The sequence below is a fragment of the Anopheles coustani genome, chromosome X (genome assembly GCF_943734705.1).
Source record: "Anopheles coustani chromosome X, idAnoCousDA_361_x.2, whole genome shotgun sequence".
Classification (NCBI taxonomy): Eukaryota; Metazoa; Arthropoda; class Insecta; order Diptera; family Culicidae; genus Anopheles; species Anopheles coustani.
The window spans coordinates 13,065,006-13,209,184 of NC_071290.1; the positions used below are offsets into that span (position 1 = coordinate 13,065,006).

Consider the following 144,179-nt stretch of genomic DNA (forward strand, 5'->3'; position numbering starts at 1 on the left):
TGGCAGTCAGGATTTACGGCCATCGCGATAAGGTCCGATGCTGGTAATATGCACGTGTGAACCGTGCACAAAACCGTACGCCTCAAAGCTCGTAATTCACGGATTAGACCCGAGAACAGGCCTCCCGAGACGACCGGCGACCGATGCACGTCCCGGTCCCTTTCCCCGCACTGCACTGGCGCCCGCGACTCGAGTGTCCCGAAAGCCCGAACCGGAGACGTCTTAATGCGTCAAACAAATAATTAAGGATTAAATTAATGCATCTTTTACGACCGTTTATAACCGAGACATAATCAAAATCCAAACAGCCATACATCAACACCCTCCAAGTGTGTGCTATAGCGCGTTCGTAGCTCGTGTGTGTGTTTGTGTCCGAGTGGCCGCATTTTTCCGACCATGGTCCGGTTCTGGCTAGGGGGGAGGGGGAGCAGTCCGTCCGGCGAGTGGTTTTATGTTGTGTTTTCTGCACCCTCCTCCATTCTGCTACCGCACGTAATACAATAACGCAATATAATAACACTTTCCGGAATGGTTTTTAAAGGAAAAACCTCGCCGTTCGAAGATTTCCCGCCCGCCCACACCGTCCGACCACGGGCCGGTGGAAAATATTTATTTTCCTTCACACATTATTTTGATTACGTTTGCCGGGACGTTTGTCGACCGGGTGTGGGTTTGGGAGTGAGTTAGACATTCCTAACTATGCCAGTGGGTGGGGAGGGGGATTAGGAAGTGTCTTGTTGTTTTTTCTTTTCATTTTTCTGCGTTTCCTCCAATGTTTTCTCCTTGCGGGCCTTTTTATCGTGTATCTATTTTCTGTCCGTTTCTATTTCCTCTTTTCTCACTAGGGATGGGGAGCGGGTGGGAGGTGTTATGGTGCGTATGTTGACGATCGCGTGTCCAGAAGCGCATTAATAAACAGTTGCTCCTGTGCAACGTCAGGAACGAAGGAGTCCGGCCCAATAAAGGACGGTCCATCCTCTGGACGGAGTTTTAATCACCGTTTTCCACACCATTCACGCACATATTGATAAACTTCGTTCTTTTTTTTGGTTGCCTATTCCATTCCATTTTATAGACCTTCCATCACCACCACCGCCCCATCCACCTGCGTATTTCACGCCTCCCGTTTTATGGCTATGTCCGTGCGTTTTTGGTGGAAAAAAATGTGTCCTTGCGAGCGCCTAAGTAAGACATCACACCCCGGCGAGGAGGGAGGAAGGAAACCGGTCGAAAACACGCACACGGCGGCAGGAGGTGTGGGTGTCCTTTTTGTTGATCAATGCCAAACCGAACGCCGTGGACTCGTATGTATATGTCGGGATTATTACTTTTCGAAGCACGGAATGTTGAGGTCGTAAAAACCGGAACCCGATGGAAAAACTGGGGCAGGAAACACGATTGCACAGTGATGACATGTGGATGTGTGCATATATTGTGCTGGAAAGGACGGAAACAAATAGGAGCAAATGGGTGGGAGGAAGTCGAGCAATCCCGGACGATGATGTATGTGTAGGATGTTGCGCCGGCTGGAGGGCTGGAGAAGAAAGCGGGGCCGGGTCGCCGGATGTCGGAGCATAAGGCGTCCGAAGAACGGTAGCCTCATAAAGCGCATTCGGTACGGCGTTTGGAAGAGCCGGCGTGAATCGCCGATCGGGTTCCCTGTTTTTTTTACGACCACCACACAAGTTGCGCCCCACGTGTGACTTGCACCCGGTGGGCGGTGAAGGGTGTGATGCCAAGGGACGTCGCCACCGGAAGGTGATAATAAGTCCTGGCAATAATCTGACTGTCGGCGACGGGGTTTGTGCACATCGTAATGTGGCGCCGCGGTTCGTGCTCCGAGCGCATTCCGCACGCTCCATGTGTGTATGTGCGGGAAACACGGGGACAGGCTATGGGGGGACGCTATGAGATTTTCCATTCCATCACGCGGCTCGTAAACACCCCCTAATGCTCGAGGGGCATGGCATCATGGGCGGGAAAAAGTGGCCTAAAATAAAAGTTTCTGCATCAGCGGTGTGTCACATTTAAAATAATTTAACTGGCTTACCGAATCGAGGCCATAAAACAAACCAAACATAGTAACCGTATAATAATACGGACCGACCATAATAACGTAATCCGTTGTACGAGCGAGGGAAATCGATTTTGCCAACGACTGAATTTTATTTCCTTCATGTATTCAAATCTTCCTATCGCCCTGCTTGCAGATAAGGTCCATTGTCGTTCGCGAGGGTTCATCGATAGAAACCGAAGTGTAGAGATGACTCAACTAGTTGTTCCCCTGTGGGATTAAAATATAGGAAAAATGTTTAATCACTTGGTGCCCCTTCTGATTTTCACCTGCATTCAAATTACTCACCAATTTCTTTTTGTGTAGGAAAACCTACCGTCCTCATCAGGAGGAAATCACAATTAAAAGCAATCAGTTCTTTTCTTTCCGTTACATCATACCGGATCGATGGATCATGTTGCGGGAAGGAGAACGTACCCATCTGGATTCTCGGTTTTGGCAAACCTCGAACTGGGAAACAAAAGTTGCCCCGTCACGCGCTTGGCAACGGATTTGTCGGTGATCGAATTTGCGTTCCCATTCAGCATCATTCCAACTCCCGACAGCAACCGACTCCAGGAGCCTGTTTCCATTTTTTTTCCTAAAAAGAAACGAAACCGTTAAATTAAAATATAAAATAAAATACCCTTGCGCGGCACCGCATGCCAATAAAGGGCGGAAAGGTGTTGGGAAAATTTATGTGTTATTCATGCTCACCTAATCGTACCGCAGTGATGCAGATGACACACACTCCTTTCCCTTTCCCTCACCACCGGAAGCGGGGCATGGAGAGTGAACCACGAAACACCGGGTAATTTATCAATCGTAACACGCCATCGCATGTTGCGTTCGAAAGGCGGCACCTAAACTGTCACAGGTGAGTTTTTCCACACCAGCGGCGTGTGTATATTTTTCGTCCATTTATGTTTGTGTTGCTTCGTCCTGGAGATGAATTAGAGCAACCTGCAAGCGCGAGCGGAGTGCCGGAAAAACATTTATAGCTCATCGAACGATCGGATTGGGTGATAAATAAGCAACATATATCCACAACGCCGTACAGTACACTTCACTGCGTCGCCCAGGTGATATGGAAATGTATTAAATTCCGCCAACAATAACCATCGTCATCGGATCGAAATGAAAATCCGCGGGGCAGAAATTGGAAAATAAAAACTCCACCGTGCCGACAGCGAAGGGAGCGATTTAACGGCATCCGTATGATATCCGATCGTCCCTTGTGGGTGGTAAACACGAGGACTGTAAAACGAACTTAAACTGGGTGAATGGTGGGCTATTTGTAACGATTTTCATTATCTTCGTTTTTATAGAAAAACACCCAATGGTTAATGGCCAGCAGTTGCGGGATGGTTTTAAGTCCCTGAAACTCCTCTGCAGGTAGTCAAATAAAGAGTGGTAAATTTCCACCAACCGATGCATCCAAGTTTTCACGATGACTGTGCGAAAACAACCTGTGAGGATATGTATATTGATGCATCGGAATATAGACGGATGTTCATGCATCGACCAGGAAAGGTGAAGCCGAGAAAGCAGACCGAAACAATCGGCGGTTGATTGGTCGTCTCGAGGAAGGGGGATGGAGGGTTTCTCCAGGACCCGGTGTAGGCTGATTTTCTCATTTAACCGCCCGTGGGTTTGTCTCTGATTGCAGGCGCACAAATTAATTCGCACGCATTCAAGAAATCACGCTCGACTGCGCGTCCACGCAACGGTTGAGCGGGAATTGGCTGTGAGCCCTGGAAACCCGTCCCGAGGACACGGTGGTTTTCACGGCCGATTGATTAGCATCCCGTTTACCTTGGGGACGTAGCGCAAAAACACCCCGCCCTGGAACGGGAGAGCGAAAGGGAACGAGCTAATTTACCGACAAATCAAGCGATAAATTCACTCCACGATTGCACTCGACAATTTCTCCGCCGGTTTCGCCCGGAGGATTCGACAATGCGAAGCGCGCGGGGCTTGCCGGATGAATTTGCTAAGCCAAATATTTTCCTACCAAACAACTCCGGGTCGCTCGTCCGCCTTGGTCGGGCGAACTTTCCAGCGGAAACTTTTTCTTCTGAGTCAACAAGCCACCGGCACTGAGCTGTCATCGCAACACATTACACGCCGCTTTACGCCCGGCTGATGATTCCCTGTTCGGCCCCCTGAGGGCAGGGAGGAAAACGGCAGGACGGGGTTGCAGTCAGCGGATCTCCTGCCAGGGGCAACGCATGGGTTTGAAGGGATCAAACAAACCGAGCGAGCGAAGGATGATGTAAAGAAAAATCCCGAAAGAAAAGCATCACAGTCGGGAAGAATAGAAACGAGAAAGGAAGGAGAAACATAGGCCGTCCAGGGAAGCCAAGATGACACACAAACTTTTCACGGGAATCTGCATGCGGTGCCACTTGACCCAGCAACAATACGCCTCGGGGCGCCTTAGGGCTCGATTTTGCCGGATGTTGATAATATGTTAATTGATCACGCACCACTTGTGGAATGAAACGCAGGGTTCATGAATTGAAACGATCACCCAAACAAATGAAGCCCGCGCTGCAAATATTGCTATAAACAGCTCATTTGTTTCACAACCTAAAAGTAATTCTAACACAATTATTAAATTCCATAAAGAGCTATTATGTAATAAGATGAATGAATGATGAAGAACTATTTAGCATCTTCCACAAATAAATCAAATGTAAAATGAATGCTGACTTTACAACGTGATATGCAAGTTTAATAATAAACAAAACAATGTTATTTAAACAACAAATAGAAACCCGAAACACCAGTGTTATCCATGAAAAGAATATTTATGTTGAACGGTTTATAACTATTATTCCCATTATGTATTGAAAAGGATGTACTGTATAGTATCAATATATCACAGCCAATTTGTTAGATTAACAGATAGAAACGAGATGCTTGATTTCTGGTTGTTATGTTTCCTAACAAGAAAAGTGCTAGTAAGTTGTAAAAAGGTTATAATATCTTTTCAAACTATTCTGTGAATACAAAAAACTTCATCTATCAAGCATTTTTATAAAACCTCGTTAGAAACACTGGAACACAGGTTAACAAGTACATAACAAAGTTTACCGTGGTTGACTGCCGAACCATTCCTGATAGAGATAGAGCAAATTAATTGAAACTGTCCTTGCCTCAACTGCTCATCACCGCCCGCTGTACAGCCCATCGCTCAGCAGGCTTGTGTTTGTTTGGGTGTTCCAGGCGTTGTCATCGTTCTTAAGCAACCCGTAGACGTTGCGAACTTGTACGCGCGAACAATTTGACAACCAGGCATTGCCTATGTTAAGGAAAGGAAAGGAAGATATAAGAGGAAATCTTCCTTTCCTTTCCTTAACATAGGCAATGCCAGGTTGTCAAATTGTTCGCGCGTACAAGTTCGCAACGTCTACGGGTTGCTTTATACTCGCCCGGGGATGTGCCCTTTACTCGTCGATGACACTACTTTACCGGCGATCTCATCGAGCCCTTTGTTTAAACAATGTTACCGAATTATCTGTTGCTGCGTCACGGTTCCGTTGTTCCCGCCCGTCGGTAGCAGTCGTCCTCTTCTTGGGGGCGTTTGCCAGTTGCAGTTTGCTAATCCTGCTCATGACAGGCGCGACGACGCATGATTTTTTAACCCCGTTCGGTACCGCCAGCAGATTGTTGCGTTCTTTGTTTCCAGTTTTGTTTGTGCACTTTAATCAAGGTTGTTTAAGCGACGAAGAGCAACAAGCAAAGCTTGCCACTTTCTGGCGAGAACGATTTCGCGTACCATCTGCGTGCAACGGTGGGGTCGAATAAATAACGTTCAATCAACGACGGTCCGAACGCATTAACGCAAGTTAACCGCAAATGTCCGGCGCCATGTAACAGTTGTGATGAACTACCGGAAGCATCAAACAGGCAAATCGCGACAGGTGCGGGGCAAAGAAAAGTGAAGAAATAACACCAAATCAATTCCTTCGGCCTTCCGGGAGGGGGACACACTTCTCGGCAAGCGAGAGAACCGGACCAACGACCCGCTGTAAGCACGTGCACACGACGCCGGAAAAACTGGTTGCCATTTCCTCTCTGCCCGCCTGTTGACGCGGGGTGTTAGATGCTGGCGCGTTTGTTGTAATTTTTCTTTTTCCCCCTTTTTGCCCTCTTTCCCCCGTCCGCGTTGGTTTGCCGGCCACGGGTTTGTTGTTACATTTATGTACTGCCACAGCAGCCGTAAATCATTATTACTGCAGTTCTCCGATTACGGGCACCACTCGGACACCGTTGCCGCTGCACATTGCCAATAATAACCGAGGCCCCATGGACCAACCGGTCAGCGTCCGACCGGCTTCGGGCAGTTCGATCACCATAAAAATTAGATTAATAAACATAATCATAATGTACGGCTACGACGGGACCGCGCATCTGCGCGCCGGACCTCCGATGGTGGGTTTGCGGTTACGGCGTGTTGCTGGAAGGAAGTGGTCCATGGTCGGGCGAAGGGTCCAGCCCGGAAAACACACACATGCGGGTGGTATGTTGCATCGGTTACATAATTCATTCCCGAGCTGTCACTCGTTCGCCCATTCAAGACTCGGCTGAAGATGGATAGTAATGGCCGGTGGAACTGCTACGGACTGCTTATGCTTTTTTGTGCTCGCTGCTCTATCCTCTAGGTTCTGCATACTGTTTGTTTTTCTTTCAGGCGACATTTATGACAATTATTCTCTTTTAGTCAGGGCGGAATATGCCGTGCGTGTGTTTCACAGTGTATTTTTAGCTGAAAAACACAATGTAGAAAATTAAAAGCTATCATTAAATGTCTACAAGAATTTGAGAAAAAAAATTTAACATTTGTATACTGGTAATAATCAATGACATGTTGTGTAAAATAAGTAAACATCTACACGGTATACAGAGGTGGAAAGTCTAAGGGGGCATCAGGAAGGAAATCGCAATATCATGTGGTAACTATTCACATTTTATAAAAAAGATCCTGAACTTATTTACAATATAATAGATATGATTAAAGAGATGACTGAAGCGAAGTAAAAAAAGATTAGCTCATACTATACAATTTTTAATCCAGCTCGGAGTCAGATTTCGAGGCCATAGTAAAGAGCATGATTCAAATAGAAAGGTACTACATGATGGATCTATAAGGTTTTAGTTATAAAAGTATACAAAAACCACATCTATTAATTTAATTTCTAGGACAAAATAGAACAATTTTCTTATTTTCAGTTTTAAAAAATTCCTATGTTGAAATACGTACAGTATATAAATTTAAAATTGATAGAGATGCTAAAAATATTTATATTAACGCTTTCGTTTGGTGGGTTTTTGTTTTCTTCAATGGAGCAGTTTAACATTTAATCAGTTTGACATAGAACACGAATTTCCAAATAGCATAAATACTGGCGTAATCATTCGCCAATTTGCTGAAAAAAACTCTAGAAGAAAATTGATTTAAGCAAATAATAAAGTCAAATAAAAACCCATTAAGTAATGATGTCATTAATTTGGAGTTCTTGCTGGTGATGGTACAACATGTTTGAATAAATCCGCGTCCATGGGACTAGCAAACAAAGAAACATATAGGGTAATGTAACGTTCTGGAGGGCCTTATCCCACCGCTTGGAACGGATTGATCAGCCTCTGGTCACATATTCGGAAAAGTTTAAACATTTTTGTTGACAACATTCAAGCGGTGATGCTTACCCCTTGCGTTGGCATCTTGTATCCTTCAATTTGCTCTATCAGAAGCTGAATAATGCTATCACCAGCTATGTTCCACATGTGCTTCTCATTCCAGCTCTTCTTCGGGACATGGCAACCGTATCCCGGAACACCTGGTTTCGCTCTACATTCCCAATCGCGTCCATAATCCGCATAATAGTTGACCCGCGATAGGGACCGGGTGGGTGATCTTTCCATCCATCCACCGGTTTGGAAGCCCCACCGAGAGTCCATCATCATTCTCCGGTGCTCTGTATTACTCTGTCCTGCGCGCACCACGGGTGGTTTGTACCGGAGGAGCGTGATCCCGATGAGCTGTAAGGCAACAAACAAAAAAAAAAATGGATGAGTATGTATCACAGAAGCGGGCAGCACAAGCACATCAGCATCATCAGGGGGTGGTTTTAAAGGATGACGTATATTTGTATCATTAGACAATATCAGCTTTTCAGCGAGCCATTATTAAGCCGACCCATTACCAGGGCGCAACCCGGTCAAAAACACCACCAAAAAAGGAAAAAAAAACCACCACGCCATGTCTGATGGGTCGCGGCATCTCCTGCTCGTTGTCAGCATTATCAAATTGCACGAAGTTAATTTTTCCCCCTTCTGCCAGTAATGGGTGTCATTTTTTTCAGCCTCTTCTCCGTCTCGTTACGAGCTGTTATTTTTTTCTGTGTTCTGTGTTGTGTGTAATTTTTTTCCAAGTGTTCCGTATCCTTGTTGCTTTTCAGTTGCGTGTTTTTTGTCGTTGCTCCGCGTAGGGGTGCCGGTTTACTTACCGGGGGTAGTACGGGCGGGCTGTCGCTATGGACGTTTTGAGTGCATTTAAGCGATTTTAGATATTGAGTTTTATTGCTTTCCTACGACACCCCGAACCGGCGAAACGGGGTGGAACTATGTACACCGGCTGCACAGCACTAGGAAGCTTGATGTAATTAAGATATCGTTTTTTTCACGTCCATCTAATCCCTGCACTACGGTGACACATTTTTTGTTTTCATTGTTCGTCAAACTATACGAATCATAGCAGTTTTTTTTACTTTCCATTTAGTCAGTCCCTTTCTTCCTGGTTTCGAAGGTTTGGGTCGAGTGATAACATAAAATGAACCACAGGAGCACAGCAAAGAGCAACAACTGCAATGAGAAAAGAGGAAAAAATGTCACTCGCAAGTCCCACCGTATCCGACAGTCCCTGGCCTTACCGTACCCGGTGCATCCGGGAGGGTTCTGCGCGGCATCGGGCAAAAAATATGGTTCGCGTTCGTCCGGGGACCAAGGGCCAAGGGGTGCTGCTGGCTGTTTTCAAAACAATCGACCCCGGGGAGGCAAAGGATTAATGGATTTTTATTGTGATCAAATGGCACGTTAATTTATCAACGTCCTTAGCCGGGAACTCACCGTTCCCCCCGCGGGTTAGCGACATCCCGCTGATTATCCTGTAGATGTGATTATTTCCACCGGGCCTGCTTACGGGTCCGCCGCTGCCATCCTCTGCTTCGGTTTAACCATTTTCCATGGGTCGTTTTGTGTGCCATACTTTTACCACCACCCTATTGCTTCCGCGTTTGTTTCGAGACGTACATATTTCACGTACTTCGCTAAAATACCGCATTCGACGCATTTCGCCACACTTTCGAGCCGTCAGCAGGAGCGCCCCACTTGGCAGACATTGGTCAGAACCGAAACCACTTTGGCACTACGCAATTGGAACCACGGCTACCTGTATAAACTCCCAGTGGGAGGCGAACTTGGTGGCGTTTATGTCTGCACTGCTCCGGGTTTGTTCAGCATTGCACTTGAATCATCCGATGACCATAAATTTTTGTTCACCGTAATTTTCTTGACGACTTGGTAACTTCGCTTATCGTTCGACGGACTGTTCACAAAATTCTTTGCCTGGAATTCACTTTTCGCTGGACACTCATTCGAAATAACGGAACCTGCACAACACCAACCGCGAAATGACATAAACATCAATTGTCAAAATCCCATCTAGTTAGCTTCGATCGAAAGTTCGTGACGTGTCAGTTGGAGTTGGAGCGTCTAGTGTGAAACCTCGGTGTTACGATTGAACTTGTTCTGTGTCCGAATACCGGCGTTCCCGGTTTTGCATTCGATCAAAATGATATTTGATACCATCCATGCTTTGCTAGGTTTGATTATATTTTGCATTTATTTCCTGCATTGGTGCGTGCGACTTTTTCAACGGCTTGGTCGAAAGGTGGCGGCGGTGAAGCGTCAAACGAAGTCTGGAGCGAAATAGCGATGTAAGTAGTAACCAATTGACCAATGAACCAAGTTATAGTTAAAAATTTCTTCCGAGAAATAGCAAGCGGGCAGCTGTTTTTACAAGATTGCTAACAATCACGATTTTCCTATTAGTTTGCAAGCGGTTTCCCGTTCGTTATTGTTCCGGTTTAGCATGCGTAAAAAGTGTACATTTGTAGAGTTTCGTTGTGCGTGCCAAACAAGATGGCGTCGGTGAAGCGTCAGTCGTAGTTGGAGCATCATTGGCGAAACAGCACATAACTTTGCACTACAAATCCTGTTATAAATCGGTACGATATCCGTCTATTCTCATTTCTCTGATATGTAGTTTTCCTGTAGTTGCTTTTTGAATTACCTTGCAAAAAATAGAATTTCCTACTTTTTCCAGTGAAGTCTGGCTGCCTTGCCAGTGTCGATTTTCAGTTCAGTTTGCAAATGGTTCTAGTGCGTGCTGCGTTCCTCCTGGGGTTAATATTCATCCAAATGTCTAAAAACGTGCCATTGTCGTGAAAAGTGTACTTTTGTAGCGAGTCGTTGTGCGGGCGTGAGTTTCTATGTCTTATAGTACTTAGAATGATGAGATTTAGCAAACCAATTTGTAGCTCCCGGGCGTATTTGTAAAAATCCCATCTAGTAAGCATCGGTAACAAGATGGCGTCGGTAAAGCGTCAGGCGTAGATGAAACATCAATTGCGAAACTGCATTCTAATAGCCTTTATCATACTGGTCACCAGTAGCGATATGGCACCATTATCTCTGGATTGAAAATTATTGGTTGGTTTTTTTAATTCACCTTCTTAGTGAATGCTTCCTACTTTTTCCAGTGATGTCTGGCTCCCTTGCCAGTGCCGATTTTCTTCGCCTCATCAGTTTGCAAGTGGTTCTAGTGCGTGGTGTGTTCCTCCTGGGGTTAATATTCATCTAAAAGTCTAAAAACGCCTTGAATGAAAGTACCAGTGTCGTGAAAAGTGTGCTTTTGTAGCGAGTCGTTGTGCGGGCGTGAGTTTCTATGTCTTATAGTACTTAGAATGATGAGATTTAGCAAACCAATTTGTAGCTCGCGGGCGTATTTGTAAAAATCCCATCTAGTAAGCATCGGTAACAAGATGGCGTCGTTAAAGCGTCAGGCGTAGATGAAACATCAATTGCGAAACTGCATTCGAATAGCCTTTATCACACTGGTCACCAGTAGCTATGGCGCTATTATCTCTGGATTGAAAATTATTGGTTGGTTTTTTTAATGCACCTTCTGAGTGAATGCCAACATAGGCCATTTTTCCAACGAATGAAAATTGCCTCGCCAATGGCGTTAATGGAGTGTTAACAAGGTAACGAGGTTGTAAGCAATCTCCCGATCTTCGTTTGCCCATCAAAGATTTCTTTTGGGTTTTGCGTCGACGGTTTACGATTCTTCTAAATTTTTCAATACCCTCGACAGGGCAAGTTTCTGTCTTAAAACGGGGAAGTACTGGTGTCGTTAAAAGTGAACTGCTGTAGCGTGTGTAGGCTGTTTTGTGCGTGCATCTCTGTGTGCCGAAATTGAAATGACGAGATTCGGCAAAACCCATTTAAAGATCTCTGGCATCTTTGCGGAGGCCCGTCAAGAGAAAGCGAAAAGGTTTCCGTAATGTGGGTCGTGTGCGGGGACAAGGTGCGGGGCGGCCATTAACGTCACTTCAGCGTGTCTCGTTTGCGCAGCAAAAATCACATCCTCATCTCCGGGGGCTGGCTGGCGGGCACAAAATGCACTATATGATGCAGGACACGACCGGAACACATGGTGTGTCGTCGTCTGGCTCTGTGTCCTTACGCCAGCAGGCCCATGTGCCTGGATTTGGTTGCATTTTGCTTTCCGTCTTCACCATCGTCTGCCGAGCATATGTGTGCCGAAAGCGATTCTATCCCGCTTCTGACGGAGTTCCGGGAATTGCATTTCTTTTCTTTTTTTTCTCTCGCCCAGTTTTGTCCACACACCATCGTCGTGGCGCGAGGTTTTCATCGGCACTAATTGCATTATGGCCCGTGTTTTCGGAACACTTGTCCGTTTTGTGGAGTTCTTCGATACATGGTTGAAGTGCACAGGGAAAAACGGCTGACGGGGTGGGGGGGGGGGGGGGGGGGGGGAGGGGGCGCTTGCAAAGACAAGACGTCGCAAGCCACAAGCCGGTGGTAGTAAAACAGGCCAACAACAGGTATTATTTTTATCGATTTTTGCCCATGACATTCTTGCACTACACAGCACGCAGCATTTCACCCCCGCCATCCCTCCTGTCTGGGAGTCCTCGCCGATTCCGCGTTGCCAACTTTTGAATGTCTTCTTCCGCCCCGAAGCCTCCGTGTAGCGTTTGCGAATATGAAAGAAGACCGATAGTCAGAATGGCTTTTTAGTTTCGTTTTGTTTGGTTTAACTGCGTTCACCTGACGCGCGTACCTGTTTTAGGTTATGTTGTACTGCCCCGTTCGTTTGTGCCGTGTCGAACACAAATCGTCGTCCCCTCTCTGGGGAAGCAGTCTTTTTTGTTGGCCCTGTTGTACGTACTATTCACTTCCTCCAATAACCATCAGCTAATGGACCGCGGAGACGCACGTACCCCCCGGACCACATTCATCCGGGAATCGGTCAGTCTCGCCAGGTTCCGGGCAGTACCGCCGGAGTGTATCGAATCTCATTGCTCGCCAAGTGCGCATTATTGTCCGGTAGTGCGAGCGGGAAGGAGACACACCGGGGATCGCTAAGGCCCCGTTCCTAGAATGAAGTCGCGAAGTGGCGCGGGTTGCGCATTATCCAAGACACACTCTGCACACCGAAGGGTTAAGACGGCCGCCGTCGTTTGGAGCGTAAGATGTGTCGAGCGTGGAACAGCTAGAGAGAACGTGAGTAAGAAATTCTCTCAGATCTTTTTCTTGGTAAGAAACGCGAGAGCGCGCGCCTCGGCCACCGACTTATCTCGCGCGAAAGGGAAGGCAAATCCAAACAAATTTCGTCGACGAGAGAGCAGCCACGGCACAACAGCACACGCACTCCGGCCTAAGGGAAGGGCCTGCATGCAAACGAAGGGCGACGGTTCAGGGTTTGTGCCAGGAAGGAACCGTCTCGGGCAGGACCCTGGCCAGCCCTTCAGGGTCTTCAAACGAGAAATAAAAAAACAACATCCAAAACACATGTGGTCATCGTATGCTGCTGCACTCTCGGCGTGTCGGCGGCCACCGCAATCTGTCCGTGTGTATGCGTGTTCGACTGTGTGCACCAAAGGCTTCGGTGGAAAATTCGTACCGCACTGTGGGCACCGATGTTCATGGAAAATGGGAAGAAATATTTTGTGTACGGTATTTTGTACAATAATAAAATGTCGTTCCCGAAAACGCTTGCTTGGCACCGGTTTGATAAAAAAATGTACCTCTTCCCTTTTAACGATGTTCAACTACGGTCTTTCTATGTTAATCAAAATAAAAATGCTACACTTCTGGATTGGTGCTAAAAAATACCATCGCTTTTATTATGTCGTGGTGTGGTATAATTTAATTTTGATTTAATCCATGTTGGGCAACTTGATTTCCAGTTGTGTAGTGGCATTATTTTTTTTCAATTTGGTGTGTTCGGTGGCTATTATTTATGGCTTACCGGTCTGGTTTGATTCGTGTATATTGACAGTCCTTTTTGTCGAAGAAATCACGACGCTGGCTGATCCCGAACCTCCCATAATTAGTGACCATCTTTACAAATAAAATTTTGGATGGAAAAAAGTCTCAGCTGAATTTTTTTTAAAAAGATTTCATTCAGCATTGGTTTTTTTTTTTTTCGGAGGTAACTGGAATCGGCAAAAGCTTTCCCGCGGGGCATTTGTGTCCGCCCTTGCCCCATAGTGTGGCGGCGGTACATCGCGTGATGAGTTTTGACCGCCCGGCAGAGCAGAGAGTGAGAGCCGGGGCGTACGAATGCGATGCAAGAGGGAGCACAAAATGCCATCACAGGGCTGTGCGAGCGAGCAGGCAGTGGCGGCAGCCCAAGGCCTTGGCTGGTACGGTGAGCGAAACGTGATGCAGAGAAGCGCGGCCGGCTCAGCAGCACGCCATCTCGAGAAGTCAGTCGAAGCAAACCGGTTAGACCAAACAGAAGTGCAAACGCTCCCTCCGGCCTGTGGCAGGCACACAAAACGCGGAGGCCTCCTCTACCAACAGAACCCGTGTGTTGGCCCGTGTGTGCCGTGAGAGAAGCAAACGACGATCCCCCGCGGTCGCTATGCGACGCCCCGGTAGAGTCCCGCAACAGCCAAAGCCCAAGCCAAAACCCGAGCCAGCGCCACGAGCGAAGAAGCACAGGCGGCTGACAACAGGGAAACCCGTGAACCACATTTACACTGCCCGGCATTTCTGTGCAGTGTGTTGTCTGTTGTGTCTGCTTTGACATTCCGGTGAACGGTGGTTCCCCCTTGGCCCGGCTTTCGTGTAAGTCCGTTCGTCCGTTCGTATCGACAAAACCCGGGGGCCCCCGGAAAAGAAGGTGCGTGTGGTGCAAGAGTGCGCGCGCGTACTTGGTCCAGAAGGTGAACCGCGTACGTAAACGCACCCGCTGGATCGAGGTTTTTGTGTGTTTCCCTTTGACAGATCTCCCGCGAAGACGACGGCACATTATCGACGACCCGTGGTGTTGTTTCGTTGCCAGCTTCGCCCAAATAGTGCCTTTTTAGGGTTTTCGTGCGTGGTTTTTGGAGGAAAATTTGTGTGACAATTTCAAGTGGTTCCGCGTGGGGAAAAACACAACGCAAACACCGTGGAAAGGCTTCCAAGCGAGGGTTGCAGCACGACGGAAGGGTGCGTGTGTATGCGTGCCTCGGCAAGAACCGTCTTCGGGAAACGCAACCAACCCCCCCCCTACCACAACACCCCGCCGAGGTGCAACAGAGTGGCCGCACCGTTGGCCCATATGGGAGGTGGTAGTAGGTGTCACGGTCACAACACCGGTGTGCCGTTTCTTTGACGCACGTCCCGCGCACAGTGGTACACGCACCTCTCTAATCGCGGTCACTCTCAAAGACACTGCTCTCACGTCGTTTCTTTTTTAGTTGTTTTCAGCAAAAAACGAACGTTTGTTTTTTTTTCTTGCGATTTGCGGTGTGTGCTGCGGCAGATTTCTTTTTCCTCTTGTGCGTTTCGTGTGCTTGGATCGTGTCTCTCGGTGCGCGCATTTTGTTGTTGTGCTGTGTGTTGTGTGTGTGTGTGTCTTACCTCCCCACATACCTTCCTCGGGGCCGGGCGCAGCTTACCGCGGCCCAATTTCGCGCTAATTTACCTCCCCTTTGGCCGTGGGATCGGGAGGTTGGGCTGGGAGTGGGAGGGAGGGAGGGGTGGAAAACGGAGCGAATCAATCCACAACCCGCACACCGCATCATCATCCCGCTCGATCAACCTGGCTTCCATCAACCGGCTCCCTCCCCTCGCCGCCTCGAGTCAACACACAACAACATCTCACCGGCCCAGAACCAGCAGATGAACGGCCGGCCGGCCGGCTTAGCCAGCCACCAAGCCAGACAGCCGCCGAACGACGTCGACGACGACGACGACGACGAAGACAACCTGTGTGCAACGGCCTCTAACGGGTTGGTAGATATTACTTCGCTCCAGTGCTGGCAAACTCTCCTCCGAACGTCTTCGTCTCCCCCGGAAACATAACCTCCTACCCCAGGGTGTGCAGTAGTTGGACGACGGCGCCGGGTTGCCTTTTCGATTTTCATTCAATATTTGCTTCCATTATGTGTACCAATTATCACCCCCAGTCTTCGTCGACACCCTCTTTTCGGTGTGTGGTTTTCTAAAACTCGGCTACAAAAGCAGACCATGCGAGCCAGCAGTCAGCACTTCCTTACCGGGGAAAACACGGTACCACAAATGGAACGACCTACTCCAGAGGAGCGCTCTGGGGGTTCTTCATCTTGATTTCGAAAGGTCGATTTGATCCTTGGTAGCGGTTGCTCTTGGTAAACCGTTTGATGGACGTACACGAGGATATTTCACTGTGAGGACGCTATAGAAAGGCCACATACCTGTATCAAACTGGCACAATCAATTTTTATGGGATTTATTGATTAATTTATTAAGAATGGTCGAGTCCGACCAGAGTTTAAAGTTGAGTTCCTATAAGGCAAATTTAACACACGTGCAAGAGACATATTTTACATTAAATTACTAAAAGAAATGAATTCAAAATCTCTGGGTATACGCTGTTACAAGTTTAATATGTTTGACTTTTGATGATCTAACCTACCATTCCAAGGTTATGTTTGGGTTGAGCTTCGCCCCACGCCATGGAATGTTTTAAAGAGAGAGAAGGTTCGCCATCACTGGCGTAATTTCTAATCCCCGATTTTGTTCTCTCCACCCTTCGCCTCCCCTCGGGCATGCGATTTTTTTTATTAGCATACCTACACACACAAACGTACACCTAGCAACGTTGCTGCACCCTCCTTCTTCAGCATCGCCTAGTGGTGGATGATCTCGCGCGGTCGTTTCTTTAATTTCGGCGACTTGAGAAAATAACCCCTTGCCTTTTTGGTTGATTGGAAAGGAGGAAAGGCATGAGGGGGGGAGAGTTGTATCGCAAATCGCTGCAAAAAACCAAAACGCAATTTCGCTCATTTTCGTTTGCCGCATTGCGCCTGACCCCCCAACCACCCCTATTTACTGCAATTCCTCCACCCTCTTGTGCTACCGTGTTGCCGGGCCGGGGCGTACGGTGGGAAGGTATGTTGACATTTCAAGCTCAAGTTCGGCACCCCACACCACCACCACACCAACTGCCACCTCACGATCCGTCTAGGGTAATTGTCAGGCCTCTGTTCTGCGTGGCGAGCCTAGACTTGTTGCTTCCCCAGTGTGTGCAAGTCGAAAATTGGTTCAGTTTTGCACTTAGGCTTTTTCCAATGCTCCCTCCCCGGGGTTGTGCAATGTGTGTGTGTTGCAGTACACGCTTTTTTGTTCTACATCCTTTTGGAAAACAGTACCTTTTAGCGTACGTCTGCTGATATTTCCATCGTACGATGATTTGCGTATCGTTTACGTTCACACCGCATGGTTTTTCCCTATCAAAATATGACCCACGAAAAAACCCAAAAATCCCAATGCAAACGGCGTTGTGCAATGGGGGGAAGATTAAGGAGAGAAGAAAAAATCCCCCCACAACCCTCCTGCACCGGTTCAGGAAGAGGTGTCCGACCGGGAAACACACCCGTCTCTCAAGGAACACAAGCATATGTGTGTTTTCGGGTTGTCCAAGCGAAGGAAGAATCGAACGCCTTAACCTTGAAACGCGGGCTGGCCACAAATACACACGCTCCCACCGGTATCGATCCTCCCTCCCTTTCTCTCTATCGCTCTTGCTTGCCTTGTTTACCTGGATTATGTTCTCTAGCCGCAGGGTGCAGTACCCTCCTCATAGCCCCTTCCCGCAGTAGCCATGAGCTGCTTTTTGCAACGGTGTGTTTCTAATGTCGTAAGCTCTCCCAATACTCCGGAGTTGCCGTTTTTTTTTTTTACTTTGACGTACCTCGGAGAAGGGAAAAAGGGGGCAAAAATTGCCTAATTATCAGAATTTCGTAACGATACACGCCGTCCGTTGTGAACGTTGTGTTGGGGGTATGAGCAAAAAAAACACGGGTGGTGGTGGAGGAATAAAAGTACATGGTGTGCGGCCACGCGGGTTTCTTAGGTTAGGGTCTTTGCACGTGATGATGATGCCCGATCGAACGCGAGGTTCTTTTCCTTCCCCCCTTCAGACCTCACCGAAAAGAAAAGGTCCGAAAATAAGAAGTTTTCTGGTGCAAAGAATACCAGATGGCGTGGTGGAAAAATGAGCACCCGAAAGTCGTTCGATCGCCGCATTTTGCGTTGAGCTTCGGTTGCAGACTTCCGGTTGGAGCGACCGCGGACACACATAGAACGTGGGCAGCCCAAGGAGGAGGTACGTGACTAATAAATCTCGTGGCGAACGAACGGAGATGTTGTTCAGTTGGCAAACCACCTCGTTGATTGATAAGGTGGACCGAGCCCCCTCATCTAGCCTGAGGAAGGTACGATGTGTCGCCGTCCCTTTGATCACGAGGTCATCTGCGAGAGCTGATCCATCATCACCCCAAACTGACCGTGTGTCATTCCGCGTGTGATTGTCGGGAGAGTGTGCAATTTCTGGAACGGCCGTAATCTCCTGGGTGTCATGGCCACACACGTCACTCAACCAACCGCTCCATTTGCGGCAACCAACCGCTCCAGGCAATCCCCAATCCTTAGAGATTGGAGCCTTTTCAACGAAATGCAGAACCCCCTCTCACATGTGTATTTTGACAGGCAATGTTTTAGGTCAAACGTAAAATTCAATTATATCTACACCTTTTGACATTTCTTGTAGACCCGGGATGTGGTGCAATTGATTAAGAAACTCTAGATTGTTGTTTCATTTACACTTTCGCAAACCATTCCCTAACCTGAAAGGTGTTGCGTATTTGAGAATGTATTCCGTCTATGTTGAAAAGTTCTTAAAATCAGCCCCATTCCCGCAGCTCTTTCTTGACTTTTCCGGCAAGGCACAAACAGAGGAGCTCGAGCTTGGAGGATGTCGCACCCCCCTCCCCTAATGAAAACTAATGGGGCCTAAAGTGCAATCATTTGCACATTTTTTAAACTCGTTAACGTTTGCACATGACCGGTTGTGTGTATTGCGAAAATAGATTGCGATTTGAGACACTCCCGAGCGGGGTGTACATAAACAAGAAGACACACTCCTCTTGGCTCGCGTTTGCAATTAAAGTCTCGATCAGCTGATTTGTCGAGGTAGGGAGCTTAAAATAAGGGTATGATCTACCATCACGTACTTCATATTGATTGTTGTGTGGAGGATTTTAATAAGTGCGCCTCCCCCGGGTTTGATCTTTAATCTCTCGAGGCCTCTTTCCAGTGTCATCACCGTTTATGGATAAAAGTTTTTATGGTGATTAAGCTAATGACTTTTTTTGTTTTTTAGGTTGCCTGTTAGCCACAAACCACGACGCCAGTGTTGGGTAATAAAGATCGAACGAACCTCCCAACGTTGCTGTTTGGAGCGTGTGTGCTTGGAAGCTTGAACTTCTGGCACCGTCAGATCGAATGGTTTACAACACTGGCTCGGATTGCTCGGGGAGGTTGGGCAAAGGTGAAACCGGAAGCATCTTGTGCTCCGACAACTAACCGGCTCTCGGTCAGTCGGTCTTGCCAAGAGATAGAGATAGAGATACAACTTCTTCAATTAGCACCGTCCGGCCGTGCGTCGTGTTGCGTTGTCGCCGAGCTGCTCTGGTCTGCTGGTGGAACACCACAATGAATCCCCGTATGTGTACCAACTCGAAGACAGATACTTGGATCGCCGCTGTCCAGTCTGTCCAGGATCGTGTGCACCACCGGAGGTTGATCGTTAGTGTCATATTTCCCTCCTCCGGAGTGCGCTTTACCGGCCTTTGTTGTTGGCCTTCCCTTGGCGCTTCCTGCGTGGCTTCTGGGAGCTCTGTCTCCGCTGGTCAGCTATCGCAGATACGCACCCATACACACATCCACACACCACATGACACGCGTGTCGTCTCTGGTCACACATCGCTTGCGCGCGCGCTGCACTTTGCACGCTGTGTGAAAAGAAAACAAGGGATCGGAAGAAGAATCCCCCGTCCGAAAAGACGGAAAGATTGTGTGTGACAGAGATATGTGCACACATGAGGGGGGGGACACGGGACATGGAGATGAAAGGAGAACATAAAAGTAAGATGAAGCGCGCTCTTACAGCCTAACCAGGAATGTAACACCGAAGAACATTTTTGAACATACAATAATAATAAACAACCCTGTGGCGTGGCGTGTCTGTCTCTTCCCCCCCTCCCTCGCTTCACTTTGTTGTGGTTTCCTCCCATCCACCCGTCACCAACTGCCAAAATGTCCAACGGGCATTGCGCCTCGTTGGTAAAAATTATAGCTCAACACTACTCTCCCCTTTATCTCTTGCGAAATTCTCTTCTCTAAGTGCGCTGAAATAGCAACAATTAGCATTAAATTAATCTACCTTCGTGTGTGTACATGCGTGCCCCCTTCCCCCCCGCTATTACACACGCATATCGCGTCCCAGTCATAATCAATCCAATCTGCTCACGTCGCCCGTTTTTTTTTTTTTTAAACACTTCGACCCAGTTTTCAAGTACTGCGCCGATGATGATGATGATGGTGGCTGCGCATTCCAGGTCCCGGCCGGGGGATAATATTATTTCGGGTAACGGAAGTGAGCAATTCCTTTGCGTCAACAACTGCATCGGTCGAACGCGGGGGCCTTTGACGCAGGACGGGCGGGAGGGAGTTTAGCTTTCAGGCGCAAAGAATTCGGCCACAAACAGATTCGCTGCAGATTTATTTGCAGTTGTTTAAAATGTAGGAAAGGATGTTTTTAGGAAACGTTGCGTTGTTTTATGCTTTATCTGAATTTTTCTTCGTTCTTTATGTTTCTTAAACACTGTTTTGTATTGATGCTCTCAACGAAAGTGAATTTTTATTTAGAAATGATCGATAAGAGTTGGTCTCTTACTTAATGATTTATCTGAATTCGTGTTTACTTGAGTTTATTATTCTTTTTTGTATTTATTCTCTTACCTTAACTGGTTTATGGTCTATAAAAGATCGATCGGAGTTAATCACTCAAACGCTAGGCATTGCGGAGATGGTTATCACGAATTCAAAATATAGAAACAATTGTCTTTCTTAGAAGGGAACTGATGCTGTCTTCTCGTAGACTCGTATGTAGCTTGTTATGTTCTAATTTATCTCGATTCTTGTTCATGGTTTATGTTAATTACGCACTGTTTTGTATTTATTCTCGCATCAAAACAACCAGTTCGTTATAATTGTGCAGGTTTTGCAGCATGTTTGAAAACATTTGTTTTCTAAGCAAAACCCGGGGCAAGCGGTTCGAGGTTGCGATTTTATACTCAAGAAGAGAGTTGCGATCGGAGCTGCAATTTTTCTTTGGAATGTTTTCTTCTCTTGTAGTTTGTTTTTGTGTTCTGCCCTTGCCATATCTTTTTCTCCTAACGTGTGTGTGTGTGTTGCAACCGGTAACCTTACTCCGCCCCGGTAGTTGTGCGTGTTATGTCTATCGTGCGTGTGCTCTCCGACGGTCGAGAACGGCAAGGCAGTCTGTTACATCGGCCTCTGGCCAGTCTTATCTGGCGGCTTTTACCCTTCCTATCGCGCCGACCTGATCGCAACATGCGGAGGCCACATACATTTTTGGGGACGTAAACAAATAATCGATAAGCTCTCTCTCTCCAGTTTTGCCCTTGTCCACGTAATCGGGATGGCGTCGTCTACGGGATGGTTATCAGCACCGAAAAAAAAGCAACCCAATCAAAATAAAAAAGAAGGCAAAACATGCACTATGCGTTTTCATATGTGTGGTAAGAGATAAAGGACGTCGAAAGCTCGGACCCGCTTTTTTCCGCGAACAAACCGCGACCGACCGTATGGCCTTCCGGATGTCGTCTGGCAAAACAGGCTGACTTCGTCCCTGGCATTTCCCTGCCCGGTCTTATCTTAGAAGCCCTCGCGGGACTGGGTCGTGAGGGTGGTGCACAAGGAAAACATCCAAATTTTCACCAACTCACCGTCCACTTCTCAGTGCTAATGTGTTGTTTTTGTCACTTGCTTCGAACCGTGATTATTCGAACTCCTCTTCCATCTTCCTTTTGCTCCAGACGCGAGGGTTTAAAGCAGAATAAAATTTATCGCGCCCGGAAACCATACCACGCAGAGCTATAGACGCATACACCGTTGCTCAAGAAAGTGTACGATCTGGTATCAGTTCTCGGAAAAATATCTCCAATTATGATGGTACTGGCAGACGAATGCCATGTTTCACAACAAAAAGAATTTAACCGTCAAACTGTGTTGTTAGGCGTATAAATAAACTGTGCAGAAATTATTGCATTAAAAAAATAACTATCAATTTATCGTTGCAAATCATACGATTGAACTTACATCGCGGTTTATTTCGTTTGGCGATCATTTGAAATGACTGTGGACTCCTGGTTACGTAAAGTGACATTTTAGTTGCGCTACTAAAATTACTTGTTTATTTTGCGTTAAGACATGCCAGGTTGGGTTTCATATGAGTGAGAAATTAACGTTTGACAAGCTGCAATCGTTTGAAATTGATCACCATTGTTGATCACTGAAATGAGGTAGTGAAATGAAATTGATGCTTGTTTACATTAACCCAGGCAGAAGGCAACGTTGTAAAGTGTCGAATTTAGTTCGGTGCAGTGAAAGATTGCGTTTGTTTTTTTGCACCATTACAAATAAACGCTACCTTTGTTAGGTTGCGTCAACAATATCCGCAGTTGAGTAAAACGCAGTAAACTTTTGATTGCCTGCCGATCAAGGTTTAACCTCATCTCAAAGGTTATGTTAGCGAGCAGTAACAGGACGTTTCCTGTCACTAATTTAAACCCTTTTTCAAATAATTAGCATCCATCGTGGGGGCTCTAAATCAATAAACGAGTTTATGAGCCGGTATGATGCCTTTTGACGCTTCTGTTACGTGCCTTAGGATGATGTTAATATCGTCGGTTTATTTATTTCTTCGTTCGCCACGATACATTAGATAACACCTTCAGCTCGTACGGATATGTAATGGAACAACTGGTAAGACTTTGCCGGGATCCCGTACGTGCGTGGCGCTATCGCAAAACCCGTGGCGTCAGAGGGTGAAAGAAAAATAACCGGCCACACTAAATCGCGCACGATCGATAACGCGGAATTGGTGGGAAGGGGAGGTCCGTTGGTTGGCGCCTTTCGATACGGACCGGAACCTTCGTGTTGCTGCACTTTGATCTTTTTGGAGGGAGGCGGCCTCCCCCACTCATCCCCCCACCCTCCGGTTGAAGGTGTCGCATAGGGTTCCTGAGAACACGGCCCGTCCATCCGGGGTTCGCTTCTCTAATGAGCCTTTCGATTTCGAGATTGCAGCCGCCCGAGTAAGATGCAATTAGTGGTGACCCTCGGGGGTCGGGGGTGCAGTTGTTAAGAAGCCAGCGAGAGACACACGGTGCTGGCGCCTTCGCGTAATCGTGCACACCGCAATTCCCGGTGCCGTTCAGTTGGTGTTATTATTTTAGTTGTTTTTCTTTTCTACTTTAACTTCAGCTTATTGGCAACCAACCCCATGATATGATTCTTACCTGTTTCTTTCCTTTTCTCTCTCTTATTCCAGCAGTAGCTGGCCCAGCAAAGGGCGTTTAGATGAAGGAGATTATTGCACAGCTGCATCGTTGGCAGCAGCGTCGGAGAAGTTTACTACCTAGTGTTTGCTGCTACTATCCGCTTACAATAACAAATACGGTCGGTTGAGAAGTCGGAAAGGAAGGACAAGACAGAAGACACCGCAAATCGAAGAGTAGAACGCGCCCGTAGAAACGTAGAAGTTACAGTTCCGCCCCGCGCGCCCGCACCGCCCTTTGCCGACGGGAAGAGGAGAGGACGAAAGCGTGGGAGGTTGACGTTTGTGGCGCGGTGGTGGTGGTGGTGGAGGTGAAGGTGGTGTGTCCCAGTGCCGCGCCGCACGGTGGCCGCAAATGGAAGTATCAGTCGAGCGTGGCAAGCGGACTTCTATAGCAGCGGCCACGACTAGTACCGGAGCGCACCAGCAGCAGCACCGCCGGCTGCGCAAGAAACGTAACGGCCAACGGTGTCGGTTGCGACGCCGCCGGAGACGCGGGGGCGTCGTGCTTTAAGGGGCGAGCGGATACAGAGAGCGAGCGAGGAAGAGGAGAGGGCTGTGCGGCGCCTGGGCTTTGCGGTCCCGGGTGTTTTGCTACACCGGCGCGCGACGGTGGTTCGAACGACGACGGCGACGACGACAAGGACAAAGGCGTCCAAACAGCAAACCCGCCGCGACACACGGTGACGAATCGACGGAGAATTCCGGCCCGGATGCTGCAGATTGGCGACGGTGGCAAGTGAATTTGACCCACTGGCTGCTACGGCTATCACACACCGGTCCGGCGTACTGCATTTCATACTATTTAGTCTACCAAAGCTCGCAACACAAACTCCCCGCCAACGCCACATACACATCGGTTTCGGTTGGAGGAGGGGGAAAATTGCAACTGCGGCAAATATATCAAACAACATACAAAAGGAACGGAAAAATCGCATCGACGCGTAAGTGAGCAGCCATAGACATAACTTTAACGATAAGAATTCCAATTCGAAACCGGAACAAGTGCAGCGACCAGCAGCAGGCAACAAGGCAGGAGATAGTGATTTTAAACAAAAAACACACAGTATTCCCGATACACAACACCGTTCCTTCCCGTGCGTGTGGAACGAAGAAGCGAAGCAAAGATCGAACTCTCTCTCTTGACGACCAAGGAAGGGTTGGTTTCCAGTCATCAGTGGTTCATGCAGCAGGCAACATGTCGCAGCGCAAGAAGATTCTGTACGGACTGTTCGGCATCATCGTCGGCCTGTGCGTGGGTGCATTTTTACGCACCTATCGAACGTTGGAAATGGTCAGCATGTGCAACACGATGAACATGAAGCAGAAATGTAAGTACCACCACCCGAGTGCCGCGTCACCATTTACAACAACAACCCCCCTGTTCCCACATACCCAAGGCAATCAGCAGGTATTTTTGTAATACACACTTTCCATACCAAACAACAACAAAGCAACAAGCAACAATTAGTCAGGCTTATTCTTCAAATGATCAAAATTGCGAAAGTGATCACATTCTTCAAATTAGTGCTGGTTTGGGAATGTTAAAAATGCTTTGGAAAGCATATTCGTTCGATGGTTAGTTGCTGCTGCTTTCAGTTCGGAAGTAGAAAAAAGCGTAAACATCATCATCATCAGTAAAACCAAGCTCTTTTATATGGGTTCGAAAGGCCAGGTTCAGTATTGGTATGATACCATAAAATATTCAATTATGAGCGCTATTTTTTAACGTTTTCACAGAAATTATTATTTTTCTGTCCGTGCGTTTGATTCAGAAATCCTTTGAAATTAATATCCTGCTTTTTTAACCAATGAAACCAGAATAATTCCATCCCTTTATTATGTTTTCAACTGATAAAATTATTGCGATTAATTTTAAAATAAGATTGCAAACATTCATACCACCACAATTGTTAAAGGGAGGGTAGATTTAAAATAACACTGACATGCGACTAACCGTTGGAAAACATATTTCCAATATCTTTTGCTATTTCAATTTAGTTTGTTGTTGTTGAAGGTTCGACTACGAATAGAAGGTAAACTATTTGGATTAAAAATGAACCATCCTTTTATCAAACCTTAAGTGTATCATGTTAACGAAAGTAAACAGCTTGCTTTTTGTAGGGAACTGCAGTTAGAACGAATAAAAAAGGGTCTTTTCGACCTACCGAGAAAGGAACTACAGATAGGCCAATAAAACTATGACCTGGGTCCGCAATGCCACAACAGGAGCATTGTAAAACAATTTGTTTCGACAAACGAACGGTCCGCATTGTGTCTTCTACAAGCGAAAAAGAAGACATACATGTTCCATCCGCGAGAAGATACCTAAAGATACCGATGCTGCGCTGTGTATTCGTATGGTTAATTATTGTTAAACATTCATCTCTCGCTACCGATCTAATGTGCCGCCCTCCACTCTCCTCCTCCGTTCGCAGCAGCTGTATCGCGTCACTGGCAAGCCAAATAGCTGCGAAACAGTGTAAACCAGCTCTCATCTCTTCTGGTCCCGGCTTCTGGTGTGAGAGCAAGTGATTGCAAATGGAAGCGAAACAAACAAACATATGATTTCCTGGTACGATTTCGGAATCGGCCGCGACCGACCAGGCCCATATATTCGGGGAAAAGTGAATCATATGGCGTGGGGTTAATTTACCGAGTTACTTCTTTAACGGCGGCGCAGCGATTTCATCCATCTATTCATCCCCACGTTTCCGCTCGGAATCTTATATTGTTGTGGTTCGATTAAGATTAAAGTGATCTGAATTGCGCTCGGATTGGGTTTTTAAACACAACCCCATTGACTTCGCGCTATCAGCCGAGCCGAGGGTTTATAGTTCTTTTATTCGAATGCTCTGGCTTTTCCAGCGTGCCGCGGTCTCTCTTCCCGCTTTGTGGTGTTCCGCTGAGTGCTTGGAAAATCCGCGCCGCTTTCTCAATTGTTTGGTGTTTGTTTCCCAGGCCGCCGGAGAATGAAGTGCATCCACCACCCAAAAGCCCGGAAAAGTGGGTTTGCTATGCAACGATGCATGGTGGCATGTGTTTCTTGTCTGCTTTCAAGAGAATGCGGTCGTGCTTAGAAGGAGTAGGAAGAGCTCTGTTGTGGAAGATGGAGATCCTCGGCCAGATGCTACAACACACCGGGTCGTTTGTTCGCCGATCGAGGATGCGCTCTAATAATAGTAGCGAATAATGGATGGGCAGACAGTCCGGCGACGGACGGACGACCCGACGCGAGACCTTCCGTGCAACAACGTCCGGCTCTCTGGCTGAAGGCAAACAGACACAGGGTATGTTGTGTCTCCCGAGCCCCCACCGGAGTGCACGGTCGAAGCGAGTTTCTTGTGTTTATGCAATGGCCTAGAACCGAATCGTTCCCGGCACATCGATCGAGATCCGATGGGATTGTTTTTCTTTTCAAATGTATTAATTTGCAATCGACTTACGCCAAGCTTCACTCCCTGACCCGTACTGTTTTATCGAGTGTACCTAGGGTGTGCTGTGGTGGGGAAAAACATCTGATCCCCACCCGGGTGCGTCGTCGGTGGCCTTGGCTTGCATTGGACTCGTTGCTAGATTGAGTTTAGCATCGCCTGTTTATGCCCCCGGCAAGGTCTTTCTGCTGTAAATATTGGCCTATTCTTAGCATCGCTTAGCAGCGAGTACGGGAAAGAGAAACTTACATGAGGTAGTAACTGCAGTCACGTCGGGGTGGTCTTCCGGCCGCCGGCAGATCAATAGGCTGCGGAATAGGATTGCACCCGTGCACTCGGAACACTTCTCTACACCCGAACACCGTTGATTATTTTAACAACCCCTTAGTGCATTTGCAATGAAAATAATCGTCGGTTTAACGACGGTATTTAACAACAAGGTTGTTTTTTTCATTAAAGAGTTTAATTGAACACATTTTAAAATATTACGAACACATATTTTTAAAACAATTCAACTAACCTCAATGGAATATGACCCTAACCAATGTGTTTCCTTCTTCCGTTCTAAGAATCAAACACACATATAAGTGGATACTGTTTTCTTTCTATTTCTTTTCTATTGGTTGCGTTTTAATGATGGAACTTATATAAATGTATGTTCAACTACCCTTTGAATAGATGGCTTAACTTTCAAGTTATGTTGTAGCTCCTTTGGTTAATATGGATCATTTAATATTTCACTACCGACTATCCGATTTACCGTATTTTAACTAATATAACGATCTTACGTGTTAAAATTAATTTTGAAATGTTTATGAAAAAAGTTTTTATTTGTAATGAGTCCCAGATTTAACAACAGTCAACATTAAACTATCTCTAAGAACAATCTTCTTTGTTGATAGCTCTCTGCGACATTTGCAGGACTCTTAAAAGGAGTAGTTTTCTTTTCTCTAGTTTTCCGACTGGTTGTGAACTACTAATGTTTTCGAAAAGCTGCATTCTCCCTCCTTACCGATTATCAATCGCAAGCCGTACACACGCCAATTAATGGCGTGGGGCTCTCATTACATCGCTTTTCCGCCAGGAAACGTACGCACGTACTTTCGTTTTTCTTTTAATTGGTTGTTTTTGGTTTTCCGATCGCGCACCTGGCAAATTGATTTTTCAACCATACATCATACGTGCGCATAGAAGCAGGGTTAAGGGTAGCCGTTTCGGAATATATCGGGCGCTCGAGGTCTCGTCAGATGGTTTTGGTTGGCGAGAAGATCTTTGATAAGAAAATTACCGCCCAGACTCCATGGGGATATTCCCCCGGCGCGAAAGGGGGAAAGGAGGGTGGGGTGGGATGTAAGTAGTGTTCGCTCCAATTTCTCGAACCCCAATGTATGCGCAAGGAGGAGAATCTCCCTCGCGGCCGGGTCAGTATAGGAAGGCCCCTGGTGTGGCAGCCGGAGAAGAAAGTCCAACCTCTCATGAGCGTCAATTGATGTTGATGGAAAAATTGCTCCTCCAAACACTATCCCTAGCGCTCGGGTGGACCGAGGGTGGGAAGAGGTGTGGAGAAATGTAGAACTCTCCCTGGTAGTTGGACGTCTCAGATTTAGGGTCGTGCGGCCGGGTCTCCCCGTTTCTGAACTGACTACGCCCGCGGGGTATGTAAGTGACACGATGTTTAACTTTTCAAACACGCGTTTCGCGCCGAGGAGAAGGAGGAGGAGGAGACGAGATATGGTCCGAGCTCATGATGAATACGATGCTGGAATCGGAGATAGTGATCGGAGCGAAGGAGGAGAATGAGGAGGACAGGGACGGTTGGTTCAGCTAATAGGTTGACCGGACGTGCGTCTTCTTCGCGTCTCTGTATCTGTTGCGGTCGTGTGAGGATGTGGTGTGTGGATGTAGTGTTCTTTTCGTTAATATATATGCCGACCGGTGGTGTGTTTCTTCTAACCTTCCTTCCTTCCCCTCGCCCCTTTGCCAGCCGCACTGGACATCATCGGATTGCAGCCGTCCGAGATGCCCACCAACTCCCAGAGCACGCTCGTGTTTGTCGGCGTGATGACGGCGAAGGAGTTCCTGCAGGGGCGCGCCCGGGCCGTGTACGATACCTGGGGCCGGCAGATCCCGGGCAAGATGGCGTTCTTCAGCTCGCAGGACTCGAGTGCCCCGGGGTTGCCGCTGGTCGCGCTCAAGGGCGTCGACGACCGCTACCCGCCGCAGAAGAAGAGCTTCATGATGCTGCACTACATGTACGAGCACTACATCGATCGGTTCGAGTGGTTCGCCCGGGCCGACGACGACGTCTACATCCGGACGGATCGGTTGGAGAAGTTTCTCCGCTCGATCGACAGCTCCAAGCCGCAGTTCATCGGGCAGGCGGGACGGGGCAACAGCGAGGAGTTTGGACTGCTGTCCCTCGAGTTCGATGAGAACTTTTGCATGGGCGGCCCGGGCGTCATCATGAGCCGGGAGACGCTGCGCCGGGTCGCGCCGCACATACCGACCTGCCTGAAGAATCTCTACAGCACGCACGAGGACGTCGAGGTGGGCCGGTGCGTGCAGAAGTTTGCCGGTGTACCGTGCACCTGGAATTACGAGGTAGTTGGTAAAAGAAACTGGGCGAGAGCCCGCGCAGAGCGCATTCTCACCCCTCCAATCACTCGTCCTCTTCCTCAGATGCAATCGATCCTGCACCACAATTCGAGCGGCAGTCGAGCGTTTTCCGGCAACCTGAAGAGCAAGGAGGTGCACAGTGCGATCACGCTGCACCCGGTGAAGAAGCCCGCCTTCATGTATCGGCTGCACGCGTACATGCTCGGGCTGCGAGCGCAGGAGCTGCGCCAGGAGTCGCTGCTTCTGCACCGCGACATTGCCCAGATGACGTCTCTGCTGCAGATACCGCGCATCAACAAGAACCTAGCGCCCGGCGTGCCGATATTCCCGCAGGACGAGAGCAGCAGCGACTACCTCGGCGATCACAACGTGCTCGGTATGTATAGCAAGCCACAGTCACCTACACACACACACAACCCTCGAGTGAAGCACACGAAACTGCACCAACGGGGATGGTTGGTTATCTAGCGACTATTGACTATTCTCTTTCAAGGTGCCACGCCAGACCTGAACCGGCATCGACCGCGCGCACTGGACGAGCTGGTCGAGTGGGACTTCATCGCCAAGAGTCTGTACTCGGGCATGCACCCGAACCCGAAGCGCCGCATCGAGTCGTCGGTGAAGGAGGGTCTGAACGACGTCATACGCGAGGTAGGACGCATATAGGAAGGAGGCGCACACCCCGACGGATATATAAAAACCAGACGTGTCCCCACTTTCCTTTTCTCCCCAGATTATGGAGCACATTAACAACTACTCGCGCCAGCGCGGCCGGGTGATCGAGTTCCGCGAGCTGCTGTACGGGTACATGCGCGTCAACAGCCTGTACGGGCAGGATCTCATACTGGACCTGCTGCTCGTGTACAAGAAGTACCGCGGCAAGAAGATGACCGTCCCGGTGCGCCGTCACCTGTACATTCAGCGCTCGTTCACCGAGATTCAGGTGCGCGAGATCACCGACGGCGTCGTACCTAGTCAGGCGCTCACCGCGGGCGTAAAGAAGCAAAAGACCGGTACCTTCTTCTCCGACCCGACCGGACGATTTATCGATGCCACCGGACTTGGTAAGCAACCGTAAACCTAGAAGGAAGGGGGTTTCAAGTTTGAACGTCGCCGCAAACCCCTTTCCATCTTTGTTAATGATTACAAATCAATTTAAAACATCTCTAACGAAAAGTGTAAAACTATAGATTACTGTTACATCATTACCATAATATTATAACGCGATCCGGTGATGTAACAAGTATTAATACTTTCTTGATTTGTCAAGTAATTTTAGCTGTGTTCTATATAATGATATTGATTTAGAAGTGGACGTTCCAAGCTCTTTTTTGGGACCTTCACTTTCAACGTTTTTTAAACTATTATTTGTCCAATATCTTTGAATTGCTTTGCTTTAGTCTGACTATTTTGTCCACCTGTTTCTAAGCCAGTCCTAATTGCATACACTCATTTTAACCTAAACGAAACGAAAGAATAACATATTTGTCCATTCAGGAATACATATTCCGAACAACTAATTTAAAGTGCGAATTTATTGGTTGAGAAATTCGTTTAACTTTTCGATAATACTTGATTTTGGACAATCCTAAACTAGTGGTATTGAAATTTTTTTTTACTTTAATTTAAACTATAACATTAATCTAGAACTAAAGGTTTCCCGCTCGTTTTTGAAACTTTCTTTTTCATCGTTATTAAAATGATTGCTTGTCCGATCTCTTTCAACTACTTAGGAATAATTGTTTTTTCCTTCTGTTTCAGTCCAGTGTTAATTCATACACTCTTGCTAACCTAAATGAAACGAAAGAATAATATATTTTTCTATTCAAGAATATATATTCACCCAACAGCAAATTTCAAAAGCGAATTTATTGTTTAAGAAATTTGTTCAACTTTTCGATAATATAATGTGGACAATCCTAAACAAGTGGTATTGAAAATGTATTTTTACTGTAATTTAAACTGTAACATTGAACTAAAGATTTCCCGCTCGTTTTTGGAACTTTCTCATCGTTATAAAAATCATTACCTGTACGATCTCTTTGAACTTCGTAGGAACTTTTTTTTCCTTCTGTTTCAGTTCAGTGTAAGGTGTATACACTCATGCTAACCTAAATCAAGCGAAGGAATAATATTTTTTTTTCTGTTCAGGAATACATATTCCGAACAAAAAATTTCAAAAGCATTATTGTTTGAGAAATTCGTTTAAATTTTCGATAATTTTGTCTCGTTGAATTGGTTAGGAATATGTTTTCCTTCTGTTTTAGTCCAGTGTTAATTGAGACACTTGCTAACCTAAATGAAACGAATGAATAATCTATTTTTCTATTCAAAAACAAATTTTGATCATAATATTTCAAAAGCATTCTTGTTTGAAAAATTAATTCAACATAAATTTAATAGAGAAGATCGTCCTTCACATTACAAAGTGAATATTAATCAACCTTTTTTCTCTCTTTCTCAGATCGGATATCCCATCGGATGAAGTCACTGTTCAACGGTGGTTTAGAACGACTGACGGACACGCTCGGAGTACCGAATGGCGGGAGTGCGGGCTTTGCGGGCGCACATCGGAACCAGCCGACGCCCGGAAAGGATCGCATCATGTTCGTCATCCCGCTGTCCGGCCGGTCGGACACGTTCATGCGCTTCCTGCGCAACTTTGAGGAGGTCGCACTGCGCCAAGATCAACATACCGACCTTCTGGTGTCGATGTTTGTCGAGCCGGTCGAGTCGCCGATAGTGGTGCAGTTGCTGGACGGCATGAAGGCGCGTTACCCGGCGAATCGCATCAACTACCTGCAGCTGCACGGGAACTTTTCGCGCGGCGTTGCGCTCGACCGCGCCATCCACTCGTCGTACTGCGAGCCGGACGACATACTGTTCTTCATCGACGTCGATATGATCTTCACCGTGCAGTCGCTCGACCGTATCCGTCACCATGTGATCCGGCACCGGCAGATCTACCTGCCGATCGTGTTCAGCGAGTACGATCCGCGCACACCGAACACAATCCTGGCGGAAGCGGAGGCAGCGATGGTGGATGGTGGTGTTGGTGGTGGCGCCCCGACGACAACGACGGAGCAGCCGCGCAACTTTTCCACCCCGTATGCAATCAGCGACGAGCGCGGCTACTTCCGCCAATTCGGGTACGGGCTGGCCGGCATCTACAAAGCCGACCTGCTGCACCCGGACCTGAAGGGCTTCAGCACCGACATCACCGGCTGGGGCCTCGAAGACGTCAAGTTCCTCGAGAGCGTGATCGCGCTCAACCAGCGCGGCAATCAGCGGTTGGCCGCGATCGCGGACGGCCGCTGGGATCCGCTGACCGCCAGCAACAACAACCGCCCGTCCACGGCCAGCAGCAGCACCACCGGGGGGTCGGACGCGCCGCCATCCGCCGCACTACTAGCGCCCACCGAGGAGCTGGCCATCTTCCGTGCGCCGGATCCGTCGCTGGTGCACATCTTTCATCCCATACATTGTGATACGAACCTGGAGGAGGCCCAGTACAACATGTGCCGCGGGACCAAGGCCAACACTCTCGGTAGCTTTAGGACGCTCGACGACCGCTTCTGCCACAGCCCGGCGCTGCTGATGTACGCCCGCTCGCAAACCACCAACCCACGGGCTGGTGGAGGAGGAGCAGGAGGACCGGCCGCGGTTGACGATCGAGCTAAGGCAGCGGTTGAGGAGCAACGTGCCAAATAGCAGATAACTAATTAAAAATATATATACTGAACTAGTGTGTGCGCGACTCGCGACTGTGCAGTAGGAATAGTAGGGGGCGCATATGTCGCAGGAAAGAAGGCAGGAAAGGGTGGCCATCTTAGCGATTTTTTACTATTGAGTTCGGGTAAGCCAAGCCCCAAGTTCGCGGAGAATTATCGTATGTAAATATAAATGTTTAGTAATTTTCTAAACCGTTCCTTATGTTGTTTTCGCGTGTGTGTGGACGAATGCCGATGCCTTCCGTAAAACCGAGCAGAACCAGCGCCATCGATGGAGTGAGTTATTTTTCCCAGTTGTTTTTTGTGATGTGTTGGTGGAATATTGTGGTTGTCTTTTTGGGTCGAATGGTTCTCTCATCTTGTGGTGTTTTCAGTTCTGGGTCGGTTTGTTCTCTCATCTTTTCTTTTCCTATAACTGGGTACTAATTTTGCATTACATGGATGGTTCGAAGGTGGGTATTGTGGTTTTAATAAAAATTTATTAACCAAGTTCAAAGAAAATAATCAGACTTTTAACTTACAGCAGATGACACTTAAACACAGGAAGCTTAAAGGTTTTATTTCGTCTATCAGATTTTTTAAGGATCATCAGGACGGAGGATGAAACTCTCCGAGACACGCACACACAAGGCACCGATGAACTTCGCCGTGACCTCTGCTCTGTGTGTCATTGTGCTTTCAAGAATACTCCGCTGGAGGAATCACTTTTCCATTTTCAATGCGTCACCCCAAGGTTTTTGCAAATTCTTTTCACTTTCCATACCGCGTTTTTTTTTCTATTTCCTTTCACCCTTTGCTGCTGCTGCTGGTGGTGGTGATGTCCAAAAGGAGGGAATGTGATGTAAAACACTCGCCCCACAAAATGTGCATCTCGTTCGTCGTTACTAGGGACGAAATTTGCCCGGTGCACTTGCAAGACGTTCTTGATTTGTTTTTTTCTTCTTCGTGTTTTCGTTTCTCCCGTTTCGTTTAATGTCCCTTCGATCCTTCCCTGTACGCGTTTGTGTGTGTATATAGGGGAGAAGTTAGGGAGTAGTTTTTTTAGAGTACATTCCCCTACGCAAATGCAGGATTCCGCTAGGGCTAACCCTTACCTTATAACCTCGCCCTTTGTGTTGTTTGGAGTGCGTGTGTTTGGGAAAGCTCTGTGACAAGTCAAGGGGGGAGGTTCGATGCGGTTCATCTTAACCAACGCCTCCTCTTGCTTCCCTCTCCCCTCCAGCCGGTAGCCGATGCAAAATGCACTTTGCCCTATTTACCCAGTAACCTAGCGACGAGAAGGATGAAAGAGATTTCCCTACGAGGAAAAGAAACACTTTGCGTGTGCGTATGTTGTTGCGTCCCCACCTGTTTGCGTCGAAATGGAATCGGTGGAGAGGAGGAAGGGGAGTTTGCAAAGGATACCAGCAAACAAAGGAAAGGCGAAGATTCATCTCACGCCACCTCATGCCTCTCACCCTCGCGCCCCAATAGGAAATCGGAAATGAGAAACCTTCCAGAAAGTGTGTGCATCGAAGAAGGAGTGCACCCAGGCGGTTACTTGATTTTATGCGTGTGACCGTGTTGCGTTCGATGCGTGTGTGTGTGTGCTGCTCGCTACAAAGGACCATGGATCTTGAGAGTGCATTGACCCTGCAACGGGACGCAAGGGGGATTTGCTGCTGCTGCTGCTGCAATTTGCTGCACAATCTCCCAATCCTCCCGGTGAGGCGCGGGCCCATTGCCATTAATTTCTTTGTTCTACTCTGTAGCCGCAAGATTTTATGCAAATATTGCAAAATACATTCACCGCTTTCCACACCTTCCGTTCTATCCCCCCTTTTTCTCGCTCCCTCCAATCGCTTCTTTCGCTCGTTTAGGTTTTAGGTTTGAAGCTAAAAAAATAATTACTCGTTCGACTTCTTGGACGAAAAAGAAAACTCGAGGTGGTGGAATTTGTATCAGAAGGCTCGAGATGCACATAACACTGCAAGATGGAAAAGGGCCTAGGGTCCAGATCATTTCTCCTCCTCCCCAAGGCTTATTCGAGATAAAGCGGGAAGAGAAGTGTGTGACAGAAAAAAAGGATCCGGGACGGGTGCAATCCTGATTGCAGGATATATGTATTTATATATACACATTCGACTGCCAGCTTCTTTCTTCTGCGTATCCAGCCGGTTGTGACCCTTTCGTTTTTCAATCCAGCACAATATCTCACAAGCGGTCACTGGCCCCGTTTGTTTATGCGCTAGGGGGAGGAATTTACTTTTGCCTGTTTTAATTTTCGCCCCCCCCCCCCCCTCCATCCTTCTTGTTATTTTCAGTCACCCACCGTCAGGATTTTGTTGGCAGTTTTCTTGCACCCATACACTTTCAGTATTTCAATCTGTTGAGGTTGGTTTTCCGTAACACAAGGGAGCAGCGGGTGTTTGCTGATTTCCCGCATCGCCGGAACCATACACCACACTTTTTTGCATGCCAAAGGGTCTCCTGGTAGGTGTGTGTATTCGCAAAAATGCCTCACGTGGGCACTTTCTTTTTCCCCGCTTGGTTCTTCAATGCGCTGCTGATACTTATGTTAAATATATATTACTGCGGAGTAGATCGGCACTGCATGTCCACCCTCACCACGGAGTAAAGAAGTTTGGTGCTCCAACAGCTTAAACCATGGGATGTGGAATGTTATCACTTTGACGTCCGCACTATTGACGGTGTCACAACGCTTTACGATCGGCGCGTTGGCACCAGTTCCTCCGTATTTGGCTGCCCTCCATTTATTTTACACGTCCGTAGAGCAACGCGCCCTATGAAGTTTGTTTACATCCCATTCGATGTTTGTTTACTGGATGTAGGATGTGAAGCGTGTCAGGTGACAGCGTTGACAGCACACCAAAATTATGTGATCGGATGAAAACTGATGCGGATTTATTACACCGTACGGCAAAGTTTTATCGTTGTACAATTTCTCGTTCCTTTCTGGTGATTTTTGCAACAGATCGGGTTTTTCCAAACCTTTGCTCGATTTACGATCTACGGCCAACGTTGCGTCCTTATAGAACTGCGAAGGATTTTATACTAAAAATTCCAGGTTTTACGTAAACCGATGTTAAACCAGCAAATGGATGATGTCTATGTTTACCACTACGTTGATTCGCTGTTTTACCCACTTCTGTTGTTCTTCTATTTTCGGCTTCGGTCGATATGACTCTATTGATTTATTTAAAATTACAAATTCGCACAATTACATATTGCTACGCTAGGGTATTATGTGTTTTTTTTTTTATTTTCTTGAATTTGTTTGGATCATCCATTCAAATTTTACATTGGAGCATGTGGAATTATGTAATTTATTTTCTTTTATAAGCAATGATCGAAAAAAATAAAAAACACATGGTTTGTTAAAATACGAGGAACTGCTGGGATTCGATCAGAGGTCCTTGCTGTAGGAGGAGTACTCCTTACCCACTAGGCCACGCAACATTGGCTGCACGACGAAAATTTTAGCCAACTTGAGGTTTCTATCCTTTTGCGTCTCCTATTCGTCGATCCTGTGCGCTAGTACTAGTATCCTGCGCACGCTCCAGCCAAGCCGATGTGTCATATATAAAGTCCAAACTCCTAGTACATATTGAGGTGTGCCGTGGCTTCACTGGGATATAGTACTTCTTCATCCTTGCTAACGCAAACAATTCAGGATCGATACCCAGTAAGGATCGCGGCACATCTTATGGTATTTATTCGTATAATTGCTTTTTTTTATTTGGTACAACATCCCGTGTTAGGACTAGGCCTATCTGCGAAGAGAGTTACATGTGAAACACGGTCTACTTTTATTATAAATCGGCCCAAAGCATTTTCAATTGGGGCAGGCGTGTGTTGGTTTTGTTTAATTTTTGGTAATTTTGTCAAACAACTGAAATGTTCCATATTACCAAGAAGAGTGAGTCTTCCACTGGCGTTCGTAAGAAGTTGTCCTTAGTAGTCCCACGACACAAGACTGTTTTTAAAGTATCCTCACGATGCCTTTAGATTTAGGCAGTATCAAATTTAATAAAAAATTATCAACAAAAAAGATTATATAATGGGTTAGATAAAATAGGAACTGCTGGGATTCGATCAGAGGTCCTTGCAGTAGGAGGAGTACTCCTTACCCACTAGGCCACGCAACATTGGCTGCACGACGAAAATTTTAGCCAACTTGAGGTTTCTATCCTTTTGCTCCTATTCGTCTATCCTGTGCGCTAGTATTAGTATCCTGCGCACGCTCCTGCCAAAGCCGATGTGTCACATACAAAATCCAAATTGCTAGATCAGATTAAATTCAGTCGCTGCCTCAGTAGGTTTCAAGGTGGTATATTTCTTGGGCTTATTTTCAGGATCGGTCCCACCGGAGTAACGATACAAAATGTTGTGTATTTTTCATTCGACTATGGTTTTTATTTCTTGGCATTTGAACTATGCCCGGTGTAGATTCCCAAAAGAGGCTAGAGTCTCCGAAAAAAAATGTTCCCAAAAGCTTATTAATTACTTTAACAAAACTTGGTTTTACAAATAGCATACCTTCTAGAGGTGAGTTCTGTTAGGAAAACTCTTCATAGATTTCGTTTCGGTTCGTTGAAGAATGGAGACGGAAAGGTTTCGTCTGCCAGCTATCCGTTACTAATAATTTCGGTTTAACCAAATTCCTTCCGCGTTTTCAAGCTGGATTGTTTTGCCGATATTGTCCTTACGGTAACGTGCGTGCGCAAGAACTCCCTTGTTGGTTGGCTTTCTTTTTCGATCCGCAATTTCCCTGCTGCTTTTCCCTTCCCGTGGGTGTGAGAAGACGATTGCTCTCGCTTGGAGGACGAAATTGCTCATGAAAATTAATCTTCTCTGCGCCCTCCGCGTCGACGCTGGATCGAAACGGCATCTTCGACCGTCTGTCAATACAACATCTGGCATCCGGTGGGGGGTCCCCTGGTAGGAGGGGAGGAAGCGTGAGGCTACCTTTCGGACATCCTCTCGATGCTGTAATTCATCCTTTTGCTGCGAGCACACCACGCCACTCGAGCAAGCATTCTGAGGTTTTGTTTCTCGATCCAAGACGGGTCGGTGGGTGACGACGGGGCCAGGGAAGTGTGGTGTTCCATTAACAGGATTCGCCATTCCGTTTCCGCCGACCAGCCGGCCCGCAACTCAATCATCATCCAAACCGATCCCGATGACTTTTCTGGTCCGCCCGGCGACTTTTTCTTTGTTCTTGTGCAGTTTTGCATAGAGGACAACACACAAAAATCTCGATAAAAGGCCCAACAAAGAAAGGTGTCCCAGGACTGCTCGCAGAAGGACGTACCGGGAGCAAAGCGTCTTGTCTAGCACCGCTCAAGGAAAAAGCCATCATCTCACCCAGCCCACCCACAACCCACCCTTTCGTCAAGAGTCCGGGAAAACTCCGGCCGAGTAAAAGGGAGCACGGTGACGCAGCAACCATGATGCCCTTTTGTCCTGCGAAACCTGGACGGAGGAAAGCAACAACGAAATAAACAAGCAAAGCAACAAGAACAACAAAAAAAAACCATCAAATCGGCGGGGGAGAGTTTCGATGATGCGGCAGGTTCAAACCACTTTGCACCGCACACGATATCCTCCCGGCCTTTCCTTCCGGTGAATTACACCAACTCAGCACCACTCCGGAGGGCGGGAGGAAAGGAGGAGGAGAGAGAGGAGAAAAGCAAAACAGAAAAAAATATCTTTCGAAGGTGAAGCTGTGGCAGGAAACTGAAGGACGAAGTCCATTTGTTAAAGAAAAATCCACGAAGCCACCGAAAAAATCACTCCTCAAACGGAAAAAAACGGTGTACGTAAATCTGAAAAACATTGTAAAACACGAAAAACGTCCACTAAGATGCTAACGAGGAAGGCGGTGGAGGAGGAGGAGGAGAAGAGATGAAACACTATTTGCACAAAATAAAGGCAGCAGGACAACCGTGTAATGGGCAAAGAAAGTGACTGCGGGCGTTCTGTTCCCAAAAGGGTCCTCCTCCCCGTCAGCGAACGATGCAAATATTTGTCGATACTTGAGCACGAATATATCCCCAGCCGTGTCCTGCCGGGTGAAAAAAACACATCTCCTTTAATCAGAAGAAGCGAAGCGGGGCAAGCAAGAAGTGGCGAAAGGTGTAAGTGCGCGATCTCCTGGTCAATAACGGCGGGGGAGATTTTAAGGTATATACCGTTTTGGCAAATAAAAAACAAATCATTCCTTTTTTTATTTTGCAGATTCCGATTACAAACACGCAATTCTTCATCTGGAGAGACCACTAAGAAGAAACGGCGGGGGGAGCCCCGAGGCGGAAGGAGTGTTTCTTGCGGGGGCGTCTTTCGGAGCAAGAACAATCATAATTACACGTGTTTCAAGTGGACGGCTTTTCGGCACTTGCGTCCCGAAGCCCACACCATCCGCCGGTCGAGAGTTGGATGAATATCCGAGTGGAGTGTGCTTGCCGCTTGCTTGCTGGCACGAGACGAGCAAAGGGGCGAGAAGTGTCCATTATGATGTCGGCCAAGGAGGAAGGAGTCGGATGCGGTCGAAGCGCACAACACCCATCGTCCGCTCATGTGACCACTATTCAAATTAATTCTCGTCTACATTGTAGAGCTGTGGAGTGCTGGTTGAAGTTTTGGCCCAGCAGAAGCAGAACCTGTTAGAAGTGTGTTCGTCTTTCTGTCCCGAGAAACGACCAAACCAGCCGGTGCAATGCAAAGAGGGAGAGAAAGGGCGCAGGAGCAGGAACACGGAAACTCTGGCCCGGATGTCTACAACTTTTCGCCCCCGGATGATGGCAGTAATGCTTGGCCACCGTTAAACGTTAATTAATCTGCAGCCCATTTGCTTGACCCGACCGAACATATTCACCGAACTCTGGCCCATAACCATCATCTCATCATCGCAAACCGTCGGCCGGACCTTTGCGTTACCAGTTGTACCGTCTTGGACGTCCCGAAACACGTACCTAGGCGTTCGTCAAAAAACCTGCAACCAGCGAAATGGATAGGTTGTTCGCCCGCAATGCAAGGGACATGTTGTATCCCCGGTGCGCAAACGATCAGTGCCCTGTGGAAGCGTGTGCTTTTAGTTTTATTGACACTGAGCGTCGGCTGGCTGCTGTCCGGTGGCACGGAACGATGTTCGGCGTTTGATTGACGAATATGAGGAGGACACACCTGCGTCACACCACATCCACCGATGCCGATGCCGAAGAAAACGAAGGGCGAGGGACCGGGCGACAAAACAATTTGCGCAACGAATGTGAAGGCGGGAGAGTCCATTCCCGAAAGAGTCCATCTGTGTCCCCGGGAAGGAGGAGAACCCACGCTGGACGTGGACTATAAGGGTGTGTGGTACCTTTCAAATATTCATCAATCTCGTTTCAGCTTCTGCTGCCACCGGAATCAACACAACGTATACATAGATGGACAAACTACTACTACCCCTTGTGTCCTATTTCTTCCTCACCACCGGAAGAAAACGTCATAAGAAATCAATTGGGTAATGTTGATGACTTTCGGCCTCTACGACGACGATGCCTTTTGCGTTCGCCGGCACTCTCGACATCATCATCATCATCGTCGTCGTTATCGCTTCTGGCGAGCCCTGGCAAGCTGGATCCGTCGATGCGTCATGCCGAGTTTGATGTGTTTCCCGAAGACGAATGACCCCAGCTGCGGCCATCCAGTACGATACGCTGCGGAGGTCAATAACGATTGCCCGTAATGGCCTCATGGGAGGGGAGATATACTCCTCGACGACCACATCACAGATAACCTTTTAGAGACAAGTCGATGGGCTCGGTTTTCCCAGGGCGAAAAATAGTTGTTGATTGCGTAATGCACGATGAGCTGGAGTAATGGATATTGATCAAAGTCCAAGAGGTTTTGAATCTAAATCTAAAGCATTGATTGGATTTTTGCTTCCACGATATTCTACGTTTGGATGAGGAGAACATCTCAATTATCCAAAAATAAGAACCAAAACTTCTACCTTTAAAGGCCAGAACTAACCGTTATGTTAATTGTACCATCTGCTCAACATAACATATTAACATAATATGTATAAGGCTCTAGCTGTGATCTTATACCTTCATACCTTCTCAGTAAATTATCTTCTGCGGTGTCTTTGACTCTACTAGGGCTTAATACAGCTTTCCCTGTGCCTTAGGTAGATATTCTGACCTCTCCGTTGCTAAATTTGCGTCATAAATGCACATCAAAACATATTTTAAATGCTTACTGTACAAACAGCTTCCTAACATTTTTTTCTCTAAACGCAGAATTTAATCTTACTTTTCTTTTGGTCTTGTTGGCTTGCATAAATAGAAAATTTTCTATGTCGAAATAAAAAAATGTTGGTAGATATAATGTTTATTTTCAACTTCTTTTTATTTTAATATAAGATTTTGCGATGAATGATGGAGCCAAAAAGATATCCAGGAATTACTCGGATTATAACAGAGGCCTTGTACCTGTACACGACGAAAATTTTAGTCAACTTGAGATTTCTATTCGTCGATCCTGTACACTAGTATGAGTATCCTGCGCACACTCCAGACAAAGCCGGTGTGTCACATATGAAGTCCAAATTACTAAGGCTCATTAGATTCGCTCCGTTTTCCATCCTCTCTCGTGCTAATTATTCAGCATCGATCTTTGCTTGGTTTGGTCTTCGAGGCGAACTACTGGTATATTTTTTCATTCGCATAATTTGTTTTGTTTTGAGAATTTCGAATACAGGTTTGACTTTTATAACCAAACGGTTCTTAAACAGTAATGAAAAAAAAATCGCGAAAAAAAGATTTCGATAAAAGTTCTTTCTGCAATTGAGATCGAAACAACAAGATTTTTTTTCATATCAAGCATAGGATTAAAATAATGCGATGAAATACTAAGACAGTTTCAATGCGAGCAACGCGTTTTTGACTTATCCTGTTAGACTTTGTTATGCATTTGCCAAAGCTGAATATAACTTTAACTAAATCGTCAGTGTACCACTAGATACGTGTTTAAATGAATATTTTACAGGGATTTAAATGGGAGGAGTAAAATTACATAATTTTCCTACTCTTGCAATTGCATAAAAATTGTTAAACAAGATTGATAAACTCAAACTTCGGGAAGTCAGCCAGTAAACTTATTGATTGTGTGATTAAAACAATAGATAACAATGATTTTGTTGAAATGCATATCAAAGGGGGCCCGTTCATTTGACCGCTTAGGGCCGCCATGAGTGTAAATCCGCCACTGGGATAAGGTGCACTCGCTTAAGAAATTGTAAGTGGCCACACGGGTGCCCCAATAACAGCCGGGCATGCCGAGCATGATGAGGCGGTGGAGCAGCAGAGGGAAGAAAAAGCGGCGTCGGTAAACTTCATCCAATCGGTAGGGCAACATGCTTCACTTTTCGCCAACCGGATGAAACTTATACGATATTGTTTTTAATTCCAGCGCAGCTTCACCACCTCTAAGCTTGTCCCACTTGTACGGGTGGACGGACGTCGAAGTTTGGCGAGTCGCGTTTGGCGGACAGGAGCAGCAGTTCGTTTATGGGTGCGCACCGTTCACTCGCTACTACCGACCTGCGCAAAATGATCCCACTGTCCTTCATCCTTTCCATGTTGCATTCCAGTGTCGTGCCCTGGTGAGCATCGTATTCGTGGAGATGATTCCTTCCAAACCCGTGGAACTTTCTCTGAACTGCACACGGTCCTGGCCGGTCTGAGGCGGTGGTACTCTACAGCTTCGGAGGAAGGCTTGGTGTATTTCTGTAAGTACAAACATTGTTGAGTGTTCATCTTATTTTCTTCTGCTTCGGTTATGCAACCGTGTTGAGTAACACAAACAAACCGATCGCTTGTCGGAGTCGTTGAGGAAAATGTCCGTTTGCGTGTGGGCTTTGGGATTTTCCAGCTTCCGATCCATGAATAGTAGATTCGACTCCACGGTCTTTCCTCGTTGCATGTTTTGTTTTAACAGCTACGTTGGCTGATCATTGTGAGGTCGTTTGTGGGTGCGCACCGCTCGTTCGCTACTACCGACATGCGCAGAAAAAACCCACTGTCCTTAATCCATTCTATGGTGCATTCCAGCGTAATGCCCTGGCGAGCATCGGAGATGATTCCTTCCAAACCCGTGGAACTTTCTCTAAACTGCGCACGATCCTTGCCGGTCTGAGGCGGCGATACTCGGTGGAAGGCTTGGTGCATTTCTGTAAACACAAACATTGTTGAGTTTTCACCTTATTTTCTTCTGCCCCGCTTATGCAACCGTGTTGAGTAACACAAACAAACCGGTCGCCTGCTGGAGTCGTCGAGGAAAATGTCCGTTTTCGTGTGGGCTTTGGGATTTTCCAGCTTATGCAAAACTTTTTCACGACTGAGATTGAACGGCGTGCCAAAACATTCGATCTGTTGACATTCGATGTCAGGACTAATCACCTTACGCAATGTGTCAATCACTAGAATGGTCCTGTCACGAGTTCTATTTTTAGATTTGTCGTTAAACTGTTTATCCATCGCTAGAACTAAAATTGACATTCTGTTAGATATATAGAACTTTTTGCTTCTGTCCTGTAAGTAGTTCAGCGCCCCCTATCGAACACTGCTCTGGTAGCAGGCTCGTTATCGATTTGCGGTGTATCAATTGCTGGTTCAATTGGTGCAGAGAACAGATCGATGATGATGCTGCTACCTGGGAAGTGTTTAAATCACTCTCCACTCCAGCAAATAGTGGACACACATAATATAGGGTGGGTCGTGCGCGAGCTGGGAACTACGACTGATTTTTTTTTTATTTCGAAGGCTTCTCCACCGTGATTGAAAAATATCTCGAACCGTTTGCCCACGATTAAGATATTTTGTCGCATGCCTTCGAGAAGCGGGTGATTGGTACAGAATGGTAGGGCATTGAAAATTATAAATCCCGAGATTTTTAACGTCCTCCCTCCGGTAGTGGTTAAATCGCTTCACACCCAACAACATATTTTTTCCAACAACGATCTATGCGAGCCATTTGGGAACGGCTTAATGGTGGATTTCAATTAAATTTGCAGTCCCGTTGCATCGGAGTTGCTTAACACGCACTGCTACTGCATAACCGATGTTCGGTATTGTTTCGTAGAAAGAACATTCCACTGTCTACGCGAATCCAAGTATGCAAACTGTAGCTGAAAAAATCAGGGTGATTCAACTTACGATTGAGAGTTAAAATAAGTTAAATTATGTTTGGTTTTACCCTGAAAGTACAATACGCAATTGCATGTGTAACTGACAAAACAAATCAGACGCGCTGTGTAGTGGAAACATTTGTAAGGTTCCACGGAACCTAACGTTTAGCCATTTTTTTTTCATTTGAATACCGTACAACATCCCGTGTAAGGCCTAGGCGAAGAAAGTTACCTGCGACCGAAAGACGGTATGCTATACATCGGTCCAAAGCATTTTCAATTGGTACAGGCGTGTATTGGTTTTGTTTGATTATTGGTAATTTTGTCAAACAACTCAAATATTTGATAGACCCGTATGAGTCAATAGTAATCAAATGTTCTATATTACCAAGAAGAGTCTTCTTGCCATTCGTAAGAAGTTATCCTTAGAATTCCCACGGCACAAGACTTGTTTTAAAGTATTCTTCACGATGGTTTAAGATATATGCAGTATCAAATTTAATAAAAAATGATCAACAAAAAAGATTATATAATGGTTAGATAAAATAGGAACTGCTGGGATTCGATCAGAGGTCCTTGCAGTAGGAAGAGTACTCCTTACCCACTAGGCCACGCAACATTGGCTGCACCACGAAAATTTTAGTCAACTTGAGATTTCTACTCGTCGATCCTGTGCACTAGTATTAGTATCCTGCGCACACTCCAGACAAAGCCGGTGTGTCACATACGAAGTCCAAATTACTAAGGCTCATTAGATTCGCACCGTTTTCCATCCTCTCTCGTGCTAATTATTCAGCATCGATCTTTGCTTGGTTTGGTCTTCGAAGCGAACTACTGGTATATTTTTTCATTCGCATAATTTGTTTTGTTTTGAGAATTTCGAATACTGGTTTGATTTTTATAACCAAATGGTTCTTAAACAGTAATGAAAAAACATCGTGAGAAAATGATTTCAATAAAAGTTCTTTCTGCAATTGAGATCGAAACAACAAGATTTTTTTTCATATCAAGCATAGGATTAAAATAATGCGATGAAATACTAAGACAGTTTCAATGCGAGCAACGCGTTTTTGACTTATCCTGTTAGATGTTGTCATGCATTTGCCAAAGCTGAAAACCATTTTAACTAAATTGTCAGTGTACCACTAGATACGTGTTTAAATGAATATTTTACACGGATTTAAAAGGGAGAAGTAAAATTACATAATTTTCCTACTCTTGCAATTGCATAAAAATTGTTAAACAAGATTGATAAACTCAAACTTCGGGAAGTCAGCCAGTAAACTTATTGATTGTGTGATTAAAGCAATATCTAACAATGATTTTGTTGAAATGCATATCAAAGGGGGCCCGTTCATTTGCCCGCTTAGGGCCGCCATGAGTGTAAATCCGCCACTGGGATAAGGTGCACTCGCTTAAGAAATTGTAAGTGGCCACACGGGTGCCCCGATAACAGCCAGGCATGCCGAGCATGATGAGGTGGCGGTCGAGCAGCAGAGGGAAGAAAAAGCGGCATCGGTAAACTTCATCCAATCGGGCCTATTGCTCGGTTTCACTTTTCGCCAACCAGATGAAACTTATACGATATTGTTTTTAATTCCATCGCAGCTTCACCACCTCTAAGCTTGTCCCACTTGTACGGGTGGACGGACGTCGAAGTTTGGCGAGTCGCGTTTGCCGGACAGGAGAAGTTCGGTCGTTTATGTGTGCGCACCGTTCACTCGCTACTACCGACCTGCGCAGAATGATCCCACTGTCCTACATCCTTTCCATGTTGCATTCCAGTGTCGTGCCCTGGCGAGCATCGTATTCGTGGAGATGATTCCTTTCAAACCCGTGGAACTTTCTCTGAACTGCACAGGGTCCTGGCCGGTCTGAGGCGGTGATACTCTACAGCTTCGGAGGAAGGCTTGGTGCATTTCTGTAAGCACAAACATTGTTGAGTTTTCACCATAGTTTTCACCGCTGATGCAACCGTGTTGAGTAACACAAACAAACCGATCGCTTGCCGTAGTGGTTGAGGAAAATGTCCGTTTGCGTGTGGGCTTTGGGATTTTTCAGCTTCCGATCCATGAATAGTAGATTCGACTCCACGGTCTTTCCTCGTTGCATGTTTTGTTTTAACAGCTACGTTGGCTGATCATTGTGAGGTCGTTTGTGGGTGCGTACCGCTCGTTCGCTACTACCGACATGCGCAGAAAAAAACCCACTGTCCTTAATCCATTCTATGGTGCTTTCCAGCGTAATGCCCTGGCGAGCATCGTCTTCGTGGAGATGATTCCTTCCAAACCCGTGGAACTTTCTCTAAACTGCACACGGTCCTTCCCGGCCTGAGGCGGCGATACTCTACAGCTTCGGAGGCAGGCTTGGTGCATTTCTGTAAACACAAACATTGTTGAGTTTTCACCTTATTTTCTTCTGCCCCGCTTATGCAACCGTGTTGAGTAACACAAACAAACCGATCGCCTGCTGGAGTCGTCGAGGAAAATGTCCGTTTTCGTGTGGGCTTTGGGATTTTCCAGCTTATGCAAAACTTTTTCACGACTGAGATTGAACGGCGTGCCAAAACATTCGATCTGTTTACATTCGATGTCAGGACTAATCACCTTACGCAATGTGTCAATCACTAGAATGGGCCTGTCACGAGTTCTATTTTTAGATTTGTCGTTAAACTGTTTATCCATCGCTAGAACTAAAATGGACATTCTGTTAGATATATAGAACTTTTTGCTTCTGTCCTGTAAGTAGTTCAGCGCCCCCTATCGAACACTGCTCTGGTAGCAGGCTCGTTATCGATTTGCGGTGTATCAATTGCTGGTTCAATTGGTGCAGAGAACAGATCGATGATGATGCTGCTACCTGGGAAGTGTTTAAATCACTCTCCACTCCAGCAAATAGTGGACACACATAATATAGGGTGGGTCGTGCGCGAGCTGGGAACTACGAATGATTTTTTTTTATTTAAAAATTATAAATCCCGAGATTTTTAACGTCCTCCCTCTGGTAGTGGTTGAATCACTTCACACCCAACAACATATTTTTTCCCAACAACGATCAATGCGAGCCATTTGGGAACGGCTTTATGGTGGATTTCAATTAAATTTGCAGTCCCGTTGCATCGGAGTTGCTTAACACGCACTGCTACTGCATATACGATGTTCGGTATTGTTTCGTAGAAAGAACATTCCACTGTCTACGCGAATCCAAGTATGCAAACTGTAGCTGAAAAAATCAGGGTGATTCAACTTACGATTGAGAGTTAAAATAAGTTAAATTATGTTTGGTTTTACCCTGAAAGTACAATACGCAATTGCATGTGTAACTGACAAAACAAATCAGACGCGCTGTGTAGTGGAAACATTTGTAAGGTTCCACGGAACCTAACGTTTTGCAATTTTTTTCATTTGAATACCGTACAACATCCCGTGTAAGGCCTAGGGGAAGAAAGTTACCTGCGACCGAAAGACGGTATGCTATACATCGGTCCAAAGCATTTTCAATTGGTACAGGCGTGTATTGGTTTTGTTTGATTATTGGTAATTTTGTCAAACAACTCAAATATTTGATAGACCCGTATGAGTCAATAGTAATCAAATGTTCTATATTACCAAGAAGAGTGAGTCTTCCTCTGCCATTCGTAAGAAGTTATCCTTAGAATTCCCACGGCACAAGACTTTTTTAAGGTATATACGATGCCTTTTGATAGATGCAGTATCAAATTTAATAAAAAATGATCAACAAAAAAGATTATATAATGGGTTAGATAAAATAGGAACTGCTGGGATTCGATCAGAGGTCCTTGCAGTACGAGGAGTACTCCTTACCCACTAGGCCACGCAACATTGGCTGCACGACGAAAATTTTAGCCAAGTTGAGGTTTCTATCCTTTTGCGTCTCCTATTCGTCGATCCTGTGCGCTAGTACTAGTATCCTGCGCACTCTCTAGCCAGAGATGATGTGTCACATACTATACAATGTCCAAATTCCTAGTGTTTTTTGTTATGTGCCGTGGCTTCACTGGTATTTAGTACTTGTTCATCCTTGCTAATGCAAACAGCTCAGGATCAATCCCCAGTGAATATTCTGCACATCTCTTGCTCTTTTTTTCGTGTAATTGCTTTTTTTTATTTGGTACAACATCCCGTGTTAGGATTAGGCCTATCTGCGAAAAGAGTTACATGTAAAACACGGTATATTTTTATTATACATCGCTCAAAAACATCTTCAATTGGTGCAGGCGTGTGTTGGTTTTGTTTAATTTTTGGTAATTTTGTAAAACAACTGAAATGTTCCATATTACCAAGAAGAGTGAGTCTTCCACTGGCGTTCGTTAGAAGTTGTCCTTAGTAGTCCCACGACAGAAGACTTGTTTTAAGGTATCCTCACGATGCTTTTAGTTATAGGCAGTATCAGATTTAATGAAAAATTGTCAACAAAAAAGATTATATCATGGGTTAGATAAAATAGGAACTGCTGGGATTCGATCAGAGGTCCTTGAAGTAGGAGGAGTACTCCTTACCCACTAGGCCATGCAACATTGGCTGCACGACGAAAATTTTAGTCAACTTGAGATTTCTATTCGTCGATCCTGTGCACTAGTATTCGTATCCTGCGCACACTCCAGACAAAGCTCTCTCGTGCTAATTATTCAGCATCGATCCTTGCTTGGTTTGGTCTTCGAGGGGAACTAATGGTATATGTTTTCATTTGAATTATTTATTTTTTTCTGAGAATTTTGAATACAGGTTTTATTTTTATGACCAAACGGTTCTTAAACAGTAATGAAAAAAAATCGTGAAAAAAAGATTTCGATAAAAGTTCTTGCTCCAACTGGGATTCGAACCCGAGTTGTTTTTGATTAATCTTTAACGTCATATCCGTTAATCTAACATTACTAACAAAGAAACATTACTTACCGCGTGAACTTGTCGGACACCTCTGGACGGTGGCCATTAACCATTAACTGCACGGGGCAACCATTTACTTTACATCGGTCACATCGTTACGATAAATCCAGATTCTAACGACGCGTGTGTGTGCTATTTAAGATATGGCCAATCCTTACGTATTATCATAATTGGTCTACGGTGCTCGAACAGATAGTGTATGTGCGCGTCGTGGTTAGTGCGGTCTTCATCATCACGAACACCGGCCCGGGACTTTGGTGGCGGAAGCGAGCCAGTTGGTGTGGTGATTACGAGTTTGGGATGTAATTACGAAGTCGAATGTCTATTATCAGCAGGTGGTTGCTTGCAAAACGATTGGAAGATAAAGTGCACTTTGCAGCTACATCGTGTCGTCCTCCGGGAGCTGTCTGTCGGTCTGTCCGTCCGTCCGTGTCGCAAGCTCGTCATTGTTGTGTGCATCCCCGGTAGGATGGGGTAGCGGTCGGTTCGCTGTACGAATGCCTGCCTCAAAATCCGTTTTCCGGACAGCTCAATCTGACGGCAGTGTAAGCCAGATTAATATTTGTTTCAAAACTTAATCAAACATTAGATTATATGAGATCCGGCAAGGACAACCATCAAGACCATCCCGTCCACTCGTATGCCGGCCCGGCCTGGTCTCATTATCATAAAAAAAGCTTGACCGGTCCTGGTTTCGGAGCACAGGTCTGGTGTGCGTGCTACTGTATTCCCAGTGCGTTGATGAGGGGCTTGAGAGTGCCTTCGTCCGAGATAAGCCGTACGTGAGTTTGCGTTCTGAATAGTTGGAGGATGAAAATTTGTTTCAAATAGTGTCGGTCACAAGAGCACCTTTTCTTCAACCCACAGGAACACAGCCAGATTACCACTTACGTCACCGAAGAGGAGGGAAGAGGGTCCGTGCCATCTGCGACTGACAATGAAATCCATTTTGGAAGATGTGTCCACTTCATTGACTCCGTCACCTTCTGGGAAGGCGCCCCATTCTGCAAAGCTACTAATCGAAGGCGAAGGCTCCGATGACCGGTCCTCCCCGGGGGGTTTTTGAATGGTTTCGATTGCACCGTCGCCTGCTTAAGCCGATCCCCGGAGGGTGTCCCGAAGCGTCCGGATTCCCTGCGCCCAGCGCTTTTCTTCCCACAACAACGAGCCGCCGGTTCAACACACCGACATAACAGCCAGGCAACAGGCGTATGACACTGGTCACCCGTGCCACTGGAGCAACACATCTCGCACGAAAAGGGACACGGCGGCAACGTCCAGCTTCCACCCGTTCGTCATCCGTTCCGCTGGAGAGATAATCTTTTTCGCATTTATAATGCCGTCGGGCCCGTTTCTTAGCCCGCAGGAATCGGTCGGAAGGGTTTGCATAACTTAACGTGCTGTGTCCTTGAAACGACACATTGTCGAGCGGCAATGGTGCGCACCACCGGCAGGCCTTAGTCTTCGATTGATAGATAAACGTTTGCTCCGGTGCCCCGGGAGTTGGAGGCCATGACTGCCACATCCGTACACCGTCCGACGGTTTGATGAGCGACACCTACTCCAGTATGTCTTGCTAGGAGGAGGATAAAGAGGGCAACACGGAAAAGGATCCCGATGCTTCGGCCGGATAGAGAACTAAGGTGATACGAGCAGTGTGAGTAACCGTTGTGTGTCAGTCAAAGTCAATTTTTCATTCCGGCCTATTTGCAGATTTTCTCTCGTCCCACAAATGGCGTCTTCTACACGGCGTGTACCGGTCGGCCTAGGAAATGTCGTCCACAAATGGACCATGACCAAGACGAAACCAAAACCATACCCGGTGAACGTAAATTACTTTGGGATACGTTCGTTCACGTCATGCCCATCCCGAGAAGATGACGACAACAACGACAAGAACTTGCTTTGAGGAGCGGAAAAAATGCGGATCCTGCACTAAATGAATTCCATTAGAATCGTCAAGTGCGTGTGGCGGTGTGTGTGATGTTGCACGTCCAGTTCAGTGGCGGAGTAGTTTTCTGAATGTCATCGAATTAGTTTCACCACACAAACGGTCAGCACACAACATTCATTAACGAGCAGTCGTGTCCTGCGTACGCTGGCGCATGACTACGAAGACGAGATGATGACGATGATGAGCCCGAAAAAAGCCCCTCCCGCCGCCCGCCTGAAGTGGGCAAAAATTCTCAGGCGAAAGTGGAAACCGATACACACGATATAATCAATTTCCCGGCCCCGGCAGTGCTTGGGATCTTGGTTCCGGTTGCAGCTTTTCACTCGTCGGAGTTACCGACGGGAGGTGAAGAGAAGGCATACACACCGATGACCATCGAGCTGTCAGAAGGGCTCTGGTCGTTTGCCTGCTTCCCCCTCAGAAGCGAAAGGCGATTTGGCATTTTTGGGTTCGCAAAAGGTTAGCGCGCTAATGAAAACAACTAGCACATCCGACCTACCTCGAAGGAGAACCCTACACCCTAAGCCGTGCGTCGTAACGGTCAATGATTTCTTCCGCCAATCTTACTGCCAAGTGTTTACTTTCTTTCGTTCCACGCGGACCCAAGTCAGACGAAGAAATGCGGCGGGGCGAACCGGGGAGACATTAAAAACAATAGTCAACGCGCACCACACACCGGCCACAGCTTTAGCTTGTTTGGTAGGACAACTTTCCCAGCAAAACCGACTCGAAGCGAGGGCATAAGATTTATAGTTTAATAGTGTTGTCGCTGGGCGACTTATCTAGTTCCGCTCCATCGTCGAGTACATGATTTCTGCCAACCGATTGCTGTGGGCCCCCATGGCGCACAGTGGCTCTGTAAGGATACGGTTCCTTCTTATTCGTTTACTTAAACTGATTTTCATAATATATTTTTCTTAGGGTAAAGATCTATAGGTTTCTGGTTTTCTATATAACCTAATGTTTAAATAACAAATTGTGTGTAAACGTTAGAAAGCTTCCAGGGACCATATTATTGCATCATTGAACAGGGAATTTTACTAGAATTTAAAAGAATGAATTGTTCAAGTATGATGCAATCTTTTTTTTTTGTTTTCTCATTGCTTTGGATTCCTTAGATGGTGATAGTACAGGTGAACGATTCGTGAAAAAATCATGTTGTTTTTTAGAAGTAGAAAAAAATTGTGCCAAAAACAATTTTGGGTAAAAAAATTTTAATCGTTCGGTTTGAAGGCTCGAACCCAAGCCCTTCGTTGTCAAGGTTGATGATGTTATGCGTGGTTAAGGAAAGGGCACCAGAGGTAGAACCAGAAATTGTGTATTACCGTTTGTTTGTGGATTGTGCAATAGTGAAAGTAATTTTTTATGCTTTTAAGTTCATTTTGAACATATGCATATTTTCGTAAAGCATATGTTTATGTATAAAGCGGTTTTTATTTGTTTAAATTGTGGTAGGATACATTTGGGCTTTAATACATTTAAGCTTGTATAAAGTATTATAAAATAAATCACCCGTCTAATGCAAGCGAGTGAACCAGTGTGCGGGGCTCCAGCAGGGAATCCGACCTTCTCCAAGCATTGTCGCAAGGACGATATCAGGCATGCATAAATATGTCCACCGATAAGGACAGCGCAAATCACCGAACCCGTAGAGAGAGCTGGCGAGGGACGTCGGACGTAGCGCGTCGAGGGTGGGAGTGTTGGAAATTAATTAAATGCCTCTCGACTGAGAGTGGCCTGTTCCGGTTGCCGCCACCCGCCAGTCACCGTCGTCCTCGCCGGGCGGACAACGTGTTTGTTCTTCACTGTGTCTTTTATCTTTACGGTATCGTTTGTTTTGTTCCGGCGCAACCACTTCCAGCTCCGTCCGGCTCTCGAAGCGTTCATAGTTTCCCAAATGCAGCCCAAAACCACCGCCACTTTGGTCCGAGAAAATGCGCCCGGCTGTCGTGGAGTATCCTTGATATTCTTTTCCCTCCTTCCCACGGCCGAAACGGGGAATTTTTCACCTACTTCCCGACCCCGGTATTTCCACCGGGGCAAGGGCTGGAGGTGGTGGTGTGTACATAACTTACTGACCCGTCGTCTCCGCATGCCGGACGCACGCACGCACGCTTTCGTTACTTACGAGCTTGACGTACCGTTTCGCTTCGTTTCACCACTATTTACGGATACGATACAGCTCCATCGCTCGCTGTTCGGCGGAGGAAAATTCCCGGGGCGAGGCACATCTTGGCAACATATCTCGAACCGTATCCACTTTCTTCCTTTTGCGGCGGGGGAAGAGAAGTGGCACGAAAAATGGAAGGCCGATACCGGAACAACTAAACGCTCAAGCAAGGGAAAGCAGGAGATCGTATCTTCGCTCGCGACGAGGGTTTTCCGTGGGTTTTGTTGTCTTTTCTTGGTGCGAGTGGTGAGGGGGTATGTCCTACTCAACGTTCGCATACCCGATTACCTAGTTTGTATGGAAATTTGCCTTATTTTTATCTTTAAGCTTCTGTAACTTCGACTGTAAGCGTCATTGGGCTCTATAACTCAAGGCCAAAACTAAATGGCAACGCGGTTTCAAACAAATTCTAACATTAATATAGCTAATATAAAAATTAAAATCTTGTTTCTGTTAGATATAACCCCTTACTAACTAAGAAAATAAGTAAAACGGATTGGGGTTTGGTTTAATACAGTACATATTCAATAAGCAAGAATTATTTAATTATAAAAAAGGGAAAGGAAACAGTGTACATGTAATAAAAGTTACATTTTAAATTAAACAAATTTATGTAACAAATTTATGTATTTATGTATAAATCGGTATTTTAGAACGCTTTTAGTGAAAGATGATCCAAATATAAAAAACCATCAAATTTCAACATACAATTGGTTTAGTGAAATTACATACAACACAGATGAGTCACGCTTTCCCAAATCTTTACTAGTTTGTTTTTACATTTAAAAGTTGTTAAAGAAACCCTTCTTATCTACGGACGGTCATCTTTGTGCAGGGAAATGTGTTACCCGCAATCTATACCAGGGTCGAGTGTGATTTCCTCGGTTCGGGGGAGAAGAATATGAACCGTTTATTTATCTACTCATAAATACTAATAGAGATGTTGTCGCGTTGTTGCTTCACGCTCCCCCGGCTGGAAAAAAACCAGAAATACTAGAACGCAAATAATAGCAGCGGAACGGAAACCAACCTGCCAAGCTCTCCGACACATGCAGCAGGAAGTATCGGAGCGAGTGAATTATAGAGTTGTAAATTTTTGCCTTGTCTTTTGCTTGTATTGTACAGTCTTTTGGTCGTAAACATTATATTAAAGAAAAGAGGCGGTGTCTTTTATTTCTGGTTTATGGAAAATGGTTTTAATTTTTTTTTTAACAAAATATTAAGGGGAGCGTGTATCGAAAATTTGATACAACACTTGCTGGTTGGAGAAAACCAAGAAAGGAATAAAGACACATCCTTTTGTTTCTTCTTTTCCAGGCAAACAACCAACACTCGTAGATGCTGGAACCGACCGAGAAAAGCGGGCGTTCGGAAGCAGCTAGGAAAAAGGATTAAGGAAAAACTCGAACGTGATGATACGTGGAAATGATAAGAATCGATACAGAGAGGACGGGCTGGTGGCAGCAGCGGAGCGGAAGGTTTTCCACGTGTGCGTGCGAGTGGTGGAGGTGGTAGCCGAGGTAACGCAATTATCGGATAAACGGAAACCCGTTAATCCACGTGTAATTACTCGACGTCTGTGTGTGGCGCGCAGTTTTCACCCCGAACCACGCAGCAGCAAGCGATGGAGAAAGGTGTAATTATGCTAATTCGCCTCGGTTTGCTGGTTTCTTTTACAGCGTGTGGGTGGAAAAAAGGTAGTAAAGCCATTTTCCCGGGCGGAAAAGGATCAAAGGCCGTCAACGAAGGCAAGTCGTCACCGTCGTCGCTGTTCCCGTCGAAGGTGGAGGAGAAGGAAGATGGATTAGATTTTTCCACCGTACAAGGGACACGCACACACACACATACGACGTCACACCTAAATCGCTTTTTCCCTTCGAGAAGTTGATGGGGGGGGGGTACCGATGGAAAGGAAAATGTACCCATACCTCATCCTCTTCCGGTCCAGCGCATCCGTTTCGGTGTATCGTATGGGTAATTAATTTTATGGTGAAAAGCTGAAAAGTTTCTCTCACTTACCCGTCCCCCTATTTTTCGTTCATTTCGCAGGTCGGTCCGCACGCAGCCCCCGGTAGCGATTTTCCCGCCGCGCCAAGCAGGCAAAAATGATTTCCGAAAAACTTCTTCGACAAACTTTACCCCTGCCGGTGGGAAGAGGCAGGGAAAACGGGGAACACACGGGGCACTGGGTTAGGGATTTTCCCGCGCCATCCCGTCATCGTCCCGTGGAAAACGAGTGAAGGGAGCGGGGGTGAGTGTACGGCTTTTCGGGAAAATTGGAACGGAAGCCACTATTGACACATTAATTATAGATGATTAAAGTGGGTAGAAATGCGTGTGTGTATGTGAGTGGCTGCCCTGCGGCACCTTTCCCGGGTGAGATGGAAAAGTCCTTGGAGGGAGAAACTACTTTTCAAGGTTCCGCCTTGCTGCGTCTCGTCTTTGCTCGATAGTGGAAACAAAGGAAACGTCAGCCTCGCAAATCCTTCATTCTTGGCGATCGGGGATGAAGGATGTGACACAGGGTGCCCACGGAATACGACCTCCCACCCTCGCCTCCTCCGCGACAGGGGGTGCCAGGGCAAAGCATTTAATCAACTCCTTCACCAATGCCCCCAACGTGAGTGAGATGATGCTGTCCCGTCACTTATTTCCTGACGCCCTGAAGCGTAGGCAAACGTCGATCCCGACCGAAACACGCGCCGCGGTGGTTGTTTAAAGCGGAAAGCGGTACCATCGCCACCCATCATCCTGATAGTGCTGTCCCCCGGCCCTTTCGGCGTCAATAGTGTGCTCCGGAATGAACGTTGCTGGATACACTTTGCCTCTGAACCATATTTGCCAATTTTTGCACAGCGTGTCGAACAAAACGCGCAAAAGTTAAGCTCATCGGTGCGAACGCAACAGTATACGCAAGTATCTATAACAGTATAGTTCGTTTATTGAAACCATCATTCGGTTAATTCAGGTACCAACACTCACAACTCATCAGGAAAGCGTCGAACGATCATCATCGACTCTGTAAAAATTAAAGGAATATTTAAGAAATATTTGCGAACACGGTGTGTGTACCTCGGATGTATTTACATTAGTTTAAACTTCTGCTCGTGCATCCTAACATTGTTTAGTACATATTTTGGTTAATAGTTTTTCGTTGATGGTTAATTATATAATATATTCAATTTCCTTGGAGCCCGGCGAAGGATAAAATATTCTTAAATTATGGATGGTATTCGAACCGACGGTTGCTAACGCTCTTGATTCTCGAACCCGTGGTGGTCTTGATTGATTCTTGGGTGGGACTCATGTGAGGTGTTCTATCTTTCGTGCTCCCAGTAGCAGTTTTTAATCCTCAATTTTTATGTATCGCTAGAACTAAAACTTTTCCACTCCCTCGCTACTTGAAGGTGTCAAGTGTTGAGTGGTTAACATTTTAAAAAATCGTATTAGGTGCATTTCAAAGAATATTTACTATAGGGATATCTGTACGCTTCCCGTTTTTTCGACATGTGCTCGTACGCGACTGAATTCGCTGTGGTACTTTGTAGCAATTCTCGTCCACCGTTAGACAGACACACTCTTTCCCTGCGAGGGCGATCTTCCGGCCATCCGAATTCACCAGGATTGCAACGAGTTCGCAAACAAAATTCACTTTCTCCCATCTTCGCGTATCACAGACAGTGTTTGCTAGCTTTATCTTTCGCCAGTTACACTCGCTCGCGGCAGTTGTATGTTACAGATATGGTTGTAGTAGTCTGTAAAATATTAATTATAGTCCCTGCCGGTGGCGGTGAAGGTGTATTTAGTCCTTCAACGATTCTCTCCGACCCATCCTGTTGTCGTTGAAGCCAGCGACGGGAAGCCAAATCGTGAGGAAAAGCCAATTCCCTTGGTCCATACTTGGCGCGGGTTCGGGTACAGTGGCAGCCTTTCCCGGGGCTTAGTTACTGCGGTCGTCTTTGAGCTACTTTGTGTATCACCATTTGAACATTCCGTGCAGATATACATTTGTAGAAGACCAACTGTCGGATACCGATGACGATACAAAGTAGCACCGCGCAAATATTTGGTTCCAGCGAGAACTAGAAATCCAGATTGCTGTAAAAAAAACTAACCAAGTCTCGGAGCGGGTTCCGATACAAAGTATCAACGCGCGTTCGGCTCCAACGAGAACTCTAACTGCCGTTTGCTGTAAAAACTCATGTGCCTTATTTTTGTACTGCTTCACACTCTGACTGTTCTTTTCATTTCAGCACCAAATTCCTTTGACATGTTTTTTCTGGGCCTCCCAGGGTCCCACCCTCGCACCGTTTGGCACCGGAAATGAAAAGCAAACCGATCCGAGCCGGGCCGGAACCCATTTGTGTGTCGAACGAATTCGACGGCGACGACGATGATGATGATTCCACTTCTCGATTGGTCGCGTTTTCGCGGAACCATCCTGGCCAGGGGCTTTCAAAAGGAAATGGATGTGTTTGAACGTGCATTCTCGCGCTGCATTTTCATTTTTCATTTTTTATGTATTTTTTTCTTTATGCTTCTTGTAGATATTGCCTACGTGTTGCGCACACTTGCTGCCAACGGCGGCTCGCAAATCGGAGACCGACTGTGACTCCGAACGTTCGGAGTGGAATTGAAAAATTAATTACAAGCCTCTCAAACACCGTCCGGCAAAAAGGAATTCCTTTGTGAGCTCACATCGTCAGCGAGAGAAGCTTTTGCGTTCGCAAATAAAAATAGAACGGATGGGATACGCGACTACAACACCATCGCATCTCGTTGGTCATTTTCAACCGTGCGCTCCGAGACTGATTGATTGCGACGGATAAAACGGGAAAGATGAGCGACAGCCAGGACGTATTCCGCCACACCCGGGGATGTGGCCCTGGATTTGCATAATTTATTCAAGAACCTTTTGGCGGTGATGAGGCGAGCGTGTGCGATACCGGCAATATCAATTTTGCTCGGTGTTTCCGTATGCAGGCCATCAAGACCCCAACCGCACACGGACCGCTTCCAAATCTAGTTTGGGGCGGTAAATGAAACCCAAGCGGCTTTGGATCGTCCGGGTGAATGGTCACCGGTACCGAAGGGAAGGTCAGGTCCCGGTGTGGCATGGGATGGAAGCGTAAAACATGGGCCAACATAACCCGGAACCTGGAGAATGAAATGAAATAGATTTAAGTAGGTGGAAAAGAAAAACAACAGAGCACCGAGCATTACCCGCACAGCGATGAACGATGTTCTACATCAGGGGTTGGCAGACGTTTTCCACACTGGGCCAGATGATTAAAGAGAAACTGAAAGCGCGGGCCGGATACTTTAAACGATGAATTGATGTTTAAATCCCAACTTTCTAAAGTTACACCCTAAAGCTCACCCCTGTTCTAAATAGTAAAGTTACATACAAATTGTTTTTTTTTTGTAAATTTGGTATTTTATCGTTGATTTTTTATAATAATTTTCATGCATATTTTCGTCGAATTTTGGTCATTATTGGTTTATTGTACTGCTGAATGTTTTTAAATTGTAGTTGAAATTCATCCTGTACCCAAATTCTTTTATAATATCTTAGTTTTACTGTCGTACTACTCTCTGAGTATCTAAAATAATTATAAAATATAAATATAAATTGCGAGTCGTCAGGCCGTTAATTGGTTGGTCGGATTTGGCCCGCAGGCCGGACTTTACCGACCCCTGTTCTACATTAAAGTAATCCGCCCGTGTACCGAAATGTGTTTGATGATGTTTATGTAAAATAGGGAGTGATGGTTTGCTGATGCTCGTTCCGTTGCCATGCATCAAAAGCACATTGCTCTAAGCTACTTTTTTCGGAGTTTCTTTGTTTCGATCCGGTTGCTCCCTAGGTTTGAAACAAGCAAAAGTTTTCCTCCTTACTGGGATAAGGTGCACTCGCTGAAGAAATTGTAAGTGGCCACACGGGTGCCCCGATAACAGCCGAGCATGCCGAGCATGATTAGGCGGTGGAGCAGCAGAGGGAAGAAAAAGCGGCGTCGGTAAACTTCATCCAATCGGTAGGGCAACATGCTTCACTTTTCGCCAACCGGATGAAACTCATACGATATTGTTTTTAATTTCAGCGCAGCTTCACCACCTCTAAGCTTGTCCCACTTGTACGGATGGACGGACGTCGAAGTTTGGCGAGTTGCTTTTGGCGGACAGGAGAAGTTCGGTCGTTTATGTGTGCGCACCGTTCACTCGCTACTACCGACCTGCGCAAAATGATCCCACTCTCCTTCATCCTTTCCATGGTGCATTCCAGCGTCGTGCCCTGGCGAGGATCGTCTTCGTGGAGATGATTCCATCTAAACCCGTCGAACTTTCTCTGAACTACACACGGTCCTGGCCGGTCTGAGGCGGTGATACTCTACAGCTTCGGAGGAAGGCTTGGTGTATTTCTGTAAGTACAAACATTGTTGAGTTTTCACCTTATTTTCTTCTGCCCCGCTGACGCAACCGTGTTGAGTAACACAAAGAAACCGATCGCTTGCCGGAGTCGTTGAGGAAAATGTCCGTTTTCGTGTGGGCTTTGAGATTTTCCAGCTTCCGATCCATGAATAGTAGATTCGACTCCACGGTCTTTCCTCGTTGCATGTTTTGGTTTAATAGCTACGATGGCTGATCATTGTGAGGTCGTTTATGGGTGCGCACCGCTCGTTCGCTACCAGCGACATGCGCAGCAAAACCCACTGACCTTCATCCATTCTATGGTGCTTTCCAGCGTCATGCCCTGGCGAGCATCGTCTTCATGGAGATGATTCCTTTCAAACCCGTGGAACTTTCTCTAAACTGCACACGATCCTTGCCGGTCTGAGGCGGTGATACTCTACGGCTTCGGAGGAAGGCTTGGTGCATTTCTGTAAGCACAAACATTGTTGAGTTTTCACCATAGTTTTCACCGCTGATGCAACAGTGTTGAGTAACACAAACAAACCGATCGCTTGCCGTAGTCGTTGAGGAAAATGTCCGTTTTCGTGTGGGCTTTGGGATTTTCCAGCTTCCGATCCATGAATAGTAGATTCGACTCCACGGTCTTTCCTCGTTGCATGTTTTGTTTTAATAGCTACGATGGCTGATCATTGTGAGTCGTTTGTGGGTGCGCACCGCTCGTTCGCTACTACCGACATGCGCAGAAAAAACCCACTGTCCTTAATCCATTCTATGGTGCATTCCAGCGTCATGCCCTGGCGAGCATCGTCTTCGTGGAGATGATTCCTTCCAAACCCGTGGAACTTTCTCTGAACTGCACACGGTCCTGGCCGGTCTGAGGCGGTGATACTCTACAGCTTCGGAGGAAGGCTTGGTGCATTTCTGTAAACACAAACATTGTTGAGTTTTCACCTTATTTTCTTCTGCCTCGGTTATGCAACCGTGTTGAGTAACACAAACAAACCGATCGCTTGCCGTAGTCGTTGAGGAAAATGTCCGTTTGCGTGTGGGCTTTGGGATTTTCCAGCTTCCGATCCATGAATAGTAGATTCGACTCCACGGTCTTTCCTCGTTGCATGTTTTGTTTTAAAAGCTACGATGGCTGATCATTGTGAGGTCGTTTATGGGTGCGCACCTCTCGTTCGCTACCAGCGACATGCGCAGCAAAACCCACTGACCTTCATCCATTCTATGGTGCTTTCCAGCGTCATGCCCTGGCGAGCATCGTCTTCATGGAGATGATTCCTTTCAAACCCGTGGAACTTTCTCTAAACTGCACACGATCCTTGCCGGTCTGAGGCGGTGATACTCTACGGCTTCGGAGGAAGGCTTGGTGCATTTCTGTAAGCACAAACATTGTTGAGTTTTCACCATAGTTTTCACCGCTGATGCAACAGTGTTGAGTAACACAAAGAAACCGATCGCTTGCCGGAGTCGTTGAGGTAAATGTCCGTTTTCGTGTGGGCTTTGGGATTTTCCAGCTTCCGATCCATGAATAGTAGATTCGACTCCACGGTCTTTCCTCGTTGCATGTTTTGTTTTAAAAGCTACGATGGCTGATCATTGTGAGGTCGTTTATGTGTGCGCACCGTTCACTCGCTACTACCGACATGCGCAGAAAAACCCACTGTCCTTAATCCATTCTATGGTGCATTCCAGCGTAATGCCCTGGCGAGCATTGTCTTCGTGGAGATGATTCCTTTCAAACCCGTGTAACCTTCTCTGAACTGCACACGGTCCTGGCCGGTCTGAGGCGGTGATACTCTACAGCTTCGGAGGAAGGCTTGGTGCATTTCTGTAAGCACAAACATTGTTGAGTTTTCACCTTATTTTCTTCTGCCCCGCTGATGCAACAGTGTTGAGTAACACAAAGAAACCGATCGCTTGCCGGAGTCGTTGAGGAAAATGTCCGTTTTCGTGTGGGCTTTGGGATTTTCCAGCCTCCGATCCATGAATAGTAGATTCGACTCCACGGTCTTTCCTCGTTGCATGTTTTGTTTTAATAGCTACGTTGGCTGATCATTGTGAGGTCGTTTGTGGGTGCGCACCGCTCGTTCGCTACTACCGACATGCGCAGAAAAAAACCCACTGTCCTTAATCCATTCTATGGTGCATTCCAGCGTAATGCCCTGGCGAGCATTGTCTTCGTGGAGATGATTCCATCTAAACCCGTGGAACTTTTTCTGAACTGCACACGATCCTTGTCGGTCTGAGGCGGCGATACTCTACAGCTTCGGAGGAAGGCTTGGTGCATTTCTGTAAGCACAAACATTGTTGAGTTTTCACCTTATTTTCTTCTGCCCCGCTGATGCAACAGTGTTGAGTAACACAAAGAAACCGATCGCTTGCCGGAGTCGTTGAGGAAAATGTCCGTTTTCGTGTGGGCTTTGTGATTTTCCAGCCTCCGATCCATGAATAGTAGATTCGACTCCACGGTCTTTCCTCGTTGCATGTTTTGTTTTAATAGCTACGTTGGCTGATCATTGTGAGGTCGTTTGTGGGTGCGCACCGCTCGTTCGCTACTACCGACATGCGCAGAAAAAACCCACTGTCCTTAATCCATTCTATGGTGCATTCCAGCGTAATGCCCTGGCGAGCATCGTCTTCGTGGAGATGATTCCTTCCAAACCCGTGGAACTTTCTCTGAACTGCACACGGTCCTGGCCGGTCTGAGGCGGTGATACTCTACAGCTTCGGAGGAAGGCTTGGTGCATTTCTGTAAACACAAACATTGTTGAGTTTTCACCTTATTTTCTTCTGCCTCGGTTATGCAACCGTGTTGAGTAACACAAACAAACCGATCGCTTGCCGTAGTCGTTGAGGAAAATGTCCGTTTGCGTGTGGGCTTTGGGATTTTCCAGCTTCCGATCCATGAATAGTAGATTCGACTCCACGGTCTTTCCTCGTTGCATGTTTTGTTTTAAAAGCTACGATGGCTGATCATTGTGAGGTCGTTTATGGGTGCGCACCTCTCGTTCGCTACCAGCGACATGCGCAGCAAAACCCACTGACCTTCATCCATTCTATGGTGCTTTCCAGCGTCATGCCCTGGCGAGCATCGTCTTCATGGAGATGATTCCTTTCAAACCCGTGGAACTTTCTCTAAACTGCACACGATCCTTGCCGGTCTGAGGCGGTGATACTCTACGGCTTCGGAGGAAGGCTTGGTGCATTTCTGTAAGCACAAACATTGTTGAGTTTTCACCATAGTTTTCACCGCTGATGCAACAGTGTTGAGTAACACAAAGAAACCGATCGCTTGCCGGAGTCGTTGAGGTAAATGTCCGTTTTCGTGTGGGCTTTGGGATTTTCCAGCTTCCGATCCATGAATAGTAGATTCGACTCCACGGTCTTTCCTCGTTGCATGTTTTGTTTTAAAAGCTACGATGGCTGATCATTGTGAGGTCGTTTATGTGTGCGCACCGTTCACTCGCTACTACCGACATGCGCAGAAAAACCCACTGTCCTTAATCCATTCTATGGTGCATTCCAGCGTAATGCCCTGGCGAGCATTGTCTTCGTGGAGATGATTCCTTTCAAACCCGTGTAACCTTCTCTGAACTGCACACGGTCCTGGCCGGTCTGAGGCGGTGATACTCTACAGCTTCGGAGGAAGGCTTGGTGCATTTCTGTAAGCACAAACATTGTTGAGTTTTCACCTTATTTTCTTCTGCCCCGCTGATGCAACAGTGTTGAGTAACACAAAGAAACCGATCGCTTGCCGGAGTCGTTGAGGAAAATGTCCGTTTTCGTGTGGGCTTTGGGATTTTCCAGCCTCCGATCCATGAATAGTAGATTCGACTCCACGGTCTTTCCTCGTTGCATGTTTTGTTTTAATAGCTACGTTGGCTGATCATTGTGAGGTCGTTTGTGGGTGCGCACCGCTCGTTCGCTACTACCGACATGCGCAGAAAAAAACCCACTGTCCTTAATCCATTCTATGGTGCATTCCAGCGTAATGCCCTGGCGAGCATTGTCTTCGTGGAGATGATTCCATCTAAACCCGTGGAACTTTTTCTGAACTGCACACGATCCTTGTCGGTCTGAGGCGGCGATACTCTACAGCTTCGGAGGAAGGCTTGGTGCATTTCTGTAAGCACAAACATTGTTGAGTTTTCACCTTATTTTCTTCTGCCCCGCTGATGCAACAGTGTTGAGTAACACAAAGAAACCGATCGCTTGCCGGAGTCGTTGAGGAAAATGTCCGTTTTCGTGTGGGCTTTGGGATTTTCCAGCCTCCGATCCATGAATAGTAGATTCGACTCCACGGTCTTTCCTCGTTGCATGTTTTGTTTTAACAGCTACGTTGGCTGATCATTGTGAGGTCGTTTGTGGGTGCGCACCGCTCGTTCGCTACTACCGACATGCGCAGAAAAAACCCACTGTCCTTAATCCATTCTATGGTGCATTCCAGCGTAATGCCCTGGCGAGCATCGTCTTCGTGGAGATGATTCCTTCCAAACCCGTGGAACTTTTTCTGAACTGCACACGGTCCTGGCCGGTCTGAGGCGGTGATACTCTACAGCTTCGGAGGAAGGCTTGGTGCATTTCTGTAAACACAAACATTGTTGAGTTTTCACCTTATTTTCTTCTGCCTCGCTTATGCAATCGTGTTGAGTAACACAAACAAACCGATCGCTTGCTGGAGTCGTTGAGGAAAATGTCCGTTTGCGTGTGGGCTTTGGGATTTTCCAACTTATGCAAAACTTTTTCACGACTGAGATTGAACGGCGTGCCAAAACATTCGATCTGTTGACATTCGATGTCAGGACTAATCACCTTTCGCAATGTGTCAATCACTAGAATGGTCCTGTCACGAGTTCTATTTTTAGATTTGTCGTTAAACTGTTTATCCATCGCTAGAACTAAAATGGGCATGTTGTTAGATATATAGAACGTTTTGCTTCTGTCCTGTAAGTAGTTCAGCGCCCCCTATCAAACTCTGCTCTGGTGGCAAAAACCATCATGCTTTCTCGTTGAAAAGAACGAGAACCGGGGTGGGGTTTGTTCAGTCAGACCTCTCCAACCAGCACTTGTCCGACAATACCATCCAACATCCCGGACCTCGAAATACTCACAATCGAATAAAAGCACACATCCGCGCAACGCTGTCCTTACTGATAGGGGTGGGTGGCGCGCGTGCTGGGAACTACGAGTGAATTTTTTTTTTATTCGAAAGCCACCGTTATTGAAAAAATGTCTCGAATCGTTTGCCCGCGATTAAGATATTTTGTCGCATGCCTTCGAGAAGCGGGTGATTGGTACAGAATGGTAGGGCATCGAAAGTTAAAAATCTCGAGATTTTTAAAACCCTCCCTCTGGTAGTGGTTGAATCGCTTCACACCCAGCAACATAGTTTTGCCCAACAACGATCTATGCGAGCCATTTGGGAACGGCTTAATGGTGGATTTCAATTAAATTTGCAGTCCCGTTGCTTCGGAGTTGCTTAACACGCACTGCTACTGCATAACCGATGTTCGGTACTGTTTCGTAGAAAAAAAAATTCCACTGTCTACGGGAATCCAAGTATGCAAACTGTAGCTGAAAAAATCAGGGTGATTCAACTTACGATTGAGAGTTAAAATAAGTTAAATTATGTTTGGTTTTACCCTGAATTGCATGTGTAACTGACAAAACAAATCAGACGCGCTGTGTAGTGGAAACATTTGTAAGGTTCCACGGAACCTAACGTTTTGCAATTTTTTTCATTTGAATACCGTACAACATCCCGTGTAAGGCCTAGGCGAAGAAAGTTACCTGCGACCGAAAGACGGTATGCTATACATCGGTCCAAAGCATTTTCAATTGGTACAGGCGTGTATTGGTTTTGTTTGATTATTGGTAATTTTGTCAAACAACTCAAATATTTGATAGTCCCAAGAGGTGAAAGAGGCCACCCGGCTCAAAGCCTCTCTAAAACATACTTACTACTACTTTGATAGTCCCATATGAGTCAATAGTAATCAAATGTTCTATATTACCAAGAAGAGTGAGTCTTCCTTTGCCATTCGTAAGAAGTTATCCTTAGAATTCCCACGGCACAAGACTTGTTTAAGGTATTCTTCACGATGCCTTTAGATATATGCAGTGTCAGATTTAATGAAAAATTGTCATTAAAAAATATTATATCATGGGTTAGATAAAATAGGAACTGTTGGGATTCGATCAGAGGTCCTTGCATTAGGAGGAGTACTCCTTACCCACTAGGCCACGCAACATTGGCTGCACGACGAAAATTTTAGCTAACTTGAGGTTTCTATCCTTTTGCGTCTCCTATTCGTCGATCCTGTGCGCTAGTACTAGTATCCTGCGCACGCTCCAGCCAAAGCCGATGTGTCATATATAAAGTCCAAATTCCTAGTATCAATTAAGGTGTGCCGTGGTTTCATTGGTATATATTACTTGTTCATCCTTGCTAATGCAAACAGCTCAGGATCGATCCCCAGTGAATACGCTGCACATCTCTTGCTCTTTTTTTCGTGTAATTACTTTTTTTTATTTGGTACAACATCCCGTGTCAGGGTTAGGCCTATCTGCGAAGAGAGTTACATATGAAACACGGTTTATTTTTATTATACATCGCTCAAAAACATTTTCAAATTGTGCAGGCGTGTGTTGGTTTTGTTTAATTTTTGGTAATTTTGTCAAACAACTGAAATGTTCCATATTACCAAGAAGAGTGAGTCTTCCACTGGCGTTCGTAAGCAGTTGTCCTTACTAGTCCCACGGCACAAGACTTGTTTTAAGGTATCCTCACGATGCCTTTAGATTTAGGCAGTATCAGATTTAATGAAAAATTGTCAACAAAAAAGATTATATCATGGGTTAGATAAAAAAGGAACTGCTGGGATTCGATCAGAGGTCCTTGCAGTAGGAGGAGTACTCCTTACCCACTAGGCCACGCAACATTGGCTGCACGACGAAAATTTTAGCTAACTTGAGATTTCTATTCGTCGATCCTATGCACTAGTATTAGTCTCCTGCGCACACTCCAGACAAAGCCGGTGTGACACATACGAAGTCCAAATTACTAAGGCTCATTAGATTCGCACCGTTTTCCATCTTCTCTCGTGCTAATTATTCAGCATCGATCCTTGCTTGGTTTGGTCTTCGAGGCGAACTACTGGTATATTTTTTCATTCTAATAATTTGTTTTGTTTTGAAAATTTCGAATACAGGTTTGATTTTTATAACCAAACGGTTCTTAAACAGTAATGAAAAAAAAATCGTGAAAAAAAGATTTCAATAAAAGTTCGTTCTGCAATTGAGATCGAAACAACAAGATTTTTTTTCATATCAAGCATAGGATTAAAATAATGCGATGGAATACTAAGACAGTTTCAATGCGAGCAACGCGTTTTTGACTTATCCTGTTAGAATTTGTTATGCATTTGCCAAAGCCGAAAACCATTTTAACTAAATCGTCAGTACCACTAGATACGTGTTTAAATGAATATTTTACACGGATTTAAAAGGGAGAAGTAAAATTACATAATTTTCCTACTCTTACAATTGCATAAAAATTGTTAAATAAGATTGGTTAAATCAAACTTCGGAGAAGTCAGCCAGTAAACTTATTGATTGTGTGATTAAAGCAAAAGATAACAATGATTTTGTTGAAAAGCATATCAAAGGGGGCCCGTTCATTTGACCGCTTAGGGCCGCAATGAGTGTAAATCCGCCACTGGGATAAGGTGCACTTCCTTAAGAAATTGTAAGTGGCCACACAGGTGCCCCGATAACAGCCGGGCATGCCGAGCATGATGAGGCGGTGGAGCAGCAGAGGGAAGAAAAAGCGGCGTTGGTAAACTTCATCCAATCGGTAGGCACAGGCTTCACTTTTCGCCAACCGGATGAAACTCATACGATATTGTTTTTAATTTCAGCGCAGCTTCACCACCTCTAAACTTTTCCCACATGGTTGGATGATTCCTTCCAAACCCGTGTAACCTTCTCTGAACTGCACACGGTCCTGGCCGGTCTGAGGTGGTAATACTCTACAGCTTCAGAGGAAGGCTTGGTGTATTTCTGTAAGCACAAACATTGTTGAGTTTTCACCTTATTTTCTTCTGGCCCGCTGATGCAACAGTGTTGAGTAACACAAAAAAACCGATCGCTTGCCGGAGTCGTTGAGGAAAATGTCCGTTTTCGTGTGGGCTTTGAGATTTTCCAGCTTCCGATCCATGAATAGTAGATTCGACTCCACGGTCTTTCCTCGTTGCATGTTTTGGTTTAATAGCTACGATGGCTGATCATTGTGAGGTCGTTTATGGGTGCGCACCGCTCGTTCGCTACTACCGACATGCGCAGAAAAAACCCACTGTAATTAATCCATTCTATGGTGCTTTCCAGCGTCATGCCCTGGCGAGCATCGTCTTCATGGAGATGATTCCTTTCAAACCCGTTGAACTTTCTCTGAACTGCACACGGTCCTTGCCGGTCTGAGGCGGTGATACTCTATAGCTTCGGAGGAAGGCTTGGTGTATTTCTGTAAGCACAAACATTGTTGAGTTTTCACCTTATTTTCTTCTGCCCCGCTGATGCAACAGTGTTGAGTAACACAAAGAAACCGATCGCTTGCCGGAGTCGTTGAGGAAAATGTCCGTTTTCGTGTGGGCTTTGGGATTTTCCAGCTTCCGATCCATGAATAGTAGATTCGACTCCACGGTTTTTCCTCGTTGCATGTTTTGTTTTAACAGCTACGTTGGCTGATCATTGTGAGGTCGTTTGTGGGTGCACACCGCTCGTTCGCTACTACCGCAGCAGCAAAACCCACGGTCCTCCTTCCTTTCCATGGTGCATTCCAGCGTCATGCCCTGGCGAGCATCGTCTTCATGGAGATGATTCCTTCCAAACCCGTGGAACTTTCTCTGAACTGCACACGGTCCTTGCCGGTCTGAGGCGGTAATATTCTACAGCTTCGGAGGAAGGCTTGGTGTATTTCTGTAAACACAAACATTGTTGAGTTTTCACCTTATTTTCTTCTGCCCCGCTTATGCAACCGTGTTGAGTAACACAAACAAACCGATAGCCGTCGTAGAGGAAAATGTCCGTTTGCGTGTGGGCTTTGGGATTTTCCAGCTTATGCAAAACTTTTTCACGACTGAGATTGAACGGCGTGCTAAAACATTCGATCTGTTTACATTCGATGTCAGGACTAATCACCTTACGCAATGTGTCAATCACTAGAATGGTCCTGTCACGTGTTCTATTTTTAGATTTGTCGTTAAACTGTTTATCCATCGCTAGAACTAAAATGGACATGCTGTTAGATATATAGAACTTTTTGCTTCTGTCCTGTAAGTAGTTCAGCGCCCCCTATCAAACTCTGCTCTGGTGGCAAAAACCATCATGCTTTCTCGCTCGCTGCGGTGTTATCATTAACTGCTCAATTGATACAGAACGAGAAACCGGGGTGGGGTTTGTTCAGACAGACCCCTCCAACCAGCATGTCCGAAAATAACATCCTAACATCCCGGACCCTGGCAACAACACCAAATAACCAATACCAATATAAGAACATCCTCACTAGCAAAAATGATAGGGGTGGGTGGCGCGCGTGCTGGGAACTACGATTTAATTTTTTTTCTTTCGAAGGCCATCGTGATTGAAAAAATATCTCGAATCATTTGCCCGCGATTGCCTTCGAGAATCGGGTGATTGGTACGAAATGGTAATGCATCGAAAATTAAAAATCCCGAGATTTTTAACGTCCTCCTTCTGGTAGTGGTTGAAACGCTTCACACCCTGCAACATAGTTTTGCATAATCTTTTTACATCATTTGCGAACGTCTTAACCATGGATTTCAATTAAATATGCAGTCCAGCGTCCCAACAGGAGACGCTGAAAATATAAAAGTGAATTAGCAAAACACTGTTCCTATTTAATTTAATTGAAATATACAGAATCTATACTATAGATGAAAGTAATGTTTTTATAAAAATACCACTAGAAAGATTTCACCTACATGAGCTAGTACTTTGAGGACAATAGAATACATTTTCAACTTATTGTAATGGTGTATATAAAACATGTATATATCTTTGCAATATTGACTAATAGATTGTGGATTTATATGTTGTGAACAGATGACTATTAAAATATTTCTAAACCGTTCTATAAGTTCGCTCTTTATTTGCTAAACATTATTCAATTCGTCTATGTTGGAAACAGCTCCACGACAAGCATTTCCTGTCGTACTGCTGCCACCCATTGGCTTGGGTTCATCTAGCTTAACATCGAATCACTTGTTACTTTGTATCAATACATTTTTTTTTCGTTCATTGTACATGTTTTATGATTTTTAATAACCATACAAGCATTAAACAATCTCATCCATCAATAAAGAGGAGAAATTTCGGATGTTGGGGTACAAAAAGAGCAAGCTGTTTTAGTATCAGGTACATTTTGCTGAAGAACTCGACTCAAGGTCGATGGAAACCGGGGCATTTAGTCACAATTCTAAGTTGAGTTTGTTAATTTTATCTCCACTTCGCTCCATCTTTACAGGGAAATATTATTCGCCGGGTCAGAAGCTCCGAAGCAGATGGACAATCCAACAGTGAAGAGTGTAATTGGTGTATTTAGTAATCTCCGCGATCCCCAATCCGTGTACGCCGTGAGACCGGGGAGCTTTTTCCAGATCGTCAGAGGGTGGAACGAAGTTGAAAGCAAAAATCATAAGCACCGACGACGTCCTTCGAAGCCACAGTGACGGACAAAGCGATGTGATGACAGCGAGTTTGTTGCTGCCGAGTGGGGCATAAAAATCCCCAGTACCCAACAGCGCACCCGGGGACCACCTGCTTCTGCTGCCACAGTGAGTACGCGCCTGAGTTCCGGTAGTTCCGCTTTTTGCTCAATTACTTAATTGTTCCTACCCGGGAGCAAATTAATCAAATTAAACCGTTTTCGTCTCGTTGCCAGGAAAATGGGTGAGAGGTGCGGAGCCGAGATCCATCCAAACTGCCCCTGAACGTTGCCGTGGCGAAGGAAACTATTGCGCCGTTCGGCTGCCCGTCCCGAGGCCAAATACAGGAAAGTTCACAGAGATATGATAGTCCCATACATCGCCCGGGCTACCGACTACTCTAGCAGCGGATAACGGATACCGGGGAACTTATCTCAATTCATCAAATTAACTCCAAAAACTCCTGGTCACACACAAGTGTGCTGCAGATACGGAGCGTCTGATACACCGAGTGCTGCATCCTCGGGGCAATTGCTTCCTCCGAAGTGGCGCAGGACATAAGTGTGTATTTGTATCCGCATGGCTGTGTGCACAAGGGGGTAAAAATAAATATTTCATCATATCATGTGTGCCGCAGAGGGGCGGGCAGATATCACTCGCTCGTTCGTCAGGACCGACACAGACGAGAACATGACCGGAATCAGCTTCAACCGCTTGCGGAATTGCCAACCACACCGGGTCGTTCTGTGTACCTTTCCCATATCTGTTCCGGTCGGTCAGCGCTGATCCCCACCGACGATGACCCAGGTGCCTCTGCCGGTCAATTTGCCGCACCAATCATCAACTCTCGAACCAGCCGGAGCAGCTCGGTACAGCGAAACCAGGAAAATAAAATCATCCTTCCCAGATCATCTCGCTTCTTTTGTTTTACTTTGATTGGTTTCGGATGATGGAGGATATTCGTATTTTTCTTTCTCGCCTAGTTGAACCACATCCGGACTGGAGGACGGATCCTTCGTGCACCTTTCGGTCGAGGGCGCCTAATTAAGGAGGATTGTTGTTCCGCCGTGTGCAAACTCTTCCCATCTAGTTCTTCTGGAGATGGTCGTTTCTATCGTCGCTGTCCCGAGACAGGATTTATCTCACAGTATGCTTTTATAAAAGATTGACTCGAAGCACAAATGAGAATGATATGTCATTACATTTTTTCATCATCATATGCAGGTGTGTAGTTATGTTATCTTCAATCTTTTCAACACTCACAAGCTGGTTGTTTAATGGTTTGGTTTTCGTTTTAGGGTCGGTTTGGATTTCCAGATGGAATTGGTTCACCGCCTGCCTCACTCCAAATCGGCTCAAGCACCAACGAAACAATTCGAAACCAGGACGACTTCTTTCTCCTAACCCGTACGCTGGACACTCTACAAGAGCACACGATGCCGATTAAAACGAACACTCCCGGAGGAGGATATGCCGCAGTTGTGATGTGACTTGTACGACGATAATTTACGATCCAGCGACGGACGGAACGTGCAGGTTTGGACTCAAGACGTCACTTGCATAACATCATATGGAAATATGTGCCTCATCTGGAGATAGAACGACCGGCAATGATAATTGTCGACGGGCTCCGGTTTCACTCTTAAGTGGACACTTCGCACTTGGGAGTTGGGATGTTGTTTTCCGAAGCGTGAACTCAATCAATATATCATCGTGGTTGATCTGGTTTTTTTTTCGACGGTGTGCAACGGTGCACCCACTTGTTAACCCATCCGTCCACGCACGAATGTAAAGCCAGTTAATTATTTTTCTATGCACTGTGTTATGGTTTTTGTGACCAATACACTCTTCCCAGTCTGGAAACAATATTGGACAAACTCAACCTGCATTTAAGGGCAATCGCTTGGGTTCGATCTTGAAGTTACGCTGGCGCAATTGTTTGCATCGATTCAGCGACAATGCAACAGGTTTAGTTGTAGGCGTATGTTTATCTCCGATACATTCTTCGCCTACATAAATAACGATTATTACGCCGACATAATTTAATTGTTAGCTGTACTATTCATGGATTCGGCTCCACGGTTTTTCCTTATTCCATGTTTTGTTTTAATAGCTACGTTGGCTGATCATTGTGAGGTCGTTTATGGGTGCGCACCGCTCGTTCGCTACCAGCGACATGCGCAGCAAAACCCACTGTCCTTCATCCATTCTATGGTGCATTCCAGCGTCATGCCCTGGCGAGCATCGTCTTCATGGAGATGATTCCTTCCAAACCCGTGGAACTTTCTCTGAACTGCACACGGTCCTTGCCGGTCTGAGGCGGTAATACTCTACAGCTTCGGAGGAAGGCTTGGTGTATTTCTGTAAACACAAACATTGTTGAGTTTTCACCTTATTTTCTTCTGGCCCGCTGATGCAACCGTGTTGAGTAACACAAACAAACCGATCGCCTGCTGGAGTCGTCGAGGAAAATGTCCTTTCGCGTGTGGGCTTTGGGATTTTCCAGCTTATGCAAAACTTTTTCACGACTGAGATTGAACGGCGTGCCAAAACATTCGATCTGTTTACATTCGATGTCAGGACTAATCACCTTACGCAACGTGTCAATCACTAGAATGGTCCTGTCACGTGTTCTATTTTTAGATTTGTCGTTAAACTGTTTATCCATCGCTAGAACTAAAATTGACATTCTGTTAGATATATAGAACTTTTTGCTTCTGCCCTGTAAGTAGTTCAGCGCCCCCTATCGAACACTGCTCTGGTAGCAGGCTCGTTATCGATTTGCGGTGTATCAATTGCTGGTTCAATTGGTGCAGAGAACAGATCGATGATGATGCTGCTACCTGGGAAGTGTTTAAATCACTCTCCACTCCAGCAAATAGTGGACACACATATAGGGTGGGTCGTGCGCGAGCTGGGAACTACGACTGATTTTTTTTTTTAATTCGAAGGCTTCTCCACCGTGATTGAAAAAATATCTCGAATCATTTGCCCGCGATTGAGATATTTTATCGCATGCCTTCGAGAAGCGGGTGATTGGTACCGAATGGTAGGGCAGCGAAAATTAGAAATCCCGAGATTTTTAACGTCCTCCCTCTGGTAGTGGTTAAATCGCTTCACACCCAACAACATAGTTTTGTATAATCTTTGCGAGCCATTTGGGAACGGCTTAATGGTGTATTTCAATTAAATTTGCAGTCCCGTTGCATCGGAGTTGCTTAACACGCACTGCTACTGCATAACCGATGTTCGGTATTGTTTCGTAGAAAGAACATTCCACTGTCCACGCGAATCCAGGTATGCGAACTGTAGTTGATAAGGCCAGCGTGATTCAACTTACGATACGGAATTGTGAGTTAAAATAAGTTAAATTATGTTTGGTTTTACCCTGAAAGTACAATACGCAATTGCATGTGTAACTGACAAAACAAATCAGATGTGCTGTGTAGTGAAAACATTTGTAGGGTTCCACGGAACCTAATGCTTTGCAATTGTTTTTATTTAGGTATTGGATTTGACGTTTGTTAGGTGTATATTATTGTGCGGACAAGTGATGAATAATTGTTGAATTAATTTGTTATAATTTTTTGATTTGGTATAATTAATTAGATACATCTGGTAGTGTAGTTACATGTTTGTTTATAAGTCATTAGTGCCAGATTGACAAGCAGCATCAAGCGGGTTGATGTTCTTTTTTGTGTATAGTTTAGTATGCTGTTTTTCAACCTATGAAGTGTTGGTGTTCAGTGGAAAGTGCAAAATAAGTTATTTCCAATTTTTTCGCTCGGTATTGAGTCTCGGTAACGAACGGAAGGAAATCCTTTCGCTTTATAATTTGTCTGCACGCCTTAAATATATGTTTCGAGCCAGTGGAAATCTACCACCTTCTTGACTGAATTCGTCAAGGCTCCAAGAAGGCTTCTATACGTGTCCTATTGGTGCGCTATGTGTTATTCTGGTTGGAATAGTGTTTCGTTTCCCTCATCAATATTTTTTATCGTTTTCTCTTGTCACCGTTACTAACCGCATGTTCTTTGGTATTTTGCAGGTGTCGGCCACTTATCTAATCGAATCTACAGGAGATGCCTTTTGTATCCTCGCCCAAAACACCTCATACAATTACGATACCAGGAACAAAAACCCACGGAAATGGAAACCAAATGTCGATCCCCATCCAGGCATTCAGCTAGCTTCGAATCGAGGTAATTAAATAGGCCGGAACACTGGAATTGCGCGCCCAAAATTCTCTTACATTATCCAAACGGTGACGCGCCACCCTTGTATTGCCAAATGTAAAAGGTTTCCCCTTTCATCCTGGTCAGGGGCTGCTTAAAATTGCCTTCCATATCGATGCCGAGCGTATCGTTGGCCAGCAATGAATAGTTTTCAAATATGGATCCAACAATTGTAATTGGTGAAAGTGGAATATTGTCGTGCAATGTTTGTTGCCGTTGATTTTTTCTTCTTTGCCTCAAAACCCACCAATTATGCAAACGGATCGCGAAGGGGGAGGGAAGTTTTAATTTGTTTTTTATCGACACCCGCAATTTCCGTTTTTCCGCTACCTTTTGCATTCGCCGGAAAGGTGTTCGTTTTCGGCAGTTTTCACGCACGGTTCGAGAGAAAACTGCGTTCAAGGGTTTTTTTTGGTTTGTGCTGCTTTTCTTTTCGCGCTGGATTTTTCCGGATGCCGATGATGCCGCCCGGGACTCTAATTAAAGGACCGTCATATAAAATTTTATTGCAAACCATTTTTTCGCTCGGATCGTTTCCATGCGCCGCTCCGGTGTGTGTGTGTGTGTGTGTGTGTGTATGTACGTCGGCAATTGTCCAGTCGGAAAGTTTAATGAAATTTCAAATGAAATCCCGCTGCTCACCGCCCCCGAGCCAGCAGAGGAAAAAATCAAGCGAAAAATTAAAATAAAATAAACTAAACCGATAAAAAAAGAGATCGGTAAGCGAGACGTACCGGGGGGGAAGTACGTGTCCTACCGGTCACCCGTTTCTAGGTGGCAGTATATTGAGATGAGCACACAATAATGCTGTCCCCCCCCTCCCCCTCCCCCGGGGAGAGAGAGGGTTGTCGTCCCATGTTTTTGGACGGCGGTAATTTCTGGCGGTAGAAAAGAACGAATGAATAAAAAAAGGGTTGACCGAAATATTTTGCACCCCAAAAACCACCACCTCATTCTATCGCTGTTCGCTCGGCTTGATTGCTGGTCGATGCGGTACTTGACTTTTGAAAACCGGGACAGTTTTCCCGCGGACCCAGGCCTGGGGAAACTTGTTGATACCCGCGATACGACGCCCGGTGGTGGGGGGAGGGGGATCCTCAGATCGGAATTACTTCATTAGAAAAGTGCGGCGGGCTTGTCGATTCATTTATTTCATTCGCTGCAAAGGGGAATCTTATTATCGTCACCGAGACGTCGGGACGAAGACCGGAAGTTGTTCCGGAGTGGAAAAAATCACCTTTATTTTGGTGGGGAAGGGACGCATTGTGCCTTCGGTAGGAATTTAATTAACAAACGACCAACGCCGTTTTCCATGATCGTAAAATGATACCAACATCGGTGAGCGACATTCACGCGTTGTTTCAGTTATGGCATGAAGGTGGAATCTTTTTTATTTTTAAAATATAAAACTCTTTGTTTCCTTTCCAGGAGAACATTATTTAAAACAAGGCCGATACTCGGATGTTTGGAGCAATGCTTCACGGAACAGTGACTCACGAATGGAGTTCCGTTGCGAATGGCATCGTGTGGGAAGGAGGGAAACGGTTGAATAAAACACTCACTTACGCCCCAGCGAGCTGATTGATCGACACATCGACAAGCCGATCCGCAAATAAAAGGTAAATTAAAAACTTCAATAATGTATTCATCTCCGGAACGGTACGGGCTTGTCCGGTGCAGGATTGCCCTTAGGCGCCACATAGAATCCCACCGAAACTGAACTAGAATCGCTCACTCCAACTCTATCTCTTTCTCTCCCCGCTCCCATTACAGATGAAGCACACACTCGAGCGCAAACAATGGCACTACGGTTGACCACTCGCCACAACGGTTCGCTTTCCAGCTTCCCGGTCCCGGACTAGCATCCCGTAGGCTTATTAGCATATGGGAGCCAACAGCGCACCGGACTACGGAGGTAGGCATTTGCTCGTGGCAGACTCCAGAACGGAACGGAATCACTTGCCGCAAACCTCATCCAAGCTCATCCGCGTGCTCCTATAACCTAGAGGCTAGGCTCATACAAGCTAGAGACGTGCACTCGCTCGACAACACGAAGGGACGCTTGTTTCCGGCCCTTTTTGATGCGGAGGAAAACTATTGTTTTCGTAAACACTTTGGCACAGCGTGGGGGTGAGTTTGGGCAAAGAATGCCCTTACTGCCCCCACCCCACAGCAACAGCTACTACTGCGCATATGGCAGTCAATCGGTCGCGAAACAGTTGGCGGCTGTCATAATGGGAAATGCATTAGCATATGCATTGTTTTGCGGACACTCGAGTGGCGGGCACTCTTCTGCTGATGATCTGCCGCTTTAACGGGGGTGGTGGAGGTAGTTGTACCGTCCAACCGCATACCTAAATCCATTAAGGCCATGCGCAACTGACCACCAAGGGGGATGAGATTTACAACTAGTTGCACCGAGTTGCATACTTCAGGAAGTAAGGCTTCATAGACATTGTTCTGGAAGTTCTGACGCATTTGCCTAACGAACAAGGAGCACTTCTCTATTATGCTAGAAAGTTGATATCAGGAAGATACTAAAGACTCTGATACTTCTAGAGGTCCTTTCAGAGCAGTCTGTTTGGCAGACCTATCTTGTTTGGCCGATGTCCCCAGTGGACAAAGATGTACGGCTAACTTATCATCTTCATTGGAAACAGCTATGCTTAGACATACCACCCAATATTAGCTGTTGAAAAGTTTAAGGTTCTTTGAGAAACCAAGGTTAAAAGATTCGGGACCAATCTGCATACCATTCAATGGTTATATATTTCTCCAGAACTATTAATCTCTAATCTTTACCTTGGGGAATAAGTGGCTAACTCATCCTTTAAAGGACATATGTCCCAAACAAAGATGAATGCATTCTGAAAGATCCCTAAGGCTCGATACTGAGTGGGTATACTTCGGAACATCAAGCCGTGGTTCTTCCTTTCGTGGATTCGAATTTTTTAGAGATCCATGCATTCAGGGATGTGTGCACACCAATCCTAATTGGATACAACTACTCCGAAGCGCACTCTAGCCTTTAAGTCTGCACCATTTGACTCCTCCGCATCCTCGTCCGCACGCGGGTGTTCAATTACAGCCATATCAACCTCGCGACCTGACATGACAACCCTCCCGCGAACCCCGCAGCCTCTTCTGTGCGAACGTCAATCAGCGAATTACTCGCTGTAAACACCGGTATCGATTGCTGGAGGATTGTTTACTTAAAAATGATGTTCCTTCCCCCGTCCACGGTGGCCATTTCCGCCCCCTTTTCTGGGCTGCCTGACGTTGTACCGAGGAGTAAGCCTTCAGGCGAATGTTCACATCAACCGAAGGCAAAGGGTGTGTGTGTGTGTGCGTTCGGTTTAAAATGGGAAGCAAACATAATCCCTCGGCCGAAGAGTTCCGTGGTGTGTAGTTGTTGCCGGCAAAGGGACGCGAGGGTCCAGGCTCTCACCCCGCCCGGGTGAGACTCTCGGACACGTGGAAAAATGGAACAGACAACAAAACTTTAAACCATACGAAAACCATACCACGTATATGCAGACATATTCAATGACATTTGGACTCGAGATAAATCCTTATGGTTACGGCGAAGGGCGGTGGTGGCGGGTCACTGCTTTTCACCCGCGGCCTTTTTCTCATTTCGATAAATGGATTATTATTTGCTTTTTCCGGTTCTCTCGCCTCTCTTCCTTCCTTCCCCTGTTTACTCCCTCTGTACATACGAAAATCCTTGGTGGCGAGGAACGCAGGCATTGAATTTCAAAACTTTCGATCATGATAAGCACGGGCAGCATTCCACCGCGCTGATAGGATGCCCAGGCGTACTGGCGAGGCACTGATTCCAGCGGAAGCCTATTTGGTAAAGGAAAATCGTGTCGGAAAAATTGAAAAGAATAGCAACATCCCACGAATCAACAGCGCATTGACGGTTTAAAAACAAAACACAACGAAGCGAAAGTAAAAAGAAAATAATTCCAATTGAAAAAAAAAAATTACCATCAAATGCTTCGTGCCCTGGGAAACGGGAACATCAAACCATCCCCACCCACACTACCACCCACTTTGCTTTTTCACGGCGGTCACGTGGCACATTCGCGAAAAAATTTACATGTAATTCAATATTTTCCCCGCATGGCCCGTGTGTGTGTAGGGTATACGGGTATGGCTTTCCTACCCTTTTTCTCCACCCACACTGCCCCCGTGCAGGACACATATATTGCCATTATGTTAACGTTAGTGTCGCTCGCGAAACGCACGGTTTCAAATGTTTTTGATTTGTTTTGCATGTGTTTTCTTTTTTCTCCTTCCACCCCCAGTTTTCCATCCTTGGCAGAAAGACATCCTCCCCCATCACCACACCCCCGGGGGCGATCCATTTTCCAGCGCTGGGAGGTGAAATGGCGACAGTAATAAGCGGGTGGTGGCGTGTGTATTAAGAGGTACGTACACTTTCCTTTCGCATTTCATATTGGACGCGGCCTCCTCTATGAACCGCGGGTTGACATGGATACGACGTGGGCATGGTTCAATTACACATTCCCGTTTTCCCCCGCGAGGAAATGCATGCAAATTTTCCGTGTTTGTATGTTGTATTCTTTTTTTTTTGTCCTTGTACGGGCCCTTTTTCTTTGCCAACTAGTTTGCATACATATTGCAATATCTCTCGCGGCAAAAGATTGGCGGATGGGTTTTGCTTTGGCCTATGATTTGTTTTCCCGCCCGGCCCCCACCCTCCCGCCCTCGGCTTGTGCACGTTTGATTGCGATATTCCTAATGCCAGTTAATGCTCTGTTATGAATGAAACCACGAGATATGGTTTTTATTTCACTTCGCTTCAGGATACGGGTTTGCTTCCCGTGGGCCAACACTGGATATGGGAAGGAGGAAAAAAAATTTGCATGCATTTGATTGAGGGTTGGAAAATTCGGTGATTGGTTACTATTTGAGGATGGGCGGGGGGCGCGAAAAGCAGCAACGAAGTTACAAGATCAAATGATTGCATATTTCAAACCATCGCATGCAACAGTCGGCGGGGGTGTTTGTTGCCTCTCTCTCTCTCTCTCTCGATCTCGTCCATTTTTCATTGTCTTGTCCTTGATGCAAAACCACCATAACCTCCGTGTTTCACCGCATCCTCCCAACGCAATATCATTGCATTTTCCTTTCAATTCGACAGCGATTTCAATAATCGTTACCGTAAATTGTGCGTACGTCTCATTCGTGGAACGTGTGATGTCTATTGCACTGGTTATAGCTATCCGGGCAGGATCAGCTTGCACACACACACACATCGAGACAACGACACACAGGCCTGTAAAACCTCGTACCGGCACGTACATGTTTTATAATTTTTCTTTTTTGAAGAGGCTATTGTGCAAAAACCCAACCGTGTGTGAGTTTGTAATTTGGCCGTAAATGGGTTCACATTTTGGTGGAAAAAAGGGGCCAGTGAAGGGAAGGGGGTGTGGATAAGTCATCGGAATTTACGATTACGATAATGCACCACCGCCGAGAGCCGGTTTTGTCCGGGACCTGCCAGAGGACATTCGGCAGGTTGATTGACATTGAAGCGTTGCCTCGAAATACCACCACCACCGTGAACACAACGGGGAGGCGCGTGTGGGTGGCCGCGCGAAAGGATTTTGCTTATTGCTTTTCCACCCTCCTCACCCCACCACACCACCCCCTTCCACGATGATGGCGTCGATTTGCTCCATCCGGATGTAAATTACCTTTCAAACCGGGCGCGCCTGTCCAGCGCCACACACAATTGTAATGCACGTTAAAATTTCTCGCTCATTAAAATTAATGCACAGACACTCACGTGCCACCTCCTCCTCCTCCTCACTGCCTCACTGCCCGTCCCTCGATCGATGGTGCATCTCGTCGGTATTACCCTGGGGAGTACAATAAGCCGCAGGATAAACCAGGGATTTGACAAGGGCCACTTCGCAGGGAGAGGGAGAGAGAGGATGGGAGACGAAGCTTGCTTGATGGTGGTGGTCAGTCGACCCATTAAACATGCCCGAGCCAGAGTTCGCACAGTGGTTTGCAAGTTTGGGCTTTCGATTTTTACATATTAAATTATCCGGTTTTTTAAACAATCCGGTCCCGCGTAGATAAAGAATCTGCGTATAATACTCATGCATTCACAAAACACACATTAAATTATTTAATTTGGTTTGGTGCTGACAATTTTTTTCTTATTGAATGATTAATTTTAAATATTTCATTTGTATCAAACGAACCCTTTTTCTACCCTACTTTTGTCTTCTTTTACCATAGTTCCATTTTAAAACCATAGTTCCATTGCCATATTAAGATTCTTTAGAAATTGGAATCGAAAAACAACCTGTTTTGTCAGTAAAGGTTTAGACATTTGACTTTCATTATTTTATCTTTGTAGAGCGTTTTCTTGCATTGATAAAAATGTTTTCGGCTAGCGGAAAACACGCAAGAATTTTTTATGAAGAAATGGGCTCCCCAACATAGAAAAAAAGTGGTAAACCAATCAGTTCTATCCCCATATTACAAATTCAAATTCTTGAAGAATCGTAAAGGCTCAGTTTGTTAGTGAAAATTAATCAAACTTTAAATAAAAAGTACATTATTACGAGTATGTTGAGGTTCCTGAAAATTTTACAGATTTTATTTTCACTTGGCGAAAAAGGAGGAGGAAAATTGTATGAAGCAATGGTATTCCCATAAATAAGAGTAGAGTATCGTTAACATTATTTCAATGCACTTTGATTTGCAACTATCGTCAGCAATTGTCCACCGAACGCCATTGCATCGACCAATGTGCAGTGGCGTCAGTGTCGATGCTCGGCTCGCCTTTTTTCACCGCCAGTAGATTCGTTAAATCCCTAAACGCCAACACCCGCGCGTATAGTGCAACTACAACCCGCAGCCTCCGCACCACATCGTTCCTTTGCACCTTCTCAACGATCGTCGGTTCGGCTTTCGGGGATGGGAAGGTATCTTCCTGGGGAGGGGGGTGTTTTTTTGCTTGTATTTTTCCCCTTTTTCCTTGTATGGTCTGGTCAAGGATCGCGGAAAGGATCGAAATGCTGTTCACTTCCACGGTGTGCTGACAGGTCCGAGGCCCATCAATTTCAGCACGCGCACGCATTCCGATTTTCCATTCAGATGTCCCTTCCCTCCTGGTTGCCTGTTGACGTGTGTGTGTGTGTGTGCTGAAATCCTAATCACGGTAAAAAAGGAAAACAGCCCCGAGCGGTGTGTTGCCTTGGGGAGGTGGGAAAGAGGAAAAACGACGACGACGGCGACCCATGTTGTGCAACTGCAACTGCATTTAATCACCGTCGAATGGAAATTTATTAGACAATTGACACGGCCGTTCATCCGTGAACGTAGAATAGTCTGTGCTAGAGATTGGGAAGATGGTGGATGCGTTGAAGTGTGGACAATGGCCACACACGGACGCGCACACTCGACGTGCAGCATGCGAATGGCGGTGAATTGACGATAAAGGGATGAAATGTGCGATGCATTTCAGGGTGTTTGTATTTTTCTTTTCTTTTTGGTAACCTTTTTCATTTTCCTTTTTCCATTTCGACCCCCCGACTCTTTTTGGCCGAGGCCATCCTTTTCGGGTTTGTTGTTGGATGTTGTTTGCGGGCTCGTTTCGGGCGTTTTTTTAATTAAATCGTCCGCACACCCAACACCTACCGGAGGCGCGCGGCGGTTCGCGGGGGGTTGGGTTGTTTGCGGACAAGCCCGGCCAGCGGGAAAACATCCTCATCAAATTACGGCCCCGCGGACGGATGAAGATTAATGGATGTTGTTGGGGGCGGGGGTTTGCAAAACAAAAACCCAAACCCGGCAACACGGCGGCAAAGAAGTGCAACATTCCCGATGCACCCGGTGCGGTGCATCCGTTGCATGTGGGCGGAGGATGACGGGTTCAAAGGACATTAAAGCAGCACGTGCATCGCCGGGAGGCGCACGCCCTTTCGGCGAGGGGAGAAGGGACGGGGTTCGAAAAGAAGAAGGATTTGCAGTAATTACATTACCGAGGGACCCGAGGTGTAATGCGAGGCGCATAGTTTGAATGTTTGCCGCGTGTGCACCGTAAGTGCATTCCATTTTTCTTTTTCTTTCATCCTGCCCGACCAAGGCAGGGTGACCAACTGTTCGCGCCCTTGAACTCCCACTCTCGACTTCCTCTCGTGACTCGACGAAACGATCCAACAACCGTGTGAAGCTGCACACCGACACCTCCGAAATCGAGTGCTCGCCAACCCGGATGACGAGGGGAAGGCAAGGTTTAATCCAATTATTTGTGACAAACTCTATCAACTGTGTCTGGACTAATCTTCTTTTCCTCCGGAGCGAGAAGTAAGGGCTCATTTCTCGTAGACCCGAACTAAGAAACAAATTATAAATAGTCATGCGACCCGGGGCGAAGCTAAATCAGCAAATGTAAGATTTATTCCTAGTTTTAATGACACCGATTTGTTTGGCATTAATTATATTAGTGTGACAAAACGTATCAATCTGAATCAATGGTCGTGTTTTGTATAACTCCCATTGTACGAACGTTATGTTGTTTGTAGAAACATTTTAAGAACTGAAATTTTCTATTACAAGACAAAACATTCATTTAAAAATTAAATGCAATAAATGGAGGACATAAAATTGCATTGAGTTCAAATTCAAAAACACTGGAAAACAAGTGTTTCACTACTTCTCAAGCATGTTTTCTTTTGCTTTTTGTCATTTAGAAGAAAATTTAGGTTCACAAACATTTAAGTAAAACTTTAAAATAAACATAATAAAACGTTTTAAGTCAAACTTCAAAATCAATGTAGCACAGAAATTGCTTAAAAAAGCAATAAAAACTACATAAAAAATGATCATGTTATGGAATGTTGGGTTACATGTGGCATTTCAAACAAATGGTACCGTCAGAAGTACTAGGCGTCTCCATCGTGACTGCTTTCTATCAGCGATGTAGCAGCCTACCACATTTCCTTTCGTTTAATGTAATGTCAAATTTTTATTTTTCTTCTGCTACCCTCAAAAACGTCAATTTTTATCGCTTTCTAAATGGTAATTTTTAATTGTCCAATCCAAATCAGGAAGAAAAGAAGTTAAAAGGGGTAGAAGACACTAACGATCTTCTAACATAAGTACTTGTCCCTATCAAGAAGTGATGTAAGATTGATAAACGTTCCGGAAAGAGTACAACGCTGGTGAGAATATTTTTAACGAATTTTTCAAACCGTTTGTTTCCCGGAAATGAGGCTTTTATCAGTCCTTCGCTAAGGCTTAGCAGTAATGTTTTCTTTTGTTGACATAAACAACATTTGTTCCACATTTTACTTAGATTTCTTGATGAAATTTCATTGACTATAACACTACATTATTCTTATGATAGTCGCACGCTGCTTTATCCTGATTAAATCAGAATCATCATCACATATTGATATTAAAATAACTGTACAGTTTCTATCAAAAATAACCGGGGTTGGAAAAGGTATTTTTATAAACCTAATCTACAGCTGCTTACGCTTGGTGATTTGATAAATCCAAGACTATGTCCAGGGGAACTTAATCTGCCGGGATCTTTCCAAATGTATCATTTCACATCCGTTAAGGTATAAAGGCGTAGATCCATTTACTAAAAAAAAACACAAATATCAATTAGAGCTCTCATTGATACGTCAACTGAAATAGAGTCAATCGGTTTGATTGTTTCGAAATCGGTATCATTTGTCCGAGCGTGTGCTGGTCAAGGGAAAAAAGAAAGTATTAGACATTTCATAGTTAATTGGCCATACAACGAAAGCGAAGGGACATGATTGTCAATCAACCAGCGAACACAAAGGGATATGGGCTAAAAAAAAGGCAAGAAAAAACCAAATTCATTGCAGAAGTGTTCCGATTTAGAACGTTTTAGAACAGTGAACGGTTTGCGAACCGAAGCAAGGGCGAACAACATTTCGCAACCAATTACTATCGTTGAAAGGCAACCCGATCCCCGAAATCAATCACCGGCGCACCGACATACGCACGTACGCACGCACACTTCATTTACTTTCACTTTCGGGCCTGTTCTGCTGCTAACGATGAACGTTTCGGCCGGACAAATTGAAGATAAATAAAGAAAATAGAATTACCTCCCAGGGCAACCGGACTGCGCACAGATTGCGTTTTCCCCGGGCGCTGCTGCGTGTGTCCGGTCGGTCCTTCGTGTCCACCCACACCCCACACCCGCACATACGAGATTGTTTTTCTTCTTTCCCCCCCGTGTCACCCGTCTGCAGGTTAGGAAAGTTGTGGACGGATGTGAAGTCTGTTTTTCCTCCGTTCTGCTGCCCGTTTTCTCTCGCCCGAGGGTAGTTTGTTACATCTTTACTTCTTTCCTACCAGATCTTTGATCAATTTCCGTCCGAGGAGGCAGTGGGCCGACGCGTGGTGTGTACCCGATGTAAAGTAAAGCGCTATCTCCTCCCCAAAAAGGATAAAGTTGCCAAACAGAAAGGATAAAAGAAGCTGGGAAGGGTAAAAAAAGATAGAAACGGATTCAGATTTTCCTTCATCTTTTTTTTTTGTATTGCACGCATGCACACACATACCAGTGAAAAAAACTAACCGGAAGCGTGCCGGACGACGGAACGCCGGACGATGATGGGTCAGGTCTGGACCAATAAAGAAAATCAATTCACACGGTAATCTGTTTATGATTGTCATAAATTATGGCCGGATGCTGCACGGCACTTGTTCCCGCACACTTCTTACCGACTGTCCGTCAAAAAACAAAAAAAACCTACGGCTCTTTCGCACAGTGGGCGCTTTCCAGTAAAACGGCGCGATACAATCATTGTTAAATATTATTTGCTACCGTTTTATAATAGTAAATTTGCTCGTTTAAATGCAAATAAAAAAAAATACATGTGAGGGACGGTGTTAAATGCACATTTTGTTTACAAAATTATTTCTTCTTAGGTAGAGATAGATTTTGCTTAGCAACAGTTCTCATCAGCATTGAGTTCTATAGGACTAAAGAGTAAAATGATGTGTAGGTTGATCATGTAATATCAACTTGAAAACTACGACTATTCCATATCCAAGTTATTTCCAAGATGCTTTCTCCTTTTCTCACATAATAAGGGCCTTGTTTCGCTTCTCTTCACCAATAGATATATTAAATACGTCTTGCCCTTCTTTCACACATTATGCTGAAAAATATTTGTTGCGTTGTTACCTTCTTTCTTCCATAGTGTATACGAACTGTCGGAACTGTGTGTGTTGATGGCCTTCAGAAAGCTCCCACGGACGTCGGATGGACACCGGATTGTACTTTTCTCACAAACACATGTTAGTACACTACTAAACAATAGTATTGACACAATAATTGGAACCGATGAAGCACTCGAAGGTACGTAAAACACAATACAGTCACATTCTCACATTACGCACTAATTAACACAATGAACAAGTGCACGAGCACTCTTCCTACGCTACGCTAAAAACACTAGTTTATTTTCACTATGAATAAATGCAAATTATTTAATATAAATGTTTCTCAATTCTTGTCACAGCTTGATGAGGACAGTTTAACTGTCTACCGGACGGACCGTATGCGACTGAATAGATTTTGAAACCAGAGGTGCTAGTGTCATGATCGCCGTCGCTTCTAATCACACCGCGATCATCGGCTGCACACTAACACTCCAACGATCGGGAAGCTGCGTGGCTAGTCCGGAATTACGCTTTATTTGGAGTATTCTATCTGCCAGCGCTGGTAAGTGCCAACTTTTTTAGCTATCGACGCTTTTGTTTCTCGCTGAGCTCATCCACAGCTGCTTGAGGTCATTAATCATTGTATTGGGCATTCGATGAGATCGGATTATTATCAGTTGATCTAACACACTCTTGCATTGCAGCGAGATGAATCTAGTTAACACTTCGGAACACAGTATTATGCGCAGTATACGCAACTGATTATCTGGATCAAAATAATTATTTGAAAATTGAACGTTCTCATGATCGATTTTATGAGATGCTCACCGTCCGAGCTTAGTGTTATAGTTTAACGCAAATTGTTCTCAACTTGTTTTCGATAATTTCTCCGTAATAATTTGGTGTAGCAAAATTATAAAATAATGAAAAAAGGCGTTGGCAGCAAATCTGTACGTTTTGAATGTTTTTTCTTCTTTCTTCAAATTTAACCATTGCGGAAACACAGACGTGGTATGCTTGAATATGTCGCTTATTCAATTTGGGAACTGTTTTTAATATTTTTCATGATTATTTCCAATTTTTAAATTGCATTTTATAGATTAATTTATGTTGTTTTAAATCATGTTTTATAGTTGTGATTGCCTGTTTGGCATGTGCTTGGTATTTCAATCCTTTCCTTTCAGGAAAATGGGAAAAAGAACGGTCGTGTATCGTCGTGACCATTCGTTTCAGTTTTTATTTTTATTTAACATTAGATTTACATCGCCCATGTCGTTCACTTTCTCCTATTGCTTTCGAGCGTGGGGTGAGAGGTTCGTGCTTCCTTTGCGGAATAAATAGTAAAATATGAATCATTTTGAAAAGAGGGTAAACACTTGCCACTCTCCGGTCTGCTGACAGCGAGGTTCTCTGATTTCACCGTTTGGTTTTTTTTGTATTCCCCTCTCCTGCGATTAAACCCTTATAGCGCCAGGAAAATCGGTTTGGCCATCTTGTAAGACCAGCATTGCTTTCGGGCTGAGCCAGCATAAGTAATTGAAATGTGCAACAGCTATAGCCTGGCGGATGGGAAGCACCCGAAACGATGTACTTGGCGGGAAATAAATTGCAGGAAACTCCACATTTCGCTGGCAAAGGGTTGGACAATCTGCCTACCCATTTAGCGGCGCCTTTTTTGCCCGTTCCTGGCCATTGGGTGGCCATTCAACTGTTACTGCACTGTTTTTGGACGTTTTATGCGTCCGGTTCGGTACTTCCTTGACCCCACACACCTCCTTATTTGTATTTACTGTTATAAGGGTTTTTTTCGGGACAAAATTATTGGCAAGAAGCTACGGTTGGTTGCACGCACGGCATATCGTCCACCTTTTAGCGGATGGTTTACATTTTTCTTCGGAAACCCACCGGAGGTCCATCTTGATAATAAATGACAAGTACGCAATGGGTCAGCTGGAGGGGGCATTAACATTTGAAACATTTAATTTGCTTGAACGGTTCTCAAATTATATATTAGAACATTTATAAATACAGTCGGCCAATCGGTAAGTGGGACGGTCGAATAAAGAACACTTGTCTGGCTTTGCGATCAAATTTAGGGTACTTAGAATTGATAACAATGAATTTCGCTTATCACATCTTCTTTGTCTATCTTTCTACGAAGCATGTGCAAAAAAAGAGAGTAAAAATCGGTCACCAAGCGGCGCAGTGATCAAAAAAGTGCAAAAAGTCATAATTTTGCCAGCCAAACGTAAAGTTGGACACTTGGGATTACCAAGAATTTCTGCGGCTTAAGTGTTGTGCAAGCTAGTTTAGGCACGTAAAATCATTTTCTAATGATCTATGATATACTTAACCATTGTTATATGTACACAAAAAATGAGTTTTGATAAATTATTTACACTTTGTGGTTGAAATATGTTACACCACTGAAAGGAATGAAATATTATCTTTTTTATCATATAAATCGATTAAAAATGCCAAAAGTTATCGAGTTTTATCAATTTTACCCAAGTTCCTGATTTGCGATACACTAACAATCGATAAAAAAGCCCATATTGACAAAAATATAACTTGAAATGGGTCATCTTACAATAAACTTAAAGAACGATGATGTGAGATTCATCAAAAAACCAACTGAATTGAAGACTTTTCCTCTATTAGAGATGTTTAAGAATTTAATAAAACAATGAAAGCATTTAGAAGGTTCCAAACTATTTCCAGAACATACCCGCAAAACCCGCAAACAACGCCTTTACTATTCAAACCCTTATATAGACGACGATTTTAGATTATGTTGAAAGGTACTCTTCTTATCTCGTTCAAATGCATTAATTTAATGTGGTAATTGTCGTCACAGTAACTATCTATGACTTACAAATGAATATATGTATGACTTACATATGAAGCAAACATATACACTTTTGGTTAGAAAGGCAGGCAGTTTTCGAACGCAAAACGGAGCTGACGCGTTTTTTAAAAAATTTTGTTTTAACTTCTATTCCTTGGAGGTCATTTGTTAATGTTGTAGGTGTTTATGTGATCAGAATGAACTGAAAAACTTGTTTTTAATTAAAGTACGATAGGTACACATCACAACGTTCATATGATGAAGAAAATTATGACAGATGTTGTTGATATAGTTTGACTATTCCAAGATTAAGAGTTCCGCCAGATTAACTATACTCACTATAAGCTACGAATAACACAAAAGTTACTACTCTAAATCAGCCTCAAAGTTCAGAAGAATCTTTCTGAGTCTTCAGCATGAAATCCAATAGCCAATTTGAGTAAAATTGTACAGTATACTATGTTACAAACACTGTATAGTATAAATTGGTAACAAAACAGCAATTGGAAAGAAATTTAAGCAGAAATGTCCAATAAAGTTAGAAAAAACTGTTGTCAAGCATCAACAAACAGTCATAGACTATAACAGAAATAACATTAAATACCAAAAACTTCTGGAAATAGTTCAACAAACCACGTATTAAACCTGAAAAGCAAGTGTCCAACTTTACGTTTGGCTGGCAAAATTATGACTTTTTGCACTTTTTTGATCACTGCGCCGCTTGGTGACCGATTTTTACTCTCTTTTTTTGCACATGCTTCGTAGAAAGATAGACAAAGAAGATGTGATAAGCGAAATTCATTGTTATCAATTCTAAGTACCCTAAAATTGATCGCAAAGTCAGACAAGTGTTCTTTTTTTGACCGTCCCACTTACCGATTGGCACAGTGTATGTACCTTTGGTACCATTTATAAATATGTACCAAGTGCAAACAGCACTTTGTTGAACTTGTTGTTAGCTTCATCAAATGTTGAATAGAAATAAAATAATCAGATTTTTGTTGTAAATTATTCAATTTCTTCTATACTAGGCTTTGTAATAAAAATGTTTTCCATTGAAGCCTTTTAAATTGTTTTACAAATAAATAATGGCAAGACAATGATGCATTTTTGCGTACTTTTTATTGTTAATTAATTAATTAAATCTTATCGATCAGCCGAAGAGTAGTGAAAACCAAAATTAAAGACTACATCTTTTTCGCTAATGCCCGGTTTGTCCGAACGTGTTCTATTTATGCCTTCGTCGGTTGACGTCAGGGGTCATCGATCCTGCGATCCCGACGGTCTGCCGACTAATCGGTGAAGTTCCCCTTTTGGCGTTTGATTTGACTATCGGGTTATCTTTTCTGAGCCGATGTTGACAACTGGCGTCAGTGACGTAAAGCGTTTCTAAAGCGCACGGGAAGCGAAGCGTACTTTTTCTATGGGATTGTTTTATTTTAGGCGAGTGAAAGTTGTGTTTGCGACAGTCTCATCGTCGTTGAGTGTGTGCATAACTAAAACAAAAGAATAACATTGCAGATAAAATATTATAAACATTTGAGTAAATGTTTCGTAAGTTCTTAGATTATTCTAAATGGAAATATGATTTCCAGTAATATTTTCTGTCATATGAATTGGTGTTTGTTGAATTCGTACCCTGTGAAATATTGTACTCACAATTCGCCTTACGAATCAAAGTTTGGTCCCCAATTGTTGTTGGGCCTTTAAGTGACCTTTACTGTTTCCGTTCCTAGTGAAACGGTATTGAGTGTCCAGCAGCGATGTAATAGAAATATCAAAATCAGCCCAACAGCGGTGTTGGCTATAACTCACGACAATCGAAGGGGTTGAGACGGAACTGGCGACCATGCTGCGCCAGAGGATACGTCTCCCGTCGCGTGCCGCGTCCTTCTCGTCTGCAGTCAATGAAGCGCAGCACTCTGTAACACGCATTTACGGTGCATGATTCTTTACGGTGCGATAATAAATCTAATTTGGTAAAGCGCACGCTGTCCAGATTTTGTTTTTCCCTTGTCTTTTTTTCTGTTGTTGGTGGAAAACACTCTACAGTGTTTTGGGTAGAATTTTCCTTTTCACCCCACCACACCCCTTTCCGGTGCCGGGGCCGCAGTTCTCTGTTCTGTTGTGTTCCAGTTGGGTTGTGTTGTGTTCCTAATATTTTATTTTCAATGACCTTGTGCAGGCGACGACCCCGGCGAGCTTGAGGTCAGGATCACCGCAAACATTCCCCCTGCCCCTTGTGTCCGCCACACACCTTAAGTAACGGAAGCGTAGCCGAATCGTCGGAACACAAAGGACCCCCGAAACATTGATCACCCGTTAATGAGGGATTATGAGAGGATATTGATGTCATCGGTTTCGGACCGGGTGTTCCGACCCTTTCTTTTTTTTCGATTCCTCCCGAGGCTAATCAGGCTGCGGCGAAGAAGCTACGCAAACATGATTGAATTCCCCCTCTCGAAAGGGGGAAACAGTTTTTGGCATTTCGCTCACATTTCACCCATGAGCACTAATTTTTTTTCTCTTTGCGTATGGGTGAGCTCTGCTTGATTTTGTTTTGGTTTTTGAAAATCGAAACAAAAAATGACCAAACCCAAAATACTATTTTTTTTTGTTTTTTAGAAGGGAAGGAAAATCATGAGGGGCTTGTACGAGGGGAAAAAGGGTAGATAATTTGAGCTTCCTTTTTCGTTTCCTATCCTCGCACTCGGAGGATGTACATCTTTATAGGCAGTTTTTTTTCGCATTATTGTTTTTCTCGCTCTTGCAATTTTTTCGAAAAAAATAAAACATCGCATTTTTAGTTTTTTGTTTCTCGTTTTTTGGGGGAAAATAAATCACATTACTTACGAGCTTGTTAGCCATCCTTCGAGCACATGTTGAGCAGTGCTAAAGTAAGCGAAATTGATGCAGCTGGAGGGCTGTTGCAAGGGGAGAGTGAGGCAAAATGCACGTTCTAAAAAAAATCACGAAAGATACCTTTGTTTAACAAAGCAATCATATTTAAATTACAATATTTTAACTAGGTTTTCAAAGATGTCCTTTTTATCTACAGCTTATGTGATAAAACTGAAGCTAAATATTTTGATCCCTTCGCAAGATATCATTGTATAGAAGGCTTTGATGGCTCTTGTGCTGATAAAACATGATTGCTCTTATTGTAACTCAATTACATTTAAAAAATAAGGCACTTCTCTATTAGAATTATCTGAAGCATATTACATAATTGAGTTATGAACATAATATGTATGATTGTTCCTGTGATTCGATTTTTGGTGCAATTGCTGCGAAGAAGAATACATAGAAGAGCACACAATTTGCCTATGTGTGAGGATTAAAAATTGGCAATATGTTATATAATTAGAAAATGTTAGCAGTGACTTTAAAACCCTATGTCAACCGTGGACAAGCTCAAGTCCACGACAAAATCAAGTAATGTGCATGTTGTGAAACCTCTACGAAGAAAATAAGGCAGAATGTATGGTGCATATTTTCCCAGCTTCCCCTACAATTTCATTTGGTAGAAAAAAAGGTAAAATGAACGAAAAACCTTCCTCCTATTGGGATTGGCAACGAAAGGGCCCGAAATAGCGAGTAGCTCACCCGAGGTGTCCGTTAATGGGATAATTAAATCGCGATCCTGCGGGGTTTCCGGCTTTAATGGTTGATTAGCTTCCTTGCCTTGTGAGGCATTGGGATTGTCAGTGTGACCGGCGTGTAACCCTTGACCCGCGAAACCGGGCCAGATTTGTGCCGGTGCATCCTTTTTTTTGCCTTCCTTTGGTAATTTAATATTATTGATTCGACTTCGGACTTAGGGCAGAGCGTGGTTTTTCGACCGGCCACATTATCGTAAATCAGTTTGCCGCGGTGAGTGGCGATTCCGGCAACCGGAACCAAAGACAGATACTCTCAGTCGTGGCGATCGATGCACCGATCGGAGGGATTTAGAGAATCCTTTATCCTTCCTTCGACTCCTTGCTCGATTCGCTTCTTTTTTATTTGGTTTCGGTTTTTTTTATTCACTCTCCTGTTGCTTCCTGTTGCCGAAGCTGGAACGGAAACGGTCATCCTTTTTATTTCCGCTACATCCCATTCCCCGGTGTTTCTTCCGAGTTTCGGGCGAGGCGCGAGTCGTTGATTTATGGGACCCCCATTACGAGATTGCCGGCGTGCGCGGCGCAAATTGATGTTTGCCCATTTGTTGCCCCGGGGATTGTGGCGTTTTGTCCTGCCTGGTGCCGGACACTACACACTCCACCTTTGGCAGCCCGTTTTAAACGGCAATCCGGGCAAACAACGGCCATCAAGTGGCCGTCCATCATGGGATGGGTTCGGTTTAGAAGGTAACAATAGGAATCAATCCCGTCGAACGGAAGCACAGACCAACCAACCGGCGAGTTCCTCCGGTCAAGAAAATCGGGGGTTTTCTTTCTCCGTCCGGGGTTGAGCTCTACTTGGGCACGTTGGGTTGCAAACTTTAATCAAGTACAAAATTTATTGCTCAATTTTCTGCCACCGAACACACAGTGGATCCCCTATCGCAGCAACAAACTCATCCCGAATGCACCGCTTTTGCGAGGCGAAAACAACGAACGATTCGGACACATTCGGGCAAGAATCGTGCTGAATGTAACCTCTGGCGAATTGATTGGGGTCGGGGGCCAACTACGTCCGGACTGTCGTAATGAAATTTCTCCACCAAGGCAGAACGTGACAATGTTGCAGCCCGAGATACGGCGGGATTTCACACCTGGATCAACTGCACCGATAAGTTTCTTTTGCCGCTTTGCTGCAATGCAAGCGATGATTCGATTACTACCGCTGATGATGATGATGATGAACTGCTTGCCGAACCAGGTCACGCCGAACTCTCATCCAAGTTTTCCAAGCTGGCAAGAACCATTCCCGGCAGCGTTCGCGTCTTCTACTATCATACTAGTTTGTGCAGAAGATTGCTTACTTTTCTCTCCGGGAATGCAGCACGTTCTAGCGGTTTTGTGAATTTGTTGTTCGTGTTTTTAAACATTTAAGTTCGTATCTTGAAACGTCTATTCCCTGAAATTCCGCCATTTGGCTAGAAGATTAAACATTTAATAAAAATATATCCAAGCCTGCTTATAAACCTTCAAAGCCGAGCCATCACTGTTTTGATAAATAAATGGTTATTTTATGATCTTTTTTTTTACCAAATGTTTCTATGAAAAGCATTACATTCCAAAATGAGTATCTTTTTTTTTCTTATAATGATTTTTGGTTGATTTTTTCTTATATTTTTCGATAGTGAGTGTTTTCAAAAGTATCCTTTTCTTAAATGTTGTTTTAGTATTAACCAGAACGTTTCCACGTTTGTTTTTTTTATTGAGAAGCATTCAAGACATAGTTATTACACTGTTTTAGTGAAACATTGTTGGTATTAAACAATTGATGTAAAAAAACATAATAATAACCTGCTTTTAATATCCCATTTAAATCGAATTACACACTTTCTTGTCAAAAATGGCTTCAAAATTGCTAATTTGTTGCTGTTGAAAACTGTTATTGCTAGGTATTGTTTCTATAAACGCTAAATTTATTACAAAATTTTAAAAAAAATCTCGAAAGAGCACAATGTTTAATTTTATGTTTTTAATCTAAAAACCCGGTTGAATGTCATACACTGCGGGATAATATTACTTTGTCGTTGTTGTTGATTAGTTGAGCTTATTGTTTATGGAAATTATGTCCATAATGTTTCACAATTTCAAAGTTTGCAATGGCAAGTAACAAAACGAAATTCCTTACGACACATCAGCAAGCGTAGTAACAACGTCTCGTATGATTTCTTCCACTTCCTAGATTGCCCCCGAGGAGCTCAAAACTGCGCCGGAGGTGTACGGCCAAGTCCGTGTCGACAGCGACGTGTGACATCCCCCGATGACAAAATAGACGGAAAGTTCGCTCCCGAAAGCGTTGACATTCGTTTTCCCATCCGCCGAAAAAGCTGCAGATTGCAGATTGCAACTTTTACTGCCGAAGAGGAAGGGCTTGCGTGTCATCCGGCTCTGCGCTGCGATTTCATAACTCCCAGCCTGGAGCCCCGAGAACCGACTGCCGTGATGTGAACTGCCAACGCTGTTTCGGTCGGGATGCAACGTTCCAGCAAGCGTCGTGTGCAACGTTCGTGAGCTCCAAATCGGTATGCAAAATTCGCTCGCAAAGTAGGAAAATATTTATGCAATATAATTTTATTCCAGTGCTCGTAAAGCTTCCAAGAATATGGGGACATAAAGTGTGCCCTGCCCGTGCTTCATCCTTCGTGCAGTCATGCAGCGAACCGTGCCGGAAACTGCATTTCACGACTTCCGCCCGACGGACGGAGCGAAGGTTCTGGTTGTCCTTAGCAGAGATATATCGAACGTTGGGTAAGCGATAAGAAAGGAAAAGTCCCGCACCCGGGAGAAGGAAAACCCTTCCCGCTGTGGTGGTTGTCGGAACAATGGAACAAGAACCCCCGACTGCCCGGGAAGATTCCATTGCTTTGCGCTTGCGGTGGCCACGGTTCAATAAAGATTATTGGAAATCGACCATCCACCGGTGTGGAGGAGTGTATAGTGAGCAACCTTTAAAGTAAACCTCACATGGTGTACCCTTGAGCCAAAACCAAAACCATCCAACGGGGAGAAGTTTAACTAAAACGGAACGCTGCGGCCGTGAGGGGTTACCACAGACAAACTCTCGCTATATAACGCTGTAAAAGCGTTTCCCAACGCGCGGCAACGCACAAAGGAACACCCGGTTATAGAATGCCCCGAGACGCTGTTGCCTTCGTTGCTGCTGTGGTCAACGTCGTCTTCTCGTCGATGGTGCCGAAAACTTCTTGAAAGACTAATTTAATTAAAAACCGCCCGTTTTGGCATCCTTCCGGTGGGCAAAGGTGTCCCCGCTTGAGGGTGTGTGTATGTGCGGCGATGTTGGCAGCCGGCAGTGAGTGAGTCATTTGAATGGTCATTGGAGAGACCCTTACCTGACACCCATCGTCATCAAGCGGTCGTCTATTATTTCAGGGAAGAAGCGACCGTAAACGCCCACTTTCCCGTGAAGAAGTGAACGCTAATTAATTTATTGAAATGTTGATCAAATTTACGATAATGACCACCAAAGTGCGTGCTCGCTCATCTTCGGCCCATCCCGCGGGCGTGATTTGAGTAACTTTTCGCCTCCTTGCACGTCACCTTCCGGTTGTCTTGGGGGAGAATATCCCGGCAATTTCGCTTCATTACACAACTTTGGCTCGGTTGTAAAAGTAACAGTAACAAAAAAGAAGGTTAGCATTAAAGATCGTGCCCGAACCGGGGGGAAGGACGGGGATCTATTTTCCATTCTGCGTAAATGGCGCTATCATTATGATTTTCAACTGTCAATTACTCCAGAAAGCGGACCTTCGCTCTCTAGCATCTTCCAAGGTTTTCCTTTCTCCCGTTGGACACGTCCTCCCTCGAGTTGAGTTTGTTTTTTTCTTTCCTACTCAAGGGAAGCTGACAATTCGTCGTGAATTCTTATTAAAGTCCATTATCTGAATCCACTTCTTACGTGCTGTGCTACGCTTTCTAACTTTTTGAACGTCGTTTGATTTGGGTTGAGACCGGGGGAGAGGTGTATTTGTCAACGCCATTTATTTTGCGTTTGCTTTTTCTTTCGTTTTTTTTTGTTTTCTTCGGGGAGGGAGAGCTCTCGACATCAAAAACCCCGCGCGTATCAATGGACCAAATTAATAGAAATTAATGCTATGGAAAACAAATCCCTGGCGAGGGGTTTTTTTTCTTTCCTTCCCTCCGTTGACCGGAACTGCCACGACAAGTTGTTGACTTATGGTTCGGCTTAGCGTCCAACCGCGTGTCGTATGTTCTGCTTATCTGTCATCTTGGCGGTAAGTACGCTATCGGTTCGTGTTTTAGCTGCCGTTCGATCGATATGACGCCAAGTGTTTCATTTTTCGTTCCGTTCTAATGACTTTAGTGTTTACCATTTGTCGTTCAATGGTTAACTTCGTTTGGAGGGAATCTTCAAAGAAAACAAAATCTTTAATGATGCTAGCTAAAGACGAAAAGAGAGACAGGACATCCTCGCCTTCTTAACACGCTTTTGAAGGTGGTTTCTTTCCTCCCTCGAGTGACAAAAATAGTGTGCGAAAATTTGTATTTTTTTAAGACAACAAAGCGAATTACATTCGTTCGTGTTGCTTCCTGAAAGAGCGCAACATTGAGATAGCGAAGCAGACAAATCTTAGTGGCGCCTTTTCTTTCCATTTTCGTGACCAGGGGAGAACAATCCGATCCACTCAAGCATCCAATCGAAGTCGAAGTCTGACATCAATAGGAGAGCTGAGTAGCCGGGAGAAATTTATCATCTTTACATCGATTTGCTTGGTGCGGAGGTAACCGGATGCTACGCGGCTACCGCACAGTGGGTACAATCGAGAAAGATCCCGCAATTCTTTATTTGGTATCGCAATATATTCTTAGTGACTTTTTGTATTTCTCCAAAAGTTTTGTTTTAGTTTTCTGTTTTTGTTTGCTTCAACAAAATGTTAACCGGCTCAGGTGTTTTTAGCATAGTTTCTATTTATTTATTTTCATATTATGCACGGCTTTGGCATGGTATTCTTACTTATTCAGGATTGCCAGCTTGTATATTTTCAAACATTCCTTTTTTAAGGCTATAAACACGTTCTACCACAACTTATGTTTACTATTTTAGAATAACACATAAGTTAAACATTCATAAAGTTCAGTTTTCGATGGGATATTATTTTTATGTTCTTTCAGAATAATGAGCTTGTAGTTTTTCAAACATTGTTTTTATTAACTTACCATAAACATAATGGGTAGAGAGTTGAAAATTGAAGTACGCTCAAAAATATTCTTACCGGGTGTGTAAACGTCTTAGACAGACTTTGTGTGACTCTTCTCTTTGTGTTTCCACGGAGACAATTGTTTTTGTTGTATTTCTTTTACGTATGCTCAAACTCTTCACGATGGAGACACCTAGTCGCTTCAGAGTTTTTGTCGTGAATAGTTGGCAATAAACATGAATGATTTTTAAATCAGCATCAAATTCTTCGCCGTGTGACGCTGCCCTAACAGACCAGTTGTTAAACTGACTTTCATCCCTGTGCGATGCCCACTGTGGAGAATGGCAAATCGTTAATGGTGGCGTTATAATTTATGGGGGATGTGTCGTCCTTTCCCGGCGAGCTTTGATTTTTGTCTCCTATCGAACACGATTAACGGCGCAAAGCGACATCCGGGAGTGCCGGCTCTGGGGAGGATGTGCTTCGAGCCTTGGTGGAAGATGATGCAAGGAATTAAAAGAGCCGAGCCTCTTTCACTTGCTTCTAGGGGCTGGGGAGAAGATGAACGAAAAATAGAATGACTTCCACAATGGGACTACGGCAAGGCACAGCTAGAAGCAACAACTAGCGAAGTTGGCGACGTTTGCTTGCGCGTTGTTCGAGTGAAAATGAATTACGAGCACCGGAACGGCGGATATTCAATAGTGGAGTGAATCTATCTCGCTGTTCTCGCATCTGTCCGAGGGACGGTCTCCGGGCGGCTAAAAGAGTATGTTTCAACGCGCTTCCTGCCGACAAGCGCCGTAGAATGAGGAGGTTCTACCTTCAAATTTCCCGGGGAGCACTTAGCGCCTGGAAACGGCGCTCGCTAACGAATGAATAGATGGTTAGGATAAATTTGATTTTATCCTCCCGTCCCTAACTCGGGACGATTTGTCTAACCGCATTCAACCGAGCGCAGTCCCGAGCAATGTTGTAAGCCGTAAAGAAGCAACCGCACCTTTCGGGAAGGATGCTCTTCGAAGGATAATATTAGGTTTTAGACAGACATTACAAAGCTATCCCGATGCCGTTTCCATCCACGACCCTTTCCTCGTTGCGAAGGGAGGCAATAGTTTAGCCAGAAAACTAACGACGAACAAAGTGAGTTAGTAGAACTTCTCCAACTCCAGTGTCATGCAAGCCACAAATGATTGTGCTCCGCGTCGGGAAACCTTCCAAGACGTTGTGTTTGCGTATCTCCCAGCGCACAAATCTTCAAAGGCCAATATGCAAACCCCCCCCCCCCCCCTCCCCTGCCCCTAGGGCCCTTACATCTGTCTGGCCATAATTAAACCACAAACAGCCAAAATCCCACCATTTAATCAATTTCCCATTTAACCCTCCGCCACGAAACCGGGGGGGTGGCGGCGATTTTGCGTGTGCCGGGGGGAGGCACGGGGGATGTGGGTCGTTAAAAACTGACCGACTGTAGTCATGTGGCCCCCGAGGGGCCACAACCGGTGTTGATTCGATCCGGTTCCGGTAGCCAAAAAAGCCGTTTGACGCATTTGGACCAGTATACAACCCTTTTCCGTCCGTTCCCGAAGGGGTCAAGAAGTCGGTGGTGTGGTATTCGGAAGGGGGAAGAGCTGGAGTGAATGAAGAGTACGGACAACTTAATAAAATTATTACCCATGACCGCAGCGGATGTTGTTTATGTTAAAGTTTTAAGTTCGAAAGTTCGTAAACTTCAGTTTCTAACACGGTCCGGGTTTTGATTCTTCTTACACCCTCTGGCAAACCCTGTAGGCATCAGAGTAGTCCACCTTCCTACGCTGGACAGCAGCCTTACAAAAGGACAACTCGTTTGATCGAATGAATGTGTTATTTTAATTAAATCCATCTCCTTAAAACCGACCAAAAAGACGCTCGGTTCACGCTCCTCGCCAAAAAAGGCAACCCGAGCGGTCAAGATCTTTGCCCTGTCATCAAAGCATAATTATCTACAGCTTTTTAACCGACCGAAAACTTCGCCCTTTGCCTCCGGCACTCCCCCCCCCCATTGCCACAGCCTGGTTAATTTGGTTCGCACGACCCTTCTTCCTCGGGAGATTCTTTCGCCGAGAAGATGAACACACCAACTACACACATTAGTGAGCGTCTTTTCTTGCACACCCTGCGACGTAGTTCCGGAAGGTAATGGGGATTACAGGAACGAAACGATAATAATTGAATTCTATGCAAATGAGAACATAAGAGCCACCCTGGTGCTGGCGTTATGGAACTAGCTGCCGGTGAAAAGAGCTTGTCCGGTTTGGATAGACAGCACGGAAATGACTTTTTGCAGCCGTCAATGGATGATGGGCTTCGACAGTTCCGGTGACTGCTTAACTATCTCGCCGGATCCATAAGCCGCCTCAGAGACTCGGACTGCTGTAATGGAGTGTTCCTTAGATAATTTTTTTTGACTTATTATCGTTCAGAATCGAAGGCTCTGAATTTTCCCAAGTTTACATGGTTATGGCAATTTCTTCTCACAAATATTCAATTTAGTACAATTTTTCTTCACGAGATACAACCATATATTAATTGACAATAAGGTTAATTGTTTTGGACCAAAACTTTGTCGGTACAATACTTTCGAAATATTTTTAATTCTGTTTACCATCTTCCTACCAACGTCCAACATATTTTGCATCTAACTTCATATAATTGAACTTTGGAGGGAGCGTTTCTATATAGGGCTTACTAGAGATAGAGAACAAAATTAAAAGAGATCTATACTCAGTGGGATACATTGTATCATCATACAAAACATGAACTCTTGCATAAATATTCGCTCTTAAATACAATATAAAATAACCACCTAAAGATCTTTCTACTTCACCTTAGATAGTCATTTAAAATTGTGGGGCAGAGTGCGCCACGTTAGTAATTATTTGATTAGAATTAAAAACGATTTGATTATGTTTTTGTTAAATGTGCTTTCAACTCCAATTAAAAGTTGGTTTCGTTGTAATATATTTTACATCGTATATCTCAATATAAAATAACGAAAATCAATCATTTGCGTTTATTCAGTTGGGAGAACTCTATGCAGAATCAAGGAAACACATTGAGGAACTTGATTACAATATTTTATTGCAACACGTGTTATAACTTAAACCTTCATAGGGGAATTCACTGGTCAAAATTTATTTTATCCTGTTCTCTCTGTTAAATCTCAACTAGTTTTATCAAATCCTTGTGTCAAAGCTGTATGGGCTAGTCTCACTTGTCGGAGACCACGTTATTATCCAAAGTCTGTAGAATAACTGGAACGTTCCATATAATTCGATTCTTCTGAAGATGTCACTTTGTATAACAAACTTCTAACACCAACTTATCAACCATTTCAGGTAGAGCAATGATGTTGGCACTTGTTTAGTGCCGCTCTAAAAGGAAAGTGGCCGACTTCTGAACACCAACTGCAATCCGTTACTCGGATTCACTATCAATCCATCGTCCATAGCATCGGAAATGGGACGTCCGGTGACGTGCGCGTTCCCGTACGCTGTACGCAAAACCCTGGTAAGCTGCTGTCCGTCGCACGCTGTGCGTGACGGTATTATTATGTAAAATTCAATTTTCCATTGTAACTCAATTAAACATTACAGGATTAGAAGATGGGAATGCTCCCGTGATGTGACCATCCGATCCCCGGCTCTGATGCGGATGCCTGCGTGTGGCAACATTGTAGATGCTCGCAGCTGTACTAATCCGCACAAGGGGGCGTTTCACTTGCGAGCCAAGTATGACGATGGTAACGACGTCGACGACTGCTCGGAAGGTGCATCGACGGGACATTCCGTAGCATGCAGACTTACTTCATCCCAAGGGGCGCGTGGTGGCAGGTAGGTGAAACCGATTATCATCAGTGTGTGTCTAATGATGGCCGTAGCTCTCTACCTTGTCAATCGGCCGTAAATCGAACATCGATCGGGCGGCATCTTTAATCAGGGCGCCGGCATGGAAGAATCGTGGAGGTCCTAATCCTTATTATCAGCGTTCTAACTCTCTCTTCCTCCGCCTCTCTACATATGATTGCCTGATTATAATCGCTTTCGCACGCCCGGACGCGCCCAGGGAAGAGCCAAAACTCACCTGACCGATCCCCCGCGCGGGGTGCATTTTCCAAGGATGTGTGGATGCATTACCATTCCGTCTCTAATCCCTACCGGGGATACCTCGATTGGATTTGGGTGGAAAATTAGATTATAAGTCTCGTTTAATGGGTTTTCGAAATGGATTATGACCGCGCGTACACACACACGCTCACGCGGCAAATCGATTCCGCGACGGAAAAGCGAAGAAAACCCCCGTCGGCCCAAAATTTGCGTGACGCCAGGCTAAAAGTGACTAACCGGCTAATGAGCCCCCACCCGCGGTTCGGTTCGTCTGGCCGTTGCGAAGTTTGTGACCCCTTTTTCCGGGAATGCGACACACACAAAGGCATATTCCTCGGAAATTGGACACTTGGTTTGGAAAATTCCGAGTTCATCCGGGGTCACCTCCGGAGCGGGGTTGTCTAAGGGTCTGACCTGCAATGGGAACAAAGACATAATTCGTTTCGTTTTTTCGCTTAACCTCCTGGTTCAACTCACCAGTTTCCGGAAACGAAACCGAACAGACAAAATGCTTTTTAATGACTGATTTGAAGGATGTTTGCTTCTTGGGAGTGAAATGTGTAATTTTTCTTTTCAAATTGTATCGTCACTCAAGTATTAAATGTGACGGTTTATCTACTACATATTTTAGCTTTTTTTTATATATGGAGTTTGGTGTACACTTTAAACTAAAAAAATATTGAACTGTCAAAGCTGAAACTTTTCACACATACATATAGTTTAAGAACTGTAGATGTTGTTGATGGTTTATTTGACCACTATTTTTTTAAATAAAATCATCTAAATTTTACAGTTGATACTCAGTTTTACTAACACAAACAAAACAAGTACGTACGCGTTCTACACTTCTTCACATAAAAACAAAACATTGCAAAATGCACAAAATATGTATTTATGCTGCACAAACCAAACATCATCAACAGCTTGCGGTAGTTTTAACGAAGAACTATAATTAATAGTGGGAATTTCAAGGTTTTCATTAATACTAATCAAATTTAAAGCTCATGCACGGTACTCATGAAAATAAACATCAGCCCACACGGGAAAATTGATGAAATATCAACGATTTTAAATGTTTCGTTATAGTAACTATTAAATTAAAATAAAACTTTCGAGTACAGAGTAAAAACTATAATTCTTTTCTCAAAAAAGTTCTTCGCCGTGCAACGACGGGGCGTCAAGCTAGTAATTTATATTTTTAAAACTGTATTAAATGAATCATGTGTTTCCTAAACTTGAATGGTTTCTTACCACACATTTTGGTTACAAACAGATATTTTCATAGTGAAGAGTGTAATGGGGGAAACAGTGGCCTGGACGCAAGTGACTCGAGTATGGAAACAAATCAAAGGAACACTTAATTATCAAACAGAGACGGGAAGGTTGTCGCAGGTCAGTTTGCGACGATTCACAACCGATAAGGTAGATAAACCTCAATTTATGTGTGACAGCCCCCCCTGAATTAGAGCATATAGATAAGGGGAGGACATGCCCATGGCGCAGCGGTAGCGCGAGGAAACACCACGTCACAGGTGTGGGATCGTATCTCGAGTCTGGCACCCCCCGGTATTACGAACGGCTGACCACCGATCTATAATATACCGTCTTTCCGGTCACCGTAACACTCTTCGGAGAGAGGCCTTGTCCCACTAGTTGATGTCGTGCCACAAAAAAAAGGGGAGGAAAAGAAACCTGCAAGGATTCCCTGAGTAGCTGCGAGCGAAACAGCTCAGCACAGAAGTCTATCCGATCCGTCATCTTAGCGCTTTTCAAGTCCAAGTCAAGTCTTCAATGTGGATCAGAACCCTTGGAGGGGGATAGGCCCGTAGAACAGCGCCGGTTGGATGATGGACCGAGCGTACCATGGAGTCGTGTTGCTTAATTATCCGTAGGGGAAGATGCACTTCGCCAAAATTGTGTGCTGTCATGTAGAAATACTTGATGCCACTGTTGACAAACGAGTTTTCTATCCCCGCGTGTGGACATCGTGATCCACTACGAAGTGTAAGCGATGATCCCGGTTGCTGCGAGCATGTCGAACCCTAGGTCCCAGAACCCGCAGACGACCCCAAAGACATTTTCTTCCTATTTGGAGATATCGATCGACCGCTTGAAAGCGTGTTTCTACGAAAATGTAAACAAACAACCAACACTCCCCTACGAACAGACACTCTAAAAAACAGAGGTCTGATGATGGCACCTATGAACCCAATGACTTGAACATGCGGTTTTTGGACACTAAATCGGATTCAACACATCGAAAAAAAGGATAACATTGTTATGCTCCAAAACAAACGCTTTAATCAGAATTTTCGGATGTACACTTCACGTCGCCCGGATTAGTGAAGTTACAACTCTGAGCGTACAAAAAATACGCTGTTTCGGATCCCTAACCAGCGATTCAGAAATGCGAAAGCTGGCATCAACTGCAACTGTAAGTGATCATCTGACTTCTGTTCTTAGAATTTCTGTTTTGGTGATGTTATCGCATTTTCATAGAAACATGAAAGTGGTTGATCGATGTCTCCGAATAAGAAACCAAGCGACCTGATCTATTCAAAGCAAACCAAGCACAATTTCGTTCTTTCACATTGAAGAAAATACTTTTTTCTTTTACCGGATGGTCAACCACTACCTTGCTTCACGTTTTAACGATAAGATTATCGACCTATATTTCCCCTGAATGAGAATTTCAAATATTGGAATACATTGTGTGAGAAACAATATTTTATATTGTTGTACAGCACAAGCGCTCGTGACGAATCGACATTGAATTTTTCAAGATGACCTTCACTATCCTTCCTAGTTGTTCCGTTTGCCGCCGCCGTCCTCGTCGTCATCGTTGTCCTCGTCCTCGACACCTTCATCTGCTTGCTCCACCTGAGTATCATACTCTGCGCGAAAGGAATCGGACGAGAGCAGCAAGAAGAAAACTTGCATCAGAGGTGGTCACAACACTGGTGGTTCGAACACTAATCACACACACACACCGCCCACACACACACGCAGAAATCACACCTATGCTTACCTTCGACCATCATCTCGGCGACCATGCGTAGAACGTGTCCCCAATGTTGAGCGGTTCGTCGTCCTCGTCGTCGTCGACACCTTCACCTGCTTACTCCGCCTGGGTGTCACATTCTGCGCGAAAAGAAGCGCAACAATATTCTTACGGGGATATCGATTCTAATCAACATCACTATCGTTGGAGCTCGTGGCTCCAATTCCGGTGCCGACGTTTGAGCTGCTGGTTCTCCTTCCAGCGGTGCCGGTGGCAGCATGACCGGCGTTGGGACGTCCGGACTGGCGACCGGAGGGTGGACCGGAGGGTGGACCGATGGACCATCGGTCATGGTGCTGCTGCTGTTGCTGCTGGTGCTGGCTAGTTGCCGCCGACCCCAGTCTGGCACGCTCCAGATGCTCCCCATGTTAATGCGCGTTGGTTTTAGCTTTTTCCTGAACCGAAACTGATTTAAAACCGTGGCTAGTTCACCGGCACGAAAGCACACACTCACTGGTCAAGACCTCTCACACGTGCAGGAACTCTGGAGTGCTTTGATTAAGACGATCCTGTTACTCCTGACTGCTGCTTTGGACTGATTTCGTACTCCAGACTTGGCCTTATTTATATAGCAGGAGCTGATGACACTCCGGAACATGGTGGATAGATGAGGCGGGGGGTGGCTGGGTGCTATTTGAGCCGAGCGCGTCTTGTGCTTTGACCGTGCGCGTTGCTTGTTACTTTGTATCGACCTCCGCTACAACCGTCAGGTATGGTTCTAAAGCCAACCAGGGCTCCAACGATCGCTGGAACCGAATAGTTGGACGGGCGATACTACTTTGTATCGACATCCATCCGTACTCGCTCCGACGGTTGGCGCTGTTCGCCCCTGCGCACACTTACAAACCCCTTCCGACGGGAGGAGCCGACCCATCATGACGGGAAACCGAATTCTCTTGGCCCGTACTTCGGTATGCCGCATGTTCCGATACGGCGGAAGCCTTACCCTTGAAGCGGTGATCGATACAATGTAGCAAGCAACGCGCTCGCGGTTCAGACAACTACCTTTGCGCGCTGTCGCGGTGTGCCCACGGGATGCTGTTTGCCTACATTTCGGCGCAAGCCTAATTTAGATACACAACAGTAACCGTTTGAAATGCGCGTACTTTGCAAATAGTCGCTCCTTTCCTGCTCGTACGCGCGTCTCTCCTCCTGAAACGCAAGTTCGCGACTTTGCCATTCGAGCTCTCGCGTGGCTAACTCGATTTGTCGTCGTTTCTCTATAATCGGGTTCTCCTTGAACCCGCCCTAATCGACCTTTGCTTCACTGATGAGAATCTAAAATATATGTTACCATACATGATGTTAATGCATACGCCACGATGGGGACGCCTAGTAGCTGATAAACTATAAGCTTCTCATATGAAGTACGAAAAAAGTGAAGGGTGCGCTAAGGTGCAAAAAAACTGGCCATTTATTGTTCGAAAACACACGTGGGTATGTTTCATAGTGAGTTCTTCAGGACGACCGTCAGATCATACAGATCACCTTCAGATGTCGTCATCGTCGAATTCTTCATCTGCTTGCTCCGCTTGGGTATCAGGCTCTGTGCAAAAGGAAGCGTTAAACTTTTTACCAATTTCATTTTTCTACAAGATTTTGTCCGCTATTTCGAAATCTTTATCTTTTTTACATAAAAGTAGTTTTTTTTGTTGGTATTTTTTGCTTTTTCTAACCTTTCTCTTACTAAATTATGGAATAAATACCATTTTCTTTTCCTTATTTGTATAGAATTGTGAAATTGTACTCTTCCAGTTCTAGACGGAATTTTATTAAAAGACTTGATGGATCATTCATATAAAAAAGGAACGTGTCCGTGAACAAATCAAATGATTTTCCAGATAAATATGGTCGAAAATGTCTAGTTGCCCATACGATTGCTAAAAGTTCCTTTGCCGATTGTTTCATAGCTTTGTTCAGCTTTATTTAATGCACGACTTGCATATGCGATCGGTTTACCATTGCTATTGCTTAATACTGCCCAGATAGCATGGCCTGAAGCATCCGTATGTAAAGTAAATTTATTTGTGTCACTGAAATTCGGAAAGTCTAGTACCGGAGCATTGATGAATTTTTTTTATTTTCATTATTGTTCATCAAGTACTTCAAATTCTTTTTCATATTTGTGTGGCCAATTGAAATCTATTCCTTTTCGAGTTAATAGGTTTAAGGAAATACATAGTCTAGCAAAGTTGAGAATGTGTTACCGATAATAATTCGCAAACGCGATAAAACGTTTTACTTCCTCCGCTGTTGATGGAACTGCCCAATTTTTTATGCATTCAATTGTGTGCAACTGTTCACATCAATACTTAAACTCTAAGTTAAAGAATAACCTACTAGCATGTAGTTTATAGTATGTTTTATATTAACGCGTAATCAAATCACAAGATCAAGGCCCGCAACCACTTGTAGTTTTTTTTTCCAAAGCATTAAAAGAAAATCAAACCAAGATGAGTACTTATGATCGAGTACTGTATGCATCATACCTAAGCGTAAATCATTTTCAAGACATTATGCAAAGTTGAAGATTTTGAATCTACACAAATCACTCAACTCAAACTTAACAGTCAACTTACAAACTATCAAGAACTCTCAGAATTCATTTAATATCCACATACTACGTACGGGACCCCGTTCATTTGACCGTTTGGGGCCCCCATAAGTGTAAATCCGCTAGTGGTTATCAGACGAAAAAAGAAAGTTATCATCGTTCAAGTGATAATATGAATATCATCGGCCCTTTTCCACTATCTGAAAGTAACATGGATTGTCTTACCATCATAGACCAATTTACACGCTGGCCGGAAATATTTACAACCCCGAACATGACCGCAAATACAGTATCGCGAACTTTCGTCAATGGTTGGTTCACACGTTTTGGCGTTCAACGAACTCCACGATGACGTGTTGTTCACGTCAGTAATCTTCCAGGTTTAACGAAGGACTGCTCGCGGTAAAACTACAGCAGCCCCGTATCGTCAGTCGTTTGTGCAACACGGGCGTTAATAACGTGAACCCCGACAATTTTGCAATTCAGCATAACTTAGTCATCAATCTAGGTCAATCTCAAATATCAATCTTCTGGCGCTCTACTCTAACTATTGCATACGACTTGTTAAACAAAATAAATAAACTCAAACTTCGAGAAGTCAGCCAGACAATTTATGGATTGTAGTATACAAATAATACCTAACATTCATTTTGTTGAAAAGCATATAAAACAGACGGGAGTGTATCACTTTTTGTGGTAATGCGTAGGGGACCTCGTTCATTTTACCGCTTAGTGTGAATCCACCACTAGTTACCAGACGAGAAAAGAAAGTTATGATCGTTCAAGTGCGTAGAGTAGCGAAATTAAATGGTGTTAATGCTGATTTCTCACTGGTTTTCAGTCACGATCTGGCGTTCTACGGGGGTAAAGGGACCCCACAACATTTTAAATCTGTTGTAGCAAGCTTCAAAAGCAACAAAAAGTACCAGTGTTTTTACCACTTGATGCCGTTTGGCTTTAAATAATCTTTAGTCACGTGGTCCGCGATAAAGCTGGAGGTTTTAACACACAATCAAACGTGGATGGTTTAATGTTTTTGCCAAGGCAGTTTTTCCGTTGCAGAAGATTCTCTCACGATAGAAGCAATGTTGTGGGAGTGTCTACACTGTGCGAATTCGCAAGTAACTGGAACCGTGCTAAACGGTTCAACTTACCCGTTGGCCGCTGTAAGTTGAATATCCTCGTTTTCCTCTGTCGTCCTTGTTCTAGTATACCGGCACTCACTCCTGTCGTCGGATTCTTTTTCTTGAAACACTGGACAATGACTGGACCGAGGAAATGCCTCTTGCACGTTCAGTGGCTTCGGGTGCTGGAGAGTCTTCTTGGTGGTTAGATTTGAAGTCGATCGCACTTAACCTCGTGCGCTGGCGGACCTCAACGTTTTTTTTGGTTTCGTTCGTGCGCTAACGGACCTCAACATCAAAGCAACTTTGTCGGCTGGTATCAACTGCAACTGTAAGTGATAATCCGACTTCTGGTTGTAGGTTTTCAGCGGAAGACACCGGATGTGACGAGACACCGTGGTGAAGCCACTGGCGCAAAAGTACACTAGGACACACTGCACTTTTCAAGAACTCCTCGCCCCCAACGTGCGGAAGTGTACTTTCTTTTGAAACGAGAAGTAGACGAGACGACGAACCGAATACTGTCGCGCCCGACCGTAAAGATGTTATTTAGGAAGAATGTTAGAAAAGACCGAAGCCAACGAAACACGACCCGAGAATGCGCGATGCACAGCAAACTTAAATGTATTGGAGTCTTGGTGATCTTCATATTTCCGTTGCACCACGCTTTCAAGCAGTCGATCGACATCTCCGAATACGAAAACCTGCGACCAGATATATTCAATGCAAACCAAGCATAACTTTATTCTTTGCCATCGCAGAAAATTCTTTTCTTTTTTACCTGCTTCACGTTTCAACGATACGATCCTCGACCTATATTTCACTGATAGAGAATTTCCAACATTTCTAACCACATATAATGCTACATACTGCATGACGGAGACACCTTGTAGGGCAGTGATGTCAAACTCGTTTCTCCTCACGGACCGCATTTACTCCCAAAATAGATTCGCGGGCCGCATTTCCCCCCAAAATAGGTTCGCGGGCCAAACCATATAATTGATTGGATTGATAAAAATATGTTCTTATCAATGTGGTTTTATCTTAACAGACAATCATGTTTTACATTTTCACATTTTTTTATATTATATTACTTCTTATAAAATCTACTAATTTTGAGTAAAAGAGAGGGTTTGTCGCTCAATCGTTTTCCAAATTTTAACGAATTCAAATCAAGTTTATTGAAATATATGTTGCAGTTCAACACTATTGTGTATTTCGGTAAAGATTTTAGAAAAGTAAAGGTATATAATTACAATAGCTAACTTATTGCTCCACATATGTTATTTTGTTTGGAATGGTCTTGTAGTTCATCAGGTTTGTTTTCTATAAACACTATTTATCCACTTGTCTAGAAAAATCTGCGTAAAACCTTTGCTGTTGTCAACCGCTTTATGTCGGCGTGATGTGGATCAAAGTTGCATATCACTTTCTTATTGAAATTGTTTAATTTGACAATCGTTCAGTTCACTTGCAATTCGCTGTTCGTGAAACGATTTACATTAAATATTTTGCTATTGAAAGGAAAGCCAATACTCAAGGATCCAAACTTTCGATGTATTGTTTCAAAGGGGTCGCGGGCCGCACCCAATGTTCTTGCGGGCCGCATGTGGCCCGCGGGCCGCATGTTTGACATCCCTGTTGTAGGGGATAAACGACAAGCTTCACATATGAAGTACGAAAAAAGGACAACAGCGCGCTTAGGTGCAGATGCTGCTGAAAAAAACTGATCATTTATTGTTGGAAAACATAAGGGGGTTTGCATCCCCCATATCTTCTACTCCAAACAGTACACGCCTCCTTGTTATGCTTTATTCGTAGGCAGTTCGCGTCTTTATTTCGAAACTGAATGACTTCCCTTACTCTGTGCCTCGTTCGCCTCCCACGGTGGGTCTCTACACGCACACATCCATTCGCTCACACGAACACCTCATTTCTTCTTCCTGCCACGCATCATACAACAATCTTTTTTCATCTTCTATTGTGACAAAAAATATTTCATACTGTTCTAAATCATACACCTTTATCCGCTTGTTCCACCTGGGTTCCATCATACTCTGCGCCGAAGGAACCACAACCACATACGGACGAAGATTGAGATTCTGAAGATCACAACGTACGTTGGAGCTCGTGGATCCAGTTTCGGGGCCTCCAGATGAGCCGCTGAATTTCCTGATGGCGGCTGCTCAGGTTCTCCTGCCAGCGGTGCCAGTGGCGGCATGACCGGCGTTGACTGTGGGGCACTCGGAGGTACGACCGGATCGCCGAGAGGTTGAGGGTGGATCGGTGGACCGTCGGTCACGGTGCTGCTGCTGATGCTGCAGGTGGGTGGTTGCTGACCTGAGTCTGGCACACTCGCCCTGCCAATGGTGTTCCACATGGCCTTTCCCTGAACCGCAAGATGCCACACGTGACGAAACACCATGACCAATTAACCGGCACGATTCAACACACAGCACTGATCCTTACGGCACAGAAATTTTCTTTCCTTTGAGAATGCTACCTCGCGATTAAGGCAACGATATGTGTCCAGGGCGCGGTTTTTCCTCTCGATCGTGTTTTAGTTTATCGGTGTTCACTCCTTCCTTTGTATTTTTGTCACAGCTCCCAGCAGCACACCACGATAACAAAAAGTGTGCCTATCAAGCGCCTTCGATCGCACCAAGGTAGCGTTGTCGTCCGGTGCCTTCGAGATGTCACGAGGAAATGCTGGCCAAACACATCTTGGTGGATGATTTCGTTTGGATTGTGTGATCGGAATTACCGTAGTGTATAGAGCGGTGAATCTTATGTTGCGGGCGCCTCAACATGAAATGAATCACAAAAGTATACAATTTCTTATCAGTTCCACTGCAAATTGTTCCCTTTCATTTCAAGTGCATGTGATTTATTTGTTTTTTTTTTGTTTTTTTGTCAATATGTTGCTCTAGCATTGACGTCTTCTACATTTGATCGTAAGGTTAATGATGTCACCGTGGCTGTATCTCCTTTTACTCCCCCGTGGTATACCCGTGTTGCTCCACCTCCTTCCATTGTCTTTCCCAGTACCACCGGTCTTTCGCTTCCTCCTAAACCATCCTAAACTAGCTGATTTACCCGATCTTATCCGGGAAGAAATACATGTCAGACGAAAGAGTTTTACATTATAAGAGAATAAGCCAGTCTGTTTATTGGCTATGGGAGTTGAAGAATTTATGTATTATGTTTTGAAGAACGATATAAAGTTTCATCAATTTCCTGAGCTAGATCGCTTTGAAGTAATATTTTGTGTAGGTTGGCGGGAGAGGAAAAGAAGAAAGATGATCTTAATAAAACTTGGTTCAACAACAAAATTAACTACCCTAAAATCTCGTTTGGCTCACACCAGATGTTAAGATTTTGCATGATACAGGTTTGTGTACGTTAATAGAATTAACGCTGTTTTTGGCAAGCAACACCATTATTTTGTGTAAAAGAGAAAAAGGAACAAACCCCAGAAAAAATTGCATATTATGCAGAGGGTAAGCACATTTGGTTTAAAGACCATTAATTACTACGATATTGTTACTCATTTAGTACTTTTGACATTAACAACTTGCTTTTTTGATTGTAAGTTAAAGGAAGGCAGGAAGGCATAAGAAAGTCGGACATTTCACACTTAAAAAATTTTCTCATTTTTCTTAAATGCTTGGTCTTAATTGGTTTGTGTTAAAAACTGATCGTTCCATAAAAGTCGAGTTATTTTTATTTTACATCATTTTTAAGGGATAGGTGTTCGGAATGCGAAATTGTAAGATCAAGTAAACTCCAAAGAAAAGATCAGTCAAGTTTGGTACAGATGGACTTGGTAGATTTTGTGCAATGTTGCTGCATACGTATGCTAAAAACTGACGCTTTTTATTCTGAAAATTGCTTTTGTTTTATTGCATAGGAGGAGGGTTATTTATTTCCTTTATGAATGCCTCACAACAACTGCAAAACATGCTTGGTTAACTTTTTTGACTTAACTTATCACCGATAAAAATTTGTCTATTTTTTCCAAAACAACAACAACAACAATTCCAAAAAGCGAACCTCGGCCGGTTAGCAAAGAATGGTCGAGATGACCGTGGTGTATCGTGGTGAGAACCCTACGTTGGCAACGATGAAAAATGGAACAGTCAATGGCTTATGTATTGCAAACTGCAACAAATATTTGTGTACAGTGTTTTAAGGTATCCGGATGATCAACCACTACCGTGCTTCACGTTTTAACGATGCGATCATCAACCTATGTTTCACTGATGGAGAGTTTCAAACATTTCTTACCACACATGATGTATAGTATTGAACATATTGCACGATGAAGACGTCTAGCAGGTGATAAACTATAAGTTGCCCATATGAAGTATGAAAAAAAAACGAATCACAAGCACACGCGACTAATGGACATTGAGTTCTTCAGGATTCTCGTTCCTTTTTTCGTTTTTAGCTTCTTCCAGAACCGCAAGACAACGAAACTGATTTAATACCGTGGCTAGTTCACCGGCACGAAAGCACACTCTCACTGGTCAAGACCTTTCACACGTGCTGTAACTCTAGATAAAGTACCTACCTATCTTTTTTCTTAACGAGTAGTAGACGAGTATTCCTTGAAAAGCCACCAGGAAGAATATTTTACTGATATGAACTCCTGCACCAACAAGAGACTGCACTAGAATGGTATCGGTTTCCCTGCCAACTGTCCTTTTAAAGAGATCGGCATGGGGCACACGAAATGCCGAAATGCGATCCCTTCACGTCAACCACTATGCGTCAACTGCTTTCCCGTTTATCTTGGGTTCCCATTTAGTGGTGGGAAAATCGGCTCCGACGAACTCCAGTAAGTTTGGAGCCAACTCCGGAGCAGCAACGGCTCCGAACTAACGGCTAAAAGTACTTTTTCATTGCGAGATTATGCGGCAAAAAAAAGGGGGGCCGTAAGCTTTGCACCGGTACTTCGGAGCCGATAGTCCGGAGCGTAATACGGCTAATGCGCTCCGGAATGCCCATCACTCGAGTGATGAGAGAGCTCTCTCTTTGAAGATGCCTTTGGCAATGCGCGTCCACTTTGAAACTGAGAGGCTGCGCGAACCGTCTTGTCTGTGTGCGTTGGGGGGTTTGTTTGGGTGTACCTACGTCAGCCATCGTCGGTGCGCGAAAGGTAAACCGGCCGGGTGCATGTAGTGCCTTGGTGCCGAAACGCTGTTTGTGGTTCGGTGTCCGGTCGGAGAAAGAGGGCTCGGATGGAGTTTATTCTACCTTTCATAAATTTGGTTTAATACTAATAGTTTAACACTAACTTAATGAATAACCTACTATAATTTAAAAACAAACAACGGCTAAACCTCAAACGGTGGTCGCAGTGGTGAGCGTGAGCCAGCCGTTAATTTCGGCTACGCAATCAATCTAGGGGTGCGGTATGAGGGGGGCCCGAGGGCCCCCCTTATTTCTCAAAATAATAACAAACTCTCTTTTTCGGTAGACCTAGCGCAGTCCGCTCGCTGCGCTCGGTGCGGGCGCGCCGCCGTTTGGGCGCGTTCTCAAGGTCAGCAATCCAACCACCGTTTGAGGTTCAGCCGACGTCAGACAGGCAGACGATGTCAGACAGGCAGACGCCGCCACCAGCACAGCACAATGCGAGAGTGAAACAGTACAATGCGAAAGCGGAGGTACCACGTGCTTGCTCACAATTGATATATATATATACAGTGACCGGCACGGAAAAGTGCCCGTTTCGAAATTTTTTGATTTTCGTTCAATATTTTTTTCTTTATCCAACTAAATACACTGCAAATATTTTTTGTATCTCGTTTGATATGTTCTTCATGAGGTTCACCTATGAGCTAGCGACAATAAACATATGTTAATTTTGAGAATAACATTATTAAAAACTTGTACCCAAAAAGACAGCGTTTGCGCTGCCGAATTACGACTGCCGGCATAACCGTTTTCCTCTGCCTCTGGTTTACCCTTCTTCACGGTGTCGAAAAACATATCGCCGACGCCAGCGGCTGGGAGACGGCTCAGACGTCTACGAATGCCATGGAAAAAGCGCGGCGAAAGGTACCCTAACACACACACCCAGACAACCCCCCCCCCCCCTCCCTAACCCCACGAGTCGACGGTTCGCGCAGCCTCCACCACGATCGCCTTCGGTAACGAAAAGGCCATTTGCCATTTGATTTGCCGCCCGAGAGGTACACCTCGGGAGCAAAGGGTTCGCTTTGCGATACGATCGAATGGTGCTGACAACATGCTGATAATGCGCGCCAATCGGGGGGGGGGGGGGGGGGGGGGTTGTGCTCCCGTGTTGACATGCTGCTCTGGGAAACAATCTGCAGGTTGGGAAAACATCTGCAGGTTGGGTGAAATTTTTTGGAACCTGAAATTAACAAACTTAATGAATTTTTAAAATTAAAACAGTTAAACAATATTTTGGCAAACACCCTCAAGTATCTTCACTGAAAATTTCAAATCAATCCGATATCTAGATAAAAAGTTATTTAGTCCCGGGCTTGGGTTGGGTTTTGGGTCCCTTCGTTTTCCGGTACACATTCCGCGTTTACATTTAGCCTTTGCTCCCGAGGTGTACACCTATGGTCGTTAGCAGCCAAGGAGTACTAATAGTAATAATAGTAATAGAAAAGTAATTTCCCGCTCATTCAAATAAGGTGGTTAACTTTCCAGTGAATAACATGGATCATGTAGCTACTAGTTCAAGTTAAGTTTTTTACTCTGCGAAGCAAATGTATTTTATGTTAGATTTCTACTTGTCTGATCTGCGAGCAAACATTTTCCGCATCACGATAAATTCTACAAATATTTTGAGAATCATATTTGGCTAACACCGTGCATTGAAAACGTTGTACACGGCTGTATTATCAGTTGGAAATCAAATAATTGATTTGAAAAATCGATCGCTGCCGTTGGCAATGTTTTGCATCTAGAATGCGAACTGCCGGTGCGAACATTGAAGGACCGGGAGTGGAGCCTGAAGCTGCGGTGTTGGGACGCGGTGGGGAATCGGCAAACCCTTAAAACACAACAATTGGCCACCTCGCTGGTCCGACTGCGTTGATAGACGCGGTAATGAGAGGTGGTGGAGAGAGGGGGGGGGGGGGGGGGAGGGTGGTAAACATGGGTGACTCGGAAGAATGGATGGACCAGGGAAATGGAGCACGGCCAAGAGGGGTAAAAACCGATGTTTCGTACTCTGCTTGTCGCTTGTCGAGACAAAGTGAAGTCGGCCATCATTTCGTTTGTTGACGCGTGTTAGTTACCGGGCGCCGATTACCCCCGATCTTATACCCTCGATCGGGGGTATATCCCGATGGCGGGAATCGCAATGTGGCTGTATCATAATATTCTGTCAATAACAGATAAAACCATCATGCTATCTCGCACTACTTTCCCGGCTCTGTCCTTCACTGTTCTCTGTGAGAAATTTCTGTGTTCTCTGTGTTCGCGATACTGACGTACCGAACGCGTGATTTTTCTGCCATGTGTTTTTGCTGCTGTATTGTGCGTGCCGTCTAAGAGGTCTTGGTCTTTCGAATGCTGTGTTGAAGGAGTTAGCTAAAAACGATGGAGTATTTTGAAACATTTTGGTCCGGTTCAATTATACGGCCGTATGTGATGTGTAAGTCTATTTTCTTCTTTCTTGCTCCTCTCTCCGGCCATTCTGGTCGTGTTTTGAATTCCGATGGAACGCATCAAACGTGTATAATTTTTCGTGTCCATTCTTCCGTGTGTTCGCGTCCTTTAAACAAACATAATCACGACAACCGCCGTCGTCGAGGCTCGTTCGCTTAGGGAGGAAGGGAAGCGATATAAATAACTATTGAAACCCACCTCAGCTTCCGTGTGAGTGTAGGAAGCTGTGTAAGGTTTGACCAGGGTGTGTAAGTAATGACGAAATCGTAAAGGGTAATGGCGAAAGCCCGTACGGTCACCGCAGTGTAAAGTCTAGCCACCAACCAAGCCCCAGCCAGACCGAACCACCGATCAACCCCCTCGCAACTCGCTCGGTACGCATTATAAATGGAAAACCAACCCAAACCCAGGGGCTAGTAGTTTTGCCTCAGAGACTCAATTTTCCTGTACTTCATCCTAAATAACTTTTTATCTAGACGTCGGATCGATTGGAAACTTTCAGTGAAGATACTTGAGGGTGTTTCCCAAAATATTGTTTAAATTTTATAATTTTAAAAATTCATTAAGTATGTTAATTTGATGAATATAACTTTCACTGAAAATTTCATATCGGTCCGACGTCTAGATAAAAAGTTATTTAGCCCCGGGCTTGGGTTGGGTTTTGGGACGCTTCGTTTTCCGGTACACATTCCGCGTTTACATTAAGCCTTTGCTCCCGAGGTTTACACCTTTGGTCGTTAAGGGGACGGTAAACGACGCGTAATCGCTAATGTTATTGCGTAATTCAGCTGCTCAATCTGTCAGAAAGAATTTTCTCATCCATGCGTAATCTGTTTGACAGATTGTATCAGCTATGATGTTGCATGCTGGGGAAGTGTTATTCATTAATTGATTCGTTTTACGGTTGATCATGAATGTAAAAGACAATACGCCACACGCTGGCGGTGTGGGATTTGTTTTACGTACGATCGTTCACCGTGCTCCCTAGCGCTACTCAATCCCCAGACGTGCGGTCAATTACCGTGCCGGCTATTGATCATTTACTCGGGGGACCCGAGCTTAAGCAAGCCCCGTGATGAAATCCCCAGATCGCAACCTTGCCAGAATATGTTTTCATGAATCTGCTTTCTCATCTAATAATGTCCGTTTGACTTAAAATGCTCTCAATTTGAGTTTACATTTGAGCTGTTAAAACATTTTCACCCTGTTTTCGCTACCATTTTCGTAGTCCATCCACAGATTGCGAAAAAATAATTTCAGCACTCATAGTCGGGAAAAAGTGAGTGCCGAAAATGTGTTTCGCCTCTCGTGGCCGTGGGGCTATAGGTTTTGATATAATATACTCAAAACAAATATTTAAAAAAATTACTTAAGTTTTACGAAAAAAATCTCCAGATTTTTTTGTTGATACCGCCCATCAATCGGCACACAGTACCTTCAGTCACTGTTTTGCAGCAACGAGCCGCACATCAGCACCAGTTGCACCACCAAAGAGCGCCCCGGCAAGTGCACCGACCGCCCCGGCGAGCGCACCGATCGTACCGGTGTGCACACCGACTGTCCCGGTGCGCACACCGACCGCCACGGAGATCGCACCGGCCGTCCTGGCACCCTCTTCTCCATGCGTCGTTAATACGACCCCGGGCGCTAAACCTAAACCCGCCGTCTCCGGTCTGCTGCGAGCAAGTTCTTTAAACTTTAAAGAAAAACCCCGACACAAGACCCGAAGCCGACAGAACGAGACTCGCTCTAAGTTGGTTGAGATGGATGAATCGCTGAAATCGTTGGGACGGATTAGCTTTGTGTGACAGCAGGGAGGCCATCAGAGGAAACGATGTTGAGTTCTCCCATATCACCCGTGGTTCCGGTTCGCGAATCGATCACTGTTACGTCTCCAAAACTATGATGGACCAACTGCGTACCACGCATATGTATTTGGTGTCGTTCTCAGACCACTAGGCACTCACTGTACGCCTCTGCCGTGGCACTGATGCTGCGCGGGGTGTGCGATGTCAGTCTGGCGCTGCTATTGGGCCAATGTAACAGCCGGTTGAACGACATTGAACGTTCACCGCTTCTTCGCTGGCGTATTAAGGGCTTTCTTTGAACCACTCAACCGGCTTCTGCGGTCGCGACTCCAAATCTTGACCACCATCGAGATCGCCTTTCTCGCGGCTTCTCAACCGGGCAGAGAGAGCGAATGTCGATAGAAAATAGGGACACCCCGGAATATATTCGGGACCAGACCGAAAATATGTGAAACTGTCTGTCTCACTAACAGCTATGCTGTTCCGGGCGTGGCGTGGTTCAGACGTTCAGACGTAGTATGGAATTAGCGATCGAGCACACCCAAACAAACCCCCCACCGCACACAGACAAGACGGTTCGCTCGCCATCTACCTCGACGTTCATCTCTCGGGTTCATGAACGTCTGCACCACGCCACGCCCAGAACAGCATAGCTGTTAGTGAGACAGACAATTTCACCTACGGATCGCACGCCGTACCACCGTTGATACTCGCGTTTCCACCGTCATAGCGCGCCATTGCACAGAAGTCGGGCGAACAATTAACCCTTTCAGGACTTGAATCTATTCAAGTCTAAAATTGGCAATACAACACAATATTTTGGCTATTTGGCGTGTAAAATAAGAGAATATCACCAGAAAACCCTAGCAGTATGTGTAGGTTTTTTTTTATAATTTCATGGGAAATATTTTACCATATAAACCATAAAAGTAAATAAATGACCAGTATAGTTATGATATCGGAATTTCTTTTATTTGCTTTCCACTACAAATCACATGATAAAAATAAAAAAAAAACACAGATCTTAGCCGTTTCTATGAAAATAATAATAAATTCATCAACTTGCCAAATACTAAGTTTTTGTTGTTGGTTGAACGCACGAATGGTTTGGTTTTTGGGCAATTAATTTTAATAGTGCTTTTTTGTTGATTCGTTCAGAAAGTCATTTGAGGCCTTTGACATAATGTTTTCTTTGATGTGTCGTTTCAAAAGTATCGTTTTGATAATAGTTTTACAAACAGTAACGAGTTTTGTAGATGGGAAAAATATTTCCCTTGGTCGTGAAAGGGTTGCTCATGCGTATCGAATCGTGCTCGCCTTTGGTCGCAATCGCGATCACCCTCGAGAGTGAGTCGAAAAACTATGTGGAAATAGCCAATCGGCAGTCAATCCCGCTGGCGGAGCCCGGACCTTATTGATGTGGTTATTGATGCCGGTCTCGTCTGAAATAATTTTAAAATGACACATTTACGCACACATACCTTTCGAGCATCGTCGCAGCATATCACCATCTAATCGCATCGCGGAATGCGCAGCGCCATAATGATCGGCAGTTCCCGTCGTCCAGCGGGATTTCAATCCTACCATTTGTTTAGCTCCAGGCGATCGTTTAAAAGCAAGAGCAATGGGGAGCTTATGCCATTCTACCGCAGGCCTTCGTTGGTGCAGGAGCTCATCCCTGTAAAATATTCTTCCGACTTGAGAAGTGCACGTTGACGAGTTGCTGACAAGAAACAAGATACTAGGTACTGTATCCAGAGTTACCGCACGTGTGAAAGGTCTTGACCAGTGAGTGTGTCTTTTCGTGCCGGTGAACTAGCCACGGTGTTAAATCAGTTTCGTTTTCTTGCGGTTCAGGAAAAAGCTACAAACGAAGCGCCTTAACATGGGGAGCATCTGGAGCGTGCCAGACTGGGGTCGGCAACCAGCCACCAGCAGCAGCAGGAGCACCATGACCGATGGTCCATCGGTCCACCCTCCGGTCGCCAGTCCGGACGTCCCAACGCCGGTCATGCCACCACCGACATCCCTGGCGGGAGAACCAGCGATTCCACCCCCCTCACCTCAACCGCCGGCGCTGATTGTGATTGTAAGAATCGATATCGCGCTCCGACTGTTGCTGCGCTTTTTTTCGCGCAGAATGTGACGCCCAGCCGGTGTAAGCAGGTGAAGGTGTCGACGACAACGAGGACGACGAGGACGGCAGCGGCAACCGGAAAAACTTATGGTGAAGGTCATCCTGAGGCTCATCCTTGTGATATGGAACAATATGAAATATTGTTTCTCATATTGTGAAATAAAGTTCGATGAACCGTTAAACCGTGAAGCAAGGTAGTGGTTGACCATCCGGTCTTTTTCCTCAATGTGCGTAAGAATTGCGAAGGGAGGATTGGGGCCCCCCATTTTTGGGGAGATTGTGAGGGGGATTTAGGGAATCATGCTCGGTGGTGCCGGTGAACTAGCCGCAGTGTAAACCCTACTGTCTCGCGGTTCAGGGAAAGAAGACTCCCCCTCTTCTCCTCCCCCTAAATGCAGTTCCATGTGTTTACAAGCTTTGAAGTTTCCACGGCTTCAGTTCGTCCGCCCGTTCATATGACGTCAGACAGGCAGACGATGTCAGACAGGCAGACTCCGCCACCAGCACAGCACAATGCGAGAGTGTAACAGTACAATGCCAAAAGCGGAGGCACCACGTGCTTGCTCACAACTGATATATATATATATATACAGTGACCGGCACGGAAAAGTGCCCGCTTTGAATTTTTTTGATTTTCGTTCAATATTTTTTTCTTTATGCAACTAAATACACTGCAAATATTTTTTGTATCTCGTTTGATATGTTCTTTATGAGGTTCACCTATGAGCTAGCGACAATAAACATATGTTAATTTTGAGAAAAAAATTATTAAAAACTTGTACCCAAAAAGACAGCGTTTGCGCTGCCGAATTACGACTGCCGGCATAACCGTTTTCCTCTGCCTCTGGTTTACCCTTCTTCACGGTGTCGAAAAACATATCGCCGACGCCAGCGGCTGGGAGACGGCTCAGACGTCTACGAATGCCATGGAAAAAGCGCGGCGAAAGGTACCCTAACACACACACCCAGACAACCCCCCCCCCCCCCTCCCCAACCCCACGAGTCGACGGTTCGCGCAGCCTCCACCACGATCGCCTTCGGTAACGAAAAGGCCATTTGCCATTTGATTTGCCGCCCGAGAGGTACACCTCGGGAGCAAAGGGTTCGCTTTGCGATACGATCGAATGGTGCTGACAACATGCTGATAATGCGCGCCAATCGGGGGGGGGGGGGGGGGGGGGGGGGGGTTGTGCTCCCGTGTTGACATGCTGCTCTGGGAAACAATCTGCAGGTTGGGAAAACATCTGCAGGTTGGGTGAAATTTTTTGGAACCTGAAATTAACAAACTTAATGAATTTTTAAAATTAAAACAGTTAAACAATATTTTGGCAAACACCCTCAAGTATCTTCACTGAAAATTTCAAATCAATCCGATATCTAGATAAAAAGTTATTTAGTCCCGGGCTTGGGTTGGGTTTTGGGTCCCTTCGTTTTCCGGTACACATTCCGCGTTTACATTTAGCCTTTGCTCCCGAGGTGTACACCTATGGTCGTTAGCAGCCAAGGAGTACTAATAGTAATAATAGTAATAGAAAAGTAATTTCCCGCTCATTCAAATAAGGTGGTTAACTTTCCAGTGAATAACATGGATCATGTAGCTACTAGTTCAAGTTAAGTTTTTTACTCTGCGAAGCAAATGTATTTTATGTTAGATTTCTACTTGTCTGATCTGCGAGCAAACATTTTCCGCATCACGATAAATTCTACAAATATTTTGAGAATCATATTTGGCTAACACCGTGCATTGAAAACGTTGTACACGGCTGTATTATCAGTTGGAAATCAAATAATTGATTTGAAAAATCGATCGCTGCCGTTGGCAATGTTTTGCATCTAGAATGCGAACTGCCGGTGCGAACATTGAAGGACCGGGAGTGGAGCCTGAAGCTGCGGTGTTGGGACGCGGTGGGGAATCGGCAAACCCTTAAAACACAACAATTGGCCACCTCGCTGGTCCGACTGCGTTGATAGACGCGGTAATGAGAGGTGGTGGAGAGAGGGGGGGGGGGGGGGGGGAGGGTGGTAAACATGGGTGACTCGGAAGAATGGATGGACCAGGGAAATGGAGCACGGCCAAGAGGGGTAAAAACCGATGTTTCGTACTCTGCTTGTCGCTTGTCGAGACAAAGTGAAGTCGGCCATCATTTCGTTTGTTGACGCGTGTTAGTTACCGGGCGCCGATTACCCCCGATCTTATACCCTCGATCGGGGGTATATCCCGATGGCGGGAATCGCAATGTGGCTGTATCATAATATTCTGTCAATAACAGATAAAACCATCATGCTATCTCGCACTACTTTCCCGGCTCTGTCCTTCACTGCGTGAAATGACGAAATCGTCATTACTTACACCAACCAAGCCCCAGCCAGACCGAACCACCGATCAACCCCCTCGCAACTCGCTCCGTAAAGCGTTCCCCGCTGTAGCGCGTGTAGCCGTGCTTTCTTCCTGATCGTTGAGTTTCCTTCAGAAAATCATCATCCCATGCTCCAAAGAAATACTGCACTAGACTAGCATAGACTCGCCGTCGGAAGGAAGGTCGTTTTGAAGTGTGCGCAGAGGCGAACAGCGCGTCAAAAGTTGCGCGTGCTTGATGATCACTCTGATGGCACTAGAACATGCGGTTTTTGGACATCAAATGAGCTCAAAGCGCGCGATGCCATGGGTTGGTTTCATCAAAACGCTATCCAAGTTACCGTTTAGAACCGGGAAAGGCGTAGTTTCGACACGAGGGATGGCACGAACATCAAATAGGTCGAAACCAACCGACCAACCGATTCGGGTTGAAGGGCATTTGAGGCATTTCGAACGGGATTTTCGAAAAACAAGGTGATGGATCCATAAAATCGATCTTGGCTGATCCCACCACACTTCCACACTCTTCCTTGTTCTGACGGACTCTGCACGTGCTGCTGTAGCCAACCGCGCACTTGAACCATCAGATAATGTTGGTGCGGCGACGCTAAAACAGGTACAGTACATGCGCCGCCAAATTGCGTAATGCGCGGATCGTCAAAGCCTCAAGCCGTTGCACCGAAATCGCCTTCAAATGTTTGAACTTTTTGAACGTTACAACTGACACTTTCTCATGTTCAATTATTGCAAATGTTTTTCTTAATCAATTTGGAACTCTGTTATAAGTTTGTTATGCTGGTAAGGTTATAAAATTAATATTTTGAGATTCAATTAGCAGCCCATCGAACAGCATTACCAATACCATCGAACATACAGTGACCGGCAGGAAAAAGTGCCCACTTCGAATTTTTTTAATTTTCGCTCAATATTTTTTTCTCAATCCAACTAAATATACTGCAAGTATTTTTCGTATATTGATTAACATATTTCATATAAGATCCACTAATGAGTAAGCGAAAACAAACATATTTTGATTTTGAGAAAAAAATAATAAAAAAAATTATCTAAAAAAACAGTGACAAGAAAAAGTGCCCACTTTTAAAATTAGAGCTTTGCATAAACTTTTCCATTGAGGGCTAACCAATTTATTGCGTTTTAATATTTTTTAGGTTTGTTAGCACCATTTCTGATATTTATACATGTATGATCACGTGTTTAATTCATATTTGGTTGTAGATATACAATTTGTTAATATCAGGTTTTGGTATCTCATTAATTTGAGTGTTACAAGAAATTACCTTGCGTAAAATATGTTTTATGACACTCATTTACATTGAAGTAATTGGTATAATCCCAAATGAAGCCCCCCCGTCGCCGCATCGTCGTCATTTTTTCCACATGTTCGCCTGAAAGTATGCAATAGGTGGCACATCAATTCAGTTTGAATATTTGAACAGTTGAATTTCCGTTAGAAGCTGTAATGACTTGAACTAATCGGTTAAACTGAGCAAGATGGAGATCATAAACCAATGAGTTGGACTGAAGAAATGAGTTTGAAACGGCGGCGCGCCCATGGGCCCCTCTCATACCGCACCCGTAGGTTGATGGCGTAGCCGAATTTTGATACACTCATGTAAGTAATGCATGAGGGAGTTTATGTTGTACATCCTTTCCAGTATAATCATCATCTTTAATTTAATGAGAATTCAATTCAAACGGTTCACACAACGGCATTTGTTTCACCAATTGCATACCTTTAAGGTGCATCCGCTCACAAATGGTGTAGCCACAATAGCGATTTCGGCTGGGGGGGCTTCATTTGGGATTTTACCAAGTAATTCATTCAAAGCACGAAATCCACAAGGCAGCGGTAGGAAAAATCGTAGGCGGATCGCCCTGGTAGGAGAGACATGTGCAAAACAGATGCACGCATGGACACTAAGATCATTCGTGAGATCAAAAAAATCCAAAAGTAACTGTCAGAGAGGTCATGGAAACACTTCACTCATCAGTTTTCGAAAGAACTATCCGTCGTCGGCTTGTTGCATACGGGTTACAGAGCAGACTTGCTAGGAGGCTTCTTTATAAGAGCATGACCAATAAGGCCAAGCGTCTTAAGCTCGCTTAGGAACATGCTGCTATGCCTCTAGAGTACTGGAAAACGGTTCTGTGGTCCAACCAATCAAAATTTGAACTTTTTAATCGAAGATGGCATGAACGTATACAGCGCAGATCGAAGAGGCAATATGGTGGTCTGGTGTTGTTTTTCGTCCTGTGGAGTGGGGAGCCTTGGGAACATTAACGGTGTTAAAACTGCAGATTACAGAAACATAAACATCCTGCAACAAAATCTGTAGATTTCACTGATCCTGACGGGCCTTGAAGAGAAGTTCGTTCTCCCGGCGGGGGGAAGTTCCACGCAGCCCGGCGGGGCCAAGTTCGACATACCGCCAAGAAGACGAAGTCTTTCTTCCCGTCTTGTCGGACAAAACTGTTGAAATGGCCTCCTCAGACCCCGGAGATTAAGAATTTGTGGGCAGTTCTCGATGCCAGGGTGGACAAAACTGATAAAAACGACAATTTTAAAGCTCTAATGCGCGCTTGAGAAGAATAAAATCCCCAAAAACTAAAAAACCTAGTAGAAAGCATGCCAAAGCGCCTTCAGCAGGTTCTAAAAGCTAGAAGAGAACACATAAAATATCAAAATGCATTTATTATTTCTTATTTTATGTATAATAATGAATAACTGAAGTGGGGACTTTTTCTTGTTACGGTTTTTTTAGATACTTTTTTTTATTAGTTTTTTCTCAAAATCAAAATATGTTTGTTTTCGCTTACTCATTAGTGGATCTTATATGAAATATGTTAATCAATATACGAAAAATACTTGCAGTATATTTAGTTGGATTGAGAAAAAAATATTGAGCGAAAATCAACAAAATTCGAAGAGTTCACTTTTTCCTGCCGGTCACTGTAATTGTGGGAAATTAGGTATTAAGCTCAGTAGGTTGCCTACATTGTGGCGGATATCATTGGAATAGAGAAAAGGAGTAATGAAAAGAATTAATGAAAAGCGAATTGGGAACTAAGTCAAATGAATTATAAACTAACGCAAAGAACAGACATTTGACAGAACAATAAACAGTAATTTTATTTGACAGAATAATAAACAGTAGCAAACTGTACCTCAAGGTGTAAGGTTACCTTACTCACGAAGTCCTCCCGAAAATTCTTACAATAATTAAACCCTTTTGACATTATTTGAAGCTCCACTTTAAATTTATATTAAAAACTCAAGTTTTATGTGTATATTCAATGCACATAAGTTTTAGATTTTTTGCTTTGTCAGCACATAGTAATGGTCCCCATTATCCGCGTAAGTCTGATATCGACTGTACATTTTAAATAGTATTCTTGATAGTCAAGGATGTGAGCGAGCGCAGGTGCGGAACAAAACGGTAATGAAGTTGATGGACTCGCGATGCATGAAGGGTTTAATGAACCGAAGACGGCGACATACGACGATAAAAACACATTGCCTTGGAATAATTCAAAATGTATTTTAAGGGATTAAATGTTTTACAGTGCAACATATAGTTTGTGATATTTACAACTTCCACCAACGCATAAGCAATTTAAAAGATCAAAAAAGTGGGTTTTGAAGAGTTTTGTACAGCTTTATTTACATCATCTTTTGACGGTTAGAGAACACGAACGGAGCGCTTACTGAATGTGGTTCTGTTTCATAATCGGTTTTCCATTAAACTGTTGGTCACACGCCGGTATCCCAATATGCTTGCTTGTGTTTGATCTGAAGGCGCACACAGTCTTATCTACTAACGGTTGTAGCATTTGTTATTAATTTTACAGCTGTAAATATATATGTTTCGCACCACGCCTTATTGTACCGTACACACATTGTTTGTTTCTGATTTGTCGAGCTCACTCTATTTCGACCTTTTTTAATCTTTCTGATTTTCGGTGAAATATTTATCCGGGGTAAGATAGCTACTGTTACAATTACGTTAAGTGAATTATCTCATTGTTCCATCGTACGAGAAAAAAGGTTCATAATTGGTTTGGCACGAAACGCCATTTTTTGCAGGGTTTAGAGGTTAGGTTCAAGCAATGTGTAGTAAAGTGTATAGAGTATATATTTTTACCGTTAATGTAGAAGTGGGTTCATTTAATAATGCCATCAATGAAGCATTGGTATAGCCTAAATCTATCTGTATATATGTTTTGTCCTTAGCAAATTGCAATTGTAACATGGTCTACTCTCAAAAGTCTTCTTCAAAATGCTAGAACGACTTCAAAGATATCTCTTTTTGCACGCGCGTATTGGTATCATAATGTGTGTAGTTTAAGAACTCTGTTCCTTAACTTTGTTCGCTTCTTCTTCTCTGCTTTCTGGTTAGTTATATACGAGAAAAAAAAAACAAATTTACTTAGTGCTACCTTATGCTAGCTTATCACTAACGCTTCCTTCCGCTTGCTTCGGCACAACGGGATTTCGCTTTGCTTCCAATATCACACCACAAAACCCACGTCACTGCTACTCAACCAACCAGACCGCATATAAACATTTCCAAACGGAGAGGCCACGAGGTGGTGCAAAGCTGCGTCTTATACCATTCATTTTGTACTTGTCTGCTCTGTTTTATGATGTTTGTATCACATCCTAGTTGCTAGATACTTACAGTTTAGAACAAAAGTAAACCTCGAGCCGGGTTTCGACGGTGTATTGAATGTAGAATGTTCGCTTGGAATTGATCATACACTGAAACCTTTCCACTAGAACTAGTGTCCGTACCGTCTTTGAGTTTCTTTGGGATTGGACCTAAATTTAACAAGATAATTGTTTGCCAAAAGGGGCTTAAGGTGGAGTAAATAGACAATGGGAAACCGAGGGAAATTGCAAATAAATCAAAGGCGATTTAAAAAAAGGAAAGAGATGGAAGCAAAGGGTAAAAATATGCTATATATGGTTTAAATTTAAAAATAAGTAATAGAAATTATGTTAAATTATTTACCAACAACAAAAACTTAACGCACCTCGTTTACTTCATGCTCGTATTTACAGGTTGACCACCAGCATCACGCAAGGAGGGAAGAACAAAACCGAAACCCACCCAATGGGACACATAAAGTGCAACATGACAGAAAATTCCCATGGGCGAATTTGGAAACGAAAAAAAAAAGAAGAAAACGCCGAATGTGAAGTGGATTAAAGAAGAAACCAATCAAAAAGATGGAAACACGCGGATGGCTGGGCGCAGGTCGAGTGAACACAAAGCGAAACGGAGGAACTCCTTAAGAGATATCACAGCCTGTGCTTTGAGGAGCGAAACCGAACCGGCACTGGTGCTGGTAGCGTTCGACAACAGGGGGTTTGTTTTACTAAAAGTAATTACGATCAACAACGTTAAACTCTATCTTCTTCCTTCCTGCTCTTTCCAGCCCAAACATCGTGTCGCATTTCGCATTCCGATGAGGCACATAGAACGTAAACAATTACCCTACCTTGTTTATATTGGAAAAAAAACTAAAACTTACACACCAACACCATCAAGCCAACCGTTTGGACGGTCGATGCATTGGAAGCTGCGACGTTTTCTAGTGTGAAACCAACTGTTCAAAACCGAAAGTTGTATTTTCTAAATGAACCCACAACACCAACAAACAGTAACTAAATGCTAAACTAAAGAGAGTGGTTAGTTTATGTATATGGTACACCTTCGTGTGTAGATGGATAGAAAAAAAATGAAACGCCACCAAAACGTTGGAAAAAACACGTTATCTAATTGATGTCTTCATTACTCTCTCTATCTTATCGATATTTTCCGCTTCCGTTGGGATAAATGGATGCTCTGCAGTTGCACCACAACCGCACGCGACGAATCGACATCGAGAGTAGTCAATGGAGACACGATGGCACGATCTACAGGCGGTTCTTCAGGATGACCTTCACCATCAGGCATAACGGGCAGCCGAAGGTGTTCAGGTTGCCGCTGCCGTCCTCGTCGTCGTCGTCGTCGTCGTCCTCGTCCTCGACACCTTCATCTGCTTGCTCCATCTGGGCATCATACTCTGCGCGAAAGGAATCGGACGAGAGCAGCAAGAAGGAAACGTGCATCAGAGGTGGTCACAATACTGGCGGTTCGAACACTAAGCACACACACACACCGCCCACACACACACGCAGAGATTACACCTATGCTTACCTTCGACCATCATCTCGGCAACCATGCGTAGATGAAGGAACGTGTCCCCAATGTTGAGCGGTTCGTGTGCCGGTTCAGGGGCCGGCGCCGGCGGTTGTACACCGAACGCGAACGCTGGAGCACCTTGTTGCTGGGCCGGTGCTGGTGTGGCCGGCGTTGACGGTGGGACGCCCGGAGGCACGACCTGCCCGGGGAGAGGTTGAATTGGTGGACCGTCGGTCAAGCTGCTGCTGCTGCTGCTACTATTGCTGCTGCTGGTTGGTTGCTGATCCGAGTCTGGCACGCTCGCGCCGTCAAAGGCGATCGCCATGGTTGCGCGCGTTGGTTGAAGCCTTTCTCTTAACCGCAAGGCACCGGAAGTTACGCAACACCGTGGCCAGTTCACCGGCACGAAGGCACACCCACGCACACACACACAAGGCACTGGGCAAGACCTCACCGCACAGGGATTTCGCTTCCGTTGCGGAATGTTCTCTCGCGTTTGAAGAGCAGCGATATTCTACGACTTCGTAAACAACTGAAACCGTGCGAAACCTGGCGCACAAAAACCCGCACGTCGGCACGATGGCCTCGGTAAGTTCGTTGCCGGTTTTCCTCCGTCACCTCTGTGGTCGAGTCTTTCGGTACTCACTCACGTTTCTTTGTGTTTCTTTTCACAGCTTCCAAAAGCACACCACGGTAACACCACGTGAACAAGGGAACAAGGCGTTCAAAATGACGTACAATCACACCCCAAAAGGAAATAACTCTTCCACGTCCGCTGGCTTCGAGATTCAACGAGCGAATGCTGCCGGAACACATCCCGCAGGGTATATTTATAGACGCCCGCTGCCGCAACACAGCAGCGTTGCATGGAAAATTCCCGCGCGGAAAAACGTCGCACATGTTGCTGACTTTGTGCTGTACGCATCCTCCGGGGGAACGGGCGGTTCGGTGTGCGTGCGTGTGTGCGAGGGGAACGCGACAACCGGATGTTGCATGCTACGCAGCATCGAATAGGGGTTGCCGGCCCTCGACCCAGCCGAGAACCACGTGCGCACAAAATGACCTTCCTGTGACTTTGACAAAAAACACGGATACACGAAGATTCCGATCGAGACTCAGATAAGCGTTCATACGGTTTCTTCTATGTTGAAGAATTCGCTATTGGCGCAAAACGAAAAGAAAACACAGCGTTAGAATAATGCTTCCATCCGCACCTTTGCATATTTTAATGTTGTTCAGTAATGAGTCACATGATTTTATTTTCCAAAAAGAAAGGCGACTTTGTTTAGGAGACGTAATGAAAGGGTTGCAGTTGCTAAGGGAGGAATAAATAGGATACATATTTTCAGACACGATTACAGTGCGTCAAGTTTTGCACTACAGTGGAAGGTTTTACGTTTCAACTTCAGTTTCAGGCAGTTTACGAATGAAGGAATTATTTATCTTTACAAAACATAAGCTAATTTCATTCCCGGAGCACCATTTCATGCAATGCGTAGAACATGGGATGAAAACAACCAACTTCTTCTTCTTATGTGGCGCTACAACCGCTGAGCGGTCTTGGCCTGACGAAAAAACAACCAACTAGCTTCCTTCAATACGCGCGCTGTGGAATGCGATGGTGTGTTGGTATGTTCGGCGTTCGTTTGTCGAAGCGATGACGAACCGGCCGGTTAGCAACGACGGCTCGAAATGACCGTCATAGACCTCGTGGTACAAATTGTAGCGTTAGAAATGGTTCGCTCTTCATTGATGTAAGAATATTTGCAACTGCACATTAAGCGTCACTTTCTACTGTTTTGTTTTATTTTTTTTTTAAGAAACATGTATGGCAAGAACTTTCGACAGAGAAGGTGGTTCATTTTAAGTTGTAGACTACATTGCATATACTGTCTAGGAATCAGTCGACTAGATTGATAAAGCCAAAAGGCTAAGGCGAACTGCCCGGTTAGCAACGACGGGGTGAAAAGACCGCGATAGACTTTGTGGCACAACTTGGAAACGTTTTGGGTTCGAAACCAAACATGCTCAAGATTGTTCTCGAAACCACCGCTAGAACATCAACACATACACACAAACACACGATGGGAGGACAGTTGCAATAAGACATGAAAAAAAAACACCTACCCTTCGTGTCATCGAAAGGAAGCGATGCAGTAGAATAGAAACCGAAGCAGGGACCAAAGACTGACAGAAAAAGTAAATGTAACGCGTGGCCGCTTGCTTGTCGGAGGAACGTTTCTACACCGTGTCTGGCGTTCGTTTCAGTAGAGTTTTTTTTTTGTAATTTCTGATTCACTCTCTTTTATTCTCGTGGTTTAAGCGACTCGGCTCGGTAAAAAGCTCCAATTATAAATTTCGCGGACAAATAGGAAGAAAGTTAGAGCATACAATTACATATTAGTTAAAGGAAGCAAAGGTTTCTATAGATACTGTATTTTACGATCACTCAATTAAAAAACAAAAACAAAATTGGCTTCTTATCTTGTAAACACCGCAATATTCATAGTTTAAAATCTTTCTACAGGGGAAAAAAATAGACGAAAAACAAACCTCCCCTCCACTACCTAATAGCATATTTTGTTTTCGAACCTTCCGCACATGTCCATGGTTTCTTTACCGCTCCAGTGCGTTCGTGCTTTCTTACGAATCAATCTCGCGCCTTAACATAAGGGTTTTGTTTTTTTTCCATTTTTTTTTCTCCGTGAAAAGCAAAAAGGTTTGGCCACAGAAAATTCCCAACTATGAACGAAGAAGTAAAAAAAAACAGTATCGAACGACAGATTTCTTTTTCCCATCGGCGAAGACGTTCGCGGTTCGATGACGTTTCAGTCGTCTCAAGCAGGAGTAGCGTGGGAACTTATTCGAATAACTCAACGCGTCCCCCGCCGCCCGATGGAAAAGGATTGAAAATTGGGGCGAGGGCATCCTCCACTGGTTCGTGTGATTTCAGCCCCCAAAATGATTGTTCGATTCTTCGTTCCGTGAGGAGTTAGGAACCGTTCTAGGGTGTGCGCTTTTTTCTTGCTTGATGTGTGGTGTGGGTTTTTTTTGCCAACATTTCCTTCGACTGCACCAGGTCCATGCAGTTGTCTATTGTGTTGTGTTTTTAATTATGAATCAAATGATTTTTATGTGAACGTTAATTTTTTTTTTTTTTCTTTCCGTAGCCTGGACACAAAACTCTAGGTGTGTTTTGAATCATTGTTTCCGCACACGAAGCCGACCGAGCCGTGGCCAACACTGTTTTCCCACCGGTAAGCAAAAATCTTGGAGAAAAAATAAGCTTCCCATTCTCCGTGTCTTGTCGCTTGCCTCATTTTATTTTGTTTTGATTTGTACCGTCCCTAATTGTGCCGTTTATGTTTATTCTTCCAGGATGGTTTTATACGACTCCGCCGATTAACGACCGTTCAAATTAAAATACCTGCTAATCAAACAGTCTCCCAAAACAGATGGGAGAACACATCGTTTACAATCGGCCGACGGTTCCGATGCGCTGCGAATATGCTGATCGGTTTGGTTGTAAACAAGCCCCCGAAGAACACACCAGGGGCGCCTTATTCTGGCGCGCTAATTACGAGACGCGCACACGCACCAACTGTACCGCGTGCCCTATCCATTACCGGACGCAATGGCGCACAAGAAGATGCCCACTTCACCAACCCCCAACCCCGCCACGCCGGGACGCCGCGGACACGAAACGACCGAGCACTGTGAATCATAAAATAAGTACTTTATTAGACTCGGGAAGTGTTTCCTTTTCGCGAATGCGGGCTGGCACGTGCAGACCCGGGCGCTGTTGAGTGCGCGTGTTTTTTTGCTGCCTCTTGTGACCAGCATGTGGGCAGAACCGGATCGTCAATGCTATTCCGCGGCTAGATGATGCATTCCGAGCGGACAAAACCAATCACTGCGAAACTAAACGAGGTGGTTGAACGGGAATTAAATGTGGCTTCCAATTGAGATGTTGTGTTAACATTTAAATAAACTGACGCTCTCGTAACCTCTTTCCTCGCGTGAACGATGCAGCAAACGACACGTAAACGAATGATATTAATATATTTATGAGTTGAATCCTGTATGGAATTTGTGTTTTTGATGCTCGTTCTTACATTTATTGATGAATAATTTGTAATTTAAACTCTCCAAATTGAATATTTTAGCAATATTGTCTTTTATTAATTGATTAATTGATATTTATAGAATTAATTATCTAGTAATTTCCTCTATATTCCTTCAGTGCTTACATGTTTAAAAAACTTGTACGAGGGTGATGTTGAGATGACATCCTGTTACAAATTATCTGAAGCCATTATGTATTTAATTTGAGTAAAATCCTTCATTCTAGTATTAGGAAAGTTCCTCCCGCAGAACTTTAGCTATACAAAAATAAAAATACGATTGAAATACGTTAGAGTTAAAAAAGACTTGCAAACATCTCAGCATATACATGAAAACTGAAAATAACAAATGTCAATACACGTCCAAATATCTTTACTGTTTCCAAAGCAATTTACTGACTCTCAATTGATTTTCGTTATGCTTTTAATTAAGTCTCTGTTAAAGTTATTTTTTTCCTTCTGTGTTCGTAATTAATGTCTGTCTTTTGCTATTATTGTCGTTTAATTGATTCAACTGGTTGCCTAAGGTGTATCAGACCATAATAAAAAACAAACAAAATCAATGGACGCTACTTTGCATCTTAAAGAACATATCTTTTAAGAGATTATACGGTCTTCCGTTTGTTATTAATCCAAACAACACAAAAAAATAGAACAGACAAATTACACTGTTGAAATCGCACCGCGTCCTTAAATGTTTGTTATTTGCTTGCTATTTCTGGTTAAATGTCAACGGTTTCATCAACGGTTTTTTGTGTGCTTTAAACATACACACTCATATTCGCAGAAATAAGAGGACGTGCCTAAACCCCCCCCTACCCCCCTACCCGCCGCACCCGGTCGAACTCACAGGACACTTGTCGGAAAGCGGGAACGCAACAATACAAGCTCAATCACGCGAGAATCATCAGTAAATTTATGCAAAGTCAGCCATGGCGTTGACTCGCCGCTTGCCCGATCATCATCAATCAACATCGTTGAGCCTTGGCGGATAGGCACACACACACACACACGCAAACACCGAGAAGCAAGGATTCAATTTATGCATTGCGATTTGGGCACCGGCTCCGAAACTTGTCCGTTGAGACAGGTTATCCTTGAGACGAGGGAAGCGAACGGCGAGAAAAAAAAGGTCCAGCCCGTTCGGAAAGGGCATGGAAAAACGGAACAATCACACATAGGAGAAAAAAAAGGCTCACATGAGCGGCAGTGGGAAACTGCAGCCACCCCGGGGAGAGAGAAGGGAGCGTTCAGGACCTGCTGGCGGACCTGTTGGCGCGTCGAAGCATTAACATGTGAAAATATGGTAATGAACCATTGTGCATGGATTTTCGGGTAACGCGGCGGAATTTCCCGCACCTCAGCCAGAGGGGAGGAAAGTAAAAAAAAAGGGAGAAAAATCGGGGAAAACAAGTATGCATCGGAAAAAGGAAACCGGATTGAACCTCGCGAACCCTCCCGGTGGTGGACACGTTGTTGAATAATAAATTGATTCTAATAACTTGCACTCGGCACAAAGTGGCCTTCTGCTTCGATTGAGATGCGGGGAAGCGGGGAAGCGAAAAGCACCGAGCCGGTTTTTGGTGCAAGGCAGGTTTTCCCGCGCCTGGCAAGTGGAAAAACCGACTGGGTGAGGAACTGCGAATGGATGGAAATGTTAAAAACTCGTTTCGCTTCCACACGGTGTTGACATCTTGCACCTCAGAGCCGTGTGTCTTCTTCTTAGCACAATTCATTGTATCAACCTGTTTTGTGCGGAAGGGATGCGGTAAATCGAGCGCCAAAACGCGGTCCAGATTTTTCTTTTTTACAAAACATTTTAGTCATTTTCTCTTTACATAAAATCGTCAGCAGTATTGTTCAACATTATTTTTTAAGCGGAAAGTGCATAATCCATTATCAATAAATTGTTTGAGTGGACTGGTTGTACCTTTAATCAATTTATACACAACCGGTAAAATTTATAAGGCGACAATTCTGTAATAAAAACATGTAATGATAACACAATAATTCAATTCTCAAAGTGGTAGAAATTGTTTGAGGTAACAATGAGAAAATTAATCTTGCTTTCTAGTTAACAAAATAGGGAGATTTTAATTCGGTTTGCGTTCAAACAAGTTGATGGCGGTTTAAATAATACTGATAGAAGAAAATTAACTTAAAAAGGTCCGTAGACCATTAGATTTTGTTATTATAAATATGCACTTTGCTGTGTTTGCAATGTCTCACAATTAACGCGTAACAGAAAAACTAAATAGAGGAATGTAGACATTCAATATGTTATTCGGAGTTCTTTACTTGTTTTAGTACAACAATGAAAAGCAATAAAGTACGAATACGGAAATAGAATCGTGGACTAAAGCCATGTAGTAAATGTAATAAAACTTAAAAATAAATCTGTTTAGGAAATATATGAAAGCAGAGAGATTTTTTTAACTGCTTTTTTCTGTAGAATTTGCACAATTCTCTTGTATTCTTGTAGTGATCAAATGGTAATTGAGTAAATAACAATGTTAGTTAAATTGAATTGAAAACCACTATTGTTGATTGATTATTTATTTTTTAGTAATTTTCCTCTAACAGCACGACACAATTACGCAAATGACGCGTCGAAAACGAAAAAAGGAATACGAAACTAATATCAGCCTGAAACCCAACAGTCCTTACCTACCTGTAACGGTTAAAAAACACGCAACCAAAACCTGTACTCTGATGAATCGTCACTAATCACTGTTTATGGAAATGGTGTATGTGGCTGGCGGGAAAACGCAAGACGATTAGCATGTGTGTATTGCACCCGAGGACGGATGCTGGATTGATGGCATTTGGTACGTCGGGGGGGATTGCTTTTTTTCCCAGGAAGGGAAACCGGCCCGTTCCCAGCGTGGCGTGCCGAGGAGAGTTTGATTAATATTTATTGGCCCTCGGCGCGGTGCTTGATATGTGCAGTGTCATTTACGATTGATTTTATTCGAGCGATTTGCATTTCCACCGAACGGGTATCGGTATGCGTGTTCGTGTATTTTGCGCTCGGTTTGTTTTTTTTTTTATTTTCCCGCACGGAGAATGGGTTGCATTACGCACGATGTTACTTTTCAACCGTTTCCTTTGCCATTTGGGAAGATTTTCCAGCCACTCACGTACCTTTTTTTCTCGTTCGCACCCCTTTCACAGCTCCTCTGCACACCTGCTACCCGTCTGGAAGTCTTCAGTCTATCCGCAGCGAACCCCTAAATGCTTCCCCAGAGCGTCGTTGTCTTTGTCATCGGAGGGAAGCTTCAACTCTACCCAGGTAAGCCTCTCTCGTGGTTTACCGTTTCGAAACGGTCATTTAGTTGCAGTTGATCCGATGCATGCCTTTTTTTTCCTTCCCTTCCAGGTACTCGGCTTGCCGGAGGAAACTTGCACGTGTTCATCTTCGAAGGGATGAAAAACTCACCACCACACCCTCGGTAATATATAAATATATTTGCGGAACCGAAACCATGCACCATATAGTGTCTGCCGGGGGTAGGAACAACGACGACGCTTCCCTCAACAAGTCCATCGTTTCCCACAAGGGAAGTACTCCCTCGTCGAAAAGGGGAACAGTAGTTATTATTACAAATGCATTATCATCATCATCATCATCGTCGTCGGCGTCCTCGTTCGTCTCTTCGTCCTCGTTCCCTCGTTGACTCTCAGTGTCCTCGGTTCAAGCACCGAACCTAAAGAGGAAAAACGCCATGCAAGGCGGATATTGAAATTGAATCAGAATTCATCAACACCATATGGTCAGAATTTTGGGTCAGAAACGCGACCCAGCGCGTGAACCCTTCCCTACCTTGTGCCTGTTCTTTTTTTGTCTCCCCCACTGTTACTGAATACTTGCCGGATCTTGTTGCCGGAGTCGGGCAAGGGACCTTGCTGCGGGGGGAATAATAAAAAAAATCAACGAATTGAAATAAAAAAGGATAAATATCTATTATTATTTCCTCACCCGCATCCTGCATTTTTCGACCACCACTCTTAAACACGCCTACGGAGGATTTGCAGGTCTTGCGTGCCCTTTCCGAATTAGGCACCCCTTAAAGCCTTTGGTTAGATTTAGATTTGTTTTAGATTGGTTTATGTATTTGGTCCATCGGACATTATTAGTCTACATGAACACTTATGAACTATATAACGAAACTAGGCAAAACGCGCACGCAGAGGGTCACGGAAAGTTACTTGGGACATGTCAAAGCTAAAGGGTTCTGAATTCTCATTAAAAACTGCGGTCATGGCATTAACATGCTTCTGATTAGCCGAAATTTGTGCGAAAATGCCTTTCCCTTAGAAAATGGCGAGGCCGAAGAATTCTTGATGGCGCTGAAAAATGGATCTGACTTAATAGGTTAGGCGCATCGATATGGTTAATGATTAATCCTGCTATGAAGAGACATTGAGCTGACTTACGGCGTGAACACAGCTGTTGTATACCGAGCAACAGACACCTGGCATCGTACGAGGGATGGGTGTCCCCTGTCCCTTGGAATACAAAGCCTTAATGGTAAGTGGGTCGCGAAATTCCTTGGTCAGACGAACAACTAAACCTAACAACTGTTTGCCCTTACTTAAAACATTTTCCATATGCGGCCTAAAACTGAGACGCTTGTCAAATAACACGCCAAGATCACAGATTGTTTCCGCGCGCTCCAAAACGCAATTGTTTCCGCGCGCTCCAAACGCCAAACCGAGACTTGGACCCTAGATCTAGCGAACGACAGAACACGACACTTATCGATAGACAGGGATAACGCATTACAATTACACCAGACACTAAATGTGGTCAGGGCCTGTTGAAGGTGACTGCACTAGTCAAGATCCTTAACTGAACCATACTGCTTGACGTCGTCGGCAAAAATAAGGACTTTCTGGTCCTACAGTAACAACGCAGCATCGTTGACGTATAGCAAAAACAGCAGCGGCCCAAGGTTGCTACCCTGGGGGACTCCTGATAAAGTTCAGCGAAATTTGCACGAGAGAAATTAAATCGACGAGCTTGGTCGACACTGCTCCGTTGAATTTACACTCCGGCAGCAATAAACCATTCAAGCGCAGGATGATAATTATCCAAGACCAATATAGGTGCGTCACAGACTAGAATTGATGAAGTTGCAGAAACGGCTGTCAAGTTTGTAAAAACTAGGTCTAACTCGCGTCCTAAATGGTTTTTTTTCCACCGCTGATCTGGAAAAGACCAATGCTAGCCATCTCATCAACAAATGGGAAGTTTCTCTGCGACCGTGGAACAGGATCATAGTGCATAATTGAAGAAAGCAGCGGTTCAATGATCGCTGAGCTGCCGTTTGGTGGAATCCTTGCTACTTCAGGCTGATTAAAGTCTCCAATTAGAAAAAAACATGTCGTTGTTTTGTAGGCTGGCTAGTATTGCATTCACTTGTTCAATAAGTGTGCATATCGTGGCATTTTTATCGGCATGCGTTGGTGGAATGTACACAAGAGCAATAAATAAATAAGCATTGGTCATGGGGATCTTGACGCACACCATTTCGATCGAACTTGTGATTAGCGAAACTCTTTGTGACAGGAGACCCGAAGAGCAACCGATCAGTACTCCTCCACCACGAGAGCGATCACTGTTCGATTGGCTCCTATCGCACCGATCGCACCGGTTATCATCAGTGTTGGATAAAAGAGCAGTGGGAATGGTACTGTCAATTGACATGGGCTTAAGCCATGTCTCGGTGAGCGGAATTAAATCGTAGTCGACTTCGGTAAGTGCCAGTCGGAGGTCAGTAATCTTCGTCCTCATCTCGCGCACATTTTGGTAATATACTGAAATGTCTTTTTTTATCCGTGTATTGTGTTGTTGCGTGCCAGTGTTCTGACGGTTCGGAGTGCATAAAGTAAAGATCCGTTCATTGGTGAAAAAAGTGCTCAAGCGTGGTTTGGTGTAAAATAGGTGTAACTAGGCGGCTGTTGTGATTAAAGTTGTAACGAGGCGGCGGTCCTTCAACTTACTTCATGCTGGCCGTATCCAAGGTCCCATTGAGTATGGTGAAAGCAGTGCGCGTTGACGGTAGTGCCGGTGTATGTGTGTTGCCAGCTATTGTGGAACGGACTGGAGTGAGTATTGGACGACGATGCGCGGCGGTGAACGTGCGTATCCCGACGATGCGAGATGAACTCACGAACGCCAACACCGGCGGGGCAGGTGGCTGCAGTGAGAGCTAGGCGGAATGAGGTGCGCTTCGGAGGCTGGTTTGATCTCATTTGGGCACGGATGGAGGTTCGCGTTAAGTCACAGCCGGCTTTGCAGGTGCGATATCTATAAATTATTTGATGCTTAGTTTTCCGGGTATCCAACACCCAAATCAAAATCATTCGCTACAAACAAACAATAAATTTATTTTTTGCTTTTGATATAATTTATTCTAAGACGGAATTTTCCCGTTGTTAAATAAGTTCTTTATCTTTCTTGTTATTTAGCAATGTATCAGTATATTCTATGGATTAATCAAGCCATTTTTGGTTTATCCATAATTTTATTACCAAAAACTTATAAAACAATATTCACACTCTGGGATTGTCAATAAAATGAACAGGTTCAAGAGTTGCCAAGCGTAGTTTTAAATTGTGGGCAAACTTTGCTTAAATGGCGAGTAGAACTCACGCCACTGTTAAATTTGATATTTTTTTGATTATTTTACATTTCAATACAAGGTTGACTTAGTCAAGAAATCGAATTAAATGTGCTTATAATTCCTAGTAAAATGTTCGTATTTTATGTGAATACTTCTTACTATCGTATGTTTACGTGATTTCTGGCAATATTAGCCTTTTTCCGTTTTCTCCGTTGAATCTTGTTTTTAAATGGTTTTATTCAACTAAACATTACACTGATTTATTACACGATATCATCTCTAATATTTATTTTGCTTCTTCGATGTCGTGCTCGCGTTGAAACATAGTTTTGATCATATGAATTTATTATTATGGATTTGGATTAGTGTGTTAAATTCTCTTTGAATAACATGGTCAGGATTGTTGTAAAATATTAAAGAGATATAGGGAGTCCAGGAATTATACAAATAGACATAAAACCAAACTAAAAGGGTAAAAAACTCATATGGGTGTTAAACATTGCGATAAGAAGCCCAACAAAGCTAGCGTACGCCTTCTCCTGGTGTATTGTTTTTTTTTCTCAAGTGCACGCTTTTCCATACCAACTCCAGCGACCTGACCCGCCAGGTTTCCTACCCCTGCGCTCTGGTCGGTGCGATGAATAAGTGCGTCGTAATTGTTTCCGTTGCACCCCTTTGCCAGCCCGCATAACTCGTTCACTTCCGTTTCGCCTTCCCTTCCCCCGGCGCGCGCGAAGGACTCCTTGAAAGTGAACCCAATTTTTGCGGATCGTGAGAAAATCGCTTTAGTCTATGATTTTTGTTTTTTAACTCCACGACTCTGAGGAGGGGGAGGAGGGTGTACGAGGACCGGCATTCGCGTACTGGGATTGATTATTAGCATTAAAAGACCGCAAAGAGCCGCACCACGCATACGAGCAGCTCGATTTTTCCCCCGGAAAAAGGGTTTGACCTTCCGGGTTGCAATTGGTAATATTTTACCACCGTTTTTCCGAACCTTTTAATTATGATTCTGTTTGCTTCCGCTCGGTTTTCCGGATCGATTCGACTGCAAACGCAACCAAATGAGAGACCAACAATTTTGCATTATCCTTTTTTTTCCTAACCCACAAAAAAAAACAAATGGACCTCAGAAAGGGGTTATGTTGCGAGAAACAATGCTCGGTGGTGTTGAATTACATTAATTAAATCACACACGCGCGCGCACATGTTTGCGACGGTGGTGGAAGTTAGTTGCTTAAGGCCGGTCACCCTTTACCCCTTTTTCCCCGGCCCCGTTTGGCCTTGGAAGACGAAGGTTTGGGAGGGCGCAACCGAGAGGTGATGAGAAAATAAGTCCGATAAACTGATGTTTCGGGGCGGTCCGGTTCGGGGAGAGTTTCCCGTTGTTTTTCCCACCGTAGTTTTTAGCAAGGCGAACCCTCCTCCCCCGGGTTGGTGTTGACGTTTTAGCGTTTTCTTGTAGTTTTCCTTGCCGTTTCCCTGTCTTTTTTCCCGCTCCCCCTGGTTCCGATTGGCTTTTTGGCTCGTAATCAGGTTTCTCGGGGGACTTCGTTCATGTTTTATGTCGCCCGCATGAAGGCGAGAATTCTCTCGAAAGCTGGGAAAAGGGTTAGGGAGTGCCTGGTGAGGAATGCACCGCGATTGAGATAAGTAGTGAGATAAATTTATTTTATTGAAATCGGAAAGCGAGCAGATGATGGGATGTCTAACGAGAGGCTCGTGTCGGTCGGTTTCAACAGGTCAGATTTTGGACACCTCTAGGCGTCATCACCCGCATCATGGCGGGCCGGATAAGTTCCTCTTGTAGACACACGTACACAACCCACTTCTACCTGAGACGGCTGCGGGCTTTCCTCCATTCCGCGAACCAGGTTAAGGGACCCTTCCGACATTTCGAGTATGAGTCATCCTGAGATGCAACAGTCACGATGCTTGTCGTTAGGTGCACCCAGGGCAAACAGGAGATAAGTTGCGTTGAGTTAGGTTCGAACCCGAACTGCAGGTCAACAGGTATGACCTTTCCTACATCACTGAACAGCAGGTAACCTTTTCCCCGGGACGTGAACAATGTCTAACAATCTGTTCGATACGATGGACGCATTTTATCGGTTGCGAAATCTCAAACGCTTTCCCAACTCACGCACGGAAAACGAGCGGAAGAGCAAAGAAAAACTTCCCGCGAAAAACCCCCGATAAGCCGGTGCTCGGAAGCGCGCTGGGAGTGGTGTGCGGTTTTTGATGACAAATAGGGGACGAGTAATTTGAATATTAGCGTACGATGATGTAAGGGAAAAGAAGCTACCGAACTGCGAAAATCCCTCAAGGAGGACCCTATTTAGAATTGTAGCGTATCATCCCGGGATATGGTTTTCTTATACGCGCTGAAGCGGTAGGGGAGAAAGGGCAAAAGCAACATGCACCGTGCGGGGCAAAAGTCATTCACCCAGTTCGGGCAGAATTGTGGTATTCAATAATTCTTGGCAATATCTTATATAAAAGTTGTAATTTAATAAATTAACACTGAACAAATAATGGTTCTACAGATCGTACATGAATTTTGCGGTGCTATATCTATGTTTGGTAATTCACTGGCATTACCAACCTCCCATCGAATGGATATTACACAAACATTTTCATTTCCTTTAACATTGACAATTTACAAACATTGGCGATTCATTTTCATTTTTCCTTTCAATGCTTTATGCATCTTTTAGCATTCGAAGCTTGAAACATTCATGTATCTTTCGAAATCTTAGTGAATCTTTCATAGATCATTCAAGAATTTTCATAATTCTAGCTTTGGTATGGATCAAGCGACAAAAAAAAAAAACAAATTTGACCCTCTACCACATTCTTGGGCTTTACTTTTCTGTTCTTTAACTTATGATTATTTGGAATTCATGCATCTCTCATTTACGGAATCATTAAGATTGATGAATCTGGATCGGAATTACAGAACTCTAAATTAAACAACTCCAAAATAACCACAACTTGGGGCACTATTGAAAATGTCACAATCGCCAATTTTATCAACTTAAATATTTGTTTGGAATAAACTGTATTTGCAATAGTTTTTCTTCATCGTTCTATATGAGTAGAAATTTAGAGACGTTGAGATATGATGATAGTTTGCCTGTTCTGATCTAAAAATAAAGCGTTGCACACTAAATAAAGCATTGAAGCCTTACTCTAAAACCTCATGTTTTATCATCAGGTGTTAGAAACACTTTCGCTTTTAACGCCACCTGTCAAAACGGCAATGAAAGGACAGGCCGATGATAAATGATAAGCCAAAAAGGGAACTTCATCGATCAGCTGACGGATTGTTGACCCTTGGCGTCGGCCCTCGGCGCTGTTTGGGTATTGTGCAAAAAGGGACTGGTGATTACGCGGACACAACTTATTCAATGTGGCGTTTAAAAACAAACGACTGTTTTATATTTTGTTCTTGTTTGTATAACTTATTTCGAAACCTTTGATTGTGTTTTCACGTAGGTGCTCAATATTGCCCCACCTTTCCCTACATCGACGAGAATCAATTGCCTTCATCAATGGCCCTTTTGCGTGTTCGACAATTACACGCGAACGGTTCGCGGCAAATTAAATCATCCCTCCCTTCTTAGGAGAGAATCGCATTTTTTACACCGACGACCTAAACCCAAAACCGCCGGAGGAAATGCATGAGACTCCTGTTCCCTGATTTCGTCCGATTTGAAACATTCCGGCCTTACCGCCCCACCCGAGTCACTTACTTCTTCGTCAACAAACCTTGTTCCCTTGGTCGGTGGAAAAGGAATATCAAAAATCATTGAAATAGAAAAAAAAACAACCTCATTCAAAAATGTTCTCCCACTCAACAGATTGCGCGAGCGGCGGGAAGAGGGGACAAGCGGGACGAGATGCCGATATATATTTTCACATTGCCGGGGCCATATTTCATACAATTTGAATACATCACACAGTCTGATGCAAATTTTGAATAAAAATATGCTTATTAGAGCACATTTTTGTGCTCACGGCTTCCGGTTACGTTGTCAGACTATTTTGCCTTCCTTTTTCCCCCTGGGGGGAGGGGGAATGGGTAGATGCTGTTGTGTATTTTTTTGGGTATGCGTATGGCGGAAATCCGCGATAAGGAGATATTGAATTTTTTTGCGTCAGCATCGGGAGGAGAGGGGGGTTAAATAAATCATTGCAATATCAATTGCGTCACGCGTTGGGTTTCTTTTTTCGCCTTCGGAACGTCTTTTAGTCGCGGACAACAATGTATAATGGATGAAACATATACCGGAACTGTTGCAAACAGGTGTAAGGCGTTGTTATGTGCGGTGATTCATAGGTTTCGAACGAGTTAGCAACGGTTTGATGGTTAAATCCCGCAGTCCGAGCGAATTTTGGTTAGTGAACAGTTGATCAAACCATAAATATAATATTAATCGTCACCCTCATTTGCAGAAGTCGTCGACAATGTATGGAGGGGCAGCTTAAAAAAGGTTCTGTAATCGATCTTTCGAGCACTCCGGCAGCGGATGCGGCTCGCTGCAATCATTTTCCAACTCCAGCCACCGTCAGATGGCCGTAAATTATGTCATCCCCTTTCGGGTGGCGCACGCATGCAGGCATATTGTCACGCAGCAAATTTGCATAAAAGCCTATACGCTCCCGGCACATCCGGACGGTGGCGGGACGCACGGTGGGATCGGGTTTTGCCGGATGTGGAGTGCTAAATCTTCATCTGCCGCCGCGAGGATGAAGAATCTGCCGCCAGCCGCTCGGGGGAGTCC

The 144,179-nt window shown here is 44.8% G+C and overlaps 2 protein-coding genes and 1 long non-coding RNA gene across 5 annotated transcripts; 2 read left to right on the plus strand and 1 right to left on the minus strand.

Moving 5' to 3' along the window:
• Positions 1 to 6,703: 6,703 nt before the first annotated feature.
• LOC131269577 (uncharacterized) lies at positions 6,704 to 85,936 on the minus strand. Its single transcript, XM_058272023.1, has 3 exons — positions 85,928 to 85,936; positions 7,769 to 8,101; positions 6,704 to 6,827 (listed from the first exon to the last, which is right to left on the minus strand). The coding sequence occupies exons 2-3, from the start codon at positions 8,024 to 8,026 to the stop codon at positions 6,783 to 6,785; spliced, it is 303 nt and encodes a 100-aa protein (XP_058128006.1). The 5' UTR covers positions 8,027 to 8,101; positions 85,928 to 85,936; the 3' UTR covers positions 6,704 to 6,782.
• LOC131269574 (chondroitin sulfate synthase 1) lies at positions 24,216 to 33,303 on the plus strand. 3 transcript variants are annotated; one of them, XM_058272021.1, is made up of 7 exons: positions 24,216 to 24,661; positions 28,749 to 29,365; positions 29,444 to 29,756; positions 29,874 to 30,031; positions 30,114 to 30,374; positions 31,868 to 32,737; positions 32,804 to 33,303. In XM_058272021.1, exons 1-7 carry the CDS (start codon positions 24,529 to 24,531, stop codon positions 33,089 to 33,091), a joined length of 2,640 nt encoding a protein of 879 aa, XP_058128004.1. In that variant the 5' UTR covers positions 24,216 to 24,528; the 3' UTR covers positions 33,092 to 33,303. The 3 variants fall into 3 exon arrangements, with proteins under 3 accessions (XP_058128004.1, XP_058128002.1, XP_058128003.1); XM_058272019.1 differs by having other exon boundaries at positions 30,114 to 30,444; positions 31,845 to 33,303; XM_058272020.1 differs by having other exon boundaries at positions 29,886 to 30,031; positions 30,114 to 30,444; positions 31,845 to 33,303.
• Positions 85,937 to 115,933: 29,997 nt separating the features above from the next.
• LOC131269578 (uncharacterized) lies at positions 115,934 to 128,528 on the plus strand. Its single transcript, XR_009179012.1, has 4 exons — positions 115,934 to 116,115; positions 127,514 to 127,820; positions 127,891 to 128,143; positions 128,307 to 128,528. It is a non-coding gene; the product is annotated as an uncharacterized LOC131269578 (long non-coding RNA).
• Positions 128,529 to 144,179: the final 15,651 nt, after the last annotated feature.

Coding starts and splice junctions, on each gene's coding strand:
- LOC131269577 (XM_058272023.1), bottom strand. CDS start 8,026: ATGATGATGGACTCTCGGTGGGGCTTCCAAACCGGTGGATGGATGGAA. Junction 6,828..7,768: donor ACAAGATGCCAACGCAAGGG/GTAAGCATCACC, acceptor TGTGTTTTTCAG/CTAAAAATACACTGTGAAAC.
- LOC131269574 (XM_058272019.1), top strand. CDS start 24,529: ATGTCGCAGCGCAAGAAGATTCTGTACGGACTGTTCGGCATCATCGTC. Junction 29,757..29,873: donor CGGCGATCACAACGTGCTCG/GTATGTATAGCA, acceptor TTCTCTTTCAAG/GTGCCACGCCAGACCTGAAC. Junction 30,445..31,844: donor TATCGATGCCACCGGACTTG/GTAAGCAACCGT, acceptor TCTCTTTCTCAG/ATCGGATATCCCATCGGATG.